At 43.6% G+C, this 142,515-nt stretch overlaps 9 protein-coding genes across 14 annotated transcripts in view; 4 read left to right on the top strand and 5 right to left on the bottom strand.

Moving 5' to 3' along the window:
* syt6a (synaptotagmin VIa) overlaps positions 1-8,756 on the top strand; it is a 44,299-nt gene extending 35,543 nt beyond the window's left edge. For both annotated transcript variants that reach the window (XM_071902632.2, XM_071902631.2), the window contains 5 exons: positions 672-1,233; positions 6,279-6,399; positions 7,542-7,713; positions 8,401-8,551; positions 8,685-8,756. In XM_071902632.2, the coding sequence (XP_071758733.2) occupies positions 672-1,233; positions 6,279-6,399; positions 7,542-7,713; positions 8,401-8,551; positions 8,685-8,756 (1,078 nt within the window). The remainder of the gene's footprint in view (positions 1-671; positions 1,234-6,278; positions 6,400-7,541; positions 7,714-8,400; positions 8,552-8,684) is intronic.
* Positions 8,757-12,874: 4,118 nt separating this feature from the next.
* Positions 12,875-17,378, bottom strand: olfml3a (olfactomedin-like 3a). The gene is made up of 3 exons (XM_071902648.1): positions 17,268-17,378; positions 15,495-15,807; positions 12,875-13,659 (listed from the first exon to the last, which is right to left on the bottom strand). Exons 1-3 carry the CDS (start codon positions 17,376-17,378, stop codon positions 12,875-12,877), a joined length of 1,209 nt encoding a protein of 402 aa, XP_071758749.1.
* Positions 17,379-29,223: 11,845 nt separating this feature from the next.
* Positions 29,224-43,086, bottom strand: c1qtnf12 (C1q and TNF related 12). Of its 3 annotated transcripts, none has more exons than XM_071902641.2 (8): positions 41,827-43,084; positions 33,691-33,795; positions 33,348-33,459; positions 32,942-33,126; positions 32,003-32,111; positions 31,720-31,813; positions 30,470-30,548; positions 29,224-30,379 (listed from the first exon to the last, which is right to left on the bottom strand). In XM_071902641.2, the coding sequence occupies exons 1-8, from the start codon at positions 42,007-42,009 to the stop codon at positions 30,281-30,283; spliced, it is 966 nt and encodes a 321-aa protein (XP_071758742.1). In that variant the 5' UTR covers positions 42,010-43,084; the 3' UTR covers positions 29,224-30,280. The 3 variants fall into 3 exon arrangements, with proteins under 3 accessions (XP_071758742.1, XP_071758744.1, XP_078144485.1); XM_071902643.2 differs by having other exon boundaries at positions 41,830-43,083; XM_078288359.1 differs by having other exon boundaries at positions 29,224-30,548; positions 41,830-43,086.
* A 1,610-nt stretch (positions 43,087-44,696) lies between these two features.
* sdf4 (stromal cell derived factor 4) lies at positions 44,697-51,424 on the top strand. Its single transcript, XM_071902635.2, has 7 exons — positions 44,697-45,038; positions 45,934-46,266; positions 47,432-47,568; positions 47,795-47,908; positions 48,073-48,231; positions 49,251-49,426; positions 49,773-51,424. The coding sequence occupies exons 2-7, from the start codon at positions 45,959-45,961 to the stop codon at positions 49,947-49,949; spliced, it is 1,071 nt and encodes a 356-aa protein (XP_071758736.1). The 5' UTR covers positions 44,697-45,038; positions 45,934-45,958; the 3' UTR covers positions 49,950-51,424.
* Positions 51,425-53,941: 2,517 nt separating this feature from the next.
* Positions 53,942-65,182, bottom strand: hipk1a (homeodomain interacting protein kinase 1a). Of its 3 annotated transcripts, XM_071903293.2 has the most exons (17): positions 64,890-65,182; positions 63,887-64,623; positions 63,036-63,409; positions 62,767-62,890; positions 61,980-62,099; positions 61,779-61,865; positions 61,252-61,433; positions 60,814-60,964; positions 60,408-60,612; positions 59,976-60,094; positions 59,102-59,239; positions 57,601-57,752; positions 57,260-57,412; positions 56,925-57,095; positions 56,637-56,830; positions 56,070-56,200; positions 53,942-55,722 (listed from the first exon to the last, which is right to left on the bottom strand). In XM_071903293.2, exons 1-17 carry the CDS (start codon positions 64,927-64,929, stop codon positions 55,291-55,293), a joined length of 3,510 nt encoding a protein of 1,169 aa, XP_071759394.2. In that variant the 5' UTR covers positions 64,930-65,182; the 3' UTR covers positions 53,942-55,290. The 3 variants fall into 3 exon arrangements, with proteins under 3 accessions (XP_071759394.2, XP_071759395.2, XP_078144401.1); XM_071903294.2 differs by lacking the exon at positions 59,102-59,239; XM_078288275.1 differs by lacking the exon at positions 59,102-59,239 and having other exon boundaries at positions 57,601-57,749.
* Positions 65,183-66,847: 1,665 nt separating this feature from the next.
* acap3a (ArfGAP with coiled-coil, ankyrin repeat and PH domains 3a) lies at positions 66,848-121,057 on the bottom strand. The gene is made up of 25 exons (XM_078288111.1): positions 120,876-121,057; positions 98,169-98,226; positions 95,444-95,563; positions 94,593-94,646; positions 87,132-87,190; positions 86,515-86,698; positions 84,999-85,043; positions 84,703-84,798; positions 84,062-84,136; positions 80,068-80,079; positions 78,239-78,351; positions 77,665-77,716; positions 77,098-77,198; positions 76,627-76,738; positions 76,119-76,327; positions 74,784-74,853; positions 74,570-74,664; positions 74,262-74,479; positions 74,058-74,147; positions 73,681-73,773; positions 73,286-73,512; positions 72,863-72,972; positions 72,407-72,517; positions 72,232-72,293; positions 66,848-68,146 (listed from the first exon to the last, which is right to left on the bottom strand). The coding sequence occupies exons 1-25, from the start codon at positions 120,920-120,922 to the stop codon at positions 68,037-68,039; spliced, it is 2,523 nt and encodes an 840-aa protein (XP_078144237.1). The 5' UTR covers positions 120,923-121,057; the 3' UTR covers positions 66,848-68,036.
* An 8,519-nt stretch (positions 121,058-129,576) lies between these two features.
* Positions 129,577-130,746, top strand: LOC139914880 (lysophosphatidic acid receptor 6). Its single transcript, XM_071903306.2, has one exon. It carries the CDS (start codon positions 129,615-129,617, stop codon positions 130,578-130,580), a length of 966 nt encoding a protein of 321 aa, XP_071759407.1. The 5' UTR covers positions 129,577-129,614; the 3' UTR covers positions 130,581-130,746.
* On the bottom strand, positions 130,724-139,137 carry ints11 (integrator complex subunit 11). The gene is made up of 17 exons (XM_071903304.2): positions 138,959-139,137; positions 138,606-138,703; positions 138,316-138,389; positions 137,980-138,208; positions 137,769-137,867; positions 137,645-137,679; positions 137,410-137,548; positions 137,188-137,252; positions 136,350-136,539; positions 136,169-136,252; positions 136,006-136,095; positions 135,541-135,703; positions 135,227-135,337; positions 134,735-134,796; positions 134,362-134,504; positions 133,253-133,382; positions 130,724-131,177 (listed from the first exon to the last, which is right to left on the bottom strand). Exons 1-17 carry the CDS (start codon positions 138,984-138,986, stop codon positions 131,112-131,114), a joined length of 1,806 nt encoding a protein of 601 aa, XP_071759405.1. The 5' UTR covers positions 138,987-139,137; the 3' UTR covers positions 130,724-131,111.
* A 328-nt stretch (positions 139,138-139,465) lies between these two features.
* On the top strand, positions 139,466-141,194 carry cptp (ceramide-1-phosphate transfer protein). Its single transcript, XM_071903292.1, has 2 exons — positions 139,466-139,825; positions 140,029-141,194. The coding sequence occupies exons 1-2, from the start codon at positions 139,692-139,694 to the stop codon at positions 140,549-140,551; spliced, it is 657 nt and encodes a 218-aa protein (XP_071759393.1). The 5' UTR covers positions 139,466-139,691; the 3' UTR covers positions 140,552-141,194.
* Positions 141,195-142,515: the final 1,321 nt, after the last annotated feature.

Below are 142,515 nucleotides of genomic sequence, written 5' to 3'. Positions count from 1 at the left end.
TAATCAGACAAACTCAAAAATCCCTTCACGGTTACACACATTCTCAGAAGAAGGGACCAAATAGCCTTGTAGTGGCACTAATGGAGGTCAAGATTTTCTATGTAGGAAATTTGCTATGTACAAAATTAAATATATAACCAACAGATTGTGTTACTCTCTGCCTCACAGACATTTCTTTGCAGTTCATTATGGTAAGGCTAATTATATGTGATGGCTTCTTCATGAGAAGTAATGGAATTTAGTTAGAGGCAAAAGTACTTGCAATACCATTACTAACAGAACTGTATGTTTTCAACAGAAGAAAATGTGAATGTGACTAGGAAAAGAGTTCAAGCAAAAAAAAAAGGCAATCAGTTAGGTTATGTAGATAAAGAGAGATGTGTGGGTCTGTTCAAACTGATTTCAATAACATAATTCTAGTAGTCTTTTCTGCTTATTATAAATGCACAGACAGTGTTGTAGTTCCTTAAGGGCATAGCTATTTGTCCTTGGACAAAAGCAATAGAATCAGCAAAAGAACAATACCAAGTAACAGAAACCCTATTAAGATTCAAAACCGCCTGGAATTTACCCGCTCGACTCGAGTGCAGCTCTTCAAACGCCGACCTCTCTAGGTACTGCAACTGTTCATTTCTCCTTTCTCTTTCTTCCAATCCTCCCTGTCCCCGCAGGCACAGTTCATTCAAAAGGCACCTGCCCAGGCAGATGCAGGTAAGCAGTCTGGACCTGGGAAATGACTATGTGGTAGACCAAGACGAAAAGCCCACCAGCATCGGGCGCATCAAGCCGGAGCTCTACCAGCAGAAGACCCTGGAGTCGGAGGAATCGTCCAAGAACGGCAGCGGCAAGAACTGCGGCAGGATTAACTTCTCCCTCAAGTACGACTACGAGAACGAGGCCCTCCTAGTCAACATCCTCAAGGCCGTGGACCTGCCCGCCAAGGACTTGTGCGGCAGTTCCGACCCGTACGTCAAGATCTACCTGCTGCCCGACCGCAAGAAGTTCCAGACGCGCGTCCACCGAAAGACGCTCAACCCCACGTTCAACGAGAGCTTCCAGTTCCCTGTGCCTTACGACGAGCTGGCGGTCCGGAAGCTCCACATGAGCGTCTTTGACTTTGACCGCTTTTCACGGCATGACATGATCGGGGAGGTGGTGGTGGACAACTTGTTTGAGATGTCAGACCTCTCCAGGGAGACGAACGTATGGAGGGACATCCAGTACGCCACCACTGTAAGAATCCTTTGCTTTTGGCTTAAATTCAATGTCAAATGATTAAAGTCCCCATGAAATGAACTCCCATTATTTTTACTTCCTAGAAAACAGAGTATCTTTCATTGTGACCTCATGCTGCATCAGTAGGCGTGAATATAAATTCCAACCAATAAAACCATCACATTTTTGAACAATCCCGCCCCCCCCCCCCCCCTCAAATAAAACTGCCTTTCTCTCCCTGACTCATATAGACTTTTGAATGATCCCATTATGTCCCGCCCCAACATCTTGTTTCAACAGGCAATATGTCAAATCAAGGAAGTAAAGATGCCGTTTCATGGAGCCTTTAATTGTATAGAGATTGTATTCTGTATTTATAATATATGACCCATTTCACATAGGATGTCTAGTTCAGAGGTATCAACTATATCACTAACTATTCTTTTGACTGCTTTGACTAGAAATGCAAATGCAAATACAAACACCAAGTAGGCTCCTGTATTCAGAACCAGATACCTAGCTCAGTATAATATTCTGGCAAAAAACATTACTTTCCCTCATTATAATGTATAAAGGGACCAGCTGCAGTCACAAAAGGCATGTTTAATACCTCAAACCAAAATGAGACTACTGACTAATGGCTTACTCAAGCAATCATTCTTCTTGGCTTTACTACTTATTGATGATGTCCAGGGGCCAGTTTGGTGAACTAAGTGTTCCTTGTCTCTGGCAACACTTTAGACTCCTCAGAGCCTTCATCACTTTAACATCTCCACAGAGCACTTAAGTTTGACAACACCCCCCCCCCCCCTTTCCCTCCAATTGTTGAACTTCAGCTTCTTCGAGAGTTGTTCAATAATCTCTACGTTATTGCTTAGGAGGCAGAAACACAGTTGGCCTTCTCCTTGGCACACAAACTTTATTGAACCGCCAAATGATTTTATGACAAAACCCCTTGCTCACCTTAAATTCAAGATTGGCAAAATAAAGAATGCACAGAAGGTGGGAGTCCAGTAGATACAAAAAAAACACATGAAGTGGCATGTAATATTAGTCTTGGGCCGGATAAAGACGCTGCCCACATATACACACTGTGCGGCTTAATGAGTGGAAGAGAGCGGCAGCACAGAGCAGACGAAAGGCGGAGGAAAAGCCCCAGCCGCTTTCCTCTGTTCATAGATCAAGGAGAGATATTCATCAATAACACCAACCTGCAAGCATTAGTAAGATAAAGAGTCTAGAGGGGGGGCGAGGATATTTATTGACTTCAGGCACTTTCTCAGGCATGTTCGATCTACCCGGGCAATTTTGGGAAGGTTTTTAAATGCTAATCAGTGGCAAGTATGACAAATTGTTCATCAGCTGTGGAATTGACTGAAAACCAAGAGGTTCTTTGTCATAAGAGGTGCTATAAGGTGTCTAATATATAGTAAGTATAAGTAATAAATGCTACTATAATTAGGATAATATGAGACTTCAGTTGTTTTTTTTTAATTTAAAATGGTTAATGTAATTGAAATGGAGCTGAGTGACACCAAAACAGCATATATTTCTATAGGGGGAATCTAAGTGTCACTTGAGGCTATTAAGAATTTTTTATGACACTTTTGCTGTGCTCTCACATTATGGCTGAACGTCCACACCCTTCAAACAAAATCCTCCTCCTTTCCACAGCAGGCAAAGCCAAATCATGGCTGTATGTGTTGGAGACGTTAAGACTGCAGCACTCAGAAGTGTTGGGATTTGCCCATCTGAGGGCTTCTCACCGAGCTCATTCACAGTGATTAGGGGCCCGCGCGAAAGTAATACTGTTTATGGGATGAGGCTAAGACCTCTCATGGGACAGATAACAGGACTCTCATTCCACTTGAGACTATTAACTCAGCAGGCAGTCATAGAGGACTGTCCCTGTGCAAGTAAAAACTAATGTTTTCATAAAGGTTTTTTAGTTCGGTGGAATGGTTTTGCTGGGAACTTTTTTTGTATGAAAAGTCCTTTTAGAATTAAGATTTCTTGCATGTGGGATCTTGGTGGTAAAAGCCTGTAAAATAAACTGTCTTTCTCTCTTTTTTCCTGAGACTCATACACAATCATAAAACCTGATTGTGTGGGTAATGGTGATGATATGGCCATTAGGTTTGTCCTAGGTTTACATTGTGTTTAACTTGAGCTGTTAAGTTGATATACAGTATATTCATCTCTGTTTTGTTTTAAATTATTCTCTATTCTCTTTATGTGTGATGGTGATCACCATAAAGCCTGAAAATTGTGCTTTCCTGCTAATCTCATGAAATCTGCAATGTGTATAAGGAAATTTGCTGTTGCTAAATGCGTCATGGAGTCGATCAGAGGATCAACCATTATATCAGAATCATACAAAATCGATACAAGGGGAAGATGGATAACTTCTAGGATCTGAAGTGTAACAGATAAACCTACTCACAACTTCATTATTCAATTTCTTTTTTCCATAACACTTTCTATCAAGACCATGTCTATAATACACTATAAGCACATTCTTCATTCGCTATAATGCATTTATAAGGCATTATAGACCTCATTATAAATGTTTATAATTATGCATGACATCTTATAACAGGGTTTATTATGTATTATAAGTTGTTGACATAATGTATGATAAGTTCAGGTTCATAATGCTTACAGTGTATGAAAGAAGAAACTGGGTCTTGGGTTGCATAGTGCATTACAGCTACCAGACTCATAAAGACACAAACTGTTCTAATGTATCATAACAAATTATGAGTTATAATTCTCTCAAGTGCAATAATGTCTTACAAATATTAATGCGTGTCTTGGCAACTTTTACGTAAAGTGACTGAAATCGCATAGTCTTTTATCATTTCATGGTGTGGTAAGATTATTAGCAATTGTATTATAACCTAATTGTAGGAAAAAGTAAAGTTTAAGTAAAGATGATTTTGCACAAAAGTTTGTGAGAGCCATGTCAAGTGTTTATTTCTCACTACAAACACACACATGCTCAACAATTTTAAATGTTACTTGAAGAGTTATAAACCCAGAACTTATAATACGTTATGTCAACAACTTATAATACATAATAAACCCTGTTATAAGGTGTCATGAATAATTACAAACATTTATAATGTGGTCTATAATGCCTTTTAAATGCATTAATAGCATGCGATGATGTGCTTATAGTGCATTAGAATTAATAGAAAGTGTTACTCTTTATTCTTGCCTAAATGTTTCTATTGTGCCACATGAGACTTATGATAAAAGGCTCTATATTGCACCTATGAGGACCCTCCTTTAATTTTGCTTTTGTTTTTTATTGTTCACAGGAGCGTTTTATTAAGATCCTCTAAAAAACGTTCAACGTTACACCAATAATGTTTCTCCTATAGGGAAAAGGGGCAGAATACTTAAAGTTGCTGAGGTCGCACTTTTTATTTGGAGTTTCCTTAAAAGGTTCAATAAGAAACATTTTAACTGTCCCATCGCACAAAATGACCATAATATATCTGTGGGGGGTCGATAGGGTTGTTGATCAATACTGATGCTCAACAATTACTTGGCTTGATGCTGAGATTTCTGGCTTTCAAAACTCACTTTCTGGCCTGTACTCTCTTTTTTTTAGAACAAAAACTCAAAACTCTCCCAATACCCCTGCACTCCTCCCACCCCAGCTACTGGCATTTTCAACTACTGCTAATTATGATGAACAGTGTTAGGAGCAAAGGTGGCGCCTGAGCCACAGCAAATCCGTAATGAATTGGTGCCAATGGAGGATTTATACAAATTCAGAAATTGACTAGTTGAAGTCATTTTCTAAAGAGTGTCCTCTTAGATACTATTAAAATGTCATATTCATATTAAATATACTGGATGTTTTTATTTACTAAATCATAAATAATGAATAAGGGTGTCTGTGTGTCACTAGTCTATTTGAGACCACTTGGCCAATCAGCAATAATGCTAGGGAAAATAAAGATCTATTAATATTGTCAATAAGTCGCCATTAAAGGTCCCATATCATGTAAAACAGGATTTCCCTTGCCTCTTTGATTATAAAGGAGTTGGATGTGCTATCTAAATATGGTGAAAGTATCAAAACACATGGTAGCGAACTAAATCCACACAATCCATATTAGGAAAGTGAGCCTCTAAACGAGCCGTTTGGACTTCCGTAACTTTGTGGCGTCACAAAGGTTCGCTCATTATCATTTTTGTAAGAAATAATAGACTAACAAAGGGTTTTTTCAAAGCGGCTGAGCGGTTGTCATTGTTTATTTACCAGAGAGTTTTCCCTACCTGTCTGCTGCCTGCTCTGCCATGTCTGCGGTGTCTCACGTTTCACTCTTGAAACGGTTAGCCAATCGGAACAGAGGGGTCGTTAATATTAATGAGCCTTAAAGACACAGCGACAGAAACAGCCTGTTCTTGGCAAGGCTCAGAGAGACGCTGGTGTAAAAATGGATTGAGAGTGACAGCTTTTAATGGACCTCAAGACATAAAATAAAACACTGGAAAATGTAGAAAATGGGACCTTTGAAGCAATGACATTTGGAGATATTTCCAAATTCCAAAACCACAAAAACAGCTGCATATTCAGATGAACTGGCATTTTAGCTATGAAGCCCCATTCACACCTAGTCATTTTTTACTCATTTACATTTACTGTGCCAGGCGGCGTTCATAATCCAGCACCGACATTGAAAATGTACAGAGTGGTGAAACTCCTCTCCATTTTAGAATATCTCTGGTTTACTCGTCTCCATTGTGAAATTGTGACTTTATTTGTGTCAATTACAGGCCACCATTTAACCGCTTTAACACAAAGTTTCAGAGGCGATAATGACCTGGAGAGTTGGGCTTCCTTGTTGACAATGTCACCTTGAGAATGTTGGCATTGAGAATCTGGTTTGCTAGATTTAGATGCTCTGCCCCTATCTGTATGTCTGACATACGCTTTCAACAGGATGGCCTAGTGGTTAAAAAACAACAACCCATAATCAAAATATTACACGTTTGATCCCAGAAACAGTCATGTGAAAATGATTTGTGTGTGTCTGTTCCCGCAGGAGAGCGTCGACCTTGGGGAGATCATGTTCTCACTATGCTACCTGCCCACCGCAGGCAGACTCACACTTACTGTCATCAAGTGCAGGAACCTCAAGGCCATGGACATCACTGGATACTCAGGTGGCGTGTGTGTGTGTGTCTGTCACTGTGTGAGGGTGTGAATGTGTGAGTGTGCCTGCGTGCCTGAGTGTGCAGTGTCTCTATGTGCGCTCATGCATGTGTGTGTGTGTGTGTGTGTGTGTGTGTGTTAGTATGATTCACTGATAGCTAGCTCAAAGTGAATGAGCCCCTTTTGAATATCCAATTCTAAACATGTCAAATAGAATGAGCAAACAACGGAAAGCCGGCTCTACTGCTGTGTTGTGTTTATTTCAGCAGTTATTAATATTCAACACTTGCAGTATTAAGACATTGTCAGCAAATAGTTGCGGGCGGAGTGTTTATTTTAATAGACTGTTGTTCCACATTCTATTCCATGTCTATAATAGTGATATCACTTGTAAAAGGGTGGCATTTATTGTGCATTAAATGCCAAGGTTCAGGTGGAATTCAGAGTGAGTGTGACATTTTTCCTCCCATGTTTAATGACATTTCACAATTTTAATGTGAGTCACAATTTTAATCCCCTGAGTTTTGGGGGTTTAGCTGTCTGCCATTATTTCAATCTGTGCATCGTAAAGCATAGCTATCAAATTGTGCCTTCAAGCATATTGGGTTGCAAAGCAAGCACTCTCGTTTGTTGTATATGGATTTAGGGCAGCTTACATCTGACTAAAACGTTGGCATAATGGATCATATGAGGAGCACTGCCACTGACGGATGAAGATTGAAATCAGCATTCACCAGGAAGCTTTCTCAATTATGCTATTTAAGCTCACTCTCAATGGCCTCCCATCCTCTTTTACAGGAGGCGTTGACTCATCCTCCTTTATGTACAAATACTGATGCCAGGCCTTCCAAGGTTTCAGTAGAAACTGGAACATATTGAGTGATGAAATTGACCACTGGCTGCACCTTATTTGATGTCTTTGAAACTGTTTCTAAAGTTGAGGCAAACATTGTAAAAGCTCTGTTTTCTGAATATCCTCTGAAGCCTGATCTGCATACTAATCGTTGCTCTATCATTTTTCTTTTAAATGAGATGGATTTTAGAGAGAGTGGCCAAACATTCTGTCATTTAATTATTGGCAATTTATACAGTTCCTATTTAGGAACTCTATTCTTTATTCTCTCTTTCTTCCTCTTTTCCTCTCACCGAGCAGATCCTTACGTCAAAGTGTCGCTCATATGTGACGGGCGACGTTTGAAAAAGAAGAAGACGACCATAAAAAAGAACACTCTGAATCCAACCTATAATGAGGCCATCATCTTCGACATCCCTCCAGACAGTATGGACCATGTCAGCCTGCACATCTCTGTCATGGACTACGATTTGTACGTAAAGCCATTCATCTTATTTAGCATCGCATCTGGGCAAAATAACAAACAAAATGTGATTGAAAATGGGTTTTGAATTTTGAATAAGTGAGAGGCAATTGAATGGCAGTTCTTCAGACAAGAGCAGTGCGCTACCTCAAATTCAACGCCGCAGTCAGCCGGCAGAATGAGAACATAAACAGTAAAGGTCAGAAGTCACAACGTGTTTTTCTTTAGTGCATGAGAGGAGGGAACACTCTGAAGACTAGCCTATCTAGCCCCTTTTGTGTTGTTTACCATCTGCTCTCATAAATGCGAGGATTAAATCAGGTTGTGATAATCTAGGGTTTATGTCATATAGAACAACAAACAGCACAGTCTAGGGAGAAAAGCCTGTGTTGCTTTCATTTACACTTCAGACATTGCTAATGGAGCGCGCTCTCAAAGAGCCACTGGATGTAAATTTTGCCCACCCTTGCTTTGATGGCCTTGTAACTATTGAGATGAGTCAATTCTGTTGTCACAGAGATGATCAGCTGCGGCATCATTGTGCGATCTGGCGGGGCATTGTGAGACTCTTCAGAACCGCATCTCCTTTGATAACAAAATGGCACTCTGCAATTATAAACAACAATCGGTGGATGTCATGTCATGTCAAGTCACGTCAGATTTATTCACAAAGCACATGTGTGTGTGTCCCCACAGGGTAGGTCATAATGAGATCATCGGTGTGATGCGTGTTGGATGCAGCGCCGAGGGACTTGGCAGGGACCACTGGAACGAAATGCTGGCGTATCCGCGCAAGCCTATTGCACACTGGCACCCCCTGCTGGAGTCCAAGAAGTCTGAGAAAGAGGTAAGTTCTGGTCACACTTTGGAACTCACTGGGATTTAAAAAAGGTTCTTCTGGACATTTTTTCTCTGGCGCGGAGCAGTGTAGCGTGCGGTAACATCCTGTATCCCTTGTCTTGTGTCTGTGTGCACTGCAGTGGAAAGCGAGGACAGCCAGCTTTGACAGCCAAGGCTCCTGCCCCTCTCCCAGGCCCCCCGCTAGTCCCTGAGCAGAACCACCTGTGACCCAGCAGCCCATAAGGGGGTTTCCTCCCTCCTACTGATCCACTTCCTGTCTGTCTGCCTGAGGAGAAACACAACCCCACTGTCTCTCTCTCTCTCTCTCTCTCTCCCTTCCTCAAGTCTAGCCCCAGAGCACTCCCAAGAACTGATCTAGGATCACCGTCAAGTCAGCTAAGTTGTGCGAAACGCGGTCTTTTTCGGGGGTCAGCGTAAAGTTAGGTTCCACTGATTTGGGCCGATGTGATACTTGGGCGTCATGTTTACCCAGAGCTTCCCTCGGCGTTCTCAAAAAGAGACTGGTTTCTGAGCAGAGTGGACGTCCAGTCTGCAGACATTTGATATCGAGCTTAACTCTGTCCAGATTGAGGCAAATGGATTGTGATCCCGGTGCCCTCGCAGGAGACTTTCCGCACGCCGAAGTTTCCGCTTTGCGCCGCGGAGGCTCTTTGATGGCGGCTCCACTTGGACATCACTCCCTTGAAAGCGGTGGAAGTCTCACAGAGGGAAGCTGAGGACATGGCCAGAAAATGAGAGGATCTTAAATGGGATCTGAAGCAATTTTAAAGCCCTACAGCGCTCTCACATTGAAATTTTACAGTGCTGCATTAGCATAATGATATTGTACTGTATCATTTTGGCACTATTAGGTGTAAAACTGCTCCATCAAGCATTATTGTTTTGTGACTAACAAAACTGACGAGGGCGGCAAATGAATTTCGAAGCTCCAGCTGAGTTTACTGTACTTCCAGTTTTGTCAGTAAAATAAGCAATTATCTGATCTCCAGCTTAGTGGGGAGAGGCTGGACCGGGCTGAAGCTAAAACATACTCGACTTGGCTATGTGTAGCAACCGCTTTAATGTGTCTTCACAAGCAGCCAACAAAATAACTACAAGATGTTTTATAGAGCATTTACAGCGGATGAGCAGGAAACAACTGGAAAGGATCAACTGTCATAAAGTCAAGAGTTTCTTGTCACTACTATAAGGGCAAATTGGCTGCATTGTGGTTTCTGATTTCAATTTTCATCTTTTTTTCACCCTCTTTCACCTGTTTCAGCACAAGAAGTAGAATCGTAAACTACCTAACAAAGGCACAGCAAACTGAGACTGTTGGACGCAACTTCAATATGTGTGAGAAGTAGAAACCAATCGAAAACATTGCAAAATTGATTTCAAACATGACAATGAAAACACACCCGCTGTGCCATGGTTGTCATAGGCAGAAATAACGTATTGTCAAGGGAGCTCTGGAGGTTTCTGTCAACAGGGAATTTGCTAGCACACTTTACACACCCTTACCTCCTTCTCTGTTTGATGTTTGTTCTCAAGCAATCTCGCCCTTGCTTTCATGGAGGTGAAAACTCACAAAAGTCCATGTTTTCCTTCAGTCAAACGCTCTGCACTTCTTTGTCACCTCTTATTATTTTCTGTACAGGGTCGGTGGATGTGTATAGTTTTTATGTACAGGTGTCTGTTGGTTACTCTATGTGTGTTTTGTTTTTCTTAACAGAAAACCAGAAAAGATAAGATAGGCCTAGATAAAATTATTGACATTCTTAATGTATGTAGCCTTGTTGGTGGTGATGACTGAGGAAAACCTAAACTCAGAAAAAGGTGGACATTTTCCTCTTTTCAACTGATAAACATGCAACTATCTTGATGTTGATTCTGTCACAAATCATACTGTGGGCTCTGTGTACAGAAAGGGATGAGGTGCATTTGTATTTGCTGTCCAGATGCCTGACCTGCAACAATACTGCCATACGCACGGTAAATTGAATTTTTTTGAAGGCCTTAAAGGAAAAAAATGACTCTCTTTGCTTCAGTATAATTCATTGAATGGGCCCCTGTGTGTTATTTGCTCTCTTTACAATAGCTTTGTTGACAGTATGCAGATTCAATTTAGTTTTGGTTAAGTCAGATAAAAGTAAGAAACGACACACAAAATTCTAGACTGAGCATAATACCTATATTATTGTCCTATATTTGATTCTATATTGTTCAAGTGAAATGCGGTAATGCAACAATAACTTTAAATTAAAATCCCAATGTCACCATTTGTGTCATATACAAAGGAAAGGTTTAGTAATTGGTGTATAGTGGAGGTTCCATATGTGTTTGCGATAAGATTAAAAATGTAATTTGATGAACGTTATCTTTATTTTCTCTCAGCTTTTCAGGTTTTGCCTTCTCAGTAGGGGTTTTATCTCATATTTCCCAGTGTTTTCATAGTAATTGGCAGGCGCACATATCGATGCATTCAGGCAGGGAAACTTAAGCCACATACTTGGAAGGAAAACTGTCCGAAAACACTGAAAGATTGCATTTGGTAGGGTGTACAGATTATGTTTTTCGATATTGGGACCATTTATTGAATAGCATCCAGTTTTGAGTTATCTGAACTGCAGCCCACAACAGCTCCATACCCTAATCTGATATTAAACAGAGCTGTTTTCTTGGCACTGGTCAAGACCGGTCTAGACTCCTGATGCTTCATCCGGCAACGTAAAAAGAGTATCTCCACCTGAACAAACTCTGGAATAGTAATACTGTGGCTCTAACTGCCTTCAGTTGCAGGCCATACGATGAACGAACCATAAATCACACTTTACGAAGACGTCATCGAAACACGGGGGCCAAACATCAAGAAGCGAGCAGATGCGGTTAGCAGAGGCAGGAGCTGTTTTAGCCATTTCCTTCCTCCTTCCTAGTTTACCCAAAGCAGGCAGTTCACCTCAATGTATCTGCAAGGCGAAGACAAAGGACAAGAGAGAGTGCGGGGGCAGCTGATGGGTGGACAGGCCAGCATCTACACAGCAGTTGTATTTCTCTAATTGGCACTTGTTGTACCGAGAATGAGTCAGTGCATAGTTGTTCTTGCTTGACGTAATTCCTCATAGCATTAACATCTCTCCACAAATGTGACTGTTTGAAAATTTGCTGACATTCACATCAGTTGATTTAGTGGTGACGCTCCTTTCTAGACTAACGGCATTATTCATAGATTTCTTATGTCTGATTTGAGTGTAATATTTGAAACAAGTGGTTGAATAATAATGTAGTTTTTGTTCTTTTTTTGTTCTTTTTTTGTTTTTAAACACGTGCTTTATGATGGTCATATGTTTCCTTGACAATGTGGTGTGTTTTCATAGTAGATAAATCCTGTTAAATCGATTGCCTCAGTTTATGGACTGTTTTAAGACCTTCTAGCTTTGGCTAATATTGTAATGTTTCTTGATATGATCTCGTATCCCTTCCAACTGTCATGGATAGCACTGAATTTACAATTTTTTATTGAACACTTTGTATTTGCAATAGAAATGTTTGAGAAAATATTCTGGTGATTGAAATCAAAAGTTGTTCGTTCAGACAAGGTCTATTATGAGTTCCTTTTAGATCCTGGATCATTATCAAGACTCATAATATGAGGCCCAATGTGTAATAAACTAAACTGAAATAGCATATTTCTGCCACAAATTGTCATTCTTTTTTTTGAGCAGTCTGAAAAATCAGCAGTGACAAAAGAGTTTGTTTTTCCCCCATGGGGTGTGATGTATTATTCCCTATGGTTCTGTGACATGATTTTTTTTTTTTTCTTTGATTAAAAGACTTATGCAAAATGGGCTCTGCGCTGTTTGTTTTGTGCAACATACCATCAAATGACAGCCAGTGGCCTAACAAGCAACAGGGAACAAAGGGAATGAGATTTAGACAAGTCCGAATCAAATGGTCAAATTAACTGAGGAGAGGACACACATGACATAGTAATGAGACTTGATAGCAGTGCTGGACCACCCTCTGATAAACTGAATGGCATTTGCATGAAAATGATTTTGTTTGGTATATTACACAGACAAAGGGTGATGCCATCCAAGGATAAAACTGATAAATTATGGTGAAACAGTCCTTAATTTGATTTGAAATGTGTGATTTTACGGAGGACTTGTATTAAAATGCACCACATGTTGATGAAGAGTGTACTGGCTGTGGGAAGAGTACAGAACTATTGTAGGTTTGAAAGACTCTGGCATATAGCATCTATAAATTTACGGCTACTATTTATTTGATTTGTCCTAGCCACTGAACAGCCATCACTCCCCTGTAGTCAAACCAGGAGTTTCCTCTTCATGGTTAGCCTGTAGAGGATCTGGTAGCCATCGTCCCAGGCATAGAGCTGCTTCTCCTCTGGGTTGTACTTGAGGCTGGCGTGGGCCCCGTACCTCCTGGGGAAGTAGAGCAGGGGGGCCTCCTCGTTGAGCACCATCTCGTTGACGTCAAACACACACTGGACACGGGAGCGGCTGGCCAGGCGGGTGTTGTACACCACATAGACCGTCCCACAGACGACGAAGGCCGCCTCGGCGTTCTCCCGTGGGCACCGGGTGTCCCAGATCTGTTCTATATCGAGAGCGGCGGGGTCCATCTTTGCCAGGTTGATGTTTGGCTCGCTCTCGCTGGTTGCATACAGAAGCCAGAGGCCCTCGTCGTCCGCCGCCAGGTCCGCAACGGTCTCTGGGTTGAGGCTGTAAACGGGAGCGTAGCCGTCCACGGGGAACATGGCGGTGTCTGTCACCGAACCACTCAGCAGGTCGTATTTGACCACCTGGACCCCGGTATCGGCCTCCTGTTTTACATAGTACAAATAGCCGTTGTAAACAGCACTGCCAGGACCCCTCCACAGAGAGGGCAGCAGGATCTGCCTGCTGTGGTTGACTCCAGCAGAGCTGGAGAAGTCCAGCACAGAGTTGAACTGGTAGATGCTGTCTCCCTCTGTCCCGTTGAAGACGTACACCTTGGAGGACCTGGGGTCTCTGGTCCACATGCCCTTGGGACTGCCCACTCTCTTCAGGATCTTCACTGATCTGATGCTGGAGATGATGTCCACACAGTCTGTAGAGGGAACACGGCAGATAAAACTATGGCTGATAATGTTTTTGGTTGTTAATAATAATGGAAAAATCATGTTAACAATTCCTGTCAGCACACAGTGACGAATATCAGTTCTTGTACACATGCTGCACACTAATGGCGATAAGGGAAAGCCAAATTGTCTGGCAAAGGCTACATCCAGATGCTCCCCCTCAGATCACAGCTTCACCTACGCTGAACACTAAATAAATCATTAATGTTTTCAACCGATTAATATGAAACAGCATATGAGCACAGGTGTAACGTGTTAAATTAAACTATTTAAAACATGTGTTTAGATTTCTCTCCCTTGTCAAAATCAGTCCATTAGCATGTCTCAATAATGTCTTTTAAATGTTGAAATGTGTTTTTGATATGCAACTTAACATGCAGCACACATCAAGCAGCCTGCAACACTCAATATCCGGCTGTCCAAATTAAGGCAAATTCAAAGCAGTCAGGGGGAAATTGAACACACAGCCACATAATGAGAGGAAGCATGGGTGTAGCACACAGATAGTATAAAGTTACCTTCCGTCAGAGAACTAATTTGATAAACAGTAATACCCTACCGTGCTTTCAGTTTAATGCATGAACAAAGGATGCCCCCCCGATGTGTCTAGAAGCAAAATTTGCATTATGCTCACAAACATGAATCGGGTCCCCGCAATGCAGTAAAGTTGATTTCAGGTCGGTTCAAAGAATTCACAATGGGCCGCTGTATGCAGAGCACACTGAACATGGGCTGTGAGAGTAACGCCACTGACCTCGGGGCAGCTCCCTGTCCCTGCTCTCTGCAGAGGCCGGGCTCCAGATTACACAAGAGATCTCCTGCACAGAAACTAATAGAAAGGGCTTTGCTGTGAATCGCACTGCTAGAGTCGCCCACTCTGTATGTAAGACCTGATTGAATGAAATCTCCCCTGAGTATATATAGTGGATGGCTCCAGCATCATGATACAGAGCAAAGGCTTTTCTATATATAGGGTTTCATAATAGTACTACCCAATTCTTGTTTTGTGTGTTATTGTTTTTTTTATAGTTTTATTTTTTTAAAGTGAGTCCACTTTAGTGTATCGGTGAGAATAATGAAAAATCAATGTTTCTTCATAGCCTCCCTCTTTTAGAATAGTCACACACATATACCTATAAGTGGCACCGTAGGAATGTAATCATCCATCATCTTGGATTTGGCTTTTGGAGGCAATCAAATACCAAAATATAGATCTTTTTACTTCATATGCCAGATTCAGAGCAATCTGCTCATGTGACGTCTGAGTACCACTGATGTGTTTCATGTGCTAAAATGGGATTTGACTATCCGCTGTAGTGGACATCGTGCATGAAAGGGTTAAAAGTTCATGTTTTACCTAAATAAATGATTCAGTAGTTACATAGTTGTATCTCAGCATTATTTATAGCAGCATGCCTTGGTACCAGAAGATTATAAAGACAAACTCTGTGCCCAAACAGCACAAACAGGGGAACAGCCACACTATATAAATGAGTTGCATCAAGCCATAATTCTCCTGGAAAACATGACTGCCCACTGACTCGAAAACACTCCGCTAAATGACTTGTAACAGCACTGTGTTTGTTTCCCATTTTCCAGTAGCATGGCTTTTCCAAGACAGTGGCGCTGCAAAAGGGTTAGTGTAGGGGTAGGGTACTGCTAAATATAACTATCGCAAACCCCATGACTGTTGCCAAGACTCTGTCAAGAATGATAATGAAGGTAGCAGATCAAAGGCAGCCATCCTGCAGGGGACGTTTGGCTAAGCTCCGTGCTTCCCTGCAGCTCCCTCCCTGCTTCTCACCAGAGACTCTGGAGTGCACCTCCTCCCAGTCCTCTTCCTCCTCTTCATCTCCTCTCCTCTCCTCCACGCTCCAGACTCCCTGCTCCACCACCTTGTCTGCCTTATTCACACAGGCCCGAGGCGAGGTCTGGGTCTCCAGGTAGTCCATCTCGCGCTCCACTCGGTCCGTTCGGACCGCGGCTCCTTCCAGGTCTTTGAGCAGCGCGCTGTGCTCCTTGCCCAGCCCATCCATGGTCTCAGCAGTCAGCTTTTTGAAATCCTGCATCTCTGTGTGGTAGCGGCGGGTCTGTTCGTGCCACAGCTCCATGCGATCCTATCAGACATGGGTGGTATCAAGGCAGAGCAGAGCAAAACAGTGTTGTGAGTGATCTTGGATTAGGTGTAATGATTTTCCCTCAAACGACCTAACCAGGAAAAACACTCTTGAAATAGTCTATTCTGAAGACTCTTTGTTCAACTTTTAACTTCCATAATAAATCCTAGATGAATTTCCCTGATATTATATGCAGTTTCACTCTGAGTACAATTGCTCACATCAACAAAGCACCCAAATAGAATACAGTGCTGCGTTTCCCAGTGCAGTGATTGACACAGTCAGACTGACAGGTGAATTATTCAGAATGAGAGGTAATAACTGATGGCTTCCCCGCTGCCTCCTCTGTCTCAGTTTCATTTTCTCTCTTTGCTCGCTGTGGGCCTGTGGTCAAATGGAAATGAAAGTTCAATGAAAACTTTCTGATGAATTGCCATGTTCATATCAATGCAGAAGTTGAGCCGGCACACTGGGAATGAGAGCGGCGAGAGGCCACAGGGGATGAAGCGGGAAGAATTTAGCTGTAAATAGATTATTCATTTCATTTGGATAACTGTTTCGGGTTTTCATTTTTGCTGTGCATCCACATGGCTGATGAAAGAAAACAATATTTGTATTCTCATTCTGCAAAGATATTCTGCATACATTGTTTAAATTAATAGGCGGTGAGAAGTATAAAATAAAAACATTTACCATTTAAATTGCATTTCGCCGAAATTACTTCATGCTAGAGTCTCCCTTAGTTAGAAACCAGACTTTTATGCAGCGCAAACAAGAAGGAACCAGACATTTATTCCCCTTGGATTTCACATCACACACCATTACCAAAGAAATGTGTTTACCTACACAAATTTTGCATGCTGTATTCGATGAAATGGATGTGCTGTCTCATAACCTCCTCATTTAAAAACTAAAATTGTGAGCATTCAGTAATTTCATCCCTCCACAAGGCACTCTGTTGTGACACAATTTCATTCTACCTGTGCAAGAAAATGTCTTCTGATTAGGCCGTTATGATGTTTGATGTAACTGCCATCGAAGCAAAGGTTGCTCTTGTACTCATTAGTGTGTCGTTGTCCTAAACGCCGATGAAATTGTAATGTTGACGGGTAGAAACTGAGCGTTGCATGAGAAGGAGAGCGAGCTCTGAGGCGCAGCCTGCATGCATCAACTGATATTCTCCCAGAGGCCCCTGCAAATTTGATGAGCTGGGCAGAGATTGCATTAATTGGATTGCTTTGGTTAAGACATTAAATTCAGATAAAGGAGGAAGGAAACCTTGCAGGCAGGGACTCGATTCTCATAAAGTTACAAAAATCTTCTCAGCCATTCTGCGTTATTACTCAAACGAGTGTCTCCAATCCTTAAATTTTAGTGTAATGGAGATCTGTGCCGCACTTTTTATGCATGGGAACTAGCCTGATCGATTCTCGTAAATTTATTGGGGTTTTGCCTCTCACCTCAATAGCCAGCATCCTGTTCTCCAGATAATCCATCAGCCCCTGGTAGTAGTACTGGCCTCTGGTGAAAGCCCAGGCCGTGGAAACAAGGAGGACTATGAGCGGCTTCATGGTGTGCAGATCCAGTTGACAGCTCGGGTCCTTTGTGTCCAGCTTTTAGAAGTCTGTTCTGGTATCCCTCCTTGTCCTGGTCTTCTTTAGAGCGAGCTGCCGTCCTCAGAGCTCCACACAAGGTGTAAACGCCTGTGTGCAGTACACCCAGGAGTGCTGCACTGTAACTGTGCAAAGAGGTGAGAGGGACAGAGAGAGTGGGAGGCCTCGCTGAGAGTTTCCAATTCTTTGACCGCTCTCACTTTGCTGGAATGTTTTCACAAACTCTCAGGGAGGAGCCTTGTGCCTCTTACCCCTCTCTGTCCTCAAAAAGTGAATGTGCTCCACTCACTCTGTGCACGGGTGTGTGTGTGTGTGTATGTGTGTGTACTTGTGTATGCGCATGTGTGTTTGTCATACATGCTCTACACACTGCGCTTAGGCAAGTAAGCAGGGATTAGTTCAGACAGAATACAGCTAGAGATGCTTTGTGTCGTTTTGGATGATACTCATGCATGTGTACAGCATTCTAGACTCTGTCCAACCATTATTTATCATTCAGGTGAAATGAGAGTGAAATCATAACTGGAAAAAAATGTCAATGCTTCATAAGGACAGTACTGCAGCGTCTTTTAAGGAATCATATGGGAAAGATTCTGCTCAGTGAAAAAGTTGATAAGTGGATTACATTATTACAGCATCACTATATGTCTAATAGAGTCCACTATGTATGACAATTTAGTTTTTTTGTTTGTTTGTTTGTTTCTTGTTTTGTTCCTTGTTGTCTCCATTGTATACATCATATAATAACATTTTCTTGCTGAGGTACTTTCTATACGCCCACTTGGGTTTCAAATCTCTCCGGCACATGTCCTTTTTTTCTTTGTTTTGTGTTGTATCATCTTTATTTTTTATGGTGCGTATAAATAAAACCTAAAAACAACATGAGCCCAACTCTATCACAGATGAAATTTCTAATATACATCTATATGACACTATCTCTCCTGCAATAACGTTGATCAAAATGAAAAACTACATACTGTAAAAGCACCTCACATGACAGAGAACTGCTGTTATTTCCAAGTAAGGAAAAACATTTACAGTGTATTTTGCTCCATTAAACAAGAGTTGGACATTTATGGCTTCACTGGTCCCTGCAGTTAATTTGTCTTATTAGCTGACAGCATATATCTCCCCTCCCACATCGACAACTAGAATTAGCCGACAACACTTCTCTGCTACTCCGAGGCAGATTGCATCGCTCCGATCCGGGGGAACGCCATACTGTACGCGACCCACTCTCTCTCGCTACGGGGGCGGCAGCGCATGTGGGTTTGATTACATGGGCTATCACACTGGGAAGGCTGACCTTTGACCCCTGTCATAACAGATCAAACTTAGCCCCACAAAGGCTATACTGAGCGCACACTTGAAGAAATAATATGCCATTCAAGGCTTCACTTTTGGCTCGGCAAGGTCTCACACTCGGCGGAGAGCAAATCACAAAGTCAGAGGAGGGAGTCTGAGTTTGGAGCCCACGGGTGCTGCTGTGTCACCGGCCAGCGACGGTTCAAACTCAAGCTCATCCTGATTCAGCTCCTCCAGCGGCCTAATGGCAGCGCTCTAATGATATGCTTTGTGATTGTCTGCTGCCCCACTATCATCTCGGCGAGTCTTGAGGTGAACTGAACCACAACCCTCCGTCTATTTTTATGCCCGCAGACGGTAGAACAGACGGCGAGTGTCGTCATGGTAACAAAGTGCCGTACAGCTGCTTGTTGAATTGAAATGGGCTACCTGGTGTCTGATCTAATCTGGTCCACATTGCCTGTCTGGAACTGGCTGGCTAGGGCAAAGACAGGCCAATGTCTGTTGACTCTATGTGTGTGTGTGTGTGTGTGTGTGTGTGTGTGTCTGTGTGTGTATGCGCTGTGTGTATGCCCCAAGGAGTTTTGCTCAATCATAGTTTTTGATTGATGTACGTAATTATGATTTTATCCCTTTTTCCATGTTTCTAAATCAATTTGAAGCGTGTGTTTCAGACCGTCTGGCAGTTAGTGAGGATATTTTAATCTATTATTAATTACTTGCTTAATTGTACCATTGAGCGTGAGGTGATCAAAGGGCAAGCATCATTCATGATTCATTATTCTAACTAAGCAGTGGCATATCGCAGTCTCATAACCTTTTAGCTTGATGCTGATGTACGATGAAAGGGTTTAACTGTTGCTCAGACATTTGCTTTCATTTGTTTAATTTATGCAGGGAAAAGAGGGCAAAAATGTCCTGTGGCAAGTTTTAGTAAACCTGGGCTCACTGGTACGGCCCACTACTGTGCATGTGCTGCCATAGGCTCATCCACAAGATGGCAGCATCTGTCTTTATGTGGAAAAGGGCAATGGTGTTTGTGGCTGGATGGAGGCTCACATGACAAATGCTTCCACTGAGATAGAGAGTAACAAAATTAATGAAATGAAAAATGTCACAAAAAGAGATGTATAAGAGATGAATAATGGCCTTTTATTAATTCATCCTTTAATAATGATCATTTATGTTTAGAGTGATGTGTGTGAAGTGAATTAAGCTATGTTTGCCCATATTGAAGAATGCTAAGAGAAAAAACAATCCAAACCTGGAGTGGAAACTTTAGTAGTACATGATTGTGTATGTGTGTGTTCACGTGCATGTGTGTGCGCGTGTGTGTGTGTGTGTGTGACAGAGTGCAGAGCGTGTGGATCTCGTGTAATCTCATGTCTCTCCATGTACTTGCCCTCACACCAGGCGTCGGGAGCCACCCATAAAAAACCCTTTCCTCCGCAACAAAACAAAAACCCAAACACGCCCGTAAAGGCAACATTCTTTATTGCCCTTTCGTATTGATTGAGGGGGTCAGAAAACCCAACAACCTAGTGCCAGGTCGTATAAAACAGCAGACCGTATAGTGAAGCAACGTAAATCCTTTAGTCCCTTGTAAATAGCTTTAATACACCCGAGGCGCCAAATCACTTGACCTGCGTTAGCCCTGCCGTTTGGGGGCTTTCTGGCTGACTGAGCAGTGTGGAGCCAGCCCCTCTCCTCCCATTCTCTGGCTGTCAGTCCAGGTAATAGTCAAGGCCTTATTAGTGACACACTCGCTCTGCCTGGCTCCAACCTTCGTGGCAACTCCTACGTTTAATCAGCCACTGAGAGGCGAGGCCACTGTTTCTCCATCCCACGTTTGTGCTTTTCTTCTCTCATGTGCTTTTCCAGCGTGCTTAATCAGTCTCTGTAATCAAATCCTTGCTTCTTTTGATTTTTCTTTTCATTGCATATGTATTCCCCCCCTATCGCTCTTCCCTGTCTTATCATCTTTCCCAATTAGCATTACCTCAGTATAGCCCAGGCTGTCATGTATAATGGTCAGGAGATTAGAGATTCTCAAGAAGTATTCACAGAGTCTTGCTAGCTTTGTTTGGACACATTATCATGGACTGAAAGTTGCCAGTTTATCATAACTACAGCCACCTTCTGGAACATCCACAGAGGTTATCATTGAGTCATGTAACTACCAGGAATTGTGAAATGGTTTGCTATGAAGTTCATCTAGCCCATATTTCAAATAGGTATGCCTTATGTACACACATCAGGTACGTACGCAGGTGTGTCTAGTTTTAATGGGTTGCATACAGGGACATCTTGAGAAAAATATTATTTCAGCGTAATATCTAAAGTAGGCTGCGTGCCGCATAATGAAAACTGTCTGTCAACTTGCGTGTTCATTTCTCGCCGCCCTGACAGCCGACATGCACTTGCTTGGGTTGCTAAGCAGAGGAGTGCCTAAGGGGCTGCGGACAGCTGCTCAGAGGGGAAAAACTCTGACAAAGCAGCGTTTATCCATGGTGGGCGCTGCGTGGGGATTCAGCATGGCAGCTTGACCACTGGAAATAAAGACACAGTATGTGAGAGAATATCCAAGGAAATGCCGTCACAGCCAGTTGTCCCTGGACAGGAGCGCACAGCTGTTAGCCATACCCCTCCGCTGCTCTCTGCTCTGCTGCGGCGTGGTGTTACAGCCACAAGCATGGCTGACAATCTACAAGCAGCACAAGTTCTCTGCCTGAAGCCAACTTGACTGTTCAGCCAAGCAGAGATACGGTGCCAGTATTTTGTAGCATGTACTGTATTATGTGTATGGCAGATAATAGAGGAACTTGTGGTGAATATGAACCCTAGGATTACATGCTTGATTGGGTGCAGCAGAGTTTTATGCAATGCAACACAGCCCCACACAATCATGCGCCGTTTAGAAATCAGATTATATTGCGCACACCGCACCACCCTGCCAACCACTCCTCCAGCCCAGCATGCATATGTGTTCCGAGCTTGTCTACATGACATGTTCCGGCATTGTTCTTGTTGCTGTTTCTGCCTCTGGAGCCGAGTGAGGAAACATAGCGGGAGGCGGGCCTGTGCATACCATTATCTCACAAAGCACTCATTACAGGAGTATCTCCCATATCCTCTATACCAGCAGAACATGTCACCTCATGCTCTCCGCCTCGTTCTGAGCGCCGCAGCACTCAAGCCCGGCACCTCTTTGGCACGGCGCTCCGCTCTAACCATGACTCACTTGAGTGAAATGCCTCAAACTCTGATTAATGACGGCTTTATGGTTGCCAGGTTATGAAGTGAACAGAGATGTATGCATGGGCAAGGCCTCCTCTTCCTGTAAGCGGGGGGAGGCTTGACACAGCCGCTTGTGGACCACCTGTAGGCCCCCCTTTCCGTCAAAACACGGCGTCATGTTTTGCCACCATACATCATGAGAACATATATCTCATTTACTGTAAACACCGCCGCAATAAAAATGAGGTAATAGTCTGCAGACGGGAACGTTAAATTACTGTTGTTGGAGTTGCTCAAGTTCATTACGGAGGCTCTGTGCAATATGCTTTAACACTGATTAGTGCACAAACAGCAGATCCTGGTAGTTATCTCGCTGAAAATCACCGCATTGTCTTGCCCTTACATTTGGTTGAATGATCTGAGCGCTCAAGGTGCATGTAAATTGAGCATACTTCTTTTATAAGGTAATTACATGTTTAGTGGCTCCATGTCTGGAATAGTGAAAGTATGAATGTATCCTCCCCTGAGATTTATCCACGGTTGCTCTGTAATTACCGCGCGCCTCATATAAAAACCCTCCAATACATCAGCCATGACACCCATTGCATCACATTACGGTTAAAACCCGTGATCACACTGATAAGCAATGCAGCAGCTACACCTGGCTAGAGTGGCGGAGGCTGGTAGCAATTTAGACTTCCCTGCACTTCAATTACTAAACGTGTGACTATAGTAGAAAGCCCATTAGGCCCATTGTTTATCAGTGGAGGCCTCTTCCTCCTGAGGTATTGTCCTGAGAATACCTTATCCGAAGACTAATGCCACAGCCGGAGCATCGCAGCAGGCTGGACCAGAACAAGGGCTGAAGAGAGAGGGGCTTGTCAGCAGCTGTTTCAGTCCGTTGCGCGGTGTGGAAAAGCTCTGTCATGGCCTACCTAATGGTAATTGTTTGGAGCGCTGAGAGCCCACCGTCTTGTCTGCACGCTGGTATCTCAAGGTTTGGAGTGGAGGCGACAGGCAGCGGTAGTCGGGGGGTTTGTGGGGAGTGGAGGGGGGGGGGGGGGGGGGCTGTTGTGGGGGACACTGAGATTTCTTTAAGATTTCTTCCAGATTTCCTCCTCTTAAAAACACGTTTATTCTGAATTACAGCGTGCAGGGACGCTTGTAAGTTTTCAAAAAAAAGAGAACGCGTGAGATATCAAAACAGCTGAGGCAGGGGGAAGAGAGAGAGAGGAAGAAGTGGGAGACGGAGAAAGAGAGGGAGAGAAAGTGTTGGGGAGAGAGAGAGAGATGGCGTCTCCGGCAGACTGTCTGGCTGCAGCAGGATCTCCAGCACTCAGCGTCATATGATTCTGGGGTCAGAGGTTATCCCCACTGATGAATATCGGGCCGAGGCTAGTCTCCCTCACAAAAGAAAGGGAGTTGTTTTCACTCCCAGGGTCTGGAAAGTTTATTTCAGGAATTCATTCTGCCAGCACGAGACTGTAAACCTGTCTCAAGCCAGAAGAGTTATGTCCACAAATATTACATTTTTTTTTTTTTAAATGGTTTTTATCGGCCTGCCAAAATATATCTAGAGATGCTCTTTTTCGTTGAAATACATCTACGGTTGCAATCACGTAGTAGTGGGAGAAATAAGGTGAATGTGTATATTCACTAGTGAAACATACATCCCGGGGATTTTGACTGGATTTGGAAGATTACAGTTTGCAGTGTGTGAACTGTGTGAAAGTACACTGGTGTTTTGTGGGGGTTTTTTTCATTCTGAACGTCTCATCCCACAACCCATCTCCTTATATCCCAGTGTCTTAGGGGTGGTAATACCCCAGGCAACTTTTTGGGCAACGTAGATAGGCAACACTCCCAGCAACAGGCAACAAAGTGAAAGACACAAGACACACAAGATGTTAATGATAAGGCAAGTCACTAGGTAGAAAGTTGTCCTGTACATCTTTACCTTTAGAGATCTTCCCACAGATATGTAAACTCTATAGGGAATAATCACAAGGACATTTCAAATAACACTGTCAGCGGGATTTCTACTAAAAGCCTCTTGAGAGATTATAGCTGCCCAGGAAAGACAGGTGTGATATATGAGATTACACATCTGAACAAATGGATGGCAGAAGCCCGGGCGTTTATGAGTCTGCTGGATCAGTCTCCGCCTGGATATATACAAATCTTTTGACAGTTTTGATTTGAGTAATGAAAACCCACACTGGCTCTCCCTGTGGAGTGAGAGGGGCTGGCCTGCCACCGACTGACTTGATTTTCAGGAGTGAGTCGGGATCCTCGGGGTCTGGAGTCCTCCCTCGAGGCCCTCGCATGGGCAGAAACCCCATCATCGCCTCACACCGGATCGCCTTTCGCCCTTTCCCCCTTTCCCCCCGAACTGAAGGGGAATGGACGGCGCTCTCGGATTTTAACGAGGCGGGGGGTTGCCAGGTTTGCGGTTTGCAATTCATTAGCGCAGTAACAGGGAGAGGGGTGTGAACGATGGCGTCTGAGGGGATGGAGATGTGGGAGGGAGAGGAGGTTTGGGATGGAAAGAGGTGGCATGAGGTGGCTGCGCAAAAACTTGTCCTTCCATCAATCACACAAAAATCATCTACCTGCCAGTTCCTCATGCAGGACCATCATTACAAATATGTTTTGCAGCCAAGCTTTGTTCAAACCCACAAAATTGTATTTTAAATTCTAGTCAAGATCCCAAGGTTTCCAAAGATACCAAATATGTCATGCTGAATTACAGGGAAATGCTGCACAATCATATAGATTTTTTCCATTTGATGTAATGCTGCAGCCATAAAAAATGTCAGCTTGGGTTTGAATATTTCACTCAGCTTTTGCGGCTGTAGCTTTAATGAAGCATTGGAATGAGCAGATACAGAAGATGTATGTGACATTGTCATACAGTTTGATAAAAAAAAGTTCTTACTTTGAAGCTACTTAAGGGGAAATTTAAGGGGAAACTCAGGGTGCAAGGGGTTAAAATCTATTAGAAATGTAAGTGTGTATTTATTTTTTGAAATTTGTATTCTGAAACCAGTGTAGATAAGATCTATGATAAGATGACTTATACATGTTGAGTATAAGACTTGCCCGAGAACTTCTTATGACCAACTCTACCCCTTATTCTCTGCTGTCTTTATTCCCAGGAGCCCCAAGCCTCGGTCTCCTCACCTGCACTCCCCTCTACTTCTCCTATCACTCAGGGAAAAGATAATGGGGGATATTTGCCCTTATTAGTGTCATTAGTGCGATTCTGGGTCTAATCATCTGCCCTGTGAAGAGGCACATATTACACTGGATGTTTGACATGTTTTTCATAACAACCGAGCTTAGTGGCGCTGTCGCACGAGGAAGCCTGAGAATGTCTGCGCCACAACTGGGGGTCTAAAGAGGTTTAAATTCTCCGCCATTATATATCTATACCAAAGTTAGCTCACAGGACACACACACACACACACATGCACACACAGACAAAGCAGCGAGACATGAGAAAAAGACAGGTTCCAAATGAGCACAATAGGTCTGAAAGTCTCAGGTCTGCGTGTGCAATTGTCCCTAATTATGACAATGATTCAAGGGAATCCACATTCCAGTGCCTCTTATGGTTTTGCTGCTATGTATCTTGGAGTCTGCGGAGCCATTAACACGATACCAATCTCACCAATGGCTCCAGTTTGGGCCTCCCATGGGCTCCTGAAGGCAACCTGTCCAACTCCGGGGGAATCCAAACATCTAACCACCCCCCCCCGCCCCAACCCCCCCCTTCCTCTTCTTTTCTCCCCAAGGAGGTGGGCATCAGGACAAACAATCAATGCCAATGACAGATCCACGTCAGACAGAGCATAATTATGGGAACGGCGCTCTGAAAGATACTGTGTCATTACAACCCACCGTCTCCACTCCAACTGCAAGAGTCTCTCCTGCTGCCTGCCCATGCCGTGAGAGAAGTGTGTGTGTGTGCCCGTGTGTGTGTGTGTGTGTGTGTGTGTGGGTTTGTGCGTGGATGTTGGGAAACTGAGCAGTGGGGAATTTGGTTGTGCTGCTTTTGTTATAACATCTCCTTATGTGTTCTGTGTCCTCGTACAACTTTTGTGTAATTGCACCAGAGGTTGCTGAATGACTCTGGAAAGGTACGGAGATGAAGTGATGCAGACGTGACACAGACATGAAACACAATTTGAGGAGCCATGCATGAATGAGGGAAGCCTCAAATGCACCTGACAGCAGCAATTTGAGAACAAAATTGTTGAAAATGCTTACATAGCTGCCATCTGATCCCGAAACCATACCCAGATATCATTAACGCGAGATTATTCAGAGGAAGATGCGACACATTCAATTTGTGCTGGTTGCAGAAAAGTGGTCGTGACACTCAATTTGCAGAGGTGTATTATGGGATAATTTTCTGCAGGTTTAACACACTGCGAGAAATGAGCAATACTCCTGTTTCTTCTCCAGCTGAGCCAAACAACAAATCTTGTATGGGTAAAAAAAACTCCAGTAACCAATAAACATGGATTAAAATCTGCCACTTTTAATTCACCACCCATTGTCAAATCGAGGAGATGGGGGCTGACTGAACAATGAAAAACTATGTGAATCACACAGCAACACTGGCAGAACCTCAACTATTATTTCTATGGGCAGGTAGACAGTCTCTTTCTGACAAGCGTCTCTTTGTGAAGCTCCACTGAGGTGCGTATTGTACGCTGACACATGCAGGGAAGGCACTGTCAAAATTCCACTAGTTTAGAACAAATGGTGGAAAAGACAGAAAGCCAGAGCAGGTGAAAAAGAGAGAGGATTAAACTGTTATATATCACTGTGAAAACTGGCATTTCATATGTTGCTCTCTGTTGCATTACTCGTATATCTTCTCATTGCCTAGAAAGACAGAGAGGACTGGAACGGTATCATAGCAACAGGTTTGTTTAGGGCAGCCTTGGTATCAGCAGGACTTGGACTGTGTGGATCTGTTTGGAGTAACTTAGGTTCCCGTGAAAAAATCTAAAGCATGCTGAAAACATAATATACAGGAGCCTGGCATCTCTAAGGGAGAGAGCCTCTCTGTCTGTTCTCCTCTGCGCTCTGCAGGTAGCCATGTTTGGAAGTGCTGACAAACAGAGAAGAAATACAGAATGCTCGGGGTCTGGGCCGGTGGCCGGCGCCGATCCAAAATGTCACGTCCGCTTAATCTCTGGATTCCAACTATGGTCACCTTTTATAACCATGTTTCATTGTGTGTGTTTTGAGTTGATAGAAGCACTTTTGATAGTAAAAACCGTACTGGATTGATTTCCCCAATACATATGAATTTTGGAGTTTGTAAACGAAGTGTGTTGTGTGCCACAGGTTTTGTTAAAAGTGTGGTGTTTGTGGAGTGTCACTTTGTCTTGGTCCTTTGTCTCAAGGATGGCTGTATATGGGAGGCTTTGCTTAAAGCCGTCACCCGCCAAGTCAGTCACTAAGGTACAGGAATCTGATAATTAAGGCCTCATTAAAGCTATACAGCCCAACTATGTTGGTTTACACAACTCAGGGCAGACAGAAACCTCATAGATTCACAATGGGGCCATTCATAATACCTCACTTCTCTGAAGGAAAAGAGAAAAAGCAGTTGCTCTTAGCATTTGGGCAGATGTAATTGCAATCACTCAGCTTGTCTGATGCTGATAATGGGGCGATGGGAAATTCCTGTCAGAGTCGTGGCGCAGGGCGGTTTCGCAACCACTTTGGCAGGCTCCGTGTGTTCCGCGGCAGGGCAGCGAATGCGTTACGGCATGCTCACATAGCTGTCATTAAACACGTTTCGAGAAAAAAAAAAAAACATAAGACAATCAAAACTCACAAGTGTGTGCCATTCTCTTGATTCTTGAGCAATGAGGAGACAGATATTATGTGAAACATTACAGTTCTGTCATCCCTATAGTGTTTCACATGTTGACTGATGACAGCTTTGGTAAAAAGCAGAGTGAATATGCTTCAGCAATGACCAGTCACCTAATATACCTCATGAATTCTGGCTGAGCTAGATAGAATTATCATCAAGGGCTTTCTTTTCATTTTGGCATTTGAAAAACATCTCTCTTGGGACACAGTCAATGTGGAAATAAAGCTCAGAGGAAATAACAATATATATAGGCTAGTACCTGAAAATGTAGAGCAATTCATTTAAAAGTAAAAACGTAATATGAGAGTTTTTCAATTTCTCTGTGTACTTTTCAGCGAGCAGCCGATTCGTGTCTGAAATGTGTGCTAGGTAGAGCTCAGTAGCACGTGGGTGCTAAGTTCTTGTGGTTGGTCCTTGGGTACAGTATGTGACACTTGGCATCTCAGCAATGCCTCCATGAGAAGCCTCTTTAATAAGGCGTTCATGCATTGATGCTAACAAGCTCATTCAAGTGGCTGGACAAGCGTTCGTGCCATAAAGTCTAAAACCTTCTTATTTGTGCCTTGTGATATAATACAGACCACCCAAGTAATACTATTATCGAAGATTACACTGTATTTCTTTTTTTTTTCCCAGTCTATCTTTGTGTATAGTACTGTACACTATGTTTATAAGCTGAGACTAGAAGTGGCCTGTGTTCCTAAAAACTAATCTAAGAGCAAAACTTATACAAATCCTTTATTTAAAATCTCTTTCTCAAGTATCAATATTTCAAAATCACCAAATAGCAACCATGAGGTCCCACTTGCCCCAGCTTCAGTGTATTGTAGTGAAACACAGTTATTCAGTATAAACAAAAGTGGAAAATTGCGGAATAGCAGTCTGGAAAAGGTAATAACCCTTAGATTTGTTGTTCCCTGGACACAAGATTATAAATGACATGCAGAATATTTCATTTCAAACACCAAGGTGTCTTAATAATATTTTACATGTTGGTAGGTAACCGCAGCAATTCATTTGGCCGTCTGCCACTGTTTGCAAAGGTATTTGAGGTATTTTGGGTAATTTACAGTGCAAATGACACTACAGGGAAATGCAAACTTTTGTTGCATTCCAGAAGATGCTTTCATAAGCACACAATGTATTTGAAGAAAAGAAAATCTTAAGAGCAACACAAGAGAATTTAGATATTGATAGTCCCCCTCCACTGAGCCAATGATTATATTATGTTATGGTATGAAACAAGATGTTACAATGACAGAAAACCTCACCTCAATATCAGGACTTATTGAGTGGAGAACACATCATGGCAACTTTTTTAGAATAGTTTAATTTCAAATTACAGTATATCATGGTCGATAATAAAAAATAGTAAAAAGATATAATGTTATTCTTGCAATCCAATCTGTGGTTTCAAGAGTCCATGTGATTCAAAATCAAGTTGGGATTGATACATTTGCTACAAAATGTGTGGATACATTTCAAACATAAATACCATATCAAATTTCAATGCTTTTTTAATGACTTTCCAATGTTAATGGAGTATCAGTTATCATAAATTACAGACAACTATATGCCAAGAAGAGTAATAAAAATACAGCAAAAATAAACAGATAATAATGATAACACAAACGGCACTGTAAAAAATCTTAGCAAAAAATCCTTCTCAGCTCCCTTACAGTCAAAGAGCTTATCTGGATTTCTTTTGACACAAACTGTAATAATACAGTGATAGCTATGTTACAAAAGGTGTAATTACATATATGAGACATCACTCCATCATTCCAAGATCTTGTAGGGCCTTATTATGTCTATTGAGCATATTTCCATTGTCCAGTGTACTCACAGAGTCTATGTACCATACATAATGTATATAAATGTGAGATTGAATTCATAAGAAAAATAACTATGTTTCAAGAGTGTTGTACACAATAGATCATGTAGACAAAATACATCGACATATCAGTATACATACAGATTTCTACTATTTCATGTTCACCAGCTCTTCCAACATCTATTCAGAGGACATAACACAAAACATTGACATTTGGTGTACTGTTAAGATTGTTGCAATGACATTTTCAACAATCATGACAATGTAACAGACATATTCACTGTTTTATTCGTCAGGTTATTCTGCTGGTGTAAGCAGCAACAAAGCAACAAAGTTCCCCGGGGAAGTGGCAGTGCATTGTGAAAGACAAACTCAGTCCTTGAGTTTTTCCACACTGTCCTTTCACCGTTTGCCAAGTAGTAAAGTCCAGTGGCAACCTTACTTTCTTTCTCTGAAGCTAGACTCCTTCAAATCTCCCCCATGGATTTTTACTGTATGATAGTGCTCATAAGTAGTCCATTGAAAAAAATAGCACAAACGGATGACTTGGCTGACGCCCTGTTCACGGGGCGGGGTGTGAGGCTATACCCCGAGCAGCATGCCCATAAAATCAGAACCGTTCTGTATTGTGATGGACGCTCCGGCCGCATTATCCACAAATATGGACGTGTACTGCCCAGCCTGCGGAGAAAAATGGACGACATTTATGCATAAATATTGTACAAATATTGTGTGAGTGCGTGTGTGTGTGTGTGTGTATGCGATACTTACCTGTAGCTCCAGCAGCCCTTGCACACTGACAGTGAATATCTTGCTGTTACTTTCCAATCCAACAATCATCTCCAGCGACCTGCAATCAAATTTAAAGAAAACAGCTAAATAAACATTATGAAACTCGTTTTCGGCAATTCATGTCAAATTAGCTTTCCATGAGACTTGGTTAAATTAACATGCAAAATGCCTTATATTAAGAATTGAGTGTTATTGGGCCTAAAGTCTGCATAGACTGTGGTTACAGGCTGCAACCGCACAGTGAGAGTACTGGCTCCTGTTAAGTGGAAAATGCTACATTTTTATGGCAAATCAATCATGTTTGTCTTCACTCTAACTGCCATCGCAATGAGCCTCATTTCACATTCTCTGCATTTTCATGCGTGGGAGGGCGAGACTGGCTGGAGCTTTGGCTAGAAAAGCAAAAGCCAAGCACTCTTTTGGGTTAGGTAACCCATCATAATAATATTATTTATACGTTCCTCTCATTGTACCATGCTAGGAGGGAGGCTGTTGAGCTCTGCACAGTCCGGGGGAGAGTTTAGGGAGCAATTCATTTCAACAATTTTCGCTGACTTTATGTAAATAGAAATTTTGAAATATTGGAAAGAACTCATAACCATTTCCAACTGGATTTGCAATATCTGCCATGTAGAACCACCGTGTCAGATCCTTGTTCATTATCTGCCTCCCACATCCCAAACAAGGGTATTTCATTGCTGTGCTGTCGGACACAACAGGCTGCCTGAGGTGTCAAAGGTGAGTCTATAAAGATTAGTTAGGCGACAGGGACGAGAGCCCCGAGTGAAAGGACATTTCCTTTAAAGACCTGCTCCACTTTTATACAGGAAATGCCAAACTGGTTCCACTCAAACTATAACAGACAACACCTTTAACAGCTCATAAATTCTGGTGAAAGTTGAGGTAGCATTAAACACCAATAAACTATCTCCGTCACATGGTAGAAGTAAACAAACCGTCACGACAGAATGTCAACAATGCAAAGTATGGAGAATGTCTGGCTTCTAGTTGCATTAATTAGTTCTCAAGATGAATTCTATTAACTTCCATCAGTGGTAAGTGAGGGTATTTCTGACCACATGTGTTTTAGCCATAACAGATGAGACCCACATGGTTTTAATTTACTAAGGTGACAAAGAATGCTAGATTGGGTGTGCTTGATTTGGATTCATGGGACGACTTCTGTAGAGATTGACCTCCAGAGTGTTTAACAGCCTCGGCATACTCACGTGTATCTGTGGCACAGGGACTCGATGCAGATCAGTACCCGAACATTGTCCCGGGCCTTGAGCTGACTCTTGCTCCTCTTCACCTCGTTGTGGTCTGTGAAAACCCCACAAAACTAGTCACAATCACCTCTTGACACGGGGTTAAGTGTAGCTCTCATTTAAAATAGTCCCATAATAATAATCCACACCTTTAATCAGTAACACATCATAATGTACAGTCAGGAATGTACTCTAAGGCCTTGTTATAGACCATATCCCATATAGGACCGTTACTGTTATTTACCAATGTGGACGTTGGCAGAGAACTGGTAGATCCCTGTGATGGGAGCGGTGAATCTCCCGGTAGATTGGTCCATTCCCGACCCCCGGAGGAAGGCTCCTTTAGCTGGAGGCTGGAAGTACAGAGAAATGGCAGAAATGGCATGGTTAGATTTTTTTGGTGATAATGTATTGATCCCTAAAGGGAAATCCCTCCACAGGCAGGTCAAAGGGCAGATTCAGCTACAGAGCAGCACCCCTACCCCAGAGCTGGTGGGGATTCAGGGTCTTGCTCAAGGACTCTTCAGCAGGGCGGATGCTATGGCTGGAAGACCTTGATTCAATTTCAAATTTTAAACCCCCTTCCTCCTTTGTGTCTCCCCTCTCCTGTCTGCCTCTTTACTGCTGACTCTCTGAATAAGCATTTAAAATATCCTGCACAGTAAAAAACTTCAATAACAGAGTGCTGTACCCGTATTAGCATATTAAACTGGCGTACGGCTAAGCTTAAGCCTTCCTCCTGCCTTGTCAGCCCGTCCCAACTGGGCATAGTTCTTCCACTACAGCATGCTGTTTCAAACAGTGTCTATTTCTGTCCTCTCCACACTTTATTCCAAGTCACAGACAGAGTGCCTTTTGTATGCCGCCCAGAGAGTGATGTGGAGAATTGAAAAAGTAGATATTTTTGACCAAAGAGCCAGTCTAAGCCCCAGAGTGGCACTGCTTTGCCAGTGCCAGTTACCAGTGACGGGATGATCCTCTCATAATTCTCCCCATGCAAACTAAGCGAAGATTACTAAACCCTTGTTCTTTCAAACACGGTTAAGAGAGACAAGCAAATGGGTCAGAAACAAAGCAGGTAACCATGTAGAGAGGATTAGCCAAACCTTTACTTTTTCAGCCGTGCGCTAAGAGCAAAGCTGAACCAGTTCATAAACATTTCCGTGGTTTCAAACAAACATACTGTCTGAAAGTTCTGGAGCTCCACCAGAGTCTTCTTGTCGACCACCACAGGTCCCTTCAGCTTGCAGTGGAAAGCCTCCTCTATCCGCCGGTAGGAGGTCATCCCCTCCAGGGTGAGGAGGGCCATAGGCAGCTGGCTGGGGCTGGTTTGTCTGTCCAGTGCTGCTGCTCTCCTCTCTGTAGCCTCTAACGGAAACACACCCACGTCATCACATTGTAGGCCCTACCATGTCTATTGTCGCTGACTTAAGGTCAATACCATATATTAGCAAAGTGGACATATTCATGTGCATCACCTGATGTTTGAAATGGAGTTTGAAAGGTTATCTTTGTAACACTAATGAAAGAACCTCAAGAGGAACTGTAGCATGACTGTTGTGGGACTGGAAATCAGCCTGTTTAGGTACCTTTTATCATTTCTTTGAACTCCTGCAGAAGAACTTCCTGAGTCACTTCTGCCCCAGGAGAACCAGGAGGTCCCTGTGGTCCAGGAGGACCTGGGGGACCAGGCGGGCCCGGCTAGTGGAAGAGAGATGGACAAAATGTTGATGCACTGTAATGGATGGTCTGTGGCTAGCAAAGACATGACACAAAAAACCTGCATCCAAACTTGGCTTGGAAATTAATATGCAATTTTGTCTTTATGTATGTCAATTGCTGGCCAGACTAATGTAATAATCATCATGATCACCATTAAAAGTATGATCGTTTAAAAAACTGCACAAGACACAGTCCATAGACTGTTTTTACCAGGGGTCGTTTCCGTTTGCGACACTTTCCAGGGAAGTTGCCGACGGGTCGTTTGACAAAGTCCATCCATGATCCCAGTGGGTCCACTCTCTGGTTGTCAGCAACCTGTGGCAGAAAAGACGACACAGAAAAAACATTATCCAATGTAAAGTCAAGCTGGAAATGTTTAGTGCATCATAGATATTAACCAATAACTAATTTGGAGTAATAGAGGATATTAAGGAAATTTACAGCATGCTCAGTAATGATTTGAAAGAGATGGCAAGCTTCACATACAGACCTGCTATCTCTAAAATCAATTACAATGACTCTTTGAAAGAGTGCTAATTGGAAGGTTCATCAGATATTTTAGTTTGAAATCATTTTGCCCAATGGGACATAATGCAAAGTATTGTACCAAAGTAACTAAATCCAGTGAGTCAGAATTTCTTCTTATAAGCCATCATTGGAAAATCTTGCCCTAAGATACTATTAAATGGTGCCAGACATCAAGGAAGGTCACACGGGGAAACCTCTTTCTTTCTTTCTCTCCTGCCCGGTCTGCTGCAACTCCCTGAGGAGGAATAAGGCTTTTTTTCTAAAGTCAAATTACCAACTATGTTCAGTCACCATTCCTCTCCAAACGGTTCACTTTATGCTTATTTTTTCATTCCAGATAATTCACTCAGGTGCCACGTCAGTTCTTATTTGCCCAATAGGCTTGGACGAATATAAACAAACCTTCTCAAGTGATTTTTTTTTCAACACATGAAAATTTCCATGAGCAGCCTGGTGAAAAATGAGTCTGTCCATGTGCGTGTGATGTAGATTCTGTGGATTGCAGACCTCAATTAGTCTACAACAACATGTCAAAATGGCCAACACTTTCTCCCATACCAAAAACACATACCAGCATTTTTTTTCTTTTTCAAATCAACACTGCAGTGTGTGAGTAATGTAATGATTGAAATATTAATAAATGAGATAGCAAATGTGTGTGTGTGTATACCATGAATGTCAACAAGGAGTGTTATGATTTAGGGTTGTTAGTCTATTTCCTAACCTTGTGCATGCGTGTTCTCCTTATCTGAAATAACTCGGCTATAATGAATTACTGTATAGGAGAGTGGGATGCGTTAGGGAGATAACTAATGCTGAACTTATACACTACAAGCAGACCTCTGGAACAGACCTTTATATGCACAGCGCTCCAACTGGCGTACTTTCATTTTGGTCAAATGTGAAGCTGTATGAATTCCAATTACTGCGGATCTTACCCTCGCCCTTCCCCAAACGTCAAGTGACTGTGGTTGAGATAGAAGAGGAGATAAAGACGAGCCATGGAGGTGAGCTGTCTGAAATGGAATTTGTTTAGGTTTGGCAGCAGGACACGGATCACTTATCTGCAAAACCAACATGCCCCTTTCTTCACTGTTAAAGACTCGCCTCTTGTTCCACCGCAACAAAGTAACTCCTTGTTTGTCTTTTCAATATGCTGGAATAAAAAAAAAAAAAAAAGTTTCATAGTTTGGGTTTGCAGCCCAGTCTCTCTCTCTCTCTCTCTCTTTCTCTCTCCCTGGCTTTCTCTCTTCTCTCTCTGACAGCAGACAAAATAAACAACTTAACAGGCGCAGTGCCTGCTGCATGTTGGATCTTTCTGTGTTTTTGTTGTGATTTTGAGGCTTGGAAACAGATAAAAGCGAGACTGATTTTGTCAGGACGAGGATACTCTTACAGTACTCAATACCGTTTCCACAAAACCGGGAGGCTACTGGATAAAAGTGCTTTTTCCCCTTGCCATGCAAAATTCTGCCTGACAGTATTATTCATTAGCATACCTGTTCTGGAAGCTTTAACAAATATTAACACGTTTGTGACTGGGGGTTGGGGAGGTGGGGAGGTGGGGGGGTTGCACCAGTATTCCATGCCTGTGGCAATTTGAGTATATTTCCACTGGGATTAATTGTGAAAGTGTCTGTCAAATAACGGCGTGAATCATCGCCACAAAATACTCTTAGACAGCTCTGCATGATCCAAACGATACCCGCCCAACACTGACAGCCAGTGAGAAACAAAGGCTTCAGTGCTGCGGCCACTAATCCCAGGAAAGTCAGAGCTTCGCATTTCGTCTTGTGTTTATGTCATAGATCATTGTCTGCTTTTTCAAAGATATTAAGCAGCACAAGTTGGCCCACACATGTGACTTATAATTATACATCTTAGCTATTCCCTACATAATAATAAAAAAAGACAGCATATCATTGCCAGGAAATCAGCCATACTCTGGGCTTGTTATCCTCTTTAACACACGCCATTGTAATTAAACCATTAAAACCATGCCCTCAAGGATTTTCTGTGCTCTAGGAAGTAAGGCTATGACCAAGGTAATTATTACCTTCATTTCTAGGCTACAAAATAACAGCAAATCACTATATAAATAATTTAATCATCAGCTTAAAGAATGCTGAAGTCTCTCTATTATGCAGGTTTTGTTCTACAGCGCTCATTTTAGGCATTTGTGCTACCAGAGCATAACATGCACTATAGTGATAGCTGGTGGCTCACACAACTTGCCAAGAAATTGTGATTCATTGTATCCAGGTGAGTCTCTACCTCTACAGAGAACATCAAAGGCCCGCGTTGGAGTCCACACATGCAGACATAAAAACCATATTGCCTGACGACACGGGAAAACCTGTCAGTAGAGTTCAATCTCTCACTCGCTGCTATTGACTGTGGCGCAAAGTAAACTATGGATTCCCTCGCATAGCTCTGTATCAGCACGTACAGCTCATGAACAAAGTGGGGAGGGAGCGGGTCCAGGTATCAGTCTGAGAGTTGATGAAGAACACCAGGTCTCTGGCTTTGATCGCTGGTGATGTGTGAGTGCCTCAAAACGGCCTTGTCTGTCAGCAGGTGTGAGCGCACGCCATTCCAGCACCGACGAGGAGAATGTGTCTGAAGGTACTCTAAATTTTAAGTCCTCATGACAGTGTTTTTCCTCATTAATGGAGCTCTAAATCATGGCACTCTATCAAGGCATACTATCAAGGTTGAAATCTTAAGAATGGGATGAAACTTGCCTCCTAACCATGGCACGAGATTAAAGTTTTTCTTGTATAATTATGTTGTAGTATACAGTTCTTGAGTGTTGCATAACATTTGAATCAATTAGTGAATCAGTGTTGATCAGTCCCAGAAGCAAAAGCTCAAGAGATCACATTACCCGGAAAAGAGCGGCTTGGGTCTGGATGAATAAACCTTTTACATGCATTGCTTTAAGTATGTTTGTTATGTAGTTTGGGAAAATTAGGTTGAATTTATTTGAGGCAATAAAATGGGGAAATATTTCCCTGAGGCAGCATGCCACCAAAAACACAAACACAACTGTTAAAACTTGTCTCTGGGGCTGCAACTGATACTGAAACTCTACTCCGTTGCAGGGCAGCTCCTGAATTTTCCAGATGTAGGAGTGGAGCCGTCTTATTTTCATAACCGTGTTATCTGGTTGTTCTGTCTATCCATACAAACTGTCCATGCAATGTACAACATAGCGCAACGTGAAACTTTAGTTGGTGATACAGAATATCACTGTGCTCACAGGCAGGTTTAAGGTTGGACAGGATGATGGAGAGCCTTCCATAATCCCTTGTTTTTATATCCCTGTACTACTCCCTGTGCAGTCATCCATGCATGGGCGGATGGGGCTAACACTGGGCCTATCCCATCCTGGGAGGCAGGGATCCCCAGGCCATGTAAGATGAGGGGATCCTGGTAACCTGCGTGCATCCCAGTCGTCATGCATCCACCCCCGTGTTCCCCACCGCTGCACTTCACAGACACAGACTGCCTTGAGGATTTATCGCCGAAGAGCTAAATACAGTTAGGCATGCAATGTTGACTCTGTTTTCTTCTCACTGTGTTATTACTCAATTGGCAAGCACCATGTGCAAAACATAATTACTCTATCACACTATGAGTACGCTGCTATTAGTTCAACAAATGCTGACAGTTGTTGAAGCCATTTTCAGAGGAACATCAATTGGAATTGTTGTGTTCCGATATGAAATACAGTTATTAAAAAATGATATATTTGAGTATGCGGCTTAAAGTATGCCGAAGACTGATGCTTTGTTTTGTTTCTGATAACTTCATTGTTGTCTAAACAGGCTTAACAGGCAAATGTGTGTATGCATTCATTATGTGCATATGTGAGAGAAAGTGATTAAATTTATGTTTATGCTTAAGAAATCACCAGAGACAATCTTGGCTTCCTTTTGATATATAAAAAAAAGAAGTCAATAAGCTGAAAGAAACTTTGATTGCTGTGTCACATCTGTTTTGTGTACAAATTATAGCTTTGAAATTGGAGTGGGTGCTCATTTTCCCTGTGGTAGGTAAAATGAGCTGTTGAAAAGCACTCTGGATCCAGTTCCATATCAGGTACAGGTACACCCCATGGTTTTACTCTGGGCTCCTTTGCATTTTATGTGATTCATTTGTGGTTCTCTTCTATGCCACATAAGTACATAGATGGTTCATTTTACTTCTCTTGGAGTACTTTATTATGTAAGTACTTTGTTCCTCCATCCTGGGAGGTTATATTACAAATACTTAAATTTCAAATAAGAAATTTGAAAGGTAATACTAACAGGGTTACAGGGTAATTACAGAAAGTGCAAAACAGTGGTTTCATCTATCCTTTACCCAAAAGGTAAAATGCATCATGTAAATTCTAAAAGGATAAGTAGTAAAAGCCAAACAATGATGGCATTTATCAGTGATCTGACTGCTGCATAAGAAATTGTAACCTCAACTACTTCAGCACTGTTTTCTTGTGATTTTTTGAGAGAAATCTCATTGCACACTGATATGCATCACATAAAGAGTCTGGAACTAGCATCGTCCAGTGCAATAAAACAAAATAAACAGACCATCTTATTTTGACTAATCAGCACTAGCTGTCTTTGCTAGAATCCACACTTGATCCATGTACTGTAAAGCTCAGAATGGCCATAACGGTGAAATTATGGTTTCAAGACTCCAATGTGAATCAAAGCAACATGACCAGCACATGATAAGAATCAGGCAAGATTAAGGGATTTCTATAAATCTGGCATCAATCTGAAGCTATTAGAAATGAAACAAAATCCAAATAAAACAGGCCCTCTATGTCTGTTGTGTGAAAACAGAACTTCTGGCGCTTAAAGGGGGCTGCAAAGGGAATATTGTCCAGACAGTTTATTTTACTTGCAGATTTCAGATGTAATGACAAAGGACTGTTTATTATTATTTGTTTTTTCACTCTCTGTCAGACGAGTTCATTAAGCAATTGCACCACGTTAAATAAGCAGGACCCTTTAAAACCCCTGACATCATGAAAGGAGAGTTCAATATCATGCGAGGCGGGCAAATTATACAGACTATAGGTGGGTCACGCCATCAGTAGTGTACGAGAGGTGTGTGCTCCCACAGTGGCCCTGTTTCCTGAGGGACTTGGTCTTGTCTCAAGTGTGTAGGGTGATCCAAAAGGTCCCACACACTGCTGCATTAATCATCACTGGGGATGAGAGAGGGGAAACACAAACCCTCCCCTAGGGCTAAACCCAGCCATTACTCAACACGCCAGGAGTGATGTTTGACTTGACTCCCTCAATTACAGCGAACACAGATCCCTCACTGCTCTCAACAATGACAGATTCCTCTCATCTTTGGAGTGGAGAGTAATAAGGCTTACATATAGCACCTCTGCAGTGTTTATCATCGCAGAGAAATGCAAGATTTATTTTTGTGGCAGTTTAACAATCCACTCACGTTATTACCTTTAACATATTGCTCCAACAGGATAAGTTGCTCAATGCACTATGCCATGCTACACAAAGTTCACAGTTGTTTGAATTCAGTTCAGTTATCATCTCATAAAAATTCCACTCACAGCACAACTCCACACCTCACTATTGTGATCAATTTCAAATGGAAAATCTCTCATGGAATGCAGTCTACTACTGCATCCTGCCAACAGCCCACACACGGGATTGGTCAGATAGAAAATGAATGCCATCATAAGAACAGTTTCCACTGTTTCCACTGGGCACAAGGAAAAAAAATGTAAATGTGGAGTATAAACTTTTGGCTTGTTTAAGAATACAAATATCCTGCCAAGGCAGCTCCAATGGACGTGTTGTTTTCTCCAGGACATAAAAGCTACAGACGTGTAATGGGATAAATTTACAAACTACCCAAGAAAAGCAAATTTGCCACTTGCATGGTGTGTGGTACACTTTTTCATTAACAGAACCCTGGATGGAGTGGCACCGACAAGCGCTGTGCATTTTCCAACCTTGAACACGAGCGCTTCCCCACCTTAGATGTTAAGCTTAAAGCTCAGGTTCTCATCAGAGGTGACAATGTTTGGCATAGACACTATCTGGCATAACACTGCGTCTTAGGAGTGATTATGTCATTACCCTCTGATTGTGGGAGATGAGATGAAAAGAATGTTAGTGAGGGGGGCACAGGGGGCTAATCCTCACTGAGGTGTTCTCTTTCAGGACCCTTTCTATGGGGCTTTGTGAGGGGCTTACACGGCATGCTGCCCCAGTTTTCGGGGCCGCACCGCCCCTATCGGATGTCCCAGACACAGCGGAGTCAGACTAGGCCTGTGAATGACAGAATCAATGGGCTGGGAACAACATAGCCATAGGTCTTTAAATATCTGCCCACCTAACTTTCCCAGGAATTACATCATGGCAGCGGGCCTGTGAGGGACCTCAGGGGAAATAGTGTGAGGCTTGTGAAGACGGCAAGACACCCCACTCCCTGTGGAACGGGAGAGAGAAGTGAAATCCCAATGGGGTGCAATCTTCAGCAGGCTTGAGGGTTGACACAAGGTCATCCTTCATAGCCTCTGCTTTTACAGGGCAAACCAAGTCAAATAAACATCACCAGGCCACAACCAGCTACAATGTGTTCTTAAAGATACAGAGAGGACCTCACTGCTTGGTTTCAGAAAAAAACGCAGTGGAAGTTACCAGTAGGATTCCAGAGACTGCCTGGTAGGAGCTGAAGGGCGGTTGGTATATGGGGCAGTGAGAGTTATATGAGAATGCCAACACAATGGGTGGGCCGAAAGCAAAGCAAATATCCTGTTGGATACCCCCGCAAATATGCAACACCAGCAATAAACCAATAAATAACAATGTCAGAGGTCAACTGCTGTTATTGAAAATGTCAGTGTAATGCAATTTTGCCAGAGGAACATGTTTCTCATGAAAACAACCTTGTTCTGCAGTTATCATTGTTGCCAATGGTCAACATGGTGATAATTCTCTCTAGCCAACAGGAATCTGTGTAATCATGATGAGAACATTGTATCTTTAATCTTCAATTATTGCATTGCTGTTTATAGTTAACTTTTTCCTGCTGCAATGCCCCAATTTCCTCTCAGGGATCAATAAAGTTCATTGTATCTTAACTAATCTTATCTTATCTGAAAGTTAGCACTATCTACTCCTTGTCTTATATCAACTTTAAAATCTATCGGCAGATGCTCCCAGCCATTTGTGGGTTTTTGCCTCACATTTAGACAATGCTAGACATCAGTTCTCAACATGCCTGATTCATAAAACTTTCCTATGTCCTGATTTGTTCACATAGGCTGGAAAATCGGTGGCAGACACCCGCTGTGTGCACTAATTGATGCATTGATCAGCCTTTAGATGTCCACATTCCTGGAATTCCTCCGGAAGTCATCCATTTAGTGTTTCACACATTTCTGGCCGTCTCACTGTCTGAGGTTTGACCTAGTAGGGCACACCTGTCCTCTCCTAACTTTTGCCCTTACCACACTTATTTGCCCTCAGTATTACCTGTGCTGACAAGAAATTACACATCTCCTAAGTCAAAACGCATTCCATTTGATAATGTCAAAAAATGGGTACATATCTAGCAGCTGCCTGCTATCTTTACATTGTGTAGAATCTCAGCTTTATCTTTATAGTTTTATCTGCATTATTCTCTTTATGAAAGGTAGTATTACCACAAGAAAGTAGCTCATAAATAATTGATTTTTCCATATAAAATCTACAGCCTGAAATATCATACACATATCTGAAGAATAGTGATTTTAAAGTCAAACATTTAGAGAGTTTCACTTACTACCTTGATGCTGCCACCGACCTCTTCGCTGTTGGAGAGAGTGGCATTGTACGCCTCTGTGTGTTGTGGGGTGGCCTCCTTTGGCCTCTTCCTTTCCTTCTTGGCATCCACCCCTTCCAGAAGGACACACTGAGTCCAAAAAACTGCAGCCACCACTGCCAGAGGCCCAGCCCCACACCACATCTTCACACTCTTTCAGTCAGCACCAGGATCCCTGCAGAAACAACCAGAATCTTCTAGGGGAGGATCTGCCTCGTGGTTAGACAGGGGCTGGGGATGCAGCTTGTGCTGGATGCAGGCTCACAAACACGAAGACCCAACCAGGGAGAAGGAGACTGGAGGAATGCGGCTTCAGGGACTCCCTGTCCGAGAGACTGTCAGACTGACTGCTGCCGCCGCTGCTCTCCTCTTGATGAGCTCTCAGCCAGCACAACGTTGCAGGGGCACCGTTAACTCTAGCCAGAAAGCCAAGGGGCTTACTCAACTATGAAATGTGTCAAGCAGAATGGTCCCAGGGAATGACAGATCGGCGCAGATCTGACAGCAAATAAACCCATTAGTGAGATTTTTCACGCTTTCTGCTCTGTTGGGGGGTGAGGGGTGGGGGGGCACAGGGGGCAAAGGAAGAGGCAGAGAGGAGGGGCGTCCAAAGCTGAGGTTGGGGTACGGGGGAGCCTTGGGATAGAGATGGATGGCAATATTCTCTTTTCCCCCTCTCTCCTGCTGAGCAATGGATCCCCCCGACAAAGTTGTGTGGTAGCTGGAAAAATGGCAAGATCCACAAAAGTTGGGCTTCCCTCAAAAGATGCAGTTCAGCAGTCAAATCAATCTGTCCGTGCGCACACCATGTGCCCACAGGGGTACAGAGTGAACAAAGTCCCAGAGAAGTTGGATAAGGTCCAGTTTTGGTCTTTGCCCAGCCTTCTTCTTTTCTCCTTGAAGTGTGAGCTGGTTGCTCACTGCTATCACAAAACATAAAACCGCGAAACTTTTTGTTGGTAGCAGTGTGCTTTTCTGCCTCTGGCCAAAACAACTCAAGGTGCTCTCTATTGACTGTCCCTATAAGTCATCAAGTCCAAGGCCATGTGCAAGTTTCATGTCAGAGAGCCCAGTTTTGAGTGTGTGGTAGGTCCCTGTTTTGCCTGCTCCGTTGCACTCACTCTCCCTCTGGTCTCGGCTGCTCCTTTGCTCTCTGACTGAGCTTACAGGAGGGCTCACAGTGGAGTTTTATCATCACCCTTATTCCCTCCCGCTCTCTCTCTCTCTTTCTCTCTCACTCTCTCTCTCTCTCCTTGCCTCTGTTGGCAACCCCACTGGTGTATTCAGTTCTGTTTTATCTCATAGATGAAATGCTCAACTCTGTAGCAAGCTGGAGAGGTTCTTTGGCAGACAAGCTGTGTGTGTGATGTGTATAAGGGCGTGTGTATCTTTCTGAGAGTGTCTGTCATTTTGGCTCAATATTAGCCTACTCTACCAAAGCCCCGTGTTTAGATCCAAGCAATAGAAAAGAATTTATGCACTTTTTTGTGACCCTCAGGCAATATCTTGTACAATATGTTGCTTGCCAAAGAATGAATACAGGCTGTGTTACATAGTGCAGAGCATAGGTTGTACCTTTGTCTTTTGTGCTTTTATGTACAACAAAATGTCTCATTTGTCATAAGTTTACATTGGGAAATGAACTGATCTAATACATGTATTTCCAGGAATGTATATTTCAGCTTCCAGTAAATAACCTCTAAGTTTTAAAGCAATTTAGCCATCTCTCTTATATTCTTATCAGAATAAATAACTTGTTGGCTCAAGATTCAACAACAATTTCGGCTACATTTTCAATGCCATGGGTAGACTGCAATCATGCCTATTTTAGAAGGAATATAAGATTTGAACACAGTGCCACCCAGAGGCAGCAGCTTGGAGTACAAAAATTGACTATTACCTTTCCAACATGGCTCCATTGTAGGGCCAACCTACTTCCTGTATCCGTTGGCACCTCTGTCTTCTGACAACGCAACACAACGCAACAGCAGTCAAGCGACGTCAAATCAGCCAGAGTAAGGCCGGAAATTGAGCGTTTGCCTTCAAAATAAAAGCGTATAATTTGGATTGCGTGTGAAAAAAGAACAAATGTGCAGAACATAAATACGGTAGTACAGAAAAAAAAAAGTCAAATTTTCAAATTAATATCGGATGAGTTACAAACACACAAAAAGCACATTCAATTTAACTTACAGTGGTGGCAAAATAGTTCATAAAGGATATAAAATAGGGGCTTCTAATACCTGGTGTCAAGTCAGAATAAGCCACCACTGAAATGCCCTATGCTTATATTATATAGTAGACAGTCAAAAGTTCACAAAGTCCTCCCCTATTTTAGTGGTGGGTTATTCTGGCTGACTTGACACCAGATACTGGAGCTCCCATTCTATTTCAGGGAGTTCAGGGATTTTGCCTCAACTGTGGGTTAGAGTTGATTTTTTCAGTTGCCTGATATATGTTTTTGGGCCTTTCTTTGTGTATTTTGGGCACCCCGACATATGGCCCCATACTCGCAGGCCTAAGGCTGCTGTGAAAAAACAAACTGTTGTATAAAGCTGTATAATTTGTTAATTTACAACAGATTCACCCATAAACATCCATACTAACAGAGTCGTTGCTGGAACGCCACATGCAACGTTGTAGCAACCTACTAAGTGAAATTCCAGAGTGGATAGCCTTTATTTTCACTCTTGTACTTTGTATTGCTCAAAAAAGCTGCAACACAATCGTCAGTACAAACACAACACGTCCATACGGGTTTTACTTCGAAAGTGATGGCCGGAGGTCCTATTTTTAATTTCTAACCGGCTTGACACTCGTTGGCAGAGCAAACGGAGAGCAGCCAGCAACTTCAACTGAAAGCTGGGGTCTATTAACTGCAACATCGGCAAGGACCTGTTTAACTTGTATCCCTCCAGCAGTGTTTATGGTTGAGCTGTCCCACATTTTGATCTGGGAGTCCTGTGGATGAGCCACGTGTACAGGAACTAGCTAGAGTCTGACAGCTTGCCTGGGTGCGCTGCAGGTCTGTTAGGCTCTCTGACGGCTGACACGAAGTACCAGCTAACATTTAGCCAGCTGGTACCTACTGTAGCTACCCGCCTCTCATTTCCTAACACTCACTCATTTGAACTGCGTTCTCGGAGTTTCATCTCAGTCGGCGTGCTTGACAGGTTGGTCATCCTTGGCTGTGCCCTTCGTCGTCGCTGTGTTGTTTTTTATTGTATTTTATTGTATTGTATTGTGTTCATTTAACTGTTAGCAAATTATAACGTTGTTGTTAGCCTGCTTGTGTTAGCCACACTTAGCCCAGTTATAAAATAATCACGACTGACGTTACTAAGCTAAATTAACAGGCTAGTTGCGAATGTTAGCTGTCGTGTGAGCAAGTCGTTTCATACTGTTAGGTAATGTTGAACTCGAATATGAACTAATGCTAACGTAAGATAACGCTGTCAAAGCTTGTCAGCTAACCCTGTGCTGCGTTCAAGTAATGTAGGAAGAAACATAAGAATGGGATGACATTTCGTTGCTACAAATTGAAAGTGTACACGTTTAACTCGTTGGCAAGCCCACATCCAAAATCATTTTATTTATTAAGTTGAAATCAACCATAACCGCAGATATTGGTCTCTTTTTATAGGGAGGCTTGATTGTATTTGTGTGAATAGTGATGGTTTTTATGTTTTACTTTTGACTGCCGACATCGGTGGATTCTTGGCTATGTTTACCGCTTGTAAACATAGACGAAGCCCGCAAAAATCCCCCCATATCTAACTTGGATTTAGCACTAGGAAGTTGACGTGAACGGCTTTTCTAGTGGGCGTGTCGTATTTACGGTAAATGTTTATATGACGTGTGAACGCGACATTAATGCTATGGCGCAATGAAGCTAACGTTAACTGTGAGTGCGCTAAGGACATAGTTTAATGCATCCATATAAGGCTGCACGCTGATGTGCATCACGTTATTCTGTTGATTACTTAACTTTGACAGATACCTTTTATCTTTTGAATTAACGTTACATGTTATTTAACTAATGCTATGTTTACCCCCACTCTTCCTTAGGACACCTGAGTAAGCAATAACCATCATGGCTGTTCTGAGGCAAGTGTGGTGCAGACACCTGGCTGTGTCCCTGCTTCTGTATGTCCTGCTCCACACCATGGATGTCCATGCAAGGCCAGCCAACATGTCAGCCTTCAAAGATAAGAACCCAACCGGCAAGGATGAGAACGAGATTCTGCCGCCGGACCACCTGAATGGGGTGAAGATGGAGATGGACGGCCACCTCAACAAGGACTTCCATCAGGAGGTGTTCCTGGGTAAAGAGATGGAGGAGTTTGAGGAGGACTCGGAGCCAAGGAGGAACCGGAAGAAGCTTATTGAAATCTTCAGCAAGTAAGACATACTCATCATTCTTTCAGTCTAGGTCTCATGACTAGCAGCATTCCTGACCCAGATGCATCACAGCAATGTTGAAACCACTGATCTGAAGAACAGCTATTATAGAGGTGCAAGAGATTCTTCAAAATGTTGCGTGCAGTGTGGTGTCTCAGTGCATCTGGAGTGCACACAGTTGTATTGTAGCAGTGGTTATGGCATTTGGATATGCAAAGCTAGCCACCCCATTAACCTATGGGCTGTAGTGTCCTACAAATAGTGGATTGTTATACATAGGCCTACATGGAAGTCACAATGTGTTGTTTTCTAACCCCAAACATTTAAAACTAGACCAAAAGCAGAAAGGCATAACCCTTAGAAAATATCTTTACTTATCACCATAATGACAAGCAGAATATGGGATGTAGAAGTACTTGGGGCATGTCGCAATGCATGTATGCAATGAGATTGTGAAAATCCTATAGTGCCAAATCATGATGTGTCATGGTTTTTACACAGGCCAATTAATTCTAAAGTTGTGTAATTTCTGAAGTGGCTGCGCAAATTTTGTCCAATTGTGGTAAAAGTTGAGTGAGGCTTGAAAATAATGTACATAATCTACACAATACAGCTACATGCATGGCTGGATAGTTTTTATTTACTGGAAGTCATTTTCTTCTTATAGAAGGCAGAACCCAGATATAGGGCAAATTCTTCTTTAAGTAAAGAACATAAAAGCCTAGTGTACCTGTGTTCCTGAAAGAAGGAATGCACTTGCTATATGCACCAGCTATAGCTACATATTATAAATATTTCTCCTTACAATATACAATTGCAAAGCTGAGAGCCATTATTATAGCGTAGAGGCTGATATATTGAGGCAAAAGCCAGTCCATATTTTTAAACTAATCCTCTTCTGTGACTTGACAAATTTCTCTTGTCAGGAAGCAAGCTACTTGACAAATCCTCACTCATTGTTCCCTTATTTGACCTTATATGGCAATGGAACGGCTGTGTTAAAGATATTGGTGCTAGGCACATTTAAACAAAAGCTCCACATTGGACACGAGCCAGTCACATAATACAGTATATGGGTCGTTACAGGCGACAGTATATAATTATGTTAATATTTCAAAGCTCAGGGCAATTAGCAACTAAAAGGTTGTATATTCTCCTTCCACAGAGTTGATTTCAACAACGACAGGAGCGTGAGTGCCAAGGAGATGCAGCGCTGGATTATGGAGAAGACGGAGGAGCACTTCCAGGAGGCCGTGAAGGAGAACAAGTTGAGCTTCCATGCAGTTGACCCCGATGGAGACGGTGAGACAGAGAGAGGACAGTCCTGAGTCCGTTCCTGGCCTCTTAGGAGGTTCAGTGGCTTGATTTATGAGCAGAAATTCATATTGGTTAATAATTGAAAGCACCAATGTTTTATTGTGAGGCTTATCAGGCTTGTGGTCTGTGTGGTGCAACACTGTGTCACAAATCACTTCAGAAGGCCTCCTGTGTAGTCAACCAAAATCCTAAATCGATGCTTTTTCCATAGGTCACGTGACATGGGATGAATACAGAGTCAAGTTTCTGGCCAGCAAAGGATTCAATGAGAAAGAAGTTGCTGAGAAAATAAAGAATAATGAAGATCTGAAAGTGGATGAGGAAAGTAAGTGGAGAACAATACGCACTATTCTCTTCTAAAGCCTGAATCATCGTCCAGTTATGAATAGAGGACACGCTGCAGACGTCTAATAGATGTCTGTCTGGAAAACAACAACAGTATTGAGTTGCACCGTGTCATCAACATTTGTCTTGTCTCCGTCATTCCAGCTCAGGAGGTTCTGGAAAGCCTGAAAGACCGCTGGTTCCAGGCTGACAACCCCCCGGCTGACCAGCTGCTGAACGAGCAGGAGTTCCTCTCCTTCCTCCACCCCGAGCACAGCAGAGGCATGCTCAAATACATGGTCAAGGAGATCGTTCGCGACCTAGGTTCGTTTTATTTACCTAATCATATGAATCTTGAGCTTGACAGGGTCTTAATTTGCACTGCTGTGTACTGGTGTTGTAATGAGGTGGAGGTTTAAAGGTGCTGTGTGTAGCATTTTTAAACATCAATATATCAGTGGCTGTGTTTAGGCTACATGCATGAAGAATTCTGTTATTAACCTGGTTACTTAAGTAACTCAGTTGTATATCCATGCATGTAAACGTCATAACTCAGAATAACCCAGTTAAGCTCATACTGTACTGGTTTATTCATAACAACAAGGATACTCAGTCCCAGCGTGCATGTACAAGGCCTTAACCGGAGTGTGGCCAGTAGCTGGGTTACTGAATGTAATTGTAGTGAGTGTCAAATTAATTGTGATACCTTGGTATAATTACCTTAAACAAATGAGACCATGGTTGATTGGAAGCTTGTCTCACGCCAGTGCTATTGTTAGTGTTTCTCAAAATTAAGACCATATCTCACAGAAACACTGCTGCTTCCTGTCGCAAAGAGGATCTTTGCTTCTTCAGTCAAAGGTTTTCACTTCACTGAGGAGGGTAAACGCGTTGAAAGTGATTTTTCCATAGGCCTTTCACTCGTTCCACCATCTCCCATAACGGGAAGCTCTGAAAGCTTGAGTTTTGTGTTAGTGCAGGAAGAACAGCAGCCCTCCTCCTGTTGTGTGCTGTGAAGAAATCTCCCTTTGTAAAGCAATCCAGCATATTTCCTGTGAAATCCGACCCGGAGGCACACAGTGAAATGCAGTGTAGAGGCGGATAGAGGCTCCCACTCTTCTCAGCAGTTATCTCATTTGTTTACAGTGATTATGCTTATGTATCATAATTTATGTGGAAATTATTTATTGATGTTAAAATGCTACATTTTTTGCTACAGCTTTTTAAGTTGATGTTTATGGATGTTTGTGTCAGCCTAGTTCTATGAGGAGGCTTATGATGAAACTATGCAACAAATACTGAGTGAGTGTGAATTAGATGTGTTTATTGTGCTTTGTTGGCAGACCAGGATGGTGATAAGAAATTGACGCTGTCAGAGTTCATCTCCTTACCCATGGGCACTGTGGAGAACCAGCAGGCTCAGGACATTGATGACGACTGGGTGCGAGAGAGGAAGAAGGAGTTTGAGGACGTCATTGATGCAAACCATGACGGCATTGTAACCATGGATGAACTGGAGGTGGGTACAAAAGAAAGATTGTAAAAAGCAACAGTCTTGTTGATTTGGTCTCTATTTCCAAACGCTTTATATCCTTTGTGGGGATATCACTATCTGAAGTTTTCCTGTCAATATCTCTAAAATATCAAGGATCCAGTCTGTTAAAGTATTATCACTTGGTCAACCAAGGACTTAACTTTGCTACTATTTATTAAAGGTACCATAATTTCTTTGAATTTTGTGGTTTCAGACTTTTTGCAAGAATAGGTGTCTGTTTTTCAAATGTGAAATGGAATTGAACCTTCATGAACTCCCCCCCCCCCCCCCCCCCCCTCCTGTTCTCCGTATCTTCCTGTCCGGTGTACAGGAGTACATGGACCCGATGAACGAGTACAACGCATTGAACGAAGCCAAGCAGATGATCGCCGTGGCAGATGAGAACCAGAATCACAACTTGGAGCTGGAGGAGATTCTCAAGTACAGCGAATACTTCACGGGCAGCAAGCTCATGGACTACGCCAGGAATGTGCACGAGGAGTTCTGAGGACAAACTCCTCTTGGAAACGCCTCCCCTCTCTCCGCCCGGTCAGCAAGGCAGGGGGGCGGCATCCTGCGTCTGCTTCAGGGACAGGCCTGTCTTACTGACGGGGCGGGGGGGTAGGGGGGGCTAAGGATGGGAGGTTCTAGTGTGCAATTGTATGTTTAAAAGCCTAGCCCCACTGGCCCCTCCCGCCGCTGACTCGAGGCGTTAAAGCATCCTTCCTTCATCTCTGGACCGTCTGTCATCAAAGTTAACCCATTGCCATGGTCTGCCTTCTGTCTGCCGTTGGACTTGCTTTGTATGGATGATACATTTTGGGCTTTTCCCTGCATTTAAGGCAGTGCATCAACTCCAAAATTCATTTGTGTTGATATATTGTGAAATGTGTGTATATGAGGAATTTCACCCAAGGCTAGATTTTCCCTACCCAGTACAGTAGTGAGAAAGACTTTGCACAGCTAGGTCAGTTATTTGTACTGCGGGATCTGTTGTTTTTACTGCAAACTCTCAATGATTTTAGGTGGTGTAAGTGTATACAATGTAAATATTCATTCATTCATTCGCATCTACTAATGCTTCTGTCTGATGGGATGACTGAAAATAAATTTAATATAATGCTGCTGAAAGGAACCGACCCTTAACAGAGATATCAGTTACGAATTGAGTTGACAGCTGAAGCACAAGTAATTTGTTCCCACGTCATTCCCTATACTGATTTTGTGATCGATGGTGTTTCCAATTCCTGACAAGTTTCCATGATGATAGATATTATCCGTCCTACTACTTACAAACAGGTTATTGATTGTCTTTGTTTAAAGATGTCAAAATTCTTCTGAACCGTATTAGTGAAATAATCCTACTTAACATTGCCTATATCAACTGTGCGTTTTGGACTGCACTGTATAGTAATTCAAAATGACTCAAAATGTGGGAAATGATGCGACTAATAGATCGGGAACAGTTGTTTTTGTTGATATCTCCAGTACCAAGCCATCTGTGGTTCTGTGCTCTTGTAAGACTTGGAAAAAGTTATTTATTCGTTCAGTATAATTTGGATTTTCTCAGTCAAATGCATCTCTGAACGTCACCCAGGTGTGCACATACGAATGCTTTATTCCAATAGAGGTCGCTGTCCTTGGGAAGCTTGTCATGGTCTCTACGCCTTGGATCACAGATGATGGATAGTTTACTCATCAGCGAATCCCCCTGTTTATTTGTGTTTTCTCTTGGTTCATCCATACAGTCACAGTCGTACCTTGTTCTTTAGATGCTTGGGCAAACTATGGAATTATATGCATTCCTCAATTTTTCATTTACAATATCCTGTGGAGTGCTATTTGGGTCCTGCTACAGTCCTCTCTATTCTTGGTCCTCTCTTTGAATTGTAAGATAAGATTTATGATAACAGAATGTGACAGCTTTATAAAGTGCATTGCAAATTTACTGGTAAACAATAAATATTTCATATCAAGCGCTGATCACCTGCTTTTTGTCAGTGTTTTATATAATCAGATCTTTTGGAAATGTCAGCATGTATTTAGTTAGTATTTGAGGAATTGTAAAGTAGCTTCTGTTTCAGTTTATTCAGCAGTATGACCGCAGAAATAGAATGGATAGAACAGACTTTCTGATGAGTCAAGATAACTTTTTTGGTACACTGTAAGGATTTAGATTTTGTAGTCATGGAAATGAGCATTGGCACAAGTTAAAGTTAAATGATGCCATGGCCACAGCAACTCATAATGTTCCCTATGTCTCATGCACCAAACCAATGCCGATATCCATGACAACACTATCAAACATTCTGTGGCAGAATGCTGATTTGATTAGGTATGGCCATTCTATTCATTACAGGTCTGTGAGTGTGATATGTATTATCTTGGTTTACCATTCTTTGGTTGCCATGAGCACAATTGTTATTTTCTTAATCAAAATTCTATTGGATTTGAGATTTGTTTTGCATAGTTGCACTGTGTAACTACAGCAGAAAGTAATTTTTAAATTAACTGCTACGTCTATATTCAGGAGTTATTTAATTTTTTACATGAGCTATAGCAAATAGATTTCAAAATGGCTGGCAATGTGTCCAGTGATTTTACAAACTGCCGCGTTGAAACCCTCCTCAACCAGCTTAAGTGAGTATTCATGCTGATCCTGAAATACTGTGTACGGTGTTTGTTCCAAACACAAACCATGAATCATTTACTGTTTGACCACCACTTTGACCCTTTTTGAGAAAGGGAGGACACATCTGCTGGAAATCAGACACTCTCACATTACTTCCATCACCAGCAGAAAAGACAAGAGGCCAGACGTGCCAACGATGCCATGAGCATGCAAATAGAGGTGAGAAGATAAGTGTTATCTTACAATCATGTCTAATAGCCTGGAGGAAACAGACCTGTGATCCCAGAAGTCACCTCTTTTCCTGTTTCCTTTTCTGTTCAGGAACACATATCAACTCTCAAAACCCTGAAAATGCGCAAGGTTGAGCTCAGAGAGGAGGCTAAGAGGAGGGATCATTTACAAAACGTTGACAACCAACTGAAAGTAAAGTAGCTATAATCTGTTTCATGACACATTTTCAGTGATCGGTAGTGAGTGAATTTCTATGTCTCACTATGCCATACTATTAAACACAATGTATTTCAGGAAAAAGAGGCGAAGCTACATCAAGTTCTGAACAAGGTAGAGCAAGAAAGGCAACAGACTGAGCAGAAGGAAGCAAAGATCTGCGATCTTCAGGAGGAGGTGAAGGCCATGATCAAGACACGTGAACGCCTTGAGAAGCAAATCCAGAAGGCGACCACCGGCCTATCCGGCCTGCAGGAACTGGTACAGACCAGTGAGGAAGTAAGTCTTATGTGGCAGCAGGGTGATCTCTGGCCCCAGAAGAGGGGAGAGTGAGCAGTTTTCTACAGTAATGATTTACTCAAGCTTTCTGATTCGCAGATTCGCACCTCTTCGTCTCTCTCCCTGTTCCCCTCCACAGTTCCAGGATATCGGAGAAGTGAAATCTCGCTTTGACACTTTGACGTCGAACCGAGAAAGACTGTTGCGCGTGAATCAGCAGAGCCTGGAGAGCATCGGAAACATCAATGCCCAAATAGCCCGCCATGTTCAACACTGCAATGACGTCCTTCTGAGCCGGAATAACGCACTAACCGAACTGCAAAGCCAAATGGACCGGTGCCGCGCCAAGAAGCTGATCTTGGTGGGAGAGATGTGATGCACCGTGATCACAGAGTTTCCCATAAGCAACTTGGTCGAAAGATTATCTGCCATTTTACGTGAATCAAATACTCAGTTACTTCCAGTATCTGGCTCAGTAGTTTCACTGTCCTCAACAGTAGCTGAAAAGTTCTTAGGAATGTTGTGCCTATCCAATTTCATCCATTAATATTCTGTTGGTATTAAAACCCAGCTGATCAAAGGATGGCGATTTCTGTGTTGATAGGAGTCAACATGGTCCGGCATTCAGAACACAACTGCAGATGCCACATTGGAGCTGGGCAGGATCAAGATGTCCGTTCTCAGTCTGTACCAGAGTCTGTACAACAACTACAGAGGCGCTGAGGATGAACCTATAGCTGCATCGGCGACTCTTGAGCAGCTAGACATGGTGCATTTGTGTAAAATTATGATTAGTTCTGCACACAGAACTCACTATGTGTAGATCATTCTAAACGCTGTCTTTCCTGTCCTTGTTTTTCTATTACTTAGTAACACATGATGAGTTTCCTCATGTTTGATTTCTTTTCCCCCGCAGATCCCGGTCTATATTTCTAGTCTGATGTCCATGGGGGACAATCTCTGCAAGGAGGATCCAGAATAACCAGCCTGATTCATTATGCATAGTTTTCATCCAGTATAGCATATTGTTTCCACTGTACTATGCAAAATTTGATTGCAAATAAAAAATAGATATGAGATCCTGTAATTGGTTCATTTCTAGGGATTCTTTGAATCATAAATAACTCCCAAGTTCTGTTTTGAGAAGATTTTATTGCGTATATACGAGTTAAGGTTCATTGTGTGTTCTATGTAATGTAGCACGTCACTTCACAACACAGCAGGATTGTAAGAACAACCATCATTTCACCAAACCAATGATTTCGTTAGAAGCAGTTACATACTGAACATCAATTCATATTTTCATAAATCACCGTCGTCAGATTTGATCATTCACAAAGTGAATTCAAAGGTATTACTGTGAATATTACAATTGAAATGTAATCTAAATGGCTTTACTTTTACATAATAGTGTGAGATATCCAATCAGATTTTTAGTGTGCACGCTTTACTTCACATACAACATCACTTCACAAGACAAGAGCCTTTACATTTCCCCACTATTATGAAGTGACAAAACATTGCACCGTCCTTCCCCCCCCCCCAGCAACACTGCTAAACAGTGTCATTGGTGGTCTACAAACCTCTCTTGAATGCTACTCCATGTCAGACACATGCAACCTTAAGAATAATAAAATAACAGAAAGTGACATTCTCCTCTGAAAACCACACCTCAACCTGCATTGAAATGTACGGTTTTGTTCAACATACTAAACATATAAATATAATCAAGTCAATAGCCAGCTCATACACCGAACTGACGTGGCGACATCTGAAGATCTGTTTCAGAACACAGTGACACATCAGCCTACAGTACAGTAATTACTTTCTCCATTTGTATCTATAGTACAACTAACATACATACAGTACATTCATAAATGAAACGTACGACAAATTAACCTACGTCCATCTCACATCGTGTTGACATATTAAATAGGTAAGGCGAGTGTGTTGTGTGTATGTATGAATGTAACTTTTAAATCTGAAGTACATAAAACAATTATTCTGATAACTCTGATATTAAGTTCATAATACAAAATCTCCACTCCACCATAATAGAGAGCAGCATAACAGTTAGTGCTAAAGAATCAAGTTCCTCCTTAACACACATTTCTCATTACTGTAGATTCCAAAACCACAAAGACTTGACACATTAAAACTCAAGTTATGTCACTGTTAACTTATGCAACATGAGCAAAATCCAAAGTTGAAATGGTTTAAAAAAACAAACAAAAAAAAAAACTGACCATGATTAAAATGTAAATACATTCCATGATTATTTTGTTATCTGTTCTTTTACAAAAACAATCACGGAATGTTTTGAAAACAAGGGCTGGGCGATGAACTAAGGTAAAAGTCACGTTGAAAACAAATCCCATCACAGTCGCCTGCGATGAGCTTGTGCTCCTCTCTAGTCTCGGTCTCCATTTGGTCTTCATGCAGGGCTACGACGCCAACCTCTAGCGCTGCTGTCTCAGTCAAGCGCCTGTCTTTACAGGTAGGGGTACTGGTTGAGTTTACGCTGGTAGGCAGCACTGGAGCGGTGGAAAGCTTGTCCTCCCAGTTGATGCTGCTGCTGCTGCTGCTGCTGTTGGTGGTGGTGGTGGTGGCTGTACTGTCCCGGAGCAGGACCGCCCAGTGCCAGGCCGCTGTTCTTCTGCAGCAGCCCCAGGGAAGAGTAAGCCCCGCTGGCCCGGCCGTGGCGGGACGAGCCCCCCTGCATCTGGTCCACGGCCTGGGACACGGAGGCCAGGGCGGCGGACGCCGGGTAGGCGTACAGGTTCGGGGTGGAGCTGAAGAGAGACGTCTCGTGGAGCCGGTAGGACGAGTGGGACGAGACGGGAGGCGGGTACGTGGGCTGCCGCCTCAGGGAGCTACTGCTTCCTGTTTGGTCGTGCGATGATGACATCACAGACTGTTGTACCTGAAACAACAGAGAACGTTAGCCTGGCTAAAGCCATATGTACTCATTATGGGTTTAAATTAGAGCTGAACAATTAATCGAACAAAAAACATCGAAATCGCAATAAGAACTATTGCAATTTCCAAATCGCAGACGGGCATCAAAAATGGACTAATAAACAAGGTATTTTAACAAAATCACTTTTCTTTAAACAATTTTAAAGTTTAAATCTCAAATGTCAAATACTCGCAATTAGATTTTTTGTCAATATCTTTCAGCCCTAGTTTAAATGATACCTTCTTACAACATTTTGAAAAGTACACAAACAGTCCTGGGAGCAGATACCAGCTACCGTCTAAAGCCATTACCTGGCTCAGGTTAAGAGGCTGAGATCTGCTGGATGCAGCCCGCTGATGGCGATCAGTGCTGGAGTCTCCTGACCGACTGGACTGCTGAGCCGACCCCTTCTTGGACTTTCCGGAGCCACTTGTAGCTTGATCTACCATTGCACAAACACACAGAATATCGTCAGCATGAAAAAGTACGTCAGTATGACAAGTACAGATCACAGCTGTTGGAGGTGAAGTGAAGGATGGAGAATGGGTCAGCGGCATTTCAGTTAAAAGCCTTTCCTTGTCAATTTAGGCACTGAGCCTATTATTAGTGCACCTATCGTTATGGGCGGTGTGTCCTTGAGGCGCAGTATCATAATGGCAAATTATAATGGATCCGCCTTGGTTTGGTTTGATGTAACAAAAGCCATTTATCTAAAAGAAATTCAATATATGGAGATTTGTAGGTCATTAATAATACTGATGGATGGATAAGATTCTTGGAGCTTCTCCTTTGCCAATGTTACACTCAAATGATAGTGAGCACTATTCATCTCTTCCAAAAGGATCCAATTAAATGTAGATCTAAGTTTCAAACTAGACCTGGTGCTGCAGGGGCTTTGTGGGCTGTGCTCTCCCCAGGCTGGCTCTTCACAGAGGGCATAATGATGGCCAGAGACTTGGTGGGCTGTGAGCTGGCCTTGGGACTCAGGGGGCTGCTGGTGGAAGAGTCCGAGTCATGGGAGTCGTGCACCGTTACGCAGCTAATCACGTTGGTCCGCTGGCTCGTTCCAGAGCTGCCAGAGGGGGAAAAAGGGAAGAGTAAAAGTTGGGTTCAGTTTCTAGTCGTCTTCTGGGCCGAATAAAAGTCCAGAGAGGAAATGAGCTCACCAGGCAGCCGGGAACTTCCTGTCGTCTTCGTCCTCCGAGTCGCTGTGGATGGTGATGATGCTGACCGCGGGACTGGGGGTGTCAGAGATGACGATCGGCTGAGACTGGTCACCGGCCAAGGTGGGAGAGTTGTGGACCACGGTGGCGGCCGACTGCAGCGATGACACAGGCCTAGAGGGGAAGAACGAGAGGCGTGAGCGCTTGATAGTGTGATAGGAAGCTAACAGAATTAGCCTGCCACTTCTTCATTTTGTTTCCTGTTGTGTTTTACCTGCTTCTGTAACACTTTGAGATTAGCTTTTCATGAGAAGTATGTATGGAAGCTGACATGGTACCTGGCTCTACTGTCAGCATGTCGAGCCTTGGACCTCTTGCCCGGTTGGGATCTAGAGTGAGCTGCTCCTGAGTTGTGGCTTTGGGAGGAGGCGTGACGGCCCACACCAGAGTCCTGCTGGCTGAGGCCATCATACTGGCCGCCATGACGACCCCTAGGAAAGGGAAAAACAACAGTTTGTACTCACTTCCCCTGCACTGTATCAACAGGTGAGTGACATTATCTTAGGTGTCGGTGCTGTATTCCCGATTGGACCACATGTATATTCAACTCCATTACATTTTGATATTAGTGCTTTTAGAAGCAGCATGAGGACACTGAGCCCCAACGAGAAGAACTCACCTCCAGTTGGAAGTCTGTTGGCTGTCGGAGATGGGGGCTCCCATGGGTGAGTCGGGAACCACGGCCTGCCCAGGGTTGTGGATGGCCATGCCTGGCATCTGCTGCCATGTGGAAGGGATGAGGATCTGCTGGGTGCCTGCTGGCCAGCCCTGCTGTACGCACACACGAAAAAACATTGCAAAGATGTCACTAGATGTTCGATTTACCAAACTTCTAAGTTAAACTTCAGTAGTGATGCTGTAAAAAACAAAAAGTGCAGTGTAAGTCGTGATCACACTGATGATGGCAGAACACGAGTTGGAGATAGTTTCTTAGAGAACCATGTTGAAAGAAAAGGCACGACGAGCTCATGCAGTTTTTATACATACACAAAGGTTCACTGTCTACCTCTGTCATACATGAAAACCAGAAGACATCCAGCATGCCCCCCAAAAAGGAATAAAATGCACCATGTACACAGCTGCATGTACATTCGTCTTAGATTTCACATTAGAATGAACGAAGCGCTGACACATTAATAGGCTGAACAAAACTCTGATGATGCCGCATGGCCACCACCTGGGTCTTGGTTCCAAACCTATTCCTGTGCAGAGAGAAGTGCATTAGTACTGTTGCGGAGGAAAAGTGCTAAAGTGAATGAAAAAGGGCACTAGACAGGCCGAGTCACGAGGCCAAGGCCAAAACGGAAAGGCGGAACAAAACAACACTTCATTCAGGTTCTCAAGCCTGCGATGCCAAGCAGACATGCCGTGGACTCCTCAGCCCTGAAGAACAGAGAGGGTCCAGTTACAAGTCAGCCAACCTGAAACTGAAAGGAGTCTGTTAGTTTGAGATAGGGACAGGGAAGAAGGTGACAAAGCTGGTCTCTCTGCTGCAATGTCAATTGGTGACACTTTTTTCAGCTAAAGTAAATAATGGCAGAAGAGGCTTCCAAAGCTTTAAAAATGTAGGAATCTAATACAAATGGCTGCATGAGATTGGAGGCCATTAACTAGTGAGTTCAACATTATAATCTAATCATTGCCTTTTTCTTTTTTTGAGACTCTGAGAAGCATTTTGAGATTGCAACAAAATAAATCTCATCTTCTGAGGCCAAGCTACCTCATTTGTGATTACTACAGCAGAGTAAAATGTAGCGAATATCAAGATTGATTTTTCTTCCCCACGATACGTATTGTCACAGTTTTGTATTGCGATATACTGAATTTCGATATATTGTCCCATCCCTAATGATACAGTATGACTACAGGATATGTTTTAGATCTTCTCGTTACTCTTCAAGAGCCTACATGTAAACACTCTTCTTTGGACACAGAGAAAAACGGGAGACACAAGAAGCTCCAAGCAAAAGCGCAAACCAACTGGTGAGTTGCACATGCGTCCCATGCTCTGCTGCACACCCCTGAAATATACAGTATATGGGAGGAGGAAAGACAGAGGGAAGGAAGAGAAAGGGAAAAAAATTGAACTGGCGGAAGCAGTCGTCATGATGGTGCTTTACCAGCATGGAGGCATTCTGATCCAGTAAGCCGCCGGGGCTTCCACCCCCGCAGCCCAGTGCCAGAGGGAGCGAGCCTAAGGGCGGCATTCCCGCCACTGGGGCGTACAGGCTGGCTACCATCAGGGGGTTGAAGGAGGCCTGGGAGGAGGTGTGAAGGGAAGGAGGGACGGAGGGAGTGGAGGTGTTAGACAACCAGACCAGTAGGTGCAAGTAGGGCTGGGTGAGATATCGTATAATATCGATACTGACTAGATATCATCTGGGATTTTGGTTGTTACTTCTTCCTGGTCTTAAAGGCTGTGTTACAGTAAAGTGATACAGTTTTCTGAATGTATTAGCCTGTTCTGGCTGAGTAAAATAACAATGATTGGCTTTACATTACTTATTACTTATTACTGATTACTAATGATCATTACTAATTTTCAAAATTTTCTTGAGTGTAAATACCTTATGAAAGCACGAATACTCGTCACATTATCGATATCGAGGTATTTAGTCTAAAACATTGTGATATTTCATTTTGTCAATATCGCCCAGCCCTAGGTGCAAGTTGAGAGGAGACGTTTGGAACATTCCTGCTCCACAGTCTACTGAATCCCAAGGGAGAGCGAGGCAGTTAACATGGGGTTAATGCCTGGGTGTGGTAAATCTTACATTTGCCATGGAGCGGGCCACACTGGATATTCAAACGTTTCCAGCGAGCGATAACACCAGAACAAGTGTTACAAGTTTTTGTCATAGTTTCAATTTCATAATACATGGAGGGTGTGGAGCAGACAAAATTATTTTTTTCCATGTATGACAGGAAATACAAACATACATAAACAAGCACATGAACACACACAAATGCGCACGCATATGCAGTGGGTCCTACCTGTGCCAGCATGCCGGGCTGGATGTGTAGAGGCTGGGAGGACTGGTTCTGAGGGACTAAGGGGACCGAGTTGTCCATCCTCACTGGGTAACCAGAGTGCTTATTGGATGTTTGGAGACCTAGAAGGAAAAGATGGAGGCAGATTATATTGTGTCAAATATACAAAGGTATACACAGAGAAATATTAAACGTATCAGAAATTTGGCATTTTGATATTAGCTGAACCAAGGCAATAAGTTCCAAATTGTTTCTGTTTGTGTTGATTGTGAAACACTTTGGGAAACATTGCTTTCTAAAAGTACTATGCAAACAAAGTGATTTCTATTATAGTTCTTGCTGTCCAATCTGCCATTGCTGGTTGAATAATGGTAATTGAGTGTAAAAAGAGCTTTTTTTTTGAAGCAACACTACACCATGACCTTGCGCACTCACCCTGGATGGTGGGTGGGCAAACTATGAGTGTTTGTTGGAAGGGCTCGGTCTGGGTGCAAAGCTGGGTGGGTCTGGTCTGCAGGGGCACGCTCTGCTGGGCCAGACCGGGGATGTTTATGGTGGCCTGCTGGTAGAGGCCAGGCTGATAGTTCAACAACGGGACGTTACTGCTCAGGGACAGAGACTGGCCGCCTGTAGAGGCCATCTGGAAGACACAAACATTCAGACAGCGGGACATCAGATTACACTGTGTTTGATGTCTGGAATAATGAGTCGAAATATGCTCGAGTTGATAGCTCCTGATATAAACTGTAACAACTGAAAACAGGATAACAAGAAAGGACAAATGTTGCACAGTAAAATAACCCTGAGGCAGAGATAAGCTCGTGGGAGAGGTCATTCTCACCTGGTTGTGCTGGTTTAGTTGGCTACTGAAGGTTACAGTGAGGTTGGTGGCGGCGCTTGGAGTGTTGTTGTTGGCAAACAAATTCTTTCCGTTCTCAAAGGCGCTGCATCTGCGTTTGCATATATCCATATTTTGGAAGCAGGACTTCACACTGTGAAAGGAGAACAAAGGGTATAACGTATAGTTATAATGGGGCAAGGCGGGAACACAGGTGGAAATTAACTGTAACGCTAAGCGCTAGCATCAAGAATCATGACTAAGAATCAACAGAACATCATTTGTGTTGAAATTATTAGTCGATTAATTGGCAGAATAAATAGATTAATCGATATCTGTTAGACGCAGCCCTAAATACTGTGCTTGCAGACTAAACCAAAATGCTGCACCTCACACTGAAAAGCCTCTATAGCTGAGCATCAACAGTGTTCAACTGCTTACTGTGAGCTGTGAGGGAAGTGCAGCAGGTGGGTCATGGTGACGAAGGGGTGGTTGAGGGTCTTCATGGGCGTGATGCGTTTGTCCGCGTCCAGCGTCAGCATCTTCTTCAGCAGGTCTATGAACTCCCGCCGGTCAGCCTTCTCTGCCAAGATGTCAGTCCCCTCCAGGCTCGTCATGTTCACCTGCAGCCGGACAAAAAGATAATAAAAATAATCCGCACTCTAGCAGTGTGAGAACGGTCCAGGTGCACAAGGAGTCATAAAACTTTTTAGGGTAGAGAAACGCCAGCATTCTGTCAATAATAAAAGTACACAGTGCGTTAAAACATCAGCATGCAGCATAGGACACTGAGCAAATATTGGGACACACCCACTGTTATTGATCTTCTGCTCACACACTAATGAGTTGATCGAAGAGCAAGGGGGAAAATTACAACATCAACTCAAGCAGCAACAACAGCTACTGTATATTACCTCTTAGAAGCCAATGGCAGCATTTGATCTGAAATTGAATGGTGACCTCCTCACCTGCATCATATCATCTAGACAGTTGAAGATGTATTTTCTTGCCTCCTTTGACTTAATCCCCATCTCTGCCTCATGCTCCGCAGGCGTCTGCAGAAAAAAAGAAATACAGGAAGACCTTGGTTCAGATGTAGGCTTATATCAGAATGTCACAGAAATGAAACGGTGTTGATTTTGCTGGCTGATCCTTGCGGAGCCACCTACTTTGAGTCTCCAGAGAGGGTAGCTGGAGTCGGGGCCTCTGTTGAAAAAGCGGCTGGTCTTGGTTCCTGCGCTCAGCAAATACTCTGCTGGAAGGCCCTGAGTCTGGGAAATGTACCGAATCTAACAGAGCCAAAGACAAATACAGCATCAATTGTCAGTTCCTGGTATATGACAAATGTAAGCCATGTGACTTTGGCCTCGTGTCCACTAACAGTTTACAGCATTTTGAAAATGGTTAAAGCTTCTTGTAACAGCAAAATCCATACTTGTAGTGGTTGTGACAACATTTCACTTTCAACCACCTAGGGTCTGATTTTGAGCACGTTTATAGGGTTTTTGTAGCCAGGTTCTTATTCTTATCACATCATGTAGACTCTCCCACACTGCATGATAAAAATGCAAAACTATGAAATTAGACGAATCTGACAGGTTTCATTAATTATACAGTCAAATCACCCTAACTACATGTTTAAATTAGTAAGCAGGGAGGAAAATTATTGAAATCACATTCAGCTCATGTCTGCCTCATTGACAATGTTGCTATGGTTGCACTGTTACCAACATTATTGTGAACATTACAACAATCACCCTTTTATGATTTTCGCACCTTGTGAATGTGTACTAAAATGTGTAAACCAAAACAAAGGTTTAAAAAGCTTTAAGGGTATATGAAGCCTTATTGCTACTAAACAACAATTACACGTTGCCATATCTACTGCAAATGGATGTTAATAGCGGATGGCATCCTTGTCTCACTATATGAATGTGCAGTTGAGATGCAGCTGACCTGATCATACTCTGAGGCACCAGGATAGAGGGGCCATCCCAAGAACAGCTCAGCAATCACGCATCCTAAAGACCACATGTCGATAGCTTCACAGAAGGGAAGGCCCAGGATGATCTCTGGCGCTCTGCAAACACATCAGATTGGACCAATGACGAGATCACAGCAAGTTAACTACAGAAATACAAGCTTCTACTGTACAGCCTAGGCTAATATGAGTCAAGACTAGTCCGGCAATATCCCAGTGGCAAAACGGCTTTCATCACACTCACCTGTAGTAGCGAGACTGCAGATAGGTGGAGCAAACCGCCTTGGACACGTGGCTGGCCGAGCCGAAATCAATGACTTTCACCCTGTACGGCTGCCTCAGAGGGTCCACCAGCATGATGTTCTCGGGCTTCAGGTCGGCGTGGATCAGCCCCAGGCTCTTCAGCTTCATCAGCGCCGTGGCGACCTGCTGCAGAACGGGCCGTATGGACTTGAGCAGCAGGGGGCTGAACTTGCTGTGCTTCAGGAAGTCGTAAAGGTTCTGCTCCAGCATCTCGAACACAAGGCACGTGTGGTTCTTGTGCTGGAAACACTCGTATGACCGGACAAAGTTGAATTCGTCGGCGTTCTCCGTGCTCAGCCTGCTAAGGATGCTCACCTGCGGGGAGGAGAGAGAGGATGGCAGATATAAATACATTATAAGGTCAGGCTTTGTTACTCTTTCTCATGAATAATGTAGACAATATCAGCTATCCCTCCCATATATTTTTTAAAGTCCCCATTAAATGAACTCCCATTACATTTACTTCCTGGAAAACAGAGCATCTTTCATGGTGACCTCATGCTGCACCAGTAGGCATAAATATACATTTCTAACCAGTACAACCATCAGAATTTTGAACAATCCCGCCACTCTGCACCACTCCTATCAAATAAAATTGCCTTTCTCTCCCTGACTCATATTCCACTGATTTAGACTTTTGAATTATCCTTCACTGCATTATGTCCTGCCTCAACATCCTGTTTCAACAGTAAAGTAAAGATGTAAAGATCTTTAATTAATGAGAACAACAGCTTTGCATCTGCTCGTTATAAGCAAAAGCCGTGGTGTTTTTGTACTTTTCAACACACTCACTTCGATTTGCCCTTGCCGAGCATACGAGGGATGGTTCTTCAAGATTTTAATGGCTACTATCTCGTTTGTGCCACGCTTCCAGCATTTCGCCACCTGGCCGAAGGTGCCGCGACCCAGGAACTCCAGCACCTCGTAGCTGTTGGATACCGAGCACAGGATCTCGTGCTGCACCAGCTGGTAGTCGCCCTCGCTGTGGGAGTTGCTGCTCTTGGTGGTGGAAGTGGAATGTGCTATGGACTGGGCCGTAGTGGTCCCCCCTCCGCCGCCGGTGCGGTTTGAGACCACGGGGGCCGAGAGTTCTTCCAGGATCTGGACGCTGTCGCTGCTGTCCACCTCCTCGCTCTTCCGCTTCAGGCTGTACTGCTTGTGGTAGAGGTCGCACGGCTGGGAGGACGACTCCGCATCCTTGACGCGGCGGCCGGTGGAGGAGGAGGAGGAGGAGGAGGACGAGGGCGGCCCGCGGAGGCTGCCCGTGCTGTCGGCCGCCCGCACCACCGTCTGCTCCCGGGAGCCCGCCGTGGGTGGGTGCGCCTGGTTGGAGTTGTACACCGGGTTGAAGCTGGACCCGGACGTGGAGGGGGCGGAGCCATGGTTGGGGCTCTGCTGGTAGTAACCGCTGTCTCCCAGCTGGTTGCTCACATCCCAGGCAGGGTTCTCCACCTTCAGCCTCTTGGAACGGGAGTAGGCACTGGAGGACACCGAGGGGGAGGAGAACACCTGGAGCTGGGAGGCCATGTCTGTGGATGAAGTTCAACATCATTAGCATGAACAGGGTATCTCAAACTGCAGAGATGAAAAACACAAGCAGGTGGAATTAGGAGGTTGTTATCTACTGCTGACGACGCTGACAAGAAACGAAGTAGAGCTGACTGCTGCAGCTCACTAGGACTGCATAGCTAGATGGCTAGTAACTAGCTAATAACGACATCGTTAATGTGACTAGTGTCTGACAGGTAGCCGACATCACTGTGCCAAGACTAGGACTATTCATGAATGACAATACCTGTATTTGATGATTGATTACACCGTCGCCGATCTGACATTTAAGGCCTCTTCATCTTCTCGAGCAGCTCCTCTGTTGTGCTGCAGCTGATCAGCTGGGCTGCTAGCTGCGTACTGTACTGAGGCTGTGAGGCTGGGGGGAGGAGGACCGAGCTAACGGTTAGCTAACTAAAGGCATCCGACTCACATCTGACCTGTATCTGAACTGACATCGCGTATCAAGCTACTTAATCTAATTTAGCATACTGTCAGCCGAGATGTCAGAAAGCATCAAAATGATTCACTGTCGCCCGGACAGCCACCCCATCCTCTGGAAATCACGAACTGTACTTCCTACCCTACCTACGTAAAAACGAGACGTGACAGACGTCAACAAGGACGTAAACGTGGTGGTTGCAGTGATGGAATCAAAGATCGTATATGTTTGAGGAATATAATCACTCATTAGTCAAATAACTGGACCACCTTTTGGTCTGCAAAAGTGGGCACGAACAAGGGCACGTGCTACAATGACCAATTTGGTACAGATGTGAAACAGACCTGAGTTGTTTTTTCTCAAAAACTCCTCGCCAAAAACATGTGAATTGTAGCTCTAGATATTAACAATACTTTTTGCTTGTGTATAATTCGATCCAAATAATCCTAATGGAAGACATTTCCAACAAAAGGCCATGTCTGGCAACTTTTCAGGTAAATTCCACCCTCGAGCACTCTACACAGTTGTACATCATCACATCATTGTAATTTGGCTTTTTTGGTGAACCCACTTTCTCTCAACCTGCCTCGTCTACTTAAACTTCAGTTAGGGATTTCCTACATTTCCCAAATATGTAGGAAATCACCTTTTAAGCATACCTGAACTTGTTGCAGTCAATAGTATAGGTGGAGAGAGAAATAGCAATAACATAGTGAGTTTTTCCAGTGGAGAAAAGGTGACTTGTGCCCCACTTACTCAAAACACAATCTTGTGGCTGCATTGCATTCTGGTCTATTTTCTGACTGAGTGGAGAAATTGGTATCCCTGCCTCTTCTACAGTCAGACAGAAAGAAGCCCTTACTATTTGATTCTGAGGGACTGACACTAGAACCTGACGGTAACCACTGATGTTTCAGTATAGTTTGTTTTTTTTTTTTTTTTACTGTATTAAACTCTGATGTAGCTGCACGGGACACATCTTGACGTGAAGTCACGTTGTCTACATTTGGCCAGTTATCCACGGGAATAAGAACAATAGGCCTGCAACGCCACACCAGGTGGATTTTTTTTTCTTTAATTAGACCTAGAGCAGACTGTTGCTCAGAAATAAGGTCAGAGTGGATACTCTTTCATTTTCCCTACTCTCAGATATAATGAAACAGTGTTTCTAAACCGTCTCTGGTCTAGTATCACAACACTGTTGGCATGGTGACGGGAGATGCAAATATGTCTGGGAGACACAGGCCAACGTTAACAATGACAATAGGAAAAACAAAACACGCACCACAAGTTAAGCAAATGTTGAAATAGTCTCGTGTGTTTATGATTTGCATTCGGTGTGACGGCTGTTGGTTTAGACATGGGAGGAAATGCTAGCAAGCAGAGAGATACACACGGACATAGCCTATAGCCTAAACCTGAAATAACACTGTACAAAGCATAATAAGTAAAGTTTCACTAATGTCCCACGTAGTGCAGTATTGGGAATTTACCTGGTATGGTAAATTCAAAAATACCCTATAATGTATATAAAACAAAGACATTTAAGGATTTCATAATGTTCATCTTACACTATACAAGCTCAGTAATTGCCACTTCACATGTGATTATTCCAGCTGTCTCTCAAGCAAACTGGTCCAAGATCAGCACTATGTATGATGCCAGAGAGATATTTACTTTCTAGTTTCAACACAAGAGGGCATCACTGTCTCATTTAAACGGAAACATACTGTATGTGAGCATGATCAGACTCTGACTCCGTAAAGTGTAAACAGAGACCATCTTTATTTTCACTCATAAAAGGCAAACATCTTTTATCAGTATTCCTGTTCAAATAGCATTTCATTCAGATATATTAGCATTTTTTTTGCCTCTACAGCATGTATACAGCAACATAAGCACTGCAATTCATAGTGGTACTGCAAAATACATTTAAACAAAATATTATGAAGACTATACCAGCATAGTCGATGCAAAATATCACCTTCCATAACAAAAGAAACTGACCATCAAGAGAAATAACACTGATTACAAGATGTTGAATTGGTGATAACTAATGATATGACACTCTCTATCCATACAGTATAACAATCGAGCTTTAGGTAGATAGACTGTAACTGAATTCAAGTTTGAGTATGAAATATAATGGGATAAAATGCATGCATTACACATACAGATGGACAAAAAAATAACACATTTTCATTTATGTAAAATATCAATGTAATTCCTTCAATGAATCAAACACATTGATCAGAATAATGGAACTGATCACAGGGAACAGATGATGCTGGATGCCACAAACATCAAAAACACAGAAAACAAACAACTGTTAAGTGCTTGGGGGGTTTCATCTGAGGAAATCCAACATTGTACAAAAGCAACGCTATATAAGTACAAAAGAGGACAAGGCCAGCCGATCCTCACAGAACAAAATCATATCACAAATCTCGTATCAAAATAAATGGTTGATCTGAGAACAGCACAAGACTCTTACAGATATGTAAGGCAGCGATCCTAAACAAGAAAGTATCACTGATCATTTCAAACAACAGCATTACAGGATTTTATGTAATGATTTCTTCACTTTCCATTAAATCTACTTCACAACTGCGTCTGTGTAAATTTGTCTTTGGAATAAAACGGGCCGGGTAGCGTTATAGAAAAGGAAATGTCTGATGGTGGTACAATGCAATTCCTTTTCAAATGCATCAAATTGTACACTGCATGTTGTCACTGGGTACAGTATTATGTTTCTCCCAAATAGTGCATAATCATTTTGACATGAGTGGTTTTTCAACTTTCTGTGTTGGTAGCAGTGTGGGTAGTGGTTCAGATTTAGAGCACATGGATCACGGGATGATGTTGAATTGATGCAGCCTTCTGACTCAACAGGGAAAGTGGCTGTTGCACTTTTCAAGTATGACTTCGCTCCGCTCCAGACGTTTTGGTGGACTACCTGAAGGAGTGTCGGAAGTGCACGCTCCTGCGCTTCAGCTTCTCTGGGTTGTGGGAGGCCATGTGGGAAAACTCTCGGAAGATGTCAAGGTACGTTGCGTCTCCTGCTGAACAAAACGATGGGGGAAGTATGAAAATGATGGACAACGTCACTGAACATTTCAGTCAAGACTTGCATTGCATAGTAGCTCTGGAAGGGAATACAAACAGCTTTGTAATCCTGGGTAGTATAAGCAGTAGAAGCTTGGCACAAAGTTTTTGAAACTACCAACAAGTCAAAACATCTTTCATATGAAAGCTGTTATGAGTTCAAGCAACCAGGAAAAGAGAAAGCAGAGGCTCCCTGGGTAAAACCGCCCCATGAATGGAAGGGCAAAAACAGACTTAAAGGCACCATGACGCTTCCCTCTTTCTACTTTCCAAATTCTGTGGCTTTACTTTTCTCGTGGCCATGGAAACGGCTGAATCTATGGACATAACAAAGGCAGTTGAACTCTTTTGTGTCCCTTGAGATCGCCCAGGCTTAACTAATTAAAAAGGGGAATGAACATTCCAGTCTTTCACTGTGTGTGTGTGTGTGTGTGTGTGCGTGAGAGAGAGAGAGAGAGAGATCAATGAGTACAAGCATAGTAGCCTTCTGTTTTCCTTACATCAAACAGACCAAAAGATTATGATGCTACTAATGTTCAACCACATTCACTCTCAGTGGAAAAGATAATCTGAAACTTGAATATCGACCCCCCTCCTCCCAAACAAGCTCAACTGTCATGCATATTCATACACAAGTCATTCATATTCTGTTTTACACAATAAATATGTTATAACGTCATGCTGTGAATATCAGAGACAGCTGATCCATAATTAGTGTGCCAGCAGTGCATGAAGTTAGAAGTTTGTTAATGCGGTTAGCTGTGGTGAAACCAAGTAAAGAAGGACTTGGAAATGAAGCAAAGAAGCAAAGGGAGAAGTTAGTCTTTAATCACATCTTCCATTTATTTTCAGTATGATTTTTAGAAGACATTGGGAGGAGTTATTGAACAAAAAAGTTGGTTCAAACCAAACATAGGTAGCAGTAAGTGTTAATATGCACAGGTATACTCTTACAATATTCAAAGAAATTGTACAGGTAACAGTCAGAAACAGAAAAAATACAGGAAAGTTTAAAGTTGCATGTTAGAAGCAAGCAGTTGAAGTGTTAATAGTTTTTAGTATATATACACAACAGTCAGCTTGTTGACCTATTGACTGATACAGACACACTGTACTGTACAACACATAATCCTTCAATGGCTTGATGCAAATCATTGTTTGGTCCGTGATCAGATGCTTCATCAAATATAATCTGCTTCATGTTAACGTTTGTACAGTTGTTACAACTGTGTGTAACAGTTTGCCTCCTCCAGCCAACACACCATACTGCACTAAATAAGAAAAGGCCGGAATGAGAAAGATTGTATATTTAACACAAGTAAGCATACAACAGTCTTTTTTTTTTTTCTCAAACATATTTCAAAGTGCTTTGAATGTATCACTGACAAGCAGGGAGGGAGAGGAGAAAATGCAAGTGAGCTGCTCTTCCTCCATGCCACATATCTACCATAAAACCTTTCAATGCTAAAAGACCTCAACCTGTGTGTGTGTGTCTGGCAAATACGTCTTATATGTAAAAAAAAACCAACAAAGACCTCAATCTGCCCCTTTGGATTCATGGCCTCCTATGAGAAAGGAAATGGTAAAACACTTAGCAAAAGACGCTGCCTCTACCTCCCTCTGAAAAACTGTCTGTGGTCTTTGGCTTGAACTAAACCCCCGACAGTCTTTAACATCTGTAAAAGACAAGTACTATCTTTGAGAAAAGGTAATTTAATATTCTCGTTTAGGCTCATTTTGGCTTGGGTACACCATGTAAACAGCACAGTGGTCAGTTACATACAAGGCTATTCTACACATGTACCAACAAGTATGTCTAATTTGCTCAAATGCAATGTTCTGGATCATTACTGTGAGCTAAGGAGGTCTAACAATTAAATATGGCTGAACCACAGTCACTTTATTCAAGTCTATGAGCTAATACTGATGAAACATCTGACATCATTTCAAAGAATGGCAGTCTCCCATTATTATCCGCTTATAGCTGTGAACACAGATTATCACTGAACTCTGCATGCACCATGTGTACATTGGCCATGACGAGATGAATAAATATAATTAGTGTGCTTCCTTCAGCACGCTTATACTCTCTTATCTCACTTTTCTGAGGCTATTCTTTGCACTAGCATTACCCAGCCGATGGAAGTCAATGGGAAAGGGGTGTTCAATCTATCTGCATCAATTTGTGGGACCAAGGACCACAGATGGCGGCTCATGAATGTCATTCCATGCACAGTTCTCATGATTTGGCAGTATATAATATGGTTATTAACATCATTCAACAATACTAAATGTCAAATATTCACATACACCGGGTACAGAAGTAAACAAAAGCAACAGGGCTTAAGAAGACCTGGGCAACAGCCACCCATGCACTATTGGACCGATAAACCGAGAACAAATCTAATATAGGCCTACTCATGATACATCAGATTACCATAAACAAATGTTCTCAACAAACATTTTAACATACAAATACTGTATAATACATGGTAGTTTAGTCTGTTTTATCAAAAATGTCCATCTTCGGCTGCAGTCTGTACTGCAGATTGACTCCCCACGGTTTTACACTATCAAATTATGGAGTAGTGGTTGTCTTTCTCACAACGAGAATATAATACTGGCGCTATGTGTGTGAGTGCTCAGCAAAATAAAATCTAACAAAATATATCCAGCTTAAAAAAATACCATCTGCATTGTTGTTCAACATAATACAAAAAATACAGAGTATCTGTATTCAAATAATCATTGCACTATTGCTCTGGGCGTTTCATCATAAATAAGAAACAAAACGAAAGCGTTTAAACCTATCCTATGAACTGAAGTTACCATGACATAACAGCAAAAAACAAAAGTCAAATCATTGTTGGTAGGAAAAGTGCATAATCTTGCTTTTAATTATACATAAAAGCTTTACTTTAAATAGTCTCGATCAAGACAAATACAGAGTAATGATACTTCTATGATCATTTACTCTCAATCACAGTTATCACTTAGCCTCAAAGTTACCCCTAAAGAATGTCAAAATGCAAATTCATGAGTCCCCTCCCTCCCCCTTCACAAAAGTATGGACAGAACCACCTCATGAAATAAAAAAGCACAGCCAGAACAGACTTGGTTGACAAGTGTCAGGCCTTTGCCTTATCTAATAACCCTGTAAACAAGCTGCACCGCCCTGTACTAGTCAATTTGGTATTGTTCCATGCTCTGATTCGACGGTGTTATATGAAAACTCATACTACGGTTTAAGATCATAACGACAACTCAATAACATCACATTGAGCCTATAACTATCGGGATACTGCATGTAGAAATCTGAATCAATGACTGAAATGAGTGGTGGCAGGTCTTTGGTTCAGAACACCCTGTACCCTCTTGGAAACTACAAACCAATACCCTCAAACAACTCCAAATAAAGGGCAAGGTTGGTCCCTAATTCATTGCTGATGACTTTATTGTTGTCTTTTGATTGCTTGAGATTAGCGATGGATAGTCTAAGAAGCGATCACCATAATGAAACCCTGTAAGAAGGAAGAACAGGAATTATTTCCTGGTTTTCTGTGACGGGACTAATCGGCACCTCGTAAAAACGTACTTAATACTGTATGCTCATTTACTGTACACTGATTTTTTTGGTGGCTGTCAGTCAAAGTCAGCTGTTCAAATGTGACATCATTAAAAGGAACTTAACGCTGAGTTCTCGTGTGATCCTGAGAGGGGAGCTGACTGCTGGCAGGGGCTGGTACGATGTCTAGACTCAACAGACTGTGCTGGGTGGAGGAACACTGGAATTATTCTGGCTAGTTGTTTTTTGTTTTTTTTGTAGAGAAGAAGCTAATCTGGCTGTGAAAACAAGTGGCGTCCGGGTCAGTCGTTTGTCTGCTGGCACCCCCTGCACTGCGTTTAAACTGATAGTCTAACCTGACTGGACTTGATATCGAGACTGAGACGCGCTTCTAGCACTCGGCTATGTTGAGACAGATGAACTCCTGTATGCATTTCTTATACTGCTGCTCAGTGGGGCTGCTGGTGGGGTATTGACCTGGCTGGCCGAACGGTCCCTCCGACTCCCGCATCTCCTCATTCATCCTGGCCAGTCGCAGCCTGAAGGGAAAGAAGGAAAGGAGGAGGAGAGAAAATGTTAAATAAATCCATCGAAACTAGAAAATTAAAACCTTTATAAAAAAAATGGATCTATGGAAAGCAAATAAACATACAGTGTGACTATATCTGCGTTGGCTTGCTGTACAGCTATACTCAAAGGGTCCTGGCCATCCTCGTCCCCGTCGTTCTGCGTAGCTCCCCGTTTGAGGAATAAACACACCTGCCTGGAAAGACCACAGAACAGCAGGGAAATGGGCATCAGTCACAGCACACTCACAGTGAATCAGATTCCCACTTTCAAAGACCTGCGCTCCGTATTAATAGCTCACTGTGACACAAAGCGAGAAAAATCAAATCACTGTGATTTGCAGAGGAGCTACACATATTGTGCAGGGCATACGGAGTCACTTCAATAAAGCAAGTTTTATTGAACTGTGTGGGAAGTGGTTACAAGTGCTACACCGCTGACTAGGATTACTTCATGGTGGCAATCACAGAGGCACAGTAGCAGCACAATGCGATGGAAAAGAGTAAACATGCAAAGAGCAATATTGTGTCTCATGACTTACCCTGTGTGTCCCAGATAGGTAGCATGGTGCAGGGGGCCCCTCCCTCTTGCGTCTCTTTGGTTGACGTCAGCAGCATTCTGGAGCAGGAACTCGCAGGCTATCAGTGAACCCTGGAATAAAGTAACAACACCGGTTAGCAAGCTCTTGATATGGGAAGCTTGACTGCTGCAAATTGGTTCATACTTTTCACGGCATATGTTCGTCCGCTTTCCTGATCTGGCAATTGAAACTGTCCTGATCTGGCAGTTGGATTGGCTATTTATGATCGGTGGCCGATCAATCGCTGCATCCCTAATTAATACACTATGTACATACATGAGGTACTTCATGGAAGGCATACTGCATTTTTTTTCATTACAAAAGCATTACTTTAGTGGCACTTGTCTGATGCTTCCGGTGTGACTAAGTCAGTCGACGACTCACCCCGATCACCGCCTGTATGAGGGGCGTCTTGCCTTCATCCTCGTCGTTGATCAGGTTGACGTCGGCCCCGTGGGCTAGTGCCTCGGCCATGACAGGCAGGTTGCGGGCCTTGGAGGCCTTGTAGAGCAGCGCTCCGGGGTGAAGCTCCCTCACGTCCTCAGCGTCCGACGTCTCCGGCTCGGCCTCCAGCTCCGCCTCGCCGCTCGAGTCCTCTGACACCTCGCACTCTGAGGAGAGGCCAGGGAGGCGGATTACTTACAGCCACACAGGGTCAATCTAGACATTGTATGTGTACTGAACATTATGTCAAATTTGTCATGTATAACGTATCTATAGAGTGCTCACTACATAATACATCACCAAGTAACCCAAGGGACTATCTGCATTGGACTCACCCTCCTCTGTGACACTGTCCACCACTGAGCCAAACACCAGGATGTCCGTGCTGCCGTCTGTGCTGCCTCCCAACCCGCTGTCACTGCTCAAACCTGCCGGACCGGGAGACGCCAGTACATGGACACATTAGTTACCGCTGTCTCCGGCTGACCAGTGTTGTTTAAAGCCACACACTCATGCAAACAAATGCAGACACTTGTATACAAACACATACAAGATTCATGGGTCTTATTCAAACGGTATGTGTCTTTTATCTAGGTGGGTAACTACAGTCTGGATGGGGATATGTGTGTGTAACTTGGTCTGGATGGGTGTAAACAACAGGGAACGAGATGCCATTTTGTGGGACGGAGTGTCAGAATAGTGAGTCACTTACTTCGGGGCCCAGATCCTGTATCAAAGTAGGAGAAGAGAGAGTCCAGCTCATCTGGGCAAAACAGGGAGTCTCGCCGGAACTTAGCAGCTGCTGTGAGACAAACGTACAGCACAACGACAAGTAGAGAGAGTGAGAAAATCAGATGAACGACTGTCAGCTCCCTTCTGCATAGATACAAGTCAGGACAGAGATCAGTTCAGGTACCTGAGGAGAGAGTGGCGGGCGAGGCGCTTCCAGGCTCTTGTCGGTATCTCCGCCGCGTCTTGGGTACCGTGGTGGCGCTGTTGTGTCTCCGGCACTTCTTCACACTCCACCGCCTCTCCGACTTCCTCTCGCCGTTGATGAGTATCTCTGTGGAGCCCAGCTTCTTCAGGAATTTCTTCTCTACGTACTTTGCCTTAATCCAGGCCTCCTTTTCCTGCCTGCAAGGGACCATGGGAGATAGTAAATGATTGAATCAATACCCGGGATTGTTTCTATATATTTTACTTGTTTTTTTTATCGATTCCTACCTTGAACTGGACGGTAATGGTTTCTTCAGACCCTGTTCTTGGTATGAGCCTTCATAGATGTGGTTGATGACGCTGTTTCCAAGCTCACACATTAACTACAAAGCAATACAGACAAGAGACTTTACATTAGGCGTCTCCTCACTAAGATTGACTCAGGATTGTACTTGCAAGGCATTAGTGACTATCATTATTTGGCAGGACACTGCTGACAAACCTTTAGTAACTCTGGTTCCCATGAGTCCAGTGTCAGAGAGCGCACCTTAGAACAGTGAACTCCCAGACTCCTGTAACAGAACATAAAGTGTGTAAAGAGAAAAGCGTGAATACAGTCGACTACATGTTCCATTCTGTGTTGTATGTTCTGTCGTGAAAGGATTCAACGGTAAAAGTAAAAGAATGCGACTTTGCTGTGGCTATATGGCAACAGATGGAGGTCTACCCAAGGAAAAAAAAATACTGTATCCTCCTCTAATAAAAAAAACAGGAAGCTCTGCAAATGTATGATACACTATGGCTTTGTATGGTGACATGGTATCAATAGCTGTGGGAGCCTGAAATCACAAGGGTGTTATCCCCTGGGAAACGAGAGAAGCTGCTCCTAATGTCATGCAAATCACAGAGTTCCACCAATGAAACCGTCTGGTATCCAGGCAACAGCGGCACATTTGGAAAAAAAAAAACCCCAGATAGTGTGTTTCTCCCTTCCATTCTAACAAGGGGCCTTGTCTGATCTCACTGTGAGAAGACGAGCCCAAAAGGGAACATGAATATTCAACAGGTGGGCCGGACAGGGATGGGGTTTGTGATTACATAAGCGTTGATAATTGCAGCTCCCAAATAAACACAACTCCTGGGGGAAACTTTGCCATCGGGAGCTTGAAAACTATCCTCGGTGATGTAACAGTGTGATGTAACAGAACAGCGAGCACAGCACAGCGCACTGACCTGGATGACAATAGGACGCATCGTGACTGTATTCAGCAGTTTCTACCACTGAATTAAACTATTCAACGGCTTGCTCGCTGTGTGTAGTATCTCAGTGCTGCAGCCCGCTTTATCCTCTCACTTCCCTCCCTCAGTCAGATCTCTCAATCAAAGCCAGCCTGATCCAATAAGCAGCGTACTCCACTTTAATCCCCTCAGCAGTGTGTGTGGCAGAACGTGCTCTGTGCCTATAACAGCAAAAGGTAAGGCAGACGGCTGGCACCGCCTCCTGTCTTCGGAGCCAGTACCCACACTGCACATGGTCGGGAACATGGTCTGGGAGAACTAAGCGCTCCGTAATGCGTTTGCCACTATAGCTAATTGTCCTGCACGTTTTTTTTTTCAGATTGGGAGAGGAAAGCACGCTGAAATTGCCTATATCCCATACATTTTATATTAGTCAGTGAGATGGAATGCTACAAAGGCTCCGAATAGATTTACTTTTTTACGCTTTTTGAGGCCTCATTAATTCATTAAGTTAATATAATGTCTCTCTTCACCCTCGACAGGAAGGTCAGAGTGCAGGCTCACCTACAGAACCAATACCAACCAATCTGTAATCTACCTGTGGATGCCGGAGCACTCGATGCACAGCAGGATGCCCAGGTTGATGGAGGCCCAGCGCGGGTCGGCCTGGCCGCAGTCGCAGCACTGCTCGTTCCCCGGCAGACACTGGATCCGCTGCAGGATGGTCTCCCCCCGGACGCTGCGCTCCCGCGGCTCGCTGGCCGAGTCGATGCTGCTGGTGGACGGGGAGGCTGTCCTGTCCAGGCGCTGCATACACACCAAGAGCCGTGCGTTAGGAGTTAGATTGTAAAATGTCATATGAATATTCTGTGACTTGCCCGACCTTGGAGTACCAGATGGTTGGGGTTTATCACATTGGGATGTTTCCGAATAGCATCAGGTAAGGTCTCAATCTCATACACAACTACACCAAAATGACTTCTGAATACTTCTGAGTACTTTCTCCATTGTCATATGTGAGGACCCCACCAATATCTCACTTAAGTAAGCTAAAACAAACTATGAAAAGTATTCGCAAGTGCTTTCGACCCGGACCTGGGACTTACCTCTATGTAATAAGTGTCAGGACTCTCTCTGTAGGCGGAGGCAATGCTAGCTTGAACTGCCTGGATCCAGGCTTGTCTGAGCTTCTCAGACTCAGCCTGAAGCATACAGCTCCTGTAGGATGAAACAATCAATCAAACTTGTGAGCCAGGCAATAATCTACTTCCATACATTGTACTAATTGTGTGACATGCTATAAAAACAGCTATACTAAAGCCACATTATACATAGAAAGAGGAAAGTATTCTAGTGCATACTCATAGGTTTCACATCTGTTCCATCTTTTCATATTGTTTTTTTAGAGTGACAATAAAAACACTGCAGCTGTGATTTACTATAAAACCATATTATACTTGTATGACAAAAATCCAAAGTGTTGAATTGCTAAAGCACAATTAAAAAGGTGACTAAGCAATTATGTCACTATGGCAGTAGCACTGTTATTAATGAACAAAAATGAAAAAGTGCCTTACTTGGAGGGGGAGACGACCTCAAAGCAGAACCTCCTCTCGATGTCCTCACATGGTTTGACAGAGCACAGCCTGAGGTCCTCCACCACGACTGTCAGAGAATCCTGAGCAGGCAACACACACACAAAAACATCTCAATCACTCTGCTTATCAACCGCCCTAGACAACAGATATGAGACAGCTATTTGACCTTGGTAAGAGGTTTCTCCTGGCAGTTTAAAGCCTCAAAGTACCCGGCCATATTAGATAATCAAGAAAGACAGGGTGTCTTACATTTTAGCACACATAAGATATTAAGCTGAGGAATGAAGATGACCTGGAAACCACACAGGCCCGGCTCTTAAGTGGCTCCAGATTGAGTGCCCACATATCTGGACAGATCCCTTCACCGCTAATGCAGCGCACACTGACAGACACACAGTGAGCGAGTGAGTGATGATGGATCTCAGCGAAGGCGATCACCATAACTTTAAAAGCGGTAGCATTCACCCTTCCCTCCAACACCCCCATTAAAGTTGCACACCCATTCCCCGGAGGGAGCGCTGATAGCTCGAGGATATATGGACTTGCCTTGAGCTTCTTCTGATAGACCAGCTGACTGTTCTGTATGGAGAACCATCGCCTAGAGAGAGAGAGAGAGGGAGAGGGAGAGAGAGATGAATAAAACATACATTTTAGATGGATATCCTTCCATAAGGTAAGGATCAGTGCGCAAAGTTGAACTCATGTCACTGTAGACACCAGTGATCGAGGATAGGTAAAAGCATCATTGAGTGAAATGGGCTTTCTCCCTTGCAATGCAATCTCCGGACCATGTGAGGGGAATTCATTACATCGCTTCACATCACAACCGCATTGCCCTGTCACAGAGGGAGCGAAATGGGCTGACAAACGCGCCACGGGGAAGCAAAGCAGCAGTGAAACGCCTTGCAACCAACTGAATACTTGCAGTACACTGTATATATCTCCAGCAGGCTATTTTATCTAATGCAAAAGTGAGTAAATTTCACCTTTTCAATAGACTTTCCTGACTAATATCTCACAAAATACAGTTTGCCACAGATCTTACCGTATTTTCAATTCACGGTCCGTACTAAAGTCACATATTACACTACAGTGGAGAGATAGCTGCCAGCTCAGTTACCTGTTCCAGGTCTTGAAGGCATTGCTGGCCCTCTTGAACAGGTAGCCCTCCATCACCACACCATTAGGAGCATCCACGTTGAACTCTGCCTTAGAGTCGTCATAGGAGAAGTCCTGTTAGAGAGGAGAAAGACCCTAAATTAACCCTAGTCGTCATACCCATGAGGACGCATAGAGAGGGTTGAGAGTGTGTGGAGGATAGCCAGTTGATTAATGTGTTGGATGCTGTTCTGATCTTTTAATGGTAACCTGTGGAAATGTTTCACAGGCCTCGCATCTGTTGGCATATGCTCTTCCCTTTCTGTAGTGAAGATGTTAGTGTTGTTTGCGTGCTATTCCTAATATGATGCCAGTAGCATTTGATGTGCACTGTGCTGTACATACTGTCCATAAACCAACGGACCAAAACGTCATACATTGTGCGTTCATGTGGAAACAGTCACGTGTTGGCCCATGTATGCATATGAGTTGCATGCCATGGTCCTGCGTGATTCACTGAGGCATTTCGTAATTCGTAATAGATATGCCTGTGACGCAAATTATTACATAAACAGGGTCTGATTCAAATGAAATCGCCTTCTAAGCTTTCCCAGTTAGAAAAATTACACCTGACACTTTAATGCTAGCCGGCGGAAAGTGGCAGGCAGCTATTTAGGGCATAGGTCAGAGTTATGGTGCAAGTCGGTTGTCACTTGATTAATGGGGTTTGGGGAGGCACAAAAGTATTCACTTGATTATATGTTTGATGCTTCATGTTAAAGAGCAGAAGTACTATATGTCCTCAGACCTGAATACAAGTAAACAACATTTTAGAACCAATGTAATATGCAGCAGGTACAGAACATTAACTTATCCAAAATTGAGTTTCAGCATTGCAGGCATGCAGCCTCGTGAAAAGCCCAGACCCAGTCTTCCCACAAAGAGCCAATTCAGACTCCATGCCATCACTGCAGAGACCCATCATTCACAAAAAAGTACCCAAGAATATTTGAAAGTGGCTGCTGGAGTGACCCATATAAAAACTGACTTCACGAACTCCTGTTTCGTAACAGGGTGCATGTACGTGTAGCAGTTCTGAGCACACCATCAACTATTCACTGCATGTCTGAATAATAGAACGACTTACTTCTCTACAACTATCTCCCTTTTAAGATGTCTAAATACACAGATGTCATCAAGCGATATGCCTCGGGTGTCCAGAAATTCACACATTTTATGACAGCGCCAAGAGTGAGTGAAACAGGAGGTAAGGGTAGTGAGACAGAGGGAGACAGAGAGAAGGAGAGCAAGAAAGAGTATCTAAAATTGATATTCTCATGTGTCTCCAAACTAATCTTTTAGCAGTACAACTACCCTTCCTCTGCAACACCTAGACATCTCTTTCAAGCAGTAGTACATCTCAGTCAAGGTGAAAGAAGATCTAAAAAGACAACGGATCATTCTTAGTCAAAAGTTGGCTATTATAGTAACTATGACAACATGCACTAAAATCACAGCAACAACAAACAGCCAATGCAACGCAGATCAACCCACCAAAGTGTGGTCCCATCGCCCAAAGATCTTCATTTTGAAACGTTTAGTGTATTCCAACAGCATTGAAAAGCACAAAAAAAAGGCAAACAGGTAAAAAAAAATAACAAAAGCAAACAGAAAAGAGCTGCTAAAAAAAGAGCAAACTCTCAGAGTAGAAGCATGTCCGTGGAGACGCGGAGGACCCACGGTCTCTACTCTCTGCAGGCTGCGGCTCTCACAGCGGAGGGGAACGCACTGACTCGCTGCAGTGCGCTGCGTAATTCCAACGCTGACATGTGCGCTCTCCTCTACAGCCACCTGCCCCGCTGCCTTGTGAGGCTCAGGATTAGAACTAATTACCATACAGCTGCCAAATGTTTCCCTGGCAGGACGCTGTGGAATAATAGCAGACTTCGCTATACTGTAGCTGCCCTTGACCCAGAGACACGCAGGCTGGTTTGACACCTCAGCGTCCGTTTTACAACTCAAACGCACCTCCCTTGCTGAAGAAGACGGGGGAGATTCAGACTCTTGTTGACCCTGAAAAAATCTATCTGGCAAGCAGCCCAGTTCACCAAGCAAATACGACTGAAGGCTTGATTTGCTGTCTACACTGGCAGCAGCTATATATTCTAACAACTGCATTCCCTGCACTGTAACTATCAAATCCGCAAGAAAATTGCCAATCAAGATGATGCATCTTACCTTGAGCTGTCAGATGCCTTTATAGTTGGACTATAACATATCGCACACATTGGAGGCACACACTGAGTACACACACTGAGCAAGCCGTGCACTGGGTGGTACTCTTCAATCTCTCAAGCCCACAACAAAGACCATCTATTTTTAATGATCCTCAGATGGAAACTGAACATCAGTGAATTATTGAACGAGCGGGGAAACAGAGAATTCCAAATGTTTGGTACAAATAAGTAAACTGGGTAGCTGTCTCGGAGCAGCTGGCAGAAAGAGCACACAACACCGGATTATACAGACAACACGTCCTGATGCCGCATCCACCTGGAGCCTTACTGTACGCAGGTCGGCCCGCAGGCTACGCTGCAGGGCTTCCCGCTGCCAAATAGTGAGCCCAGTTGATCGCACTGATTACCCAGTCTGCTGTGATGCGCTTGCTTATTGTCTGTACTGTACTGTCACTGTTCCTAAAGTGGGAGCTTTCGTCTGTTAGGGACTGGCCTGGTGCCTTCATCCCATCCCACAGTGCCTACCTGCCTGACATCTGCTTAGTCTATTTCATCTAATCCTCAACCCACCTGGTCCACTTAGATATCACTACAAAGTTACCAAATGCCACAACACCTCTCAAGTCTTTACAAATACTACGCCGTGACTGACTGACCTTGCATGGGTAAGTGATAAAACTTAGTGAATGGTCTGAAAGTGGGTTCAAATCCTCTCCTGTGATTGATTTAACTTGCCAGCCAAAATTGCCCTAACAAAACGAAAGCACAAAATGTACAAAATGAGATTTAACCAAGAGACTGTTACCACAGATCCATGTGGCCACTTGAGTCCCTGACAGCAACAGTGTAAGAAAACTCCCCCACAATCTCCCCTCTAAACACAACTGTGTCCCCTGTAGACACAATTCTCTCCAGACACCCCTGGAAAAAAAAGATTTCTCTGAATCCTGGCAGAACAAAAGCCTTTTCTGTGACTCCTCTAGTGAGCTGTGGTGGAATGAAAAAAGGATGTTGAGAGAGAGGACTAACAACTTCTACAACTGCCCCTGTTCTCTGTTGGACATTTCAAAAGATGAGAATGAGAATTTTACAGCAAAATGGCTGGAAAACAATGAGTGGTGACCTGCTGTATTGGTCTAAAATGCATTAGATACAGTACATTCTACTGCAAGGGAATTATGAATGAAGGTTGTAGTCCTTCTTGTCTTATCCTACTTTTTGTTTTAGTTTTACATGTTTTATTCAGTCTTTGTATATACATTACTCATCTATATATGCCTTGCCTTCTTGAGTTTTACATGTTGTTGCTTTGGTTTTATGCTTTGTTGCCTGATGTAGAAGGTCTTTGAGTACCTATACAAACAAAATGTATTATCATTATTTTATTAGAGCATGTATCTCATCGGCCTCTGGAATTTCAAGCAGTAAAAATAAATCCAGTGACCGACTGCGGCTAAAAAAAGAAGCACATTGGAGCGCTGTGCTGGAGATGTAAACTTAGAAATATAGGATAGTAGCTAGACAGTGGAGGCCGGCCTGGACAGGACTTCTCCATTAAATCTCCTGTTAAAAATGAATGGCCCTGGCATTTAGATGCTTTCTCTGCACTGTGTACCCAGCCAGCTACAGTGACAGTCCATGGTGGGAGCACTTTAATTCCCTTTCTACTCCCCTGGTCTTTGCTTGTACTGTGTATGGGCTGCCCCTTTGTCCTCTGTAAGTTTACACAAGGCTTATTGCACATGCTCAATGTGATGAGGAAGAAGAAAAAAACTAAAAGTTCCTTGAGGGAAGGAGAAAAGACTCACAAAGTAGGCCAGACTGAGAAAAAAAGATAGTAGAGAATCAAAGACAGTTAATGCAACACAAAATAAAACGGATATTCTCCAAAATTGTCTCAAATCTCAAATCTGATCTGCTGCATCTCATCACTCCTATTACGATTCTCTTATTTAATATCTCCGATAAAAGAAGGATTACATGGCAACTTATATTGCATGTAGAACTCCTTAAAAAAAGAGAGAAAATAGAGTAAAACAACATCAAAGAGTAAAGAACAGAACCACCGACTCCACAACAGAAACATCCAGGCACAGGAAACTGACAGTGTTGACTAATTATTATGGTCAATATTCTAGCTATTATCTTTTTATAAGACACGGCAATTATCCCCTCTAAATAGGTGATACAGCAGACAGTCTTTATACAGGCCATTCAAACTAAGTTGGGTTGTTCCTGATTGTTCTGTATAAATTATTCAGGATGCACTGCAGCTTGCCCCAAAGGCCTTGGGAGTCTAACTACAGCTTGAGAACACTTCAAAGGGGTTTGCTAATGTTCTGTACAGCTACATCTTCCCTACGCATAGACGCACAGACATGTTCCGAGGAAAAATGAACACGATTGAAAAAAAAAGAAAAAGACGGAGACGTACTCACCTGCATGAGGGTCTGAGAGAGCAGATGGCAGCATAGGGAACAGAGAAGAGAGAAAATAGTATTAGAGCCCAGAAGACACATTGCTTCGACAGCAGACTGGTTCAGAGGAGATAATACAATAATCTTTGAGCTTGAATGCACCTCTAATTATCCTGCTTACTGGTCTTCCACTAAAGAGGCTGGCCATCTTGGTTCAGTCCTTATAACTGAAGCTGAAAAAAAAGTCCACCTGATGCCACATTGTTTTCATGACATTCAAATTTGACATGGATTCAAATAGGGAGATATTTGCTAACACAACTCCATGGGTGATACATGGGAGTATGAAGCTTGTGTCTAACAGCTCTGGTAAAAACAGATCGATAACTGGCAGCCCCACATGTGACCTGGCCCGTCCCTGTGGCTCCATCCACAGCCCAGACCATAGCGCCTGGAGGCAGAGGGCTGACCAGAGCTGCCTGCCTGTCTGACAGATGGTCACTGATCCTGGGGTGCAGAGTCGCCACACACTGGCCCACCGAAAATCAAGGTTTCTGAATTATTTAGCGTTGGAGATGCCAGACAGGGAGCGCACCCTACATTTATAGATTTCATTATTTGAGCATTTAGAGGATTGAGCCTATATGGAATGAGTCAGAAGAAAGGGAAGGCTGTGTTTCACCAAGTTTACTAGATGTTTGTGAATATATATACATTACAAAATGGTCAACAAACCCTAAGATCAGCATTTTAGCGGACTAAGGGCACAGTGAGGCTCCTACACCTAATGTGCTGATCACTGCTATCCACAGCAGACAACAGTGGGATTAGTTTCTCTTCAAAACACTTAATTCCACCTGATTTAACACTTAAATCAATGCCCGGTCTTTGTGAGGCAGATTAATCAAACACTCCCCAGTTGCCCGGCTCTAATCCCCCAGTCACAACAGAAGCACTGGGCCAGGTGGCAGGCTGGGGCTTGGAGGTGTGATGGGAGCACATTCACACCCAGTCAGACTCTCTAAAACTACCAGTGCCTGAATAGTATAAACCTGCCAACCAATATGGAGAGGGAAGATGCTTCAGTGTCATAACATTTGAGCATTACTTGAAGCTTCCTGATTGTCTAAATATATGATTTACAGCAAGAAAAGACTGAAGCCACATTTCTGTTGAATTCATTGAACTCACCCTCTGCTGTATGGTTGCGTGTTTATGCTCCATGTCCCTCTTCTCCATGGCTGAATCAATCACCAACTGGTCCAGCTGAAAGTAAGTTGACACAAACATAACAAAAAAACAAGCTCACTCTTGATGAAGAGATGTTCAACCAAAGGTGCAGCCACTGAAACGCTTCATTTTGCAGTGAAATAATTCTCACATAAAGGCAAGCTAGAATGATTCTGGATAGCTGACTACAATACTTTGGACCAGCAGAGGCTAAGCCTGCAGTGACGCGCTAGGTCAATGTTTGTTAATGAAGCATCGACTCAGTTCTCTTTCAGCGTTCAACCCGTTGTGCAAAACGTGTTAGTCTTCAATAACATGTGTCGCAGCATGTGCATATGACAGTTGTGGGTGAAATATTGTTTTTTTACTTTGTCACATGTAGGCTACATGTACAGAGGAAGCGTTTAACTACAGTATGTGTATCCGATATCAGATCAAAAGTCCAATATATCAAATAAATCACAGCAGAAACCTCGAGTATCAAGTGCCTTCTGTCGATATTTCTCATGAGGACCAAACCAATTCCAATCAAGACTTGGAGCCTGGGGGACATGAGACAGTACAGCTGACGGAGCACAAGCTGATGAAGACGCTCTGCTCACCTCAGCAGCCAGTTTCTTCATGTAAGGGTTGATCTCATCCAGGAGGTTGTAGCCTTGCTGGAACAGCGAGTACTGGGCATGCATGAATGACAGCATCTGCATGGGACAGAAGCAGTCGTTTTGTCACATTAACATTGGCAATGACACTCTGACACGCAACGGACGACCACTGGGATGACTCTCTTTTGCATGCAGCACTATTCTAGATAATGTATGTAGGATATATCATAAGTGTGTTTGGAGATAGTGAACACTTGTTTGTTTATCTGTGTTGGTGGAGATGGTACAACACTTACAGCATCTAGGATCTCAAATTTCTTCTTAGCCTGGAGGACATTGATCTGCAGGAGAGAAAGATGGAAATGTGTGTAAATTAACATTGAACAGTAGGAAAACTCTCCAGTGAACTGAACGGAAAAAAGCTATTTTTTGCTCTGTAGAGTACTGATTGTTGTGTTGATGACATCCACATCAACACACCATGCATTGAGACACCATATATTGGGATAACTCCCTCTAGTGGACAACATTTTCTTTTTCTATACTGTAACCCAGAAGAAGATGCAGAAGAAACTGTGAAAAAGAGCATCACATGCTTATGTATGCTGACTAATGGGTGATCTTTCACAGAGCCATTACAGACATATGAATGCAGATATTGTATACATCATTCTAAGTCATTGCCATGATGTAACTGCTGTTTAGTAACTCAGTTGTGTATGCATGAGCCATACATACATAGTCACCATGGCACTTCATGAATAAAAGCTTTGCTGCATTGTATATCTTAACTGATGCAAACCTAAATGACATCTCGCGCTACGTTTGAGAGGTTACTTGTACGTATGGCGCGCTCTCCGCAGCCGCGACCTTTCCTGCCTTGAGACATTTTCAATTAAGCCTTGAAAGGGTAAGATCTTTGCGGGCAGCGAGAGAAGGCTGCCGGCAGACACAATGAAGAATGCAAAAGGGGGCACGGCCGTCGCGGCGATCGCACTGAATCAGTCTCTTTGTTCCCACAGGCGGTCATGTGGAGGAGGATACAACTTGTGGGCAAAATAAACCCATGCCGCATAGGAATAGATTGGAAAATGTGTCATACGTGCAGAAGGACGGACACAGACACTACTGCAGGCCTCAGGGGCGACGTCAGGGTCGCTCACCAACTCCACTGCTGAGATTAGTCTGTCTGTTTATGTCTCTGTCATGTAGCTTTAGCCTAGTAGTTCAATCTCAGCATGAAGGGAGAGATCTTAGAATATCTACACACAGAAAGATGTGAACTGGAACCCGAAAATGGCTCTTTGGAGTGATGCCACAGAACTATTTCTGAACTATTTCTAAGAATCTTTCAAGAACCTTTTAATATCCCAAAGAACCATATATAGTTCTTTGGGATATTAAAAGATTCTTAATTCTTAGTTACTGGATGGTGGGTGATGGCATAAATGTGGAAAATAACCAAACCCCTCCATAGTATATGTTGTGCAATTGCAAATGAGGCTATACAAGGACAGATAAACAAAAACACAATGCAGGTGTCTAAGCAACGGAGTGCAGAAGTGGTTCTTTAAAGAATCTTGGTCTGAAAGGTTCTTTGTGGAACCAGAAATGGTTCTTCTATGGCATCACTCTGAAGAACCATTTTTGGCACCTTTATTTTTCCGTTTGATAGAATCATTCCTTCCTATATAATCTCAAACGGGTGCTAAGATCTGACTTAACATTTCCTGTGTAAAACTACTGCAAATTGGAAAAAAAATGGGTAAAAAAAACAAGCAACAGCTCATAGATTTGAGTCCTGTGTCTAACCTGCAGCACATAGTCCAGAGCGAGGTGTCGGAAGCACTTGCGGGTGATGCTGAGCGTGCTGGTGGCTTCCTCCACCTCGTGAGGCTTGTTCCTCGGTGCCTGGGCATTCTTCACCTGGGCTATCTCCATATCCTCACGCACCCTGTCGAAGTGCTTCTTGGTCTCCTTGAACTTACGTACATCCCTGGAGATAATGCAATTTAAGTGAGACGTCAGTATAGTAACTTTACAGTTGATCAAAACCCAACAGAAATGTTAAATTTTCCCTAAGTTAGGCTCCAGTTCGAAAGACTTGGAGGTATTGCAGACATGGGATTCTGATATTTAGAACTACCACAAAGTGAATGTGGGTTTGCCTGCTGTCAAAACCTACTTTAGCTGGATTGCTCATGATATGTCTCTGACAACATATCTGGGCTGCAAAAGGTTGTCCCATTAATATTTAAAAACACCAAAAAGGTTTGTAGGGGGGAAAGTTAAAAACTGAGGCTGTCTAACCGCCCCTTAAAAGGTTGTGGAACTTGGCTTTTTCTACCTGCGTTGAATTTTTCATACACCTGAAGTTCTGCTGCGATACCTCGCTGAAGCAGCACATCATCAACTCTGGGTTTACTCACTCTTTCACAAAGTTGTGCAGCTGCTGCTTGACAGACCTCTGCGCTTGATCGAACAGTATCTGAAATAGAGAAAAAGAAGAAATGAGTATTCCTTCGTCATGAACAGCGACTGATGGTGTATTTGAAACTTACATTGGGCTAGTACACATGGAGTTGAGAGGCATGATCATATGTCATAAGTTGCAAGCTAGTGCAGTGTTGAAACACTTCATTACCATGAAAACATGGTTAATAATCAAAGTCAAAACCTTAACCATTCAATTTACACAGAATTATTGTGCAGCTATCAATATGAAAATGCTATTAAAATGGGAAAAAAAACACCCTAAATTAGGGGTTGCATGTATAAAAAGGGCTGTAGTTCTTTACCTATTAACCTGATATGGCAGAAAATACCCTAAAATCAAAACATATAGTCTGCACTTTAACCTAAAATTCATTTCACATCACATGAGTGTGGAGGGAAAGCATCAGTGTGCCACTGTCAAAATACCTCAGAGGCATTTTTAACCAACAGAGGGCGATAAAGCACAGCAGTTGCACACGATGCATGCAAATGACGCAAAATCACCCCTTCACGCCTGTTGACATGAATGGATGAAGAATGTCACTCAGACTCAAACGCACCCGCTGTAACACACACATACAAACACGACAACATGCTGCCTATTTTACATTCCAGACCCCCCTCCCCTCTCTCTCCCTCGGAGTCAGAGGACGTCCTCAGTGATTGCTCCTGCCATGCTGCTGCTGCTGCTGCTGCTGCTAAATAGGTCACTCGGGCAGAGAGGGAGGGAGGAAGCGAGCGAGGAAGCAAAAGAGGGAGGGGAGGAGGCTTTTGGTACAACGTGACAACACTGCAGAGTCTGCATCCAACGCATGCAGGGTGCGAACCCACTCAGACAAATTGTCAGAGCCGCGGCTTTAGTGCTGCAACCACAGCTGGACTGAGCAGTTTGATTTGTTAAGGGTTATGCAGCCTCACCCTGGCTGAATAATTGGATGTACAATTGTGTATGTGTACGGATTAGAAGATTTGAGTGTGCAAGACCCTATGAAACAAGGCTTATGGATGTTTTAACTCAGGGATTACAAGAGCTGATGAGGAGTAAGGCACTTCCACCATTGTTGCCACTGTGGTCAACGCACAGCTGAGGGTTTGTGTTGGAGACAGCAAATCCACAAAAAAATTGAGTATAGATGAAGAGTTTCATAACAAAATGTCCACCATTTAAAAAATATGACTCATACTATGACGAAACGATTGCCGCCATGAACATAAAACTCACTATTGACTGTTTTGTGAAGTCATTAGCTATCATGAAGACTTCTTAAATACTGAGAAAATAGGAAACCCTGATAAAAGTGTGCCTCAGATGGAAGTGGTCAGCTCCATTTTCTCCCCGCCACCTCAAAGAGAGAAGTTGTGCTTGTTTTCATGGTGAGTTTGGGCTACATTTTACTGCTCTATAAACTTCCCTGGGTCCAAATAAGGCCAAGTGTGAGAGTGGAACTACACAGCGGTCCTTGCTTCCTGTTGGATGCTTTGTGGCTCTGCCATCATGTCAGAAACCCTCCGCTGCGCTCCATTAACGAACAAAGCAGTTCCTCCAACAGAACACAAGAGTCTGCCTCGTCCAACCCGCCGTAAATATGCTAATAGGAGAGCCAAGCGAGTAAATATACTGCTTTTAATGTGTCTACGATTCCAAAGGCTTCTGGGATGGCTCTCAAACGGAGCGACATGTTAAGGCCGACCGCCTGCCGTCCCTGTAAATCACAGGAGCCTGACGAAGCCAAAGAGGGAACAGCCAGGTCTGACTGTGCGTGTGTGGTCAATGTGTTTGCCTGGCTTGCCAATTTAACAAGGCCCTGTGAGAATTGGAATCTCGTGCCATCAAGGGGTCTCGCAAAGACGCGTGGACAGTCAAAACAAAATCAGCAGGGCAGCGGCGTGCGGCGGTCGTAAACACCCGGGTGTAAGATCAGGTTGGGCAGTCTGAAGAGATGTAAGGAGGAGGACGCACTACTGGAGAATAGTGGGGAGGTCTGAGGTGGACGGTGGCTCTGTGCAAACCACAGTCTGTAAAAGTTGTCAAGTCAACAAGGACACCTCCATGTTGTGTGTGTGTGTGTGTGTGGCGGCAGAAAAGTGCTGAGAGGTTTCCTGGCCCCGGGGGTAGTGCAGCCAGTAGCATTCCTGAGCTGCTTTGTGGCAACAGACTGCGGTTGTACTGTAGATACTCTGCAAGTCTGCATCAATTGGGCCAAGATGCCACAGGTGCTCTGTGTGTAGTAACAGCAGACTGGAGAGAGATTAAACAATGCAAATAAGAGTCAGGCCCCTGTTAAAACTTGGTGCTAAAGCTGCAATATACAACTGTTTACACATTAAAGTAACTAAAAAAATAGGATATATTATACATTATCAGTGTGTGTCTGTTTGTGACCCTGTGTGTATATGCCTAAATCACCCAGTTTACTTGAATTTGGCTTTTCAGTTTGGGACATTTTGGGTCATATACCATTTGTTGTAAGCGTGTATTGTATGGACAGTGAGCTGGTTTGTGGCTATCAAGGTGAGGCTAGTGGCTACAGCGCAGGGAAGCCGTAGCAACAACAACAGTGGCGGAAAGCAGTAAGAAACAACAGTACAGCAAAGCTAAGCGTGCGTCAGACACTTTCAAAAACACTGAAACATCACCATTGCCTTTTTTTACTGGAGATTCTGCTTGTTCAACCCCTGCAGTGGGTTGTAGGGATGTATATCACCTCAGCCTCAGGCTAGATGCTGTTTCAAAGAAGACAGCTCATACGGATGAGTGACAAGTGCTGGGGCGTGAATTTGCCCAACGTGAAGGAGAGGAGGGCAGGATTAACAAAACACTGCCTCAAGGCCAAAAGTTGCATATTGTAGCTTTGAACTGTGAATGGGATCACTTTCTGTCTCCGTGAACATCAAGTGTTATGAATGACTATCATCACATCTTATTGTCCTATTCCACAGTATGTCAACATACAGTATAGATTTGGAATGTAGTCCAACAAAGACACATTGTCAAATACGTTTCAAATTAAGTAAGTAAGGCATATCAGACACACTCATCTTTCACGACCTGATATCAGAGCTTAGGAATGAGGCGGCAACCGACACTATCACAATGGACTACTGTATTGACTGTATCTGTTGCACTGTTAATTTCCCTCTCATTCCACTGGCATGTTGGCACAGACTATGATGTAATGAAATCAATCAAGCAATTATCTTAAGCCGTCCCTGTACTGATCCCTGAACAGTAAGCATCTCATTAAGTAACTCCGACAGAAAATGTCAAACAAAACTATGTTTGTTTTTTTAACCTTTATTTATCCAGGGAACGTCGACTGAGCACGCCTGCTCTTTTCCAGCGACACCCTGCTTTATTTTAACCGTTCCACATATTCATGTACAGCCAGTCTTGCGCTGCGGCCACTGAGAAGCTCAGGGTTAAGAGTTTTGCTCAAGGGAACATCAGCAGAGGTTGTCGAGGGAGGGGAGAGGGGACATCACTGACTCGTACTGCATATAAGCACAAATGAATTAGCAATTGTCAAAGTGAAGGATGCTGCAGTAGGACGATGGTTTTGAAACCTTTTGCCTACTCAGGGCTGCTCATCCAAAATAATCATACTTGTGATTCCAAAGAAACATGATGACAGAAATGAAGAGAACGTGTGAAAGTACTAAATTTAACATTCCAGGCATGCAGCTGACTCTTTTCTCCTGTGTAACTTACAATGAGTGAGCAGGTAGGGGACACTTAGTAAGGACACAGTGGCTGTTACAAGGACCTGCGATGTTAACGGTTAAACCGCCTTGTCACCCATGAAGACATTAGTTGAGGGTTCACATACTTGCATTTTCATGTGTTTCCACTCACAGTTTCTTGCGAATGAAGCGGAATGAACACAGGCCTTTTCTACCCTTTGTAAGGAATGCTGAGAATAGTAATGCTTGACAGAACTGCCTCCCTACTGTGCCTTGCTTTGTTTTCCAGTTTCCAAATATAAACCAAGAGACACCAGTGTTGGCATCCCACATGGGAATTTTGCACATGCTGCACCTACACACAAATCCTATTCCATTGTACGAATATCCAGAGAATCCTGTGTAGTTGATCCTTGTTGCAGCCTGAATTCTTCCATCCGTACATGTTTTCTCCCCATATTCCCATCATCCTCTACTGAAAATCCTGGGATTGTATGCAAATGCTATTCAGAAACTGTTTTAATGCATTGAGACTTGGCAACTCAGATGTAACTCTCTCTTTGCGTCTTTGCCTCAGTCTCCCCTCATTTCTAATGGATGTTCAGAGAGTCAAACGCATGTCAATAATTTATTGAGTATTCATATGGAGTTTCATGCTTGAATTAAGCAGAGACTGTTAAAATGTTGGCCTGATTCTGTTGGTGTTTCTGCCCATCTAAAAGAAAGCAAATTCTATTGTGAAATCCTTGGAACTGAAAAGACACCCAGTCTCCGAGCGTAAGTAAAAGGAGCTACACTTGGCGTGCATTTGACATTCATGCAAACAGAGCCTGTTTGTTCTGTTGTGTGGTATTGGACTGGCAAGAGAACCAAGCTATCAGGAAATGGAGGGAAGCAAGGGCCAGGACTCTTTTCTTTTCGACTTTTCTTGGAGCCGTGCTGTTTGCTTGCCTGAGCGAACCACCATGTAAACGCTTAAACGTGTGTGTTGTTTGTGTACGTAGGTGTGGGCTGTGAAGGCATCGAGGTATGGCGGTGACAAGGGCAGTTGGCACTCGGCGGTCCCACTTGTACGGGGGCGTTTAATATTCTGGAGTGTCTCCTGCATAGGGTTGGCACAGTGGCAGCTGCACTGCAAAACACGCACACAGTGGGACGTCCATCACAAGTTGCAGATATAACCATCATCATTTCTTATTCATCAGAGCACTGCTGGAGTCCCTCAGCTACAGGAGGGCTACACAGTTAACTGAGCATGTTGTCTTTCTTGATTAAAAAACCAAGACGTAAAAGATGTCACCAGTAAATGTTAACTGCTTCGGTTAATAAAACTACAGTCAAACCCTTTAATATCGGCGGATCACGAGGCTATCCTCACTGTGATCGGCATTAAGGTCACATCACTGCTAATATTATTACCATTTCTCTGAAGTCTTTAATCTCAGGGGAATGCCTCTAATCGCTTCAGTATCACACACTACTCCTGCCGCCCCCCCTGTTCTGCTCTGCTTCCACATCAAAGTAACAAAGAAAACGTCTGAGAGCCAATCGTGTTAATGTCCAGTCAGGCTCTTGGCTCTAACGGACTGGCGGGAGGGGGGACGGGGAGCGGGAGGCTGAAAACCCAGCTGAGCTTACAGTGGACAGGCCAGCTGGTCCCGGGCCAAACCGCGCTCTCTTACAGTCTCTAAAGTGTGGCATAGTGACAGTGCCAGTGAGTCAGAGCAACACAGAATCAGTCACTCAGACAGACTCACTGACAGATTGACTGACAGACAGGCAGGCAGATGGCCGGGGGGTCAGAGCTAAATGCCCGCTTTGGCTGGCAGTGGAGACAGAGAGGCAAAGAGGCAAATCACTCTAAAACTTTATAACTATATCGTAGAAGGGCCAAGAGCAAAGCACCCATATGAAAAACTTTAGGTGCACTAAAGATCAGGGGTTCTCAACATTTTCATGTCAAGGGCCTCTAAATAAGACACATACATCAGACCACAGACACCCATTTCATAACTTTTTGTCCCATGGGCCCATTAGGGAAGATTTTTGATATTGTTGATTTAGTATTGAATTGTACACTGTGGGTGTAAAGATAATAATGTTGGGGGTGAAACCTATAATTACAAGGGCTACATAGACTTCATTCTACAGTTTCTAGAGAATTAAATTATACTGAAATTAAGTGAGCGCTATGAGTGAGTGCATTTCAGCAACTCTTCTTAAGGTAGTATATGATTGAAGAGTGAAATACATTATGTTGATGAATGTTTTCATTACATTATATTTATGACCCGGACTGCTTCTCTGTTGCCGTCAACAAACTCAGTGATGCAGTGCAGCAATTTGGCAAAAGCCACTTGGCTGGATGTCAAACGTCTTGTTACTTCGGATACTAACAGACCTGTGAGGAAGGAGCGATGAGGAGGGTTCCTACTGCCTTGCGGGCCTTGTAATGTACATCCCTCCCCTTCTGTTGCCCTGCCTGCCTGTTGCCGGGCCTTCAATCTGCCTTTTGGCACTGGAGTACTAGAGCGTGACGAGGTCTTCCTTTCAGCTGCTGTGATGATGACCTGTGGCACATTTACTCATCACTCCATTGTCCAGAAAACCCACTCAGGTCGGTCTATCATCACACACACACATTTATCCAACTACTGTACAGGAGCAGACACACGCATGCAATCAGGACGGTCACAGTCACGCAAATGCACTCACACACACTTATGTAGCACACCCTCCGTGACACGTCAGGGTCACACGAGGCCATTACTGTCCTACGACTCAAGCTAATCCACGCTTGCCTGAGTGACCCGGGCCATTAACCTTCCATTTGTAATGCTGACCTTCCTCTCTACCAATAGATTGGATCGGGAGGTGGGAGGGAGGGAGTGATTTGCGACGACACATCTTTGTTGCGGCTTCAAAAAGGAATGCGATCCGCGCACGCTCCGCTCTTTAAAGCATCATCAAACACGCAACGGGTTCAAGCTAATGGACTTCAAAGGAGCTCGGAGGGGCAGGAGCGGGGCAGGGGGCCGGGAGCCTCGAAGAAAGGGGAGGAGGAAACGACTCAGCAGTAAAGCACACAAGCTCTGTTTAATGTCAGGGGATGGATCTGCATGCTGACAGCCCCAATACCAAAAGGAGGCAGCAATGAAAATATTGCTTGCTGTTATGCAGGGTTGTGGCTCTCTGGAATTTGATCAGCTGGTGCGACGGCTATCATGAATGCTTGGGGAAAAAAAGCTATACTATCCATTTTTGAAAACAGAAAATTCCCCAACTGGCCTTTACTGTAGCTGTTTGTCATGTTGCTGAATGTGAGGAAAATATGTTAACATATATATGATGGATTCATGTGACATTAAACCAGCTTGCCCTCTGGCCTCCGGTGGTATCGTCTGAGATGTGATACAACTCTGACTGACAGGTGCTGATCGCTGCATCGTGAGCCCACACACCCGGGAGTACAGTGACAGACAAAGACAGACTTAATGATGTGTGAAAGAAGCGCACCGTGTGGAGCAATTTAAAACACAGGCCGGCTTGACCCTCGGTATTGTACTAACGGGGGATACGGGACCCTCGTGAGGCCTAAATGCCAGTCCATGTTAGCATTTCAAGATGGGATGATATCATTGCGCTGGTCTCTATAGACGTGGCTTACTCCATGTGGAGCATATGGGGACAGTCTGGGGAACAGGCTGACTTACCATGTGGTAGTTGACGATTTCCTGGAGGCTTTCCCCGCACTTTTCCAGGCACTCCTGCAAAGAAAATAACACACAATAGATTCAGCGTGTTGTATTACAGCGTTCTTTAACTAGGTAATACCGTAGATAAAGAAATCTTGTAACTGCTGCTGTAATTGCACCTAAAAATAAATAAAGTAAGTAAAAGCTGTCACGAATGTACCAAATACTGACTTTATCTTATTAAGGGAGCAAATGTAAACATCCAAAACGCTAAAATTAAGTTAAAGCTGGTTAATGTCACTGAGGTGTAGATTCATACTCAAGAGGGCTTTTCCCTTAACTCTTGTCCGGGAAACGGGAACTATAATTGCAGGTCTGATTCAGTTTTTTTTTTTTTTTTACAGTGGAAACTACAAATGTGAACAAGACTTTAATAAGAAACTCAGAATTAGTCATATGGTTGAAGCCAAGAAGGCTTTTAATAGTACTTAATGTCAGCGGCAACGAGTCTAGTTCTGCCGGCCAGCTTTGGAGAAAAGACTGTGGAGACGCTGGTGCTGCGAGCCTCGCCAAGAGCAAGTTTCCAGGCCTGATCCGATCCTCACTTACTAATCCATTAGTAATCAGGTTTACTCACAAACACACACACACACACACAACTCTGAGGCTAACAGTCAGAGATCAGGAAAGTACCCCTCCCCTCCCAGGAGATAAATCAAGAGTTATTCTGCATGTTACTATCAATCCCATCCACTAAATGACAAAGAAACACATAACAAATAACTGCAAGACCACAATAAAGCTATAACGTATCAAACAGAGGTTAGATCAAATGAATTGGACGCATTCCCGACCCATCAGAGCCTCACCGAGATCATCTCATCCTTCTTGCACTGCTGGGACAGATCCCGGATCCCATTGACAAAGAGCTTGTTGGCGCTGACATACGCCTTCCCCGCTTCAATCATCCCACTGCATAGCTTCACCAGCTGGGGAGGAGGGAGAGAGAGAGAGAGAGAGAGAGAGAGAGAGTTGGAGGGGATAAATGAAGGTACAATATGTTAGTATGGTTTCAACACATAAAATCAAATCAATGTGACTGAGTTTATATTCTCACATCATACAGGACGGAGCAGGGTGAGACAGAAACCTCAGCAGCGAGGCGCTCCATGTGACTTTCTCCGAGGTACAAATCCCCGCTTGAGGACAGCGACTTGTTCGATTCTACATCATATGCTCAACCGCAACCCTCAAACTTCTATTTCCAGAGAGGAGAGAGCAAACCTCCGCATTTTCCGCTTTCAGCACATGCTAAACGTTACCGCACATGGACGAGGACGCGTGACGCACAGTCGCATGTTTGCTTTCTGAGGCTTCAGTGATCACCTGTGGTTAAAGTACAGTAGTGGATGCATTCTCAGGTGGGGTCCATGTGTTAGCGCGCGACCCGACAACACACAGGCAAATGCTATAGGGGCTTCATGTCATCCAGGACTGGGGAATTGGAAACAGACACTGGTAATTCAGCGTGAATGTTCTGTGTCGGACTTATATCTCTACCACACCAGTTTTTCTTTATAATATGCTGCAGTGCTCATATTACAATACACATTTTCCCTGGGGCTTGTCATGAAGGTTAGCTTCTGTCAGCCACATTTGTGATATGTGCCATAAAGCCTGTTTCACCAATAGCCATTGTTTTGCTTCTGCTTTCATGAGAGGAAACTGTATTTCTTCTTCTTCTTCCCTCTCTGTGTTCTATAGCCAGGCTTTCTGTTTTTCAATACCCTCTTCTCCTGCAAAGTCCCATTTCCTCCCAGCTGCTAACCAGACTTGAGACCGAGCTGCTCTGTCCTTCAGTCTAATCCCCAGAAGGAGCTGGGAACGAGCTGGGAACGAGCTGGGAAAGCATTGGCAATGCTGGGCGTTGAGAGGGGAATCCCACCTGTTCGTCCACATGGAGAAAAGGCGGGAAGATAGAGGATTAGGGGTTGGACAGTTGGGGCTATGCTACTGTACACTGTGCTGTGCTGTAATGTCCAACTGTGTGTGTCCAAACAGCACAATGCCAAGTGAAAGCTACTGGTGAGTTAAAAAAAAAAACGGTACTGTATGTAGACACTCCTAAGCCCCTTAAACAACTTTACAACTCAGTGATAAAGAATTATGATTTCCTTAAAGATTAACACTGGTGATCAAGTGATGTTTGGTGCATGGAGCTTTGGTATCTAGATCAGAGCACAGAGGGAAGTACACGGCATGCATCATTGACTCAGTAAGTTCCTTGTTCTGATTGTTTTCCCCTTACATAATCAAATTTTCTGCAATTGGATTAGAATCCCTCATGCAGAGTACAGAAAACAAGCCCAAATCAATCCCAGACCTGCAGATACGGTCAAATCTAGATGCTATTGCTACAAAGATTATTGAAGTCACTGAGGTATCTTTGCAACATATCTCTAATTATTGTGTCTTGTGAGTTGTCCTGTCTCCAAAGTGAAGCAAAACGGATGGACATGAGAGGCCATGTATCATGAAGGTAATGGGACACATCTGAATGGTTTGACTAGATCATGGTCATTGCTCATTGGAAGACGGACCGCACTGTACTGGAGAACAGACCGAGTGACTAATCCTGGCTCTCACTGACACGTACTGTAATTCAATGTCAAAAGGAACAGATGGACTTGTGACATGAGCATTACAGGCGAAGCATCTGGCTGCCTCATTATGGGGTAACTGGATGCTTTGAAAGCCAGCGTAATGCATTCTAATGTTGTCGGTAAGTCCCGTCTTGCCCTGCTGCCACGTCACATTTCAGCAAACCTGAGTTGAAATGTTCAGCAACACTGAGTGAGAGATTACGCTGTTCGTTATGCAGAGTGCTGACTGCCTTCAGTGTGAAGTTAGAACTGGGGGAACAGGCACTGTGGAGTAATGTTGGGAGTGAGCAGCAGAGTATTAATGGGCAAGTTGTGTCAAGTAGAAATATGAGTCTGTATCAACAAGATATAGTAACAGCATGTGGAGCACAACTACATTAGCCATACTAGATTTTCGGTATAAGAGTCTTCAGAAAAAACCTCCATTCTAGTCACTTTTGATCCAGTGCTACTACCGTATAGGCCTGGGATTAATCTAAGTCTGGAAAGCCTATTGCTCAGAGCTAATGTTACTGTGTTAATTACTGTATTTGTAAACCGATCTCTTTGGAGTGGAGTGTGGCACTTTAACTGCCATAGATTTATCCTGCAGTACAGATCTCTAATGCCATTCATTAAAGAACTTGGGCTGTACAGTAGACACATCTCCAACTGAATAATGGGATATGTTGTAATAGATCCAGACACATCACAAGCAAGCAGCTTGTGTTTGGTCTGCATGACCCTGCTTTCTATATATATATAAATCTGTCAGTCTGAAGACAACAGTAAACAGCACAACTGTAGCTCTCCTCTATGGGAAGCCATATGTGGCTTATATGTTAATATAGGTTAGTGTAAAATGGCAAAATAGGGTCAGGTTTAACCATTGGATTGAAAGAGAAATTGCATCGAAAATGACAAGAACATGCAATCTGTGCAACTGTCTTACCTTATCTAGCTTTGCCTCAATCTCCACAACCTCCGTCTCCACCTCATCAATATTTGCCCTGAAAAACAGAAGCATGAGAAATTGTTAGTGCATGGATAGTAATACATTATGCATGGTTGATAGAAACTCCATTGTCCTGACTGGACCCCCAACTGGACAAGCATTACCAATATACATGTCTTTTTTCTTTTTTTTTTTAGCAAGTGGAAAGTATAGCAGTTCTACAATCTGCTTCTGATTTCCCACGTCCTTAGAAAGCACGAGGACAGTCCATAAATCTGTGAGTGACAGATGGAGTTTCGTGGAGCCAAACCCAGACATGTTGAAGCAGCAACGAGCACGGGTTTGGGTGTACTGCCGAGGGAGTGTTAAGTGACTGAGACGCCGTCCAGGGAGCAGTTCAGCTCAGTCAAAACAAAGTGACAGACAAGGCCTTCCCGCGGCGAGAGCAGCGTGGCTCACTGCCTTATCCCAAACCCCGATCCACCTATCCAGCACCAACACCGCCAAAACCACCAATACCACCACCAACACCACACCCAACAGCATCTGCAGCCTGCGCCCCAGGGAGAAGTGTGATTTACACCGCTGGCTGCTGTCTCCCCTAAAAAACAGCACTCCTCAGCGGCTACAGCTATGAGGGCGGCTTCTCCCAACACTCATCTGATGGCTTGATGTCAATAAGTGGGTGGATTATGTACGGATCTGTGGTCAGAGGAGGTTTGTCATCCCTCACCGCCTCGATATGCTATCTCTATCTGCCGCCCATCCTCCCATTTTTCTGCTTCCCGCTTCCCGGTGGGACCTCATGGTTTCACTGGAGTGTAAATATGATCTATATACCGCCTCTCAGCACTCTCTGTAACACTTTCCCCCATATAAGCAGAGCTCCCTCTCTCTTTCTCACCCCTGTCTCTTTCTCTCGTTCCGTCTCGCACACACTTTCCATTAGAGAGAGAGGAGATGGTGCTGCAAATTACAGCAGCTGTGATGAGACTATCTGTGGCATATATCGGCCATGAGTGGCTGGCAGGATATAAAACTCTCCTATCTCTCTATCATCTCTCCCTCTCTCTCTCTCCCTCTCCCTCCCATCATCGCCCGGCCTTGGGTGGATTAGCCTGCTTGGCCGGGCTGCAGCGGGCTCCGGGGACAACGGATGGCACGTGCGCTCCTGTTCCTACCTCTCCACCCCCACAAGCCTTTACTCTCACCACCTTTTAAATGGAGAAGAGGGGGATAATACACCAGAGGGGAAATATCTGTCAAAAGCTCAGACTCATGCAGAATGGAAACATCCATTACCTAAATAATCAATACCACACTATTCCACATATGGGTGTATGTTATGGTAACCTCAACTGATCTCCTCCTGAACACCATTCCGCCAACCACACCCAAGGATAATCTTGCAGCGAGCCGACTCATAATGTTTTCATAGCTGATGTCATTTTTTGAAACAGCCCTTTTTAATATGTGATAACGCAGAGCGTAACGAGGTCCCGCTTTTGAGGAGGTTTGCTCTGCTCACGCCTCTCAGCAGCAGCAGCAGCAGCAGTCTGACTCCGACTGCTCTTGAAATGTCATATTTCTTTTATTCTCCCAAGTGTCTACAGCTACCCAACACAGTTCTGGGGTGACCCATTTAAATTAGCAAACAGTGCAGGTCTTAAGCATAGAAAATGCATTTTATGCTTTCTGATGCTCCACCCACCTGTTACGGATGGAAATAATTTCTACAGTTAAAAGGATATAATGGTTTGACCATAATTGTTATTGAATATCGGATATCGGCCAGTCAGTGTTGTCTACTTGCAAGGAAATTATATTTGCATTGCATTTTTTATGTATTCGTTAATTGTCCAGATATGTTTTTTGTAAATCAATTCTTCATTAGAAGGCTTAATGTATCTCAGAGTTTCCCCTACCATTGAGTAAGTGCAGTAAAGAGCTGCTAACTCACCTAAGACAATTCATTAGTCTTGGTTTCAATGGAGAGTTTCAGTGTCACATGATGTCTAACTGCTGTTTCAGAGGCTTTTCCACCCTGGCAAGAACAAAATTCTTGGGAAACATTGAATGCTTACTTTTAGTTTTTGACATGAAAAAGGTCAAATTTAAAGATACTGAATATCGGCACAAAATATCAGCTATTGGCAACTTCAGTCTAACGATGTATCCGTATCAGCCTTCAAAACCCCATACAGAACCCAAATAATTTCTTTAATAATCGAAGGCAAGCCACACTGGAGATGGAGACCTTTCATCCAATCAAATGTACAATCTCACAGTTCAGGCTGGGGCTCGGACTAGGTGTTGGCCATGCTTCTCCTCTGCAGCGCTGCTGAAGAAGTGAAGCTAACGCAGCCTGGCTGGGCATGGTGCGAGCCCGTGTAGCTGTTAGCCTTCCAGATGTGTGTCCCTGGTGTACGGACGTTGGCTCGCGGGACAGCTGCTCCCGTCGAACCCCCGGGCTCTAACCCCCACTGCCCTGTCTCACTGCACATGCCTCCCATAATGGATGCACACAGCGCCCCGGGCCCGTAGCCATGGCAACCATCCCCTTAAATGGGCCGCAGAGGTCCCCGATGTGCTTGTGAGTTGACCCTTACTCACACCACGAGTAGAGGCATAGCTAACTAGATAATAAGACGACTCACCACAAGGCTGCTGTGACGTGATGACCATCCTGCCATAGAGAGTAATCAATGAAACTATCACCATTAAACGCTCATCAAGAGACTTCCTGTTATAAAACAGCAGTAAACCTGCTTGTGGTTCACATCACTGATTGGCCGGGATGACTCAAATATACATACAGTCATTAATGCTTGTTCTTCATGGCTTATAAAAACACCACGGTAAACCTCACAACACAAGTTTATAACTGGTTTGGGCAGATTGAAGCTACATGCACCAGCTAGTTCACAGGATTAATCTGGCATCATTTATCTGACATGGAACACTGCAGTTAAGGAGCAGTGTAAAAACATAATAAACTGGGATTGTGCTGAGCAAGCTAAGGCTCTGGTGGTTTCTGGCCTGTTGACGTGCTGACGGGGCGTCCAGGGGAAAGGCTGAGGTGCTGTTTACTAGGCCAAAATTACAGAACACCTCTGGTTCTCTTTATCATCCTAACTGGATTCACATGGAGCTTGACTGCATTCTGAGAGACCAGGTTCAATGACAGGAGTGATTTCGCTTAGTGAGAAAACATTTTTAGTACATGTACATGCTGGCATATAATCATGGTGAAATGTGAAATGCGTGAAATTCTTTTGGGAAAATATGATCTCTAGATGGTCTGAAAGTATGTGACATCATCCTGAATAAAATGTTCACATTTCCATCACTGGTTTGTCAGCGTGGCTCGGCTGCTGGCTATGAACTGGATGGCTGAGAGGGATGCAGCTGAGCTCAGATGCCCCAGAGGGTTGTGTTTGGGAGGGCGAGCCCGGGCAGACGGGCCTGGTGGCCTGCATGGGTAATGAGCAGGTGGGAGGCTGAGGAGAGAGCCAACACGGGGTCCAGGTAGTGACCCCTAAAACACAGCCGCGGCTCCCAAACCCTCCGCCAGCTGGGGCGCACCAAGTAAACCTACAGAGGGAAGCCCACTGGGGGAACGAATCAGGCAATGAGCGGCGCAGTATCGCTGTGCCAGCATATGAATGAGAACAGCTGTAGAGCAGCCTGGATGCTAGCTTCAAGTGATCCTCGGTAATCAGCAGACTGTTTGATATCAATCCGCTGTTTGCTCTTTCTCACTCTGTTCAATATCTTTAATCTCAGTTACATTTAACACCCAGCAAGGAGGGCTTAATCAATAGAGAATGGGCTGTTTGGGAGGCCGGATATGGGATGGGGGGTGGGGTGAAGGAAGGGGGGAACAGAAGAATTGGAGACGGGACGGCCCTGTCTGTCTGAGGGCCCCATTGTGACATAGCCACTTCCTGTCTGGAGGGATGACAGCATTTTGTTATAATATTGATTGCTTTAGTGCCCTAATAGAGGCCGGATTGCAAGGCTGAATGGATGATTGGAGAAGGGGGCGGGATCACTGAGCATATTCCCTTCGGCTCCGCTGAACAGCAGCAGCCCCGCTCGGGTTATTCTTAGCTGCGTGGCTCCTAATGCCCCCGCCCTGCCCAGCTCTCCTCCTCCTCCCCCTCCTCCTCCTCCTCCATGGGCAGATTACTACATGGGCTAATGCAGGGTCAGGCAGGTGCCCCCAGCTATGCAATGCCAAGCACTTACCAAAAATCCAACCCAGCCTATTTTCAGAGCACAAAGCAGACTAGTCGCTCAGAAAATATCTTACCTCCCTGCACACTGACTACTACCCATCCAGAGTGTAACCAGAGTATGAACGGCCCATATTGCAATCTCCTAACCTTATCTGTCCTCCAAAAAAAAGTTTTGCACTCATCCACTTAATGTCACATATTTTTCCATCAGCCAAATAACTTAAGAATTACGCTGCCCCGTAATCTGCAGTAACCCGACCCTAATGCTTTTAGGGTGCAGAGTGAGTTCAAATGTCTCCAGTAATACCCGTCCCAAAATGCCTTCAAAAACCCTGACTATTGTTTCATAAGCCCAGGCTTTTATTTCCACTTGAAAGCTTAGATGTGTTCCTCATACTTAAATAGGCCTGCTTTCTGTTCTGAAAGGACCCGGCCCCACTATAAACACCGCTCGCATTACTGCACCAGACTATCTGAGAGTGTTGCTGCATTAACCTCAGACATTCTCCAACACACGCTTCTGCACTAATGGCTTCACAGAACTGACATGTCTGCTGCAGCAATAATTACTCATTTATGCTTCAATTACAACATGCTGAGGGCCTGAGCATTAAGCCGTCAGCGGATGGATAGATTAAGATGCATGTGCTGTATGTGCAGTATCCACCACAGGGTTAAAATGTATGTCCCAGGTGCTAACATCAACCACGTCAGTATATGTTAAAGGCATGGAGCAATACGGTCAGCTCTTCTACAAGTGGAGGGTTTTAGTCTTCCCCATCCCCCCTCTGATTCCCCACTGTGCCAAATACTTGTGTGTAGCCAACAGCTGAGTGGCAACCATTCACCAAACCCTGTTTCCAAGGCGATAGCCATCCACCCTCGCAGACAGACACCCCTCCCAGCCCACCCACTCATTCAGCAGATTGAATACAGAGATCCACAGGACCACCAACGCTCCCACTACACTATTTCCACACTGGGGCCCTCTGTGTCTGATCCCAGGCATGTACAGCGAGCCACTGTCTGGTGCAGAGTTCAGGAGAGGTGCAGCACCCACTTTTATTGTTAGTGGGTCCTGAGCAAGCAGAAGAGAAATGGACCTACTGCTGTTGGTCATCAGTAAGGATATTTAGTAAAATACACTTCCAGTCAAACGTTTGGACACAGCCATTTTTCTTTATTTTTACTATTTTTCACATTTTTAGAATAATAGAGACATCAAAACTATAAAATATCACAAATGGAATTATGCAGTTACCAAAAAGTGTTTCACAAATCAAAACTATCTTATATTTTAGATTCTTTAAAGTAGCCGCCCTTTAGCCTAGCCTAAGGCTTTGGAAAGAAATTTATACATAGGCATCAACTTCACTATTTATATTTGTCTAAAAAACAAATGGCAAGCATTTAAGCATAAGCCTTTAGATAAAAATGGCTTTCAGATAATGAAAAACATAGTACATTCAAATTCAAACCTTTGACTGGGAGTGTATAGCGTCCATGAAATGAACGGCGAAAACTGAACTGACAATTCGAGTTTTTGTCAAATTGAAAAAAGAAATAGTCTTTCATCATTCAATAAAACAAAAATAAAATCTGCCTGACTTCATTCATCCTCTGAATACGAGAGCATGCGCCCGACACTCTGCCATCTAAAACAGCCAGGATGAATGCCAAACCCCACGCTCCCCTGAGGGCTCCCAGTGACTAAAGTGACAGTGACGGGCCTAACTGCTACCTGACCCAGCTTGTCCTCGTGTGCAGACCCCAAAAACTGGGTCTTTTTTAGCAGAGGGGCGTACGTCTACCCTCTCTCACGAGAACGGGAAGCCTCATAAATCACTGACAAAGACCGAGGCTGCGGCCAAGGACAGGCTCCGTGGGTAAGGTGGCTGCTGGAAAGGACGACTATGTCTGCATGAAAAGTAATAAAACTACCAAATAGAACCACATTTATAGCTCAGGCATCCTAATTCACCAGTTAACTAAAAAAGCATCATAAATGAAAAATGCAGCAGTGGAGAAATGTGCTCTATTGGGCTAATTGAGCGCAGTTGTTGGAATTGTGCTGTTACATGCAATGTGAAGCCTCTGAACTGCAAATTCGACTGGACAGGGTGTTTCGAAATAGATGTGTATGCACGCTTCGTATTTCAGCAAAACTTTCCCAGCATTTTAATGTATTTCAGTCATTCAAGCATTTCACTGGTTCAGACAGTCTCTCCGTTCTAAGGACCCTTTGTTATTATGTATCAGGAAACTGCGTAAGCAAAATAAAGCTGTAAACTCTCAGAACTGATGTTTGCACTGGCAGAAGTACTGCAGCCATCTGGACCGTTCCATCATTAGGTTTGGATACAAGCGGTGTGGGACGCTCATCTATCATCCTTTCCTCACTCTGTCTGTCCGCTAATCTCATAGGAAGGGGACAGGCGTGCCATCAGTGCTGCTCGTCGTGCCAAGTGTACCCATCATGCCTTGTGTGGCCTCACGCTGCCCAGCGCAGATGCCTGAGCAGTATCTCGCTCCTCTAGGAGTCAGTCTACCCAACCTGAAAGCGTGAGCTAGAATTTTGCGAAAACATACACCGCATGTGCCGCTGCACCTTCCCCGCACGGAATTCCCAAAAGGCGCGAGCTGGGATGGGATTTCAGAGGCTTATTTGCATGTGGAGACCAGCTGAGCTCACGTTGGTCTGACAGAGAGCTCTAAACACACACACACACACACACACACACGCACACACACATAAACACACGTCATCAGGCCTTTGCAGAACGTCTCTCATCCAGAGTGTTGTCTGGACTGGGAGAAAGAAAGGGAGGGAAAAGAGGGAAAGGAGTATGAGTGCTGAGAGAGAGGGGGACTTGTTTCTGGCTGACAATACATATTCCTCTCCCGCCTGCAGAGAGACCCTCGCCAAAATCAACACCCCTGCTATGTTTTTTAACTGAAGGAGATATCTAGTCTGGCAGCGGGCGGAGCGCTCCACCTCGGATGACCAGTCTGCCTGCTGTGGGTGAACTTTTGCCCGTCTGCTTTCTGCACCTCCTCTCCCCTCCCTGCCACACCCCTGCCAGCTCCCCTCTAACATTGTCACGGGCCGCGCGGTGCTGCTGCGTTCGCCACAGACCGCAGCACATAAATCAGGAGGGAATAAGCTGCCTGAGGGCTTGATACGTCTGGGTCTCCTTCTCAGAAAGCAGCCCAGAGCACTAAAACGCAAAGTTAAAAACACATTCGGTGTAAAAAAACAAAACAAGAGCTAACCCACTGAAAGTAAAAAAAGCAATATTTGACAAAATTAGGATTTTTAGTGGTTAAAATAAGGGCTTGACCGATTTGGGTTTTTGAAGGCCAGTAGCGATACCGATATTTTTTGAGCGAAGATGCCGAAAGATGATATTTTTTACTGACCATTTCCATGCCGAAAATTACAAATCTTAAGTGTTTCCCCCAGAATTGTATTCTACACTAAAACTCTCCACTGAAACCCAGACTAATGAAATAGTCTCAGGTGGATCAGCAGAGTGACCCACTGCACCTTTTCAATGGTAGCAGAAACTGTGGGAAACATTAGGTTAGAAAAAATAAAATAAAATTTCATTGCAGGTTTTACAGACTTTTTATATAGCTGCGGTCAGGGAGGAACCTCCACCATATTGGCAGTGGACGACATGACTGGGCAATATCCAATATTTAATAAAAGGCCAATATTGGCCCAATATGTTGGCAACCCGTCTAACCTTAGTTAAAATAACAATTTTCTTTTCTATTCAAAACAGATTGTAACTAGGCCTCTTCTTCTGCCTCAGGAATCAGTTAGAACACCCACTTTTTTAAAAATAAAGTGTTTTTGTTTTTTTGATTTCCATTCGAAAATGATAAAGCCACCATGTGAAAAAAGTTGCATCTACTCTTACAAAATTGTTGCTGACATGAAATAAAGCTGAAATGGAAATGTATCTGTATAATGCACCTTTGCCTGCAATATATCTTGTAAGACAGGATCATCTGTCTTTTTAAATCATCAGCCACAAATTTCATGTAACAGTTTTCTGTCAAAACATAGGAAGAAAACCTTTCAAATATAACAATGCATTCTCTCTGCTGTTACTAAACCCCCCGCTCTACAGTACGGCTCTCAGACCGTTAGCGTCTTGCTGGACCTTGAACAACATGTGTGCATATTTTCAGTCCCTCCCTTGGAGAGACACATTAGTTCTGGCACTGTCCAACAGCCAACGGTTCACAGTGAAGCAGTAAAGCAGCCAGGCAGGCAGTCCCTGAGCACAGGATAACATTCCCGCTTAATCTGACCACATGAATCCCATCTTCTCAACGTGAAGAGAGGAACAGAGACACATTCTTCAACAGAAACATTCAAATCAAACAAGACTCCTGTAGCCATGAGAACCTGAGTCCTGCAAAGCTGCTGCCAGGAATCGCTCGCTGATGGAAAAGTCCTAGAATAAAGTATCAGTCGGATCCAGCTTTTCATTCAAACATGACTTATTGATAGTGCTCATTTCAACATAACTTTCTGCAGTGTGAAAACCATAATGTTAATTTGACAAAAAACAACTCAGGAATTAGAAAAGACATTCAGATGATGCAACTACTCAAAAAGCAATGCACCTCACTCATAGCCCGAAGCGAACTACAGCTAAAGTTAATGTACTAATTGCTCTTTCACACACACACACACACACACACACAGATACTGGCTGCCATGCTGTGAGTCCCGACCCTGCAGCGACCCTGCGAGAGTGACCCGACCCCCGGGGAGCGAGCAGCTGCCCCCCCCCCCCCCCCCCCCCCCCCCCCCCCCCCCCCCGGCCCAACGCCGCTCACACACCAGGCTCAGGCAGCACAGAGGAAATGGGAGACAAGAACCGGGTCAGCCTGCCAAAAGACAGAGTCAGCAGCAGTGTGCCTCTCCGCCCGGTCGCTTCACAGCCAGGGAGCAACGTGTCAGAGAGACACGGAGGGAAGGCGCAGACCAACAGCAACAGCTGAGGAGGCCTGCCCCGCTCTTTTTTCAAACTCGCTCTGTTCAAATTCTAGCCAGTCAGCAGCAGATCCGCTACACAAGACATGTGGAGGGTTGAATCTACTGCGTGACAAAGACATCAAGTTGATTCGGAATGAAGCAAACAAACATCTGTGTCAACGTCAGTGAGAGTGAATAACACTAGAGAATAATCGCTAGATCATAAAGGCTCTTTCAAGTTAAAAAAGGAAAGTGGGACAAGCGGCTCTGCTTTCTTCTGTTTGACATTATAAAGCCGTCCGCTGGCTTTAGGAGATTTTTTTTATGTCTAAATAATGACAATAACATTGTTACCATTTTTAACCGTCCTGGCTCAGGGCTGTGTGCTGCAGACAAATGGCAAAACGTCTGGATCATCTAATTTTAGCTTGTATTCAGACAGAGACAGACGCGACCTGAGCAAAGCCGTGCTTAAAAGTTGAATATTAAAGCAGAATTCGTCTGCCTACGTCAAAGAATATTGATAGGCCTGTTGTCGCAGTTTAAAATTGTAAAAGCACATGCCTGAACTCCAAAATTATAACCCATAATGCCCGTAATGCGGCAGAAAGTCCACGTTTTTCTCTCCTGCTATATCTGAGCTGGATCGGTGAGGGTTTTCTTTCCTGTGTCAGCCTTTCCACTAATATTTCAAAGCTGTAACTATGGGTCAGCTTTGGAACAGACTTCTTCTGCACAATATTGCCTTTCATTCCAGACAACTGGATTCATTTTAATACTGAAGACAGTGTCAGACAGCGACTTCATATCTTATTCACTGGGAAAAACAGCATTTCCCGCACACAATTGATTGTTGCTCTTCCATTGTTACTTTTAACAAGCATCTTTTCAGAGCATCTCGAACTGTTTGGATAACCTGATAGCGGGGGCCATTATCCTGCGCGTCCCTCAGGGAACCGATTGTTAGTACGGCCTGGCTGTCAGTCAGAGCTGGAGGACTAAACAGTGGGAGCGGCGGGGCCAGGACCAAGGCTTATCTGGGAATCAGCGGGGGATTTGTAGCCGTGTGGCTGGAGGGCTCGTGTCCGCACTAAGCCTCTGGCCTAAGGCCCGAGGAGGACGAGGGGGCAGGAGGGGACACGCTGCGGAGGATGGGTGGGGGCGGACAGCGGGAAAGCGACCAGCAAACTGCCCCAGCACTGACCTGTAACATCCTTACTGAGCCGCACCACAACCATCTCAAGTTAGGATTGGGTAGGAAAATCTTCATTTTATTAGTCAAAATAGGTGAAACTTCATTAGAAACAAGTGAAATTATCTAACAGATTTCAGACTTTCACCTTTTTTAAGCAAGATGAGACTTTAAACTCACTGACCTATATTGATGGACATTTTTTTTCAGGCTTCTAAGTGGTATGCATGTGTCTTTTTTTAACTTTCAATGGAGGCAGCACAACATGGACATCAGTGAGGATGCCTATGGCCATGCCATGTCACTGACATCTCACTAGTAGGCAGAACATGGTGACATATCTGTCAGCAGACAGGACAGATGAGCAGGGTCTCTCCTAACACAGTCACTTAAAATCGCAGAAGTGTTGACGATGATGTCAAACAGAAAGGACAGGCTCGTCAAAACCAAGCACTAATGATCTTTAATACGCTTTATGGCATCTGGGTTTTAGAATTTAATCTTTAAAAGGTTATACTGAACGTAGTGTCTTCTACACACCAATCCTCATGTTGCTGAAAGCCTTTAGAGCTATGCAGTTAGAGCCATGTTACTAATGCATCCCCACTCTGAACACTAGAACTACAGCACAGGAGATTTAAGAGATTAGTTGTCAATAACTGATGACGCTCAGTCCAGACGAAGATCTAGTTCTACTGCTGTAGGTGATATAAAAAGAGATTATAGTAAGAGAGCGAGGGAGAAAGAAAGAGATAGACAGAGACAGACAGGGACAGAGCAAGAGGGACAGAAAGAGAGAGAAGACAATGCCGGCAGTGAGTTTTTCTGCAGCCTTCAATTTCAGCGTTCAGTACATACAGTACGTTCGAAAGCAGCCATGTGTTGCTCCCCCTCCTGACCTTCCTGCTGACAGTATTTTTCTTGGTGCTTGAAGTGGAATGCAGCTGAGACTGAGAGAGACAATGAATGGGAAAACCGCCAGCAAGAACCATATGACCTTGAATTGTGTCAGCGGTGAGGTCATTTTGGAAATCCCATAAACAACAACTCTCACTTTGATATCGTCATGGGAAGTAACGCTTATCCTGTTTTCACTCTCACTTCTTTAATGGATATAACAGGAGTATGAATGGCAACTAGTGGAGTAGATGATTCAAAGGGATGCAAAAGAGCGGAGATAGGAGTGATGCAACAGCCTGTAACTAGACTTGGCCAGACGTCCACGTCATCTCAGAATTACTGTATTTTGATGTAATATCTTCCTGTTTCCTTCCTATTTGATTCCTATTTCTTGGACAGTGGTAGGGGAGATGGCTGAATACAGTGTTAACAACTAAACAACCAATTAGTGTGCCAATTGGAGAGAGAGAGAGAGAGAGAGAGAGAGAGAGAGAGAGGCCAATACAGAAAGGTCCATCACAGCCAGCCAATATCTCTATTTACACTTCAGAAAGTAACTTTCACCCTCTGCCCTGTTATCGTCTTAAACCTCAATCACACACTGCATAAAGTCGTATCAGCTCCAGACATAAATACGCTAAGAATAATAATAATCTTTATTTTCACAGCACTTTTCAAAACACAGTTACGAAGCGCTTTAAAAATGAGTAAATAAAAGCGGAAAGATAAAATCACCAGTAAAATGTAAAGAGCGAGAAACAAAACAGTGGGGTCATTAAAGGGGAGGGCAAGAACATAAAACCTCCTCACATAAAAGCAAGTCGATGAAAGAGAGATTTAAGAAGTGAAAGAAATGATGCTGAGCCAAGTAAAAAATGACGCTGATTTACTACCAATTTGAAAATAATACAGATTTGATACAGATTTGAGTAAAAAAAATGATGCTTTTTTAGCCAACCTAAGCTCCATGTGCAGGTCATTCAAAGGTCTTGGAGCTGAAAGGACGGATCACTTCTTGTTTTCAATCCAGACGTTGGAGCAGCCATTAGGTTTGGAGCAACCTCAGGTTAAAAGGTATTATCACAACATCACAGCATAATCTGGCACTAGATAGGGAGGGAGGCCTTTAATATTGGCTGCAATTAGGCTTTCTGACAAACCAGCTGGGTGTAGGCCCCATGCATAATGCAGTGCCAGCTCCCTCCATCCCCCCCATCCATGTTGGGGGCCGTGCAATTAGGCCACCATGGCCCATGGGGGAATGGCACTTCAGACAGGGAGCAGAGCCGGCCAACAAAGGCCGTCATGCAGAGGAAGTGTGACAGAAATTAACCCTTTCAGCACAACAATGCTTTGTAGCGTTACACCACTTCTGCGGTTTGCACGTGTTTCCTGCGCACCGCCGCTGTGGTACGGGTGAAACGGGCTTGAATGGACAGTCTCAAGTTGTGTGTTTATTATTATTATATAGGATGCAAGAGGGTTAAGTAAGACGTCACAGCGCCGTTGTAAGAGTGGGGGTGGGATGCTGCTGATCAGATACAGTCGGGGGGAAACGGGAGAAAGACTGACAAGCCAGAGAACGGTCAGGATATGAGACGTCTCGGCTGGCGGCGCAGGTTTATATTAACACAGGGTGGTCTAAGATGACTCCAACACACAAAAATGTCAATGAAGATATTCGGGACGAGGGAGAAGAGGGGCTAGAACACACACACACACACACATACACACACATACACACGGAAGCCAGCGAAGGCCCGGGCTGTGAGAACTGGCCTGGACAATGTTCCATTGAAGGGAGGAAGACAATGAAGCCTACAGACATGGTGCTTCTCGCAGCTCTTTTTTTTCTGGGCATCACACCAGGCCGCCTGGGTGAATGGGTGCAGAGGAAGAGTGCCGGTCACAGTAAGCCAATCCTACATCGTAACACCCTGACATTTTGGTGAAATAGCTGAATTCCCGCAGTGGAAACCCCTCCCGCACACAGCCGCGATGTGTCCGGCGGTGGTGGGGCTGAGCTGGGACTCTTCCCGGCATTTTTGTGGGCTAAACATGCAGCTTGGCTCGCACTAGAAAGACATACCAGACGTGTGAAGCATTCAGCTCTTTCCTGTCTGAAAAGTCGGGAGATGGAACTCGCAGAAACAGCGGCTCAAACAACAGACAGCTTCCATATGAATTACGCAGCCGCTTCATGCTCCAAACATGAATACACTAATTGAAAGTCCTTGATCCAAAAATTGAGAATGTACACTCAACCACCGTTGGGACACGCTGAATTTTGGAGACGCAGTCTAAACAGCAGATTCATGGTTTACATTAGCCTGTGGAGCTGATGCCCATTCACGCTACCCACCCATACATCATGTGAGCGTCTCAGCGTCAGCGGAGTTTACCCAGCGGACCGAGAGACAGTCAGAGACAACAGGAGAGGTGATGGATCCCGTCGCTTCCCCCTGTCTCTTTCCCCCAGGTGTTTCCTCTGGCCTGAAGTCAGCACCATGCCCCTGACGTCAATCTCTGGCTCTCTTCCATGACCCCCGACCCCTCCCCATAAATCCCTGTACCAGGATGTTGATGAAACTCCTGTGTCAACCAACACAGACCTAACCAGGCCCTGCCACTGTCAGCAAGGAAGCATAACAAGGAGGTAAAGGAGGGAGGATGCAGAGATGATTTATTAGGATCCCTATAAGTTATGCCACAGCTGCTGCTAATCTTTCTATGGTCATGAAATGGCATTTTTATATATGTAAAGTATCTAAGTTTGTGGTAAAATAGACACCAACAGCTATTCTTTGCTAAGCTGCTGCCGTGAGCAGCATGATGGCAGAAAAATCAACCTTGACACTTTGACGTGCAAAACAATGACAGAGTGCAATGAGGCATGGGATAGCTGTCTCTCCCCAGTTAACAAAGCTGAAAAATGGCATTGAAAATGACTCCCTGGAGAATTACAGCTAGTTTCTGCCAGACACGGAGTGAAGGAGGAGCAGGGCAGAAAAACACAAACAGAATTGTTGGAAGAAAAGAAAAAGTCACGGCTTATTGGTCTCTTCACCAAACCACACTCTCTCTGGAGAGCGCCACAACAAGCGTCAGAAAACAATGTATACTGAAATCGAAATTCAGGCTCATTTATGTGTCCATTATTTACTGCAGGCGATGATGTTGCTGAAATGATACAATCCAAACATTTGTCCAGTGCTAATGAAATGTTGCCTCTAATTCAAAGATGCTGGGAGTTGTTTAAGAGTATATATTGATACGCAGCTAATACTAGGCAAACAGTCTTTGGGATATATGATGCACCCAGATGCAGAGACAGGTTTATGTTGTGACTCAGCCCAGCGGAGACGGGCTGGGTGTCATACGAGGGGGAGTCAGCAACCTCATCACCGGGCCGTCTCTTTTGCCCTTTACTCAGAACCCATTTCCAATATTTGAGCGGGCTGACGCATTTCCTGACCCTTCCCCAGACCCAGTCCTGGCCCAGCCACGACCAGGAAGTCTGCCCCCGCTCACAGAGGAAGGCAGAGAGGAGGGAAAAGCAGAAGGGAGAGGGAGAGGGAGAGAGAGAGAGAGAGAGTGGGATAGACCAAATCAAAAACAGATGCTCGTCTCGGTTACACGTGTGATTCAGCATTTCAAAAACTGAGCAGAACCAGAGCCTTGTGCCTGTGGAACCGAACCCCGCACCCGGCTAACGCTCGCTCTCTTTATCTCTCTGCTTCATACTTTTAGGGCAACAGCTGCTGATGTGTGTTTCCAGTTCTGCTACTTCTAACTGACCCCGTGGTTGAAATCCCCACTTCTATCGATAACCTCATCCCATTTCCTGACCCATGGGGTGATAAACGTATAGGAATTTGGACGAGCAGGCGCTGGTGGACGGGTGATGTTGACACACCTGGAAACTACCCAGCCACTTTTTCCCATGGGGCAACGGTTCTCGGAGCAGGGGAGACGTTTCAGAGACGTGCCATTAAACAGCGGAATCTGTTAGTCATAACTCTCTTGTCAACCCATACAACTGTGTTTCCTCCATTCTTCCCATCAAGCACACAGATTCAACAAATCAAGAGTTTAATTCAACAAGAGTCTGTGGTGATTCAGCGGATAAAACAGACCAGCTACAGGCCACTTTATCCTAAAACTAGTCTTCTGTCTGTGGGTCTGCTGACAAATGACGTACAGCCACAAGCCTGTCGAGCCCGGCCCAGTCAGTGTGTCATCACAGAGGACAGTTCCTCACGCGCTGCCGCCCTTATTCCTCTGGACCGAGGGCCAATCGTTCATAACGGCAAATCTCCTCCGGCACAGCTGAGAGATGGGCATGGAGATAGGATGCACGCAGGCGGAAATTGGGCATTTTCCAATTAGCGTTTTATCTTGAATGTAAAGCGCGGCTGGTGAATTACTGTCCAGGGTAAAGACACAGCGCCGCTAATGAGAAAACTGGATGGAGATTAATCTGATTTCTAAAGCTTGAACATACAGTATGTGAAATATTTTTAGGCCGCGCACTCGAGAGAGAGAGAGAGAGAGAGAGAGATGAAGCAACGCGATTTGAAACAACGCAGGCTATTGAAGCAATTAATTTGATGTGAAAGCAACAAAAAATGACTGCTCAGAGTAGAGAAGAACGGAACAACTGCATCGCTGTCTCGTCCTATTACGCCGACCCTTCCTGTAGTAAATCTGAAAGCTCTGGTGTACAGTATGGATAATCCACCAGGGACATTAGTCAGACTATTTATATTAACTCAGAATTATAGTCCATTTGACAAGGCATAACCAGCAGCCCTCCACAGAGTCACGTTGCAGCCCAGGCTTAACTCCCTCTGCGCGGGTCAGGAATGGTTGAAGGTGCACAGATGATACTAATCCAAATACTAGGGGTTCCAGCAACCTGTTGTTCGCTCCGGTACTCAGTGTGGTCTTTCCTAATATTTTACAGAATCAAAATTTTCTGGCCAATGTGCTGACTATTATCAGAGGCCTGTGAGACAAATATATGTTGTGCTGATGCTTCCAGATGTCCCCATGTGCTCTCACTGCTTTTATGATCCCATGGCAAAACACATGATTGGCTCTGTCTCTGGCCGAAATTGGAGCCCTTCTGATACATATCAAGGGGAAAGTGGATTTTCTCCTCCAAACAGTACGAGACATCTGATATCTAAACCCCGTACAGAATTGAGATCAGATGTTTGGTCTAGATTACCAAAATCCAATCTGCTAGGGAAAACAAAGTGCAGACTTCTGGGTAATTTTATTCAACCATACTGTGAAGTAAGACTAAAGGCTTAGATTATCAGGGTTGAGAAATCCATTCAGTGTGTTCCAGTGTGTGTTCCAGTGTGTTATACTCGCTGGGCCCTGCTCTTGTTTTCTATCTCCCCAGCCTCACATTAGTCATCATTGGTTTCATTCACCCTGGGTCGTGACAGGAATACTAATGGCAATTTACTACAACTCATCCATCATTTAAGGCTCAGGACGTTGCCATAGTGCTGATTCAATGTCTGCAACACAGCATGCGCAACCTGTGGCAATACCGGATGACTGGGTTGAAAGAGAGACAACCGGAATCGAGCAGAGCGACAGCCATGCGGTTTGGCTATTAGATTTCATCGCACTTAATAAACTGTTCACACACTCGCCGGTTGCGCGCTGAAGGAGGCAGGAGAGCCGGCCCGCTGTGTGCGCTGGCGCAAACCCCAGGTCTTTGTCACCTCTCAGGATGTCCTATAGAAGTAGATTAGCACAGTGTTCAGAATGCAGCACCCTGCTTTGCATGGCTCTTTGTGTGTGCAGTGTGTGAAACGTCTTGCTATTCATTAAAATGAAATGAGAGGGACAGCCGGGGCTCATGCAGCGAGTCCCCGTCCGACACAAAAGGCTCAGGGATGACATCATCTCTGTGTCCCACAGCATTTCACCAGGGTTTACTCTCCATTCATATAAGCTCAGAATCATCAGTTAACTTCCTGGATATAAAAGCTATTTATATGCTACCTAATATGACATTGCACAAACCTAGAATTAATGGATTGCTCTGTGACTTTGTAGATAAGTACTCATGCACATGTTGGGCCATTATACCTATAAACTGATACTTCATTTTAAAATATTACAGGGTATTGCTGCTTTTAACTTTCAAAAGGGTATCATTAGACTGACTACATACTCACATCTTTTCCAATTCCCTACCTAACTGTATTGAATCCAGCTCCATGCACTGCAACTGCAGGAGCCTTGCTTGCTTCCTGAGGTCTGTCTCAGAGCTTCGTCTATCTATCACGTTGCTTTTGGCTCTGTGTTGGCTGAGAAAACACACATTCCCTTCTCCTCAGGACATCCTTCAAACACTTTAATAATCAATCAGAGGCGACCTTCCAACGGCTGCCCTACATTGCTTTGGAGGGATCCTGGTGAGCTCTGAGGCTCCAACTGGCAAAAGCCCTTCATCTTGTCTCATTTTGAAAAGATGAAAGCTTTTCCCTTAGCTCGCAATAGCACTAATGGTACTGTGCCTTCTCAGCAAGGGGCCAACAACGCTGTGCGGCTGGCGGTTAAGAAATCACACCGCCCTATGTACCATTAGATCAGTTTGCATTCCCCCACATTGGGGTGACACCAGTCGGACGTTTAGCTTCCAGGTGTGACACCTTGCCGTCCAGGGATTGAGCAGAGGAATGTGGGCTAATCCCTGATTAAGACACGCTGCCATCAAACTGCACACCGCTGCCTTAATCCCTGTCGCTTTCATTACCTGGAGTTGTTAGCTCCAGTGCACAGAGCGCTCACTGACACCCTTAACAAGATGGTGAAAATGCCTGCGGGCCAGCCCCATTGAGCTCCCTCAGTCATTAAATCAAGGACACGGATGAAAATTAAAATAGCAGAATAAACTCACATGGGTGGGAGGGACGGTAGCAGATCATGCAATTCAATGCGTCTGATGTGGAAATCGCAAGCAGCGATCATTAAAACGATGCAAAAGAGGACACAGGCATTAGGAGTACCATTTTTTTTTTGTTTCAGACCTTAGCTAAAAATATGCATCCTTTACAAGAGATGCTTGGAGGGGCTCACACTCACAGAACACAGTTTGTATGAGCAACACTGCTGTAGGTATGAGCTGCAGTTACTGCCGGGCCGGTAGATGGATGTGACAGTGGCCAGATCGATGTCAGAGAAGTGTTTCTCTCAATCACAATAATGGCAGTGTCCCCCACCCTTGCTGGCCAAAGTCACAGTGTTGGGAGGAGCGCTGTTGGCTGAACAGAAGGGCCACTGACACAGATTCAAAATGGAAGGAGGTCAGCATGAAATAGAGCAGAAGCAACAAGACCGCGCAGCAGAAATCCCTTCCAGCTCCATGCAGCTGGAGATGCAGATCTTCCAGGAAGACAACAAATATCCTCCAACATCCCCAAAAACACAAGGGCAACGCACGCTCAGCCGGACTGTTTGTCACAACCGTGAACCAAGATGAACCCGGTGTTGGGAATTCGGCTTGACTCCTAGATATTCTTGGTACTTACTGCAGTTGCTGTGTACCCAACCTTGTGTATGACTGTCAGGAACAGACCCCATCCTGAATTCAAGGTGGCCAACCAGGGGGGTGCAGGCTTGGCAACAAGTGTGTTTCAGTAAACGTGGATTACACGTGAGGTCAGCTAAAGTAATCCCACCGTAAATTCCTTCCACACCAAGAAGGAAACAGATGAGTAGGGTCATTTTGAAATTACAAGAATCCTAATGAGTGTGATACTTTCCAGTTCAGTGTGTTCTCTTGAAGAGCAAAACAATGTACAGTCAGCAAAAACAGAGCTCAAACTAATTGTAAAATTTTACCCAATCCATATTTGATTTGGCTAAGGTCTAAAATGGATAGCGAACCCTATCATTTTTACCACTGTGGTGTAGCCTTTATCTAAATCAAAGGCCAGTTGGATGCAGATGAACTGAGGAAACCAGTCATGAATAAAACAGAGGAATGCAACCATCACAGACAGAGCTAGCATTACATTTTCAGCATTTTGTACTGATTGAATGGGGTAACTTTTATCTCTAACGCAACAAATCAAATGTTGGTTGCACTGTGTATATTTGAGATCGTTTATTGGGACCAAAATACAGAAGGGAATTATTTTAAACTCTGCACACATACTCTATCCAGCAGAGTGTTTTTTTCATCTCTCACAGAGCAAGACATTACGCCACATGCTCTGCATTCCTCCGTGGCAGCCATCTCCTGGAATCTGACATGCCCCCCCCCTCCCACCACCACCCTCCACCCCCTGTCATCTGACTTTGGGTCACAGATCCATCCATCCAGTCATTCTCTCACAGACGCTGGAGACACACAAGCAATAAGCGCCACAGGTCACTGGCCTTGGATTCCCTTGCCTGTCCTGGCTGTCCTCTGCCAGGGAAAGCTTCACTATGAGTCAATGACAAGCCCATCAGCATGAAGGCAGCCTCACATCAGCACCCCGCCCCCAGCTGTTCGCATGCATGGGAGGGAAGGAAGGATCATCGGGGCTCGCTGCCCTGGGCCATTCAGACTCGGTGAAAAGAGGCTGTCTCTCGGCGGAAGCGAGACGCTTTCTGTACAATAGCCATATTCTGCTGAAGGACTGTTAGGACACAGGGACGGATCATCGAGGACGCCACAAGTCCCGCCAAATGGCAAAGGGGGCGTTAACAGACTAGCCTCTCCAGCTTAGCTTAAATACTAGAGGCATTCACAGCGGTTTTGCTCGTCTTTAGAGTGTATTTAAGTGCAACATGAAACCTCGAGGCTGGGAAATAAAGGTCAGACAGTAAACCACGGCCGGACCAATGGAGCGTTCATGAAGCATATAATCTTGGGATGCAGCAGCTCTAAAGTTATCGCCGTTCTAACTGATTCTATTAAAAATAGCTCATATGGGCTATCAAATGAGATTCCGGTTCCTAAGTGAGTGAGGCCATTCACAATATTATCCTCTAACAGTATGTGAGTGTGACCTCAAATTAGCGTGTCAGTGGGGAGAAAGCAGCTCAAACGTTACATGTTGCCAATGTTGTGCCGGAGCAAACACAAACACATGAATTCCTGCGGCCGTGTAATCATTACGGACCACTTTCTCAAAACAGATGTGGAGCGCATCCTCCTGGTTTGCGATCTCACATCTGTCCGAGTCGGAGTATCCATAGAGACTAAACACAGGATACACATCGGGGAGGAAAACTGAAGAGACACAAATTTGTTCAAGTGGTGTTCGGGCCCTGAAGTGGTCAGTTCGCTCACCATATTGTTTGTCATCTGTAACGCAAATTACATGGCGACTGGAAAGTGCTACAACAGCATTATTCTATGACCGCTTGAAAGGAAGGAAGAAGAGGAGGGCAGCAACCGAACCATATACCAAAGATTTTTGGGATTTTATTGCATGCCTTGGTCAGAATACTGGGTGGTGAATCGGTCTATAAGCTCATAAGAAGTAGTGCAACATGCCACATGTGAGAGGTAATCAATCTGAATGGGATTTCCTGCATGATTTGACACATGTGGGAAGCGGTGTGTCATGCAAATACAAAAAACTGAAAAAGCCTTGATTTTCCTCTATTCTGGGCCTGCTTCCTCCCAGTCATCCACCTCCAGGATTGTTACATAACACTTGCACTGCTTTTAGCTTCACAAAGGAGCCATTTGAATGCTCACTCAAAACCCTGTTCAGTGGCTAGAAGAATATGCTGTTACTCTGTCTCTTTTGGTGTCTTCTAGTCCTTTAAACATTCTGGATAAGACTCTTGACTCTTGACATAAACTAGAGGAGCGCTCGCAGTAGCTTTATACGGAACACAGCAACATCTCTCCTCCGTGGGCGTTTGATCCTCTTCAGCCGGTGAGATAGCTTTGGCCAAACAGCACACATATGAGGAGCCTTATTTTCATTCCACATTCACAGCCCCGGCCAGATAAGAGATAGCTTTATCCGCTCATTCAAGTTCATGAAAGCACAGAGCGGGGCATTTCAGTGAAGGGGGAATCTCGGAGCTCTCAGTAATGGGCTAGGTGGTTGGTAGCAAGCAGCTTGTCTCGCTGTAGTCTTGCTGTTTTGCATATAAAACATGGAAGGAGAAGGTTTGTGTAAATAGCCTTCGCTGAAATGTGCCTGTCTCCAGCCCAGATGGCAGTCATTAAGGTGCTGCTGCCAAGTCTGGAAGTCTTTGATTTGGAGCAGAGATTCTATCTCTGGGAGCTCTGTGGCCGCGCGTGCGCGCACACACACACACACACACACACACACACACACACACACACACACACACATATATGTAAAAGGAGCCAGGCTTAGCAGGCAGGCGCTGAGACACCCCACACAGCCGGAGAGACAGCAGAGAGCGAGGGCCGGGGTCTGGGGAAGAGACGTGGGTGTAGAGGAATTCCTGCCTTATTTATCTAACCTTTGGTGCTATGCGTGCACAGCGGTCCGAGCGCGAGGCCGCGTGCGCGCGGAGCCCTTCACTTCCCTCTGATCCGCTGGTTCTAGTCACACTGTTTGAACTGACTCCTTTGTGAGCGTTTCAGAGCAGGTCATCAAAAAGGGAAGTCAATTCAGAGGTAAGAGGAATTCCTGCCACAAAGCATTACAGTAAATCATTTCCACCAATGACCTTTTCTTTTCTCCTGGATTAGGACTGCGGCGTCTTGTTACAGGTTACAGTTCTCTCTTTAAACAGATGGACACCATCATCACTGTCAAACAGGCTGCTAATATAAAATCCCACTAGGGAAAAGCAACGCAAAATTTGACAATTTGTGAGCCAACAGATGATTTCTGATCCCACCTGCTGCTGAAAGAAGCTGATATTTCACACATGAAGCCTACATGCCATATGACATGTCTCCTCGGAGGAAGCTCTCCATTAAGTAGCCTAGTCACAGTCCATGTGATAACTCATATGGCTCTGCTGCTCATCCTCATGCCTGCTGTATTTATAATGGCTGACTTGAGGATGCTGTGATAACGTCGCTGCTTACAAATCTGACTGATATGCCTCACGGTGTTTTTGTCATTCAGACACCATTTATCCGATAAAGGTATTAAGCCCATTTAGATTTAAGCACAATTCTCGCAAGGTATTCCAATATGCAACATGCAAGGAATTACAACGCATGATATGGCCGAGAAGATCGCAGTCTCAGTAGCAACGACAAGGCTGAAATATCTGAATACAGCGTGGCTGTTGCCACACACCACAAAAATATCTGTAATCTTATACTCTGTATTGAGGATAGTGGCATTCAGCTGAGGCGTTCAACAGTTCAGCGAGCAGATTACACATCTACACGACAATGTCCTTACCTAAACCGGGGTGAATCTTTAATACATTCTTCAAAATCCACCGTCATCTTGGGCTGGAATTAAGTTTGGCGCGATTAAAATGCGGATTTCATCTCCTGGGCAGAATAATGCAGAGATGTAGAAGTATCCGATACAGCGATCCTCTCTGTGTGTCTCTCTCTCTCTCTCTCTCTCTCTCTCTCTATCTCTGTCTCTCTCTCTCTCCTGCTCCTACAGCGCTCGCTCACGCACTCCTGCTCTGCTGGATCTGGAGCTGCTTCAGCACAGGACCTAGTGCTGCGTTCAGGTGCTCCTCCTGAGCTCGTACTTTTATCACTCGACGTCGTAAATATCCATATAAATACGACTTGTCGCGCATTCAAGTGCTTTTGGTGGGAAATAATGCTGCATTCATATCCTATGGGAAAACCTTTACTTTTCCCTACACTGAACTGCAGATAGGCTATTTCCTTGTTGGTGAAATCAGGATTCAGTAGGTCAGACACATCAGGCTCCCAAACTGTATTTAGGCCCTAAAAGCTGTTGTGAATGGTAGGTACCACCATCTTTCTCATATGAAATTAATGCAGAATAATAACAAAATAGACGCTGTTGTTGTATTGATGTGTGTAATTAATTTAATGGCCAAAGCTTATTGTATATGCATGACAACTAGAAGTTAAAAAACATACATACATACATATACACATACAATAACACTGTTATTTACATGGAGTAGGCTACCAAGCAACACATATAATAACACATATAATAACAAAACACATCACTTTTCCATCAGTTATTTTCCGCCTTTTTCCCCTCAGTACACATCTCCTAAACGTTACATCTCGGCAACTCGGGTATCATAGAAAATTCCCACTTTCCCAGTTATATTTACAACTCAACTCGTAATAACCATATTATTTCCGACAGCACCTAAAAGCAACACATAGACCGCTGCATGAGAATGAGTAGAGCACTGACGTCACCTGCCAGCTCATTTGAATGAACAGAAAATGTATTTCCCCAGCCTATATCCCAGTATATTCCTATCAACTATTTATAAAAAAAAATATTTCCTCTTTTCATAATAGAAAAGCTAATAAGCCATTATCTATATAAAACAATAGGGTTTTGGTGTGACTGTCTTTATATATCCCCCTTGCTATGCCCTAAGAATTACAGAAATTATACATTTTAGAAGGATGCAGTGCAAATATCACAGCAAAACATATATTAATATCATGCAGCCATTATAGATCAAAATCATATCACAGAAAATCTTGTCATGATAAACTTGCAATACCACAGACAGTATAGGGAGTAAGTATAGGAAAATTTTAGGAATATTATAGTGAAATTTTGTTAGTGTGCTGTGTTGATTATTGAATAGATCTACTCTATTATATTGTCTGTGCATTTTCAATAGAGACAAAATTTGTCACCACCAAAAACAAATGATGAGAGAGCAACCTGTGCCATATTAACTAACATGATCTGAAGGATACAACCTGATGGCTCTCATTCTCTCCTCACATTGAGCCAAAATCAATGATGAATAGACTGAGGTGCCATCGACCTGATAGAAGAGGCTAAAGGGAAATTTGTTGAAGAAATCAAGGCATTCAGGATTGTATTGTGGTTAAGTAATATAACAACCCAAATAGTGTAGTTGGTTATAAGTTTGTACAGCCTAGAGATAAACTGTGGCTTTTTGTCTCAGAATGAAAAGTCTTTATTTCTCCATTGCCACTTTAGATATTGCGGCGATAGGTTAATCAAAGAAGCATGATATTAGAGGTATTATACTGTGGCAGTTCAGTGTGTTAACTGAAGCAGTGAAGAGGCAGACACCTGTGTTGGCTTTAGTACTAGAGATGCTCCTAAGAATCAGATTTGTCCCTCTCTTCTCTTTTTTCACCTTGTTGTCCATATCAGATCATCGCTTTTTTTACTGCTTTGCAAGTCCATCTATTTAACGTAAAGGCCTGACTCACTGAAACCAATAGCTTGATTCCAAAGCACATCTGACACAACAGACAATCACCTCCACTATAGTTTTGCCATCTACTTTCCGATGCAGCTGATAAATGAGGATATCTCAAGTGCATCCATTCCCCCGGTAACGTCTAAAATAGTGGCCATTATTAATTCACAGGAAGTGGGAAAGCCGGGGGAGAGAGAGAGAGAGAGAGAGAGAGCGCCTGCTTGGGATTTCACCACAGGTTTTTATAGAGCACCATTGTTCCTTCTTATCCCCTGCATTTGAAAGGCTGTGGCCCCGAATAGAGATGATCTCACCCTCTCTCAGCTGAGGTGTCTTGACTTCATACCATCGCTCACTGCCATAACCTATTTCTCAGATCAAATCATACAGGCATAATCAGCTGTGAAGTGCTTTGTAGTGTCTATTTGTAGTCTTTTTTTTTTTTATTGGAAATCAAATATCAGGTTGTTGAACCTGGAGGTCTGAGCTCACAGCTTATAAAACCTGGGCCATCAGCTGGATGCTCTTCATTGACTCCACCAGTGAAAGCAGGTGCTGTTGAGTTTAATAGACTCCACTGATACAGCATCCAGTCCCCATGGGTCTCTGCTCTCTTGCATAAATGTCCTCCACTGCTTTAGGGGCTAAAATTAGACGAGCTCAAATCAACGGCAATTTCTCGGTCTTTTGACTCCCCCTCTCTCTCTCTCTCTCTCTTTTCCCTGGTCCCGTCTTCCTAATCTGAGATCAAAGCATCTACTGCTTCCTTATGGAGCTGTTGAGTCAGCAGTCGGCTGATCTGAAAGTGCACACTGGTGGAGAAACTTAGGAGCAAACTTGGGGAGCCGGAAGGGAATATAGACCATTCTGGATTTTACTACAGCAACAGTTGATCTCAATGTGTGATCTGTAGGAACACTATTGGTTGGGGATGTCTGCTTTTATTTGATTGGGGATTTTATTGGTTAAAAGTTTGTGGTTGCCCTCCAGGGCCACGATTATATAACCATGGCACTTTTGGGGCAGTTGCCTAACATGCTGCATCATCATCTTAATGTCCCATTATCAGCTTGAGGATTTGGGAAGGTAATCATCAACCTTTTTGAGGCAGATTACCATCCGTGGGATCAACTCACTGGCGTTTGATAGTAATCACCTCAGATTATATAAAGTGGGTGGCTGTCTCAGACCGCCTGGCTATGATATCAGTAATGGATTGCTCATGACCCCGTCTCCCGCTGCTTCTGTTTCCGACACAGTAACTGCGCGGCATCTACCGGGAGCGGAGCGGGGAGACGAGGCTTTCGCTGCCTTTTTGTGCCATGGGTGTGAAGAGCGGGGAGAGCTGTCGACTCCCATCTTTGCTTCGGCGGTAACAGGCCCTCTCACGGCAGACATAAGCACTGCTGCAGCGGGGGAATCACTGGGAGAGATGTGTGGGTCTCTAGGAGGGTGACCTACTTTTGCTCCCCACTCTCTCCTCGTATCCCACTCTCCCCTCTTTGGTCTGCGGGAGAGAGGCGCGAGTCGCACTACTGAGCACACAGCTTGTAACGTTATCCCCTCTGACTGCAGGTGCAAGGCTTTACAAGCCGCGACCAAAGAGGCAGATACAGTTGCTGCATGGATGTTGTGTATTATGCATGCATCTGTGTTCCCACTGCTGCCTTACTCCAAAATTTATTTCCCCAAGTTATCTTTTTTTCATCTTGCAATATCATTACCGTGCTCACTGGTGGTGGTGTGCATGTGAGTGTGTGGTGTGTGTACGTTGTGGGGAAGGTGTGTGTGTGTGTGTGTGTGTGTGGGTGGGTGGGGGGGTAGAGAAAAAGAGACATGAGTGTCATAGTCATAATGATATGTTCTTTTGACGGGGCACTGCACTCTACTCAGCCTATTAAAGAGAATAAAAACAAATTTCTTCTAATCTAAAGCAGAAGATTCTTAGATGCAGATGACTGTAAAACTGCAACATTTCAGACAATGGAGGAGACAACATAATTTATTAATTCCATAGAGATGAATGTGATGCCAAACGTTTCAAGAATACGCTCCACTCCCACTGCTGCTCAGCCTTTGTTGTATGGCTGAGAGAATATCTAAAAAGGAGCATATCTATTCTCTCTCTTTTTTTTAAGCATATGTATTTCCAGACCTCAGACAGTACAGAGTCCATCTCATAGAAGTGGATCAGGACTGTTTTGAGGACACCAATGAACTGTTACTACAAGTGAATTGGGGAAATTGTTGTAGATTTTGCACCTGATAGTCATTCCTCACTACCTGTGTGGCAATCTTGTAATCTTGCTTTTTGGCAATAAGGCTTCCAATTTATCTCCTCCCTGCCCACAGTGGGTCACATTCAAAGACTCTTGACACATGACCTTCCCAAGTTTGAGACCCACTGTACCAGAAGCAGTTTGCAGTCATGCTAACATCACTGATGACTTATTCAGTAGCCTTGCCAATGCAGATTAGCTAGTCTTGCGAATGCCTCAGCCAGACTGTTTGGTTCCCTCTGCAGCTCAGAGCGTTGCTCCTGGGTGTGATGTGCCTCCCAGCATCAGTTCCACTGCATCACTGGCTGTTGCCGTAGAAACTTGTAACTCCAGTTTTGGGGGGTTTGTACTTGAGCTGAAGGTTTATACGCTCCTATATAGGTAGAGCCGGTTTCATGATCCTGTGAAACCCACTTGAAACCTATAGAAATTCACACATGCATTCTAAATTCCTTCACGGAGATCCAAGGTTTTCATCCGTCAGCAGCGATAGGCAAGAAAACCGGAGGGCAAAAACATGTCAAGACCAGCTCCTTCAAGGTCTGACTGTCTCATCAGGTTTTTTATTTCTCAGGTGTGAGTCAAACACGTTAAGATCTGGTTCTGCTATGCGTGGGAGCTTCGTGCAGAATTCATCCGCCACAGACTGTTCATGAATGTGAGTTAAGGTTATTCATTAGCACGACAGCACTCAGGATGTCGGTCCCGGAGGAAGCGGTAATAAACAAGCTTCTCTCTCTCAGGAGCAGCGAGTCATTAGAAGTTTTGACCTTGGCTCTATTGTGCGATAATCGTGTTAGGGTAAGCCTAATTGCTTAAGGAGTCACAGACTGGCAGCCCAAAGCCCTTCAGCTTGGACAAAGTCTTTATCCACTGGAGGGCTTTTTCAAAGTGTGCAGTGGGTTATGTGCTGTTCCTGTCAGTGGATCCTGGGGAGGGAGATGGTGACAGCGTCCTGTAAGAAGCCACGAGCGGATAGGGTGAGGACCGGGTCAGAGATGGAACAGCTGGAAAGGAAACAAAGGAAAGTACTTTGTAGGAAGTCAATTTCACCGTGTCAGCCAGTATCAAATATTCAGAGGCCTAAAAGGAATCCAAAACATCACCGCCGCGTGTAAGGAGTTTGAGATTCAATGAATGGTGAAACAGGGTTACGGAGGATACCAGGGGTTCACTCCCTGTATCGAGAGCTGCTGGAAACTGACATTGTTACAGCAACAGAGCAGCTGATCTCTTTAGAAAAACAACTAGGCCGAATCCACCACCAGTTATCACTGATGGAGCATAGGAAGTGTTACCTTTAATAGATTCCATGCATTTTGGAGTTTGAAGCCATACAGCCTTAAAAGACCATGCTCTACATAAGCAATGTGAAGTCAAAAATAGAGCCTCTTATATCATGCACTTAGCAGGAGTAGTTTTACTGTGATCATCCTGTGCTTTAAAAAAAAAAAAAATCCAAGGATTACAAATGCCCTATCATGAATTGATATGAACCCACGCAGAATAGAGGTATTCACAGCCCAAAAAGGAGACATTTTGATGAAGTCCTGGACAAATAAGAATTTAAAGGTTCCTTGATCGGGTGATTTTGAGTATCAAGAATATCATCATCAAAACTACTGGGTACAACTCATTTAATAGAGGTGAATTTATTGACTTTCACTATATGAGCTATAGCAGTATAGCCTGGGCAAAAACAATGCAAACACCCTCTTCCAGTAGTCAGTCAGTCAGTCAGTCAGTCAGTCGACTTGTTCCATTCAATGTTTAACTTAAATGAGAAGTGCAGAGTTATTCAGAAAGGGAATTACAACAATTAGTTGAAGGAAGGGCTTATCAATAATGCAAGTTGCTGCTCTGCAAGATGAGTGAGGATGATCCTAAGCTGATTACCTAGAGAGAAGGGTTAACCAACAAACAAGAGACGGTGAGTGCTTTACTGTGTAGACCTGGCTTTCATCTGAAACACCTCACATGCCTGTTGTCTCTGCCGGGATATTTTGTTCATTTCAACAGTTCTGGTATCAGAACAGGTACGGCCAATGAAGGTGAATGTTTGTTCTTCTATGCACTTTGTTTTAGGGAAAAGTAGGGCAAGACAAGCTGCAGGCTTGCTCAGTCCCCGCCCCCCTGAATCACAACACACACACACACACACACACACACACACAAACATCAACTGAGCATGGATACAGTTGGTGAACTATATGAACTTTATCATAACCTCAGTGTATGGATCATAGTGAGCACAAGCAGGTGATAGCTGCATGTCTTGGTTATGTGTGTTTCATGCCTAATACCTTTTGTGATTGATTTCTCCACCTCAATGTAGTCATTCATTTTTTTCTCCCTTTGTTTATCGTCTCGCAAAATATTTTTGAGTTTGATTAAGGCGACTGTTCTCATCCTTTATCTTGCCATCTCCTGTTCGTCTTGCGGCTTTTCACGGCAAGAATCAAATCCAACATATGATGCTTTTAGACATCATGGGATACAGTTAACATCAAATGACCAGAAACAAAAGATCTGTAGGAGGGAGTGCCTCGTGCCTCGTGCCTCGTGTCTGTGGCGGAGTGTGTCTGAACGAGGCAGCCTCCTCTTGGGTACGGCTGGACTAGATACTGAGCAGCACTGAGAGGCTGCCGTTGCTAGGCGATGGCTCAGTGCTGAGAGAGGCAGGATGAGGGAATCCTGCAGACGAGCATGGGAGCTGCTGGCTGTTGAAGTCGGCGTCTCTGATACTGTGACGTCCCAGTTACCACTCATCCCGCTCTCAGCCAGAGTCCACCTACCTACTGTCTCTGCCCACATCATGTTATATCAAGGTACTCACTGTGGTGATGGAGATATCCCAACTGAATACCTATTTCACCATGTACTTTCAGCAAAGACGCAAGATATTTAGATATTTCATTTCAAGTATATTGCCATATGTTGGCTGATGATTGCATAAATTAATATATTCAGTGATCATTTAGCAACGATAAAGATATATGACATATTTGCATTGTAAAATCTTGTGCTCCAGTTATGATTAATCTGCCAAAAATGTGAAAAATGTCACCTTAATATGTGTGTATTGTGTACTTTGTAGAGTGGAAGTGGTGATGAACTGTACAACTGTTTTCATCTTGTGGTCATTTTATATACATGACTCAGTATTATCCTAACGCCTGCTGATTCAGATCACAAACCAGAGTGGTTCAATATAATCTGAACATTTGCTGTAAAGGTTTTAAATACTAAAATGCTGTACTAAAAACCTTCTGTTTCACCAATAAGATGGTGCTTAAAGCATACATTTGTGAGCAGTGTTTCTAAATTACAGTTATACTCAACTCAGGACACTGCCATCTTTATGCACCTAGTCCATTTTGTCATCATATGTTCTTGGCGCCATCTAGTGTGGAAAAGCCCTTCAATTTTCAGTAGCATTATTTGAATCAACAAGCAATCATATATTGTATGGGAAATGCCATGTTCTTGATCAGGAGAGCACTAAATGTTACTAAAGTAACATTTGTTAAGGAAAATCTACCCAATCAAATGGCTATATTCTTTAAACCAATTACCAGATTCAACATAGTATAGTAAACACTTAAGCCCTAATATAAGACAGAACTTCAAATTCAACCTATGTTGTTAAGTTACAGTTTGTGTAATTCTGATACATTAAACCCACAGCCAGCCCTCAAACCATCCACACACTCATCACATACCTGACAGACTGCAGTGAGTGGGTGGTTGAACCCTAAAAACAGGCCGTGCATCTTTTCTTGCACTATGGTTTCCTGTTCTTAAACCACCTACACTGAAACAGGAACAGAACTCTGAAGATCAACACGATCTTCAGTATAAATGGGAGTTGTATCAACGATTTCACAGTATTATCTCGCTCGTCTCCTATGCATTTCACCCATCTGCATTTGGGTATCAGGCGAGGGAGCAACTAAGCAACTTGGTAAGTAAAGTTCTCTTCAAACGCTCTTCACACATAGTCTACTTCCACTTTTGTGTCAGCCTACTCTGTTATGAAAAGTAATAAATCACTTTGGGGTGAAATACTTTCAATTGTTTCAAGAATCCTCTTGAATAAAGCGTCAATTTCTTGATACTAGTGGAGGTTCTGCCGTATTCAGTTTCAAGATATTCAAACTTGTTTCTAAAAATCCCTGTAAAAAAACCCATGTTTTGCATGGTTTCCAAACACGTGTAAATATCTCCCCCACATTGGTAGAAAAATAAATAATTCAGATGTAGTTCTTGGCATAAAAATATGATTTATGTAAGAAGAAAGTAACAGTGAATAAATCTAAATGTGAATAATGTTTGTTTTGCTACAGCTTTCTGTAACAAAGTGAGAGATTACAAATCAGAAGACACATTTCCTGGTCCAGTCTGCAATGCAACGTGGCTCGCCGAGGATCAACCCAAGGAGTTCGACTATTCTTCTACATCCACAAAACACTGGACTGTCCCCACTAATCTGACATGATGAACACGGTCCATCTCAACTGCACTATCTCACCAGCTGAGTACCAGTACCAGCTGTTCCCAGCCGTCTACAGCCTGGCCTTGGTTCTGGGCCTCCCGGGTAACCTGGCTGCCCTCTACGTCTTCATCTTCAAGATCACTCCCCGCACCTCCTTCAATGTCTACATCATCAATCTGGCTCTGGCGGACACAGCCATCCTCTGCACCCTGCCCTTTCGCATTCACTACCACGTCAACAAAAACAACTGGGTGTTCGGAGACATGGCCTGCCGCGTCACGGGGACTCTGTTCCTGGCCAACATCTACATGAGCATCTGTTTCATGACCTGCATCTGTGTGGATCGCTACGTAGCCACCGTACATCCGCACAGCTACCTGCGGCTGCGGACCTACTGCTGCTCCGCTGTGGTGAGCGTGGCACTGTGGGTCGTCTTTGGAGCGGCCATACTGGGCTTTATCCTCATGGGCCCTCTGGAGACCAATCACATCAACGGCTCCCACAGCTGCTTTGAAAATTTCGCCCGGCACGAGTGGGACAGGCGTATGGCACCGTTCAGCGTGCTGGGCCTGGTTTTTGGCTCTCTGCTGCCCTCCGGGTTCATCCTGGTGTGTTACCCGCTGGCTGCCAGGCGCATTTCGGCGATAAAGACTAAAACGGCCCAGCGAGCCGTGAGGGTGATTTGCACCATCCTGGCCATCACCGTGCTCTGCTTCGTGCCCTACCATGTGGTGTACCTGCTGCACCTGCTTCGGCACCTGGGGGTGATCCGGTCGTGCCGCTGCACCAACGCCATCTACGATGCCAGGCGGGTCACCATGGCCCTGGTCACCCTCAACACGTGCCTGGACCCCCTGCTGTACTACGTCACCACCAGCCACTGCAAATGGAAGCACTTCACGGTCAGGTGGCGGTGGAGAAGGATCAGGAGGACCAGGGGAGTTTACAGCATCGCAATGAGCTAGGTCAATCTGGGAGGTACCAGGAAAGGACAAGATGGCACATGCCTATGTAAATATAGCTTAATATTTGCTTCCATCTCACAGGATTACAAGGGAATCCATGTCATTTGTATCAGCAAAAGTAATAAAACAAAAAAGACTTTTCTATAAAAGAGTTTATTCAAGTTGGCTTTATACAACAGAATAAAGGGGGAAAATAATTTCTTATTCCTCTGATCTTGGGCAGTTCAGTCTAGACTTGTTTATGAATGAGTCGGGATGGACTGGAAAAAAACACAAGAATGGGACATTCACTGTGGACAGTATCCAGGCTGAATTTCAAGGAATATGGGGACATTTTTCAATCACTATGACCACTATAAAATGGAGCAGAACCAGAAAATATTGCTTGATGATATTTACAGATCAAAATCTTGAAGGGAGGGAGTTGTTCACATTAATAAATCCAAGATGATAAGAATGACATTATGAGAATTTTAGTGTGAATTTTCCCTTTAACTTTACACATAGTTGAGGGTTGGATCACTTGAGATTTCAGCACAATCCAGATGGAAGCCCTTTCTTCAGCAGCGTTGAAAGGAAGCTGCCCAGGTCTTCATCCTGATAAAAGAAACCAGACCAGAAAGTCAAAAAATAAGCATTGGGAGAAAACACAAAGCATCTTATTTGCACTTTTACTCATGTAACACTTGCAATCATTCACTGAAATTTGTATCAGTATGTGCAGAAAGTATGTGCAGAAAGTGCAGTGTTGAGTAATAACTGTAATCCTTGAATTATGTAACCAGATTATAAAATCTAAGTAATCAGATCAGGATACACATTTTTAATGTGTTATCTCAGTTCCTCTCTCAGAGATTACTGTTCAATTTCAGATTATACTGACTGTCTTTCATGTTTTTTTTGTACTTTTTATTGCCTTGAGGCCTGAAATTAAAATCTTAAATAATACCTTTTTTTCCCCAGTTTCATTCAATTTTAATACATTATCAGAAATGAGTACCTTTTGTTTTGATAACCACTGTATTTCATATATTACCAGGTTGTCATTGTAAATAGGTAATTGCATTTAACTTACTTACCTCATTAAATAATGGATAAATAGAATTATTTCAATAAATCATTCATTTGATGATTCAAATGTTTAAATTGTGAAAAAAGGATATAATGTATCATATCATATATTGATTTAAGCTCACCACTGTAAATGTCGTACTTAAAAATAGCAAGATGTGCACAAAAAAAAGGGGGACACCGCTGCGGGCCAGACGAAGTGGGTAACCAACAGCTGCAGCTAGTGTGTGTGTACACCATAGATAGATCTTAAAATATACCCATAGCTACCAATTTGGCTGCCACACATACGTACACACACGTCACACACACAGCCCAAAATAGATAAGAAGTGATGTTGAAAAGTGATAAAAGAAAGGGAATAGATAAAAATACTTGACTCTACTATGACATCAGTTTTTCTTGATGGCAGTGAAGTCTATAAAAATAAAACAAAATAAAATATAAATATACTAGTGTATTGTACAAGACGACCATCATTATCAATGTTATTGAATGTTTATTTATTGTATCGTCGCCATAACACTGACATTTAAAACTGCACCAAACTACAGTCTACCAGAAACTTTCGTCTTACTAATTCCCAGCCAAAAGCCAACAACAACAAACCATTTGCCTACAACACGGCCAATCCCAATCGAGATTGGTCGATTGACAGCCAATAATCGCAATGCTGGTCAATCCCAGACCGGATCGGTCAACTGACAGCTAAACATGATGTGCACAACTTAGCCCCCAAAAAAGGGACAACATACGCCTAATCCAAAACACAGAAGCGCTTAAAAAAACCTACTAGGCATCAATAAAACACCTTAAAGCAGTTTAGCAGCGCATAGGGCAAGATGACCTATTTTGACTGTATGACCTTAAACAAATGAGAATGGTGCAGTGGTTTTGTGCTTTGTACTGTATGGTGAGGGGTTTTCTCTGAGGAGCAGTCTAATATTCTTGCCAAGCTTTGTGAAAGATATTTTTTTCATGCTAACCTACATCAGACATTGGTATAGAATAAACATAATCAATCTAGATTTCTGCACCATAAATATTCATCATACAGACACAAAATGTCCTCATCAGCTCATCTTAAAATAACTAAGCAACTGATTACTTTCAGTTTTTGGCTGAGAGTACCTGATTAGGAAAAATAACTGATAATCAGAACAGATGGTTGAAATAATCTGCCCAACAAAGACTATATGTGATACCTTTGGTTTACATTTAGTAATAATTGGGTTTATCTGACACTTTGTTAGGGAACTTGAAAAGATACGACACGGAAGCAGAAATATTATTACATGTCACAGTGATATGATCACCTAATATGGTTACAGTTAGAAAGTCATTAGGTCTTTTATGTTCAGCAGCACACCCTACATGTCTTACAGTACATCTCAGATTGGTTGATATGCGTCACACACAACTGCTCACTGAGCGGTGTGTTTACACGTCAAACCACAGAATTTTCCCTCCGTTGCACAGTGCACAAATTCAACAGATCAAAATTTCCCCTCCCCCTGCTTTCAACTTGTTCTCACTTTGTTTTAGATGGCACTTAAGATGCCACTGTAAAATTAACACTGCGATACACTAGGATGTTTTACCTGATAACTCCAGGAAAGCAGCAGAACCTTGGTGTTGGTGTCTTCAGCTGAGGACGACACTTTGATGACTATAGACTCCACCATGACTGTGCCGTCAGGGAGGTGCTGGATGGTGTAACCTTTTAACACACTGAAACATAAACAGGCAGCGCAAAAGCAAGGAATTATTTCCAATGTGAGGATGTAAAAGCATAAAGCCTACAGAAATCACCTTGGATTACTTGACAGAAATGGAACAGAAATGGAAGTGTCATGGAAATGCAACTTTCACATTAAATCCTAGGCATTAAGCTGACACTCCTATCCAGAGTGACTTACAATGAGTGCAAAAGTAATAAGCTTTAACTCAAAGACCTGCAACATTAGGAGCAACCGACAGCAAGGAATACAAGCGTCAAAGCCACAGTGCCCAGACAAGAGAAATAACAAATATTCCTATGTCTCTAGCAGGGTCGGGGCCATTCATGAATTGAATTGAGAATGCATGGTAAATTCCAATTCAATTCCAGGAGTTGGAAATGGAATTGCACCCAGCTCTAAGGAAACAGAATTGGAACTGAATTGGAATGACAGTAAATGGAATTGAATTCCATTAATTCCATGAAATTCCACTTCTAAGAGAGGTTGTCTTGCGCTAAACATTATAAATCAAACATTAAGAATCAAATACAAGACAGTTATACAAATCAAATATATTCAATCATAATGTATGTATTACGATTACATGTTATGCATCAAACACCAACTGAAAGGTAACTTTTAACATTTTATGATATTCAGTATTGATAATATATAACACTACATGCAATCTCAGATATGTGTAAAAAAAACAAACATGGAATTTCACAGAACTTCAGTGAATTAAATTCAACTTCCTGAAATTCCAATTCAATTCCAATTCTGTTTCCTGTAGGTTTTTTCAAATTACAAAAATTCCAATTCCAATTCCTCATTTGAAATGGACTACTAGAGGCGGAAGGCAGAAGCAAGGGAGACGTTATTTGGGAGGAAGGTAGGGAGATGGTGTAGATGTGAAATATTCTTTGGAAGTTGTGTGTTTCTGTGAAATAATGTACGCGTTTGGTAGATGTTGGCCCCTCTCCTCTCACCTCTTGAGGTGTGTGTAGATTCTGTGGAGTGTGTCGGGGTCGCTGTGGGGGTCCTGGAGCTGCACGCGGCAGGTGAAGCGTAACTGATGTTCGTTGAGGCCCAGCTCCTTCAGGGCCTGCTCCGGAGACACCAGCCTCAGACTCTGTTCAGGGGAAGGGGAGAGAATACATTATCTGTCAATCATAATAACCTGAGACTGCAGCACTTAAACTTACAGGCATCTTCAGCTCATCTATGAAAGGCTCACAAAAGCATAATAGAATAGATTTTTTTTTTTATTGGACTGACATACACAGTATTATTTAATGCATAGTGTTTTTTTGTGCACATGTCAAAGCATACATACGTTCATGCATATACCGGCAAACTTACATTTTCTTTCATGATCAGGGTTCCGTGCATGGTGCGAGGTTTCTTTGGATCAGGCAGAGGCCCTAAAAAAAATAAACAAATAAATTGAAAAACAGACAAACACATGGAAAAACACTGTTGTACTGTCCTGATAGACATATAACTACATATTTTTCTGTGGTTTTAGAGCCTCATCATCTCACATATTCTGATATTTGTTGCTGAGAAGAAAAATCTTCATTTGTAGAGTCGTATGGCATAGTCAGTATAGGGGTAAGATTATTAACAGTGTAAATCCCACTGAACACCAACCTAAATCTTCAACTCGAAACAAAAAATTTAGGTCTGGAAAAAGGGAGGGAATTTTTTATTGAAACTGTGTAGTAACCCTGTTCAAAGCCATCATCAACAAGGACAGACTTTATGCGGATGTGCCCTTTATTGTCATTATACCCAGGGCTGTATATGAAAGAGACACATTTCTGGGGTTTCTAAACTGCCAGCAGAACATACCTCCGAGAGCCATCTCCCTCTTGAGCAGGTTGAGTGAGATATCCACTGGCACGCTGGGGTTCGTGGACATAGTCACTGTCTCTCCGTTGGCTGGCATGTAGCAGTTTATGCCTGCCATTCAGAAAGACACAGGCACTAACAAGACTGCAGACGTCCTACTGTGAGCGTGCATATCATAGCACCAAAGAACCCAATTACTTTTACTAAGCTAGATACTGCAGATGTGTGGTAAACAAGTCTGGTTTGGAATTGTGTCTAAACCAGCAGATGGGAGAAAACAGCAAACAGGCGACTGTGGCTGGAGTTGCACTTACTGAACTCCTGTTCGATCTTGCCCTTGAGGAACTCCATCTTCACCGCCTCCCCATGTACCAGCAGCATGTTGCGCGGCTCTGCCATACGGATGAGCTGCATGATGCCCTTGGCATCTGCGTGGGCACTGAAGGACATGTACTCCACCTGAAGCTTCACATCCAACTGTAAGAATCACAGAAAAACTAAGAAAGTCAGTAACCAAGCCTGATGTCGTTTTTCACATGGATGAATTCCTTTTTTATGTTATTTTTTAAGCACTTCTGCATTATCAGATAGAATACAGTGACAGGGAAGATGGGAGAGAGAGGGGATGATGTGACAGAATTCATGAGTTGCAAGTACATAATATGTGACTTTACCCGCTGAGATGTAAGCATTTATTCAGGCCATAAAGTACTGTATGATCCCATAAACCACATGAATGTATACACATTCATGAAAATAAATAATTGTTTTTGGCTTACCGTTGCTCTCCCCTCCATCTCCAGTTTCCTCTGCCCATTCAGGATCTTGTGGCCAATTGTTCCTTGCACACAATACCCAGGCATGATTACCTAGCACAAGAAGATCAGGTTACACTTGAAGTATTGTTATCTTAAATCTCTTGCATTTCCTAATGAGACTCACCATGTTCTTGTCATTGCCAGCCCATTTCTTGAAGATCTGTAAAGACTGGCCAGCGTGCAGCATACCTGGTGTGGCAAACACCACCTAAAAGTGTTTACATATTAGTTCACTGCTATTTGAGTCATCAATCTTAAGCTTAAAGTTTTTAAATATGCACTCTTTAGAGAAAAAAAAAGCTCACCATTGGTCCAGGATTATCTGCATAGGAGCGATCAAAGGCCTTGATATGCTTGAATTCAAACATGTTTCTCTGTACAAAGGTTTTGCGAATCTTCTGGTTGGTCCATGTGATGAAAAGCTTGTAGTAGTGATTAGCTTTCTCTGTCAGGCCAGTGGAGAAGTAGATTGGGGCCTTTAGGTTCATTCTCTCCCTGTGGAATGAGAGGCAGGCTGTTAGTATTTGTCCAATGAGACACCACTTAAGACAAAAAGTCCATATACTGACATGTTTCTATCAAGCTTAATAAAATGACTACACCTATTTCAAAAAGTATTTTGTATTTGTACTCTGAAGCCAGACAACTTGTGACCTTATAGATTGTAATTGTGTGCAATCTTTCCACACTAAATTGACTTTGTAAGCATTACATTAAAAACAAAAACCCACCCTAAAACAGATTTACTGTGTTATTTCTTAAATATTACACAGTTCAGTATTTGTAAATATGAAAAACCTCTTGCCCATTAATAGCTGGAGACTATATGCCACAAAATGTCACAAAATGTTAATTTGAGAGATTCCATCCAAATGAACTCTATTTCATTGGAATGCTAACAATTATGAACTTTAAAATGAGCTTATACTTCATATCACCCAGACAGGGACCTGTCACTGTTTCCACAAGTCACTGTCAGTTCAAAAGTATTTGTCTCTCATTGACATTATCAAAACAATCTTTGCTCCCTTGTTCCCAGCTTTGGGAGAGACTTGTTCACGTTCACAAACATAGACTGGATGTAGAAATAACATGAATTTTGTTTAGGGTGTATTTTCTTTTTAAATTTAAGACCAACCCTACCAAAATGTTTCCAATAGGATACAGAGCTCCTGTGCTCTTCCCAGGGCAAAAACTGGAATGAGAACCTGAGAACAGAAGATAAGAAGAATGCAACAAATAAATGAGAAAATAAACACTTAAGTTCAATTATTAAAATTCTCTCCATGATACCTCACAAAATGACAAAAAAAAAACAACCCTCTGTCCTTCATCTCAATATATTCAACTATGTGTAGTTCTTACCTTTCCTCCCCGTTCTACGGTCTCGTGGACTTTCTTCAGGAAGTCCCTCTCCCTGCATCTCTTTGAGTCACGGATGGTGGTGGCGTATGTGGACTCTGAGATGAGGATGTCTGGCCGACACTTATCAATCCATGCAGCCCTATGGAAATATAACACAGGACATGCAGCAGAAGGCTTAAGAGACTGTACATAGGTATAGGCTCCAGCGGTGTATCACTAGATAAATACCACTTACCCTAAATGTCTGTCTGGTGTCATGTTATAATCTCCCTAAAAATGAAAAGAGAGCTGGCATTATTCTAAGACAAGGGTTGTCAAATTCACTGATTGAGAAACAGTCCAGACTTGTTTATACTCACGGTGTAGACCACAGACTCTGATCCCACTTTGATGTGCACCATAGCAGCTCCCAGAACGTGGCCTGCATAGTACGCCTTGATCTCCAGCTCATCATCCACCTGCCATCAGCACAACAGAAACAACTTTATTTGCCATCAAACGAGACGAGCAGCTGGTGCAGACATTATTAGTGGATGGATATCTGGGCACATCAAAATATCAGCATCGCACCTGGACAGTTTGGTGGAGGTTCAAAGGTATCACTTTCTTCATGCAATCCTTGATCATTTGTGAAGTGAAGAAGTTGGTTTCGCCCTTTTTGTCGACAGTGATCTTCCGGAAGTCTTCCAGCAAAATGGGACAGATGGCCTTGGTGGGATGGGTCATGTAGATGGGTCCATCGTAGCCCACCATCTCACTCATGTAGGGCAGAGCGCCACAATGGTCCAAGTGGAAATGGCTAGGAAAGGAACAAGTGTAACTATGTAGAGCCACTGGAAGATTATGTTTCTTTTCTTGAGGTCAGTGAGATACAAATGGCAGATACTAGCTATTCAGATGACAAACCTGATGATCACACAGTCCAAGAACTCTGTCAGACGGCCATTCTGGGTTATATAAGAGAAGTCTGGGAAACGTCTCTGGAATGACAATACAGACTTGCCATCAGTAGGGATTAAACTGCAAAATATTCTCTTTAGGGAGAACCAATAGAGCTGCACCCCGGATAGGGCCACCACATAAGGAGCTCATACAGGTAAGGCAATATGCAAATAACTTGCGCATCGCACAATATGAGCAAACCTTGACATACTGGGTATCGTTTCTTGTCTTGAACAGCAAGCTACTTTACTTACATCATCATTGAATCCCATGTGCATCCCACAATCAAGCATAATATTCTTGCCTCCAATGGAGACCAGGATGCAGCTGCGGCCGACATCCTGTCCAGCACCTTGGAGAGAGAGCAAGAAAGTTGTGGGAAGGCACACTAAAACATTGTGGATGCACAAGTATGACCACTAAAAACAAAACAGCAAAGTAGTACAGGACGGAACATCCACGCTGCTTTCGACCCCGATAACAGAATATGCAAAAGTTATTAAGGTTGAAACAGGCACATGGTGAATGCATAACGTTAAAATTATCTTCTCTAATTGTTGGCGTTAACTAGCTTTGTTGATGCTAGCTAGCTAGCAACTGTACTCACCCAGTGGTGTTACTTTTATTTCAGGCATGTTCTTTAATCCGTGTAAGTCTGTAGATAGATGGGTGCCACCTAGGTTGCCCTGGCGGTCTAACTGTGTCCGACGAATAACCCTTTGTCTACAAAGAAATATTTATTATCTAACGTGTATACATGTAGTTATTCCATGTCCATGAGCTTTCTTGACCAGAGTGTCAAGCCATACAGACTAAAAAAATAAAACATCCGGTCTTAACATTCAAAATAAAACACTTATTTGAGTGGGACAATTTTTCCTAAAGACGATACAATAGGAGCTCCCGTTCCTGGTGTCAAGTCAGCCAAGTGGACAGCTTAGTATTTTTAACTATGGTCTGCACCTGGTCTGTAGACAATACTTATTCTTTTTATCAAGCTACCAGATTTTTAACATTTTCTTTTACTTTGAAGGCACAATCGTCGTATTTCCGGTATTCTTCCTCACGAGCCTCAATCCGGGTGGACCGGCTGGAGTCTGCGCAGTAGAAGCGGATCAGACCAAGGAACGAGTTGTCACGTGAAAAGCGCGAAGAGCAATGCGTGGTTTTTCTTTCACTTTTCATTGTCCCTACTGGTAATGTGTCGTTTAACGCGTAGTCTTTCATTGTATAACAACACCTTTATATCTGTGTCGACCTCCAAATCGTGAGCAAATCGTTAGTTTGATCCATTTGTTGCCCGTTTTCATCTCTACGACAGCACTTCCTTATAGAACAGTATGGCCGGTTCTGTAGCATCAGAGGACCAGAAATTCTGTCTTCGAGAGGTTCTCGACACTTTCAAGTCATGTCTATCGGAAGATAAAGAAGTCTTTATTGAACACTATGTAGCCGGGTGGCGTGGTCTTGTAAGGTAAGTGGTTTAGGGGCAAATGCCTACAAGCACATGATGTCAAATCCTGTCCTGCTGTATTGGACTTCCTGTTTCTATTTGCCATGCAATTACTGCATAATTATTATGTTTCTTTCAAGCCCCTCACATTATGCAGCTGTAATGGATTAGACCGCCATGTCATAGGTAGTAACAAATTCATTATTTATTTATTCCCATAATAGGTTTTTGAACAGCTTGGGAAGTGTCTTCGCTTTCATCTCTAAGGATGCCGTCAACAAAATCCAGATCCTGGTCAACCACCTCAACGGTGAGAACGGGTCTCACTACATCACCATCCAGTCTATGGTTAAATACGAGCTGGAGAATGGACTAGTGGACCTAACCAAGAGAGGCAGCCATCCAGAATCAGGCTGCCGTACTCTGCTGAGGCTCCACCGCGCGTTGAGATGGCTGGAGCTGTTCCTGGAGAGCCTCCGCACCAGCACTGAGGACAGTAAGACGTCTGTCATGTGCGCAGAGGCCTACAACGAGTCCCTGTCCCAGCACCACCCCTGGGTGGTCCGTACGGCTGCAGGCATGGCGTTCTGCGTCCTCCCTGGGCGCCCTACTTTCTTTGAAGTGATGAATGTAGGCAGCCCGGAGCAGGTGGTGGCCATACTAGGGGACGCCCTGCCTCTGATCTCTGAGGCGTACCAGGTCACCGAGGAACTTTATGCTCAGCATAACCTGCTTGAGTTACCTTAGAGAGCAACAAGTGCTAACTTTTGCCACTGGCAGGCAATTTAAGAGGGGGAGGTGCAGAAGTGATGCGTCCCTCTTATTAACTTTATAAGTTGGATGATCAGTGAAAAGTATCTCCTTCTGGTCCCTGCTCATTGGCTGTCAAGCTAGCTGCTCCTCTTGTTTTGTGATTAAGGTCTATGTGTTATCTGTATTGTCTAATAACTACGTATAGTTCCACTCAGGCACTAGACAAGGTATTACCTGATTGGACCAATGAATGTTAATGAATCAATACCATTTGAATGTGTACCTACTGCTCACTCCAGTATTTAAAGTAAAACTAATGGTAATGGTAATGTTGTCATGTTTATCATGAATCATAATTATGTATCTCTTCATTATCTTTTCAATTCAACATTTCCCTCTACTTTTCTTTACATAGATGAAGGGAACACTATGATCTCACTGCAATTTTTACCATTCAATGTTTAGTCTGTATGAAATAAGTTACAAAATATACAACGTATAATCCGCAGGTTTTGGAGCACCCTCAATGAGTAAAACTAGCTATATATCTATCAGTTTATTCATAATGAGTTATCAATGATTTAATGTGAGTGATATCGTATAAACATTACAAGATGCAATTTTCAACAATTGTAATAATAGGCTACCTGTTGCGAAACAGTGTGGCCTAATAAAACTTTTATGTTGACTTGCTTCCTGGCTGTGAATGTGTGTGATGTTAGATTTATTTGACACTTTAGACACTGACCCTCATTGATAAAGGTTCTGTCACATGAACTCCCATCTGAGAAAATTTCAAGTAGGTCAGGAGATCTTTAACGCATCTTTTCTGGCTCTGTCCTCATTTACAAAAAATTTGGTGTGAAATATTCCAGTGGTTTTCTGGGGTCTGTGGAAAGGACATTCCCCCTGATCCAGAACTGGCACTCTTTGGATGCTCAGAGACTGCTTTAAGCTATACATCTGAGGAACAATTGGCATTGATGCTTGGTATGGTAGCTGCTAAAAAAATGAACAGATTGGAAATCACCTACACCCCCCTGCTTTCAGAAATGGCTCAACGAAATGATCATAATCATACAGATGGAGAGAATACGCTTCTACAAATCTAAAGCGCCCAATAGATTTTGGAACATATGGGGTCCATTCATTGACTGTCTCAAAGATAAATAATTGTTAATTATATTCTGTAGTGATGCAACCCTGTACTCCTTACCCTTTACCTGCACTCTTGTAATACCTGATTATGTAACTTTTTGAAAAGTGCTGTGAACTAAGTCATACTATATATATATATATGTATATATATACATATATATATATGTCTGGCAGCTTCTCTTTCTCCCTTTTTTTTCCTTTTTTCTCCTTTTTCTTCTCTTTGTTATTTTTATTTATTATTATTATTATTATTATTTTTTGCCTTATCTTGTTTACATGTGTCTTGAATATAAAACTGAAAAGCTGAAAATAAAATATTTTAAAAAAAAAAGTAGGTCAGGAGACAACAGCGGTAAACAATAAACATCTGGTCAGAACAGACATTCTTATACATTCTCTCCCAGTGTTAGTGGATGAAATAATAGTGAAATTAAACTAATCCTCATTTTGCTGGGGACCCTATGGAAACCACTCAAGGGCCTATGGGCGGTCCCTAAACCCTATTTTGAGAACCGCAGGCCTACAGCACACAACTGTAGTCAGTGAACTCACTGCAGCTGCACGCTTCCAGCACCAGGGGGCTCCCTCCCTGCCTTCAGCCACAGATGGTCGTCAAGGCAACCAGACTGTCATGGTAACTTCACTGACGCTGAAGAGAAATACTTCCTGCTGAAGCTTGGGAACTGGATGGAAAGCGACTCCCTAGCAGTGAAAATAAACGGTATTTCTATAACTTAACGTACTTATGCTTTCATGTAATAATAAGGCAAATGGTAAACCTGTCTGTCAGTGTGCTGCTG

This window comes from Centroberyx gerrardi, chromosome 14, assembly GCF_048128805.1.
Source record: "Centroberyx gerrardi isolate f3 chromosome 14, fCenGer3.hap1.cur.20231027, whole genome shotgun sequence".
In the NCBI taxonomy this organism is placed as follows: Eukaryota; Metazoa; Chordata; class Actinopteri; order Beryciformes; family Berycidae; genus Centroberyx; species Centroberyx gerrardi.
The sequence above is the reverse complement of the archived record's forward strand: the minus strand, read 5'-3'. Positions and strand labels throughout refer to the sequence as shown.

What these genes read in the sequence shown, in the direction of transcription:
- olfml3a (XM_071902648.1), bottom strand. Translation starts at nt 17,378, where the DNA reads ATGAAGCCGCTCATAGTCCTCCTTGTTTCCACGGCCTGGGCTTTCACC. An exon ending in ACAGGATGCTGGCTATTGAG is followed by an intron (nt 15,808 to 17,267) that starts GTGAGAGGCAAA and finishes CATGTCTGATAG; the next exon opens with GATCGCATGGAGCTGTGGCA. An exon ending in GGTGCACTCCAGAGTCTCTG is followed by an intron (nt 13,660 to 15,494) that starts GTGAGAAGCAGG and finishes TTCCCTCTACAG; the next exon opens with ACTGTGTGGACATCATCTCC.
- c1qtnf12 (XM_078288359.1), bottom strand. Translation starts at nt 42,009, where the DNA reads ATGTGGTGTGGGGCTGGGCCTCTGGCAGTGGTGGCTGCAGTTTTTTGG. An exon ending in GCAAACGGAAACGACCCCTG is followed by an intron (nt 33,460 to 33,690) that starts GTAAAAACAGTC and finishes CTCTTCCACTAG; the next exon opens with CCGGGCCCGCCTGGTCCCCC. An exon ending in TCCCTGTGCCACAGATACAC is followed by an intron (nt 30,549 to 31,719) that starts GTGAGTATGCCG and finishes ATTTGATTGCAG; the next exon opens with GTCGCTGGAGATGATTGTTG.
- sdf4 (XM_071902635.2), top strand. Translation starts at nt 45,959, where the DNA reads ATGGCTGTTCTGAGGCAAGTGTGGTGCAGACACCTGGCTGTGTCCCTG. An exon ending in TCTGAAAGTGGATGAGGAAA is followed by an intron (nt 47,909 to 48,072) that starts GTAAGTGGAGAA and finishes CCGTCATTCCAG; the next exon opens with CTCAGGAGGTTCTGGAAAGC. An exon ending in GGAGATCGTTCGCGACCTAG is followed by an intron (nt 48,232 to 49,250) that starts GTTCGTTTTATT and finishes CTTTGTTGGCAG; the next exon opens with ACCAGGATGGTGATAAGAAA.
- hipk1a (XM_071903293.2), bottom strand. Translation starts at nt 64,929, where the DNA reads ATGTCAGATCGGCGACGGTGTAATCAATCATCAAATACAG. An exon ending in TTGCCCACCCACCATCCAGG is followed by an intron (nt 60,095 to 60,407) that starts GTGAGTGCGCAA and finishes TTTTCCTTCTAG; the next exon opens with GTCTCCAAACATCCAATAAG. An exon ending in AGGAAGTTCCCGGCTGCCTG is followed by an intron (nt 56,831 to 56,924) that starts GTGAGCTCATTT and finishes CCCCTCTGGCAG; the next exon opens with CTCTGGAACGAGCCAGCGGA.
- acap3a (XM_078288111.1), bottom strand. Translation starts at nt 120,922, where the DNA reads ATGACGGTGGATTTTGAAGAATGTATTAAAGATTCACCCCGGTTTAG. An exon ending in TACAGGATCTGGGCCCCGAA is followed by an intron (nt 73,774 to 74,057) that starts GTAAGTGACTCA and finishes CCGGTCCGGCAG; the next exon opens with GTTTGAGCAGTGACAGCGGG. An exon ending in GGACAGTGTCACAGAGGAGG is followed by an intron (nt 73,513 to 73,680) that starts GTGAGTCCAATG and finishes GCCTCTCCTCAG; the next exon opens with AGTGCGAGGTGTCAGAGGAC.
- LOC139914880 (XM_071903306.2), top strand. Translation starts at nt 129,615, where the DNA reads ATGATGAACACGGTCCATCTCAACTGCACTATCTCACCAGCTGAGTAC.
- ints11 (XM_071903304.2), bottom strand. Translation starts at nt 138,986, where the DNA reads ATGCCTGAAATAAAAGTAACACCACTGG. An exon ending in CTGGCAATGACAAGAACATG is followed by an intron (nt 136,096 to 136,168) that starts GTGAGTCTCATT and finishes TTCTTGTGCTAG; the next exon opens with GTAATCATGCCTGGGTATTG. An exon ending in CCCTGATCATGAAAGAAAAT is followed by an intron (nt 134,505 to 134,734) that starts GTAAGTTTGCCG and finishes TCCCCTGAACAG; the next exon opens with AGTCTGAGGCTGGTGTCTCC.
- cptp (XM_071903292.1), top strand. Translation starts at nt 139,692, where the DNA reads ATGGCCGGTTCTGTAGCATCAGAGGACCAGAAATTCTGTCTTCGAGAG. An exon ending in GGGTGGCGTGGTCTTGTAAG is followed by an intron (nt 139,826 to 140,028) that starts GTAAGTGGTTTA and finishes TTCCCATAATAG; the next exon opens with GTTTTTGAACAGCTTGGGAA.